Here is a 144179-nt window from a genome sequence, read left to right as displayed (position 1 = left end):
AAGATGCATTGATAATTACTGGTGATTGGAATGCAAAAGTTGGAAACAAAGAAGAAGCATCAGTAGTTGGAAAATATGAACTTGGTGATAGAAACAATGCCAGAGATCGAATGATAGAATTTTGCAAGACCAACAACTTCTTCATTGCAAATACCTTCTTCACCAACATGAACGGCGACTATACACATGGACCTCGCCAGATGGAACACACAGAAATCAAATTGACTACATCTGTGGAAAGAGACGATGGAAAAGCTTGATATCATCAGTCAGAACAAGGCCCAGGGCCAACTGTGGAACAGACCATCAGTTGCTCAAATGCAAGTTCAAGCCGAAACTGAAGAAGATGAGAGCAAGTCCACGAGAGCCAAAATATGACCTTGAGTATATCCCACCTGAATTTAGAGACCATCTGAAGAATAGATTTGATGCATTGAACACTAGTGACCAAAGACCAGACGAGTTGTGGAATGACATAAAGGACATCATACAGGAAGAAAGCAAGAGGTCACTGAAAAGACAGGAAAGAAAGAAAAGACCAAGATGGATGTCAGAGGAGACTCTGAAACTTGCTCTTGAACATCGAGCAGCTAAAGCAAAAGAAAGAATTGATTAAGTAAAATAACTGAACAGAAGATTTCAAAGGGCTTCTGGAGAAGACAAAGTATTATAATGACATTCTTCTGGTAGTCCATGGCATATTCAATATTCTTTGCCAACACCATAATTAAAAGGTGTCAATTCTTCTTTGGTCTTCCTTATTCATTGTCCAGCTTTCACATGCATATGATGCGATTGAAAACACCACGGCTTAAGTCAGGCACACCTCAGTCTTCAAGGTGACATCTTTGCTTTTTAATATTTTAGAGAGATCTTTTGCAGCAAACTTGCCCAATGCAATACATCATTTTATTTTCTGACTGCTGCTTCCATGGGCGTTGATTGTGGATCCAAGTAAAATGAAATCTTGACAACTTCAGTCTTTTCTCCATTTATCATGATGTTGTTTATTGGTCCTGTTGTGAGGATTTTTGTTGTCTTTATTTTGAGTTGTAACCATACTGAAGGCTGTATACTTTGATCTTTATTAGTAAATGCTTCAAGTCCTCTTTCAGCAAGCAAGGTTGTGTCATTTGCATATTGCAGGTTGTTAGTGACTCTTCCACCAATCCTGATGCCACATTCTTCTTCATATAGTCCAGCTTTTTGGATTATTTGGATTGAATAAGTACAGTGAAAGGATGCAACCTTGACTTACACTGTTCTTGATTTTAAACCATGCAGTATCACCTTGCTCTGTTTGAAAGACTGCCTATGTACAAGTTCCACAAGAGCACAAGTAAGTATTCTGGAATTCCCATTCTTCGTAATGTTATCCATAATTTGTTATGATCCGCACAGTAGAATGCCTTTGCGTGGCCACGTGGTAGAGCGGGTCAGTTAAGGTCCCTGCCTTTTTGGGAGTTTTAAGTCTGAACTGGGATGACTCCCCTATCTTTCCTGACTCAGCATTAAGCCTATAAAAATTATAGCCAAGCGTAATTTGGCAATTCCGAGGTCTTGACTTTAGCTTTACTCCAGATTCAACTCTTGTGTGAAAAATTAGCTTAATGCCTCTCTTGTATCCTGTTTTTGATAAACAGCATTGGGACTGAACAACAGGATAAGCCAGGGTTCTTTCCATGGCTACAATAAAAGTGTATTTTGTGAAAACAAGTTATTCCATGCCTTTTGGGTTACATTATCACATTTCTTGTGATCTTATAATATTAAGTATTTAAACTCATTGCTTATATAGAATGATGACTCTCAGTGAACAGCATAAGATTAGGCTCCACTGCTTTGGAGAGAAGACTCTGTGACCCCAGGTGAGGTTGCATTAATTCTTTGGTCCAGTCAGCAAGGGGTTTTGTATCTCCCCTACACTTTCTTAGTATAGGCAGCAGACAAGCCATACACACCTAAAACTACAAACCACTTAACCAAACAATATGGAGAGAGATGGAGGAGCTAAAAGGAAAGAGTGAGATTTTCTGCCACCTCCAAAATTGCTTCCATCATTACCAAATCCATTTTAGCCATCCTCACTGCCACATATATCCACCATCACCACAGTTACCACCAAAGCCACCACAACCACTGAAGTTTTCTTCACAACTAAAGTTGTCATTCCCACCTAAACCACCTCCAAAGCATTCCCTTTGGTAGGCATTGGAGGCATCAAGAAGCTCATAGGTCAATAACGAATGACATAGAACACATAAAAATGCAATTACAGTATAGTGTGTTAAGTGTGTCTACAACCACATTGACTTCTTTGGCTGGATGAGGCACTGACCATCTCTTACGTAGAAGTAAGGGCTTTGCTTACTTCACAGTTGTAGCCATACACAGTATGATATTTTTGAATGAAAATCTTATCCATGGAGTCATGGTCACCAAAGTTTCTAAAAGTAAAGCCTCTTTTCTTGCCACTGCCTTGGTCAGCCATGACTTCAATCACTTCAATTTTCCCATGCTGATCAAAATAATCTCTTACATGATGCTCTTCAGTGCCTTTAATACCTCCAACAAAGATTTTTTTCACAGTTAAGTGGTCATCTGGCCTTTGAGGGTCTTTTCTTGAGACAGCCTTGTTTGTTTCCACAACTCTTCCATCAACCTTGTGTGGCTTTGCATTCTTGGCAGCATCCTCCACAGTAGCATAGTGACAAACACAAAACCCTTGGTGTTTGGGTCTCTATCGCAATCATGGGCATTCTTCATTGTTCAAAATGGCGCTTCAGCCTCTCAACAGTTTTTTCAAAGCTCAATCCTCTGACAAAGAGCTTCTGCAGCTTTTCGAGCTCTTTACTAGACTCTGACTTAGACATAACTGCCGCGGGAAGGAAGACTTTAATGATATTTCCTTGGTGGTATCCACAGGCAGAAAGCAAACCTGTAATATCATACTAGAAAGCAAGACAACTATCAAAGGTTAGTGGGATTGTGTTAAAAGGGCACTGGTGCCAACCTGAAGAAGCTTTTAGTGGTCAAAGATGGGGCAATTTGTGTAACAAAAAAATAACGATGACAGTGGACTGAAAGATCAAATAAGTGAAAATTCATAATGATACTACAAAAGAACTTATTACACACAACTGGAAGTTTTTTAGCACACCAAGTAATTACTTATTAGGAAACTGGTAATTAAAAGAATATAATTAAATGCTTATTCTGCTTTTCCGGCACAATATGCATAAGTCTGTGTCTCATGACAGTTTGCTTTTTCCTTCTTATGTCCACTTGTACCCTACTAATATGTCCAGCTCCCAAACCACAAATGAGGGGCCTCCCTTTTCTTCCTTGAGAGAGTAAATGTCCTCACTCTTTGCCTGTGAGGAGAGGTTCAGGTCCAACCAGTCACGGATTCTTCTTCAAGATGGCTAATCGTGATCCCCTAGAAAACTAAAGAGAGATAGGGAAGCAGGCAATATTCTCTACTGCTGTGGCTGGTCTCAAGGGCGCCAAGCAGCTACTTGATGTCGCCACCAGGTGGAGCCATCGGACCAGGTTGGCATCCTCATAGCAAGAGGAAGGTCCCACTCCCGCCCCCTGCCGTCGAGTCCATTCCGACTCATAGCGACCCTATAGGACAGAGTAGAACTGCCCCATAGAGTTTCCAAGGGGCGCCTGGCAGATTAGCACTTAACCACTACACCACCAGGAACCCAAAAAACCAAACCTAGTGCCGTCCAGTTGATTCCAAGTCATAGCAACCCTATAAGACAGAGTAGAACTGCCCCATAGAGTTTTCAAGGAGCGCCTGGCGGATTCGAACTGCTGACCCTTTGGTTAGCAGCCGTAGCACTTAACCACTACACCACCAGGGTTGCCAAGAGGAAGGTAGGTGTTAAATTCTGAGATAATATGTATTGAAAAGCCTCAGGAAACATTTCTAAGGTGCTTAAAACTGTACTAACTAGTGAAGTGTTGTTAAGCGTTATGTATATAAAAAAAAAAACCCAAACCCATTGCCCTCGAGTTGATTCCAACTCATAGCAACCCCATAGGACAGAGTAGAGCTGCTCCACAGGGTTTTCCAAAGAGCACCTCATGGATTTGAACTGCTGACCTCTTCGGTTAGCAGCTATAGCTCTTAACCACTACAGGCCACCAGGGTTTCCAATTATGTGTTGTAATAAAGTGTTATTAACTTTCAAAATCTTTAGGTTTTGAGGTGGGGTGAGAGAGACAGGAACAACATATATTTTACTGAGTACAAAGTATTTCATTTCATGTCATTTAAACAGCACTTATTGGAAGCTATGAGTTGGAATTGATTCCACTGCAGTGGTTTTTTTTTTTTTTTTTTTGAGTATTGGAAGCTCATGTGGCATTTGCTCGTTGGAGCTACAAAGACAAGGAAGGTATCTAGGAGCTCATAGGCCAATAATGAATGACATAGAACACATAAAAATGCAATTACAATATAGTGTGTTAAGTGTAAAGACAAGGATTTTTAGTAGATGTCCTGGGAAGATGGACAAGGAAAAAAACCCGGCTTCAGAGAAAACACTCAAGAAAGACTCCCAGAGCTGGTGATACCTGAAGTGATTAAACCCCACACCAAACTCGTTGCCACTGAGTCAATTCCAACTCATAGCGACTCTATAGGGCAGAGTAGAACTGCCCCATCGGGTTTCCAAAGAGCGGCTGGTAGATTTGAACTGCCAACGTTTTCGTTAGCAGCTGTACCTCTTAACCACTGTACCACCAGGGCCCCACTGAAATGATTAGGGTTTAGGTAAAGAGAACAGTTTAGGCAAAGGTGTGAAGTAACAGAATGTGCCATAGAATGGACAGGTGACCACTTACGAAAAGTTTGGCACTGTTAGGGAGCAGAAGAACTTATGCCAGGGATGGTGGTTGATGAAGATGGTGATTAAGGCAATAAGCAATCATTAAGGGCCTTGTGTACCATATTAAGGAACCATGCCTACAAGGGCAGGAAGACAATGTTTACAACGGGGAAAACACGTTGTACTTGGAAGAGTGATCTTTGTATGAAAACCAAAACCAAACCCTATGCTGTGGAGTGGATTCCAAGTAGAATGGCTCCATAGTGTTTTCTTGGCTCTAATCTTTTCTCTTTTTAATCTTTATGGACAAATGTGCCGCAAAAGACCTCTTTAAAGTATTAAAAAGCAAAGATGTCACTTTAAGGACTAAGGTGTGCCTGACCCAAGCTGCGGTGTTTTCAATAGCCTCATAGGCATGAGAAAGCTGGGCAATGAATAAGAAAGGCTAAAGAAGAATTGACGCCTTTGAGTTATGGTGTTGGTGAAGAATATCGAATATACCACGGGCTGCCAGAAGAACAAAGAAGCCTGCTTGGAGAAGTACAGCCAGAATGCTCCTCAGAAGTGAGGATGGTGAGACTTTGTCTCACATACTTTGGACATGCTATCAGCAGGGATCAGTCCCTGGAGAAGGACATCATGCTTGGTAAAGTAGAGGGTCAGTGAAAAAGAGGAAGACCCTCAATAAGATGGACTGACACAGTGGCTGCAACAATGGGCTCAAGCATAACAACAATTGTGAGGATGATGCAGGACTGGGCAGTGTTTTGTTCTGCTGTACCTAGTGTCGATATGAGTTGGAACTGACTTGATGGCACCTAACAGCAACAATCTTTATGGAAGAAGATCACCAAGCCTTTCTTCCAAGGGACCGCTGGGCGGATTTGAACCACCAACATTTAGGTTAGTAGTCCAGTGCAAACCACTTGCGCCAGCCAGCGACCATCATCTGTATGAAGGTGTAGGCTATCTCCCATTTGTGTTCAACACACACTGCCCTCTCTGTCATTTTTCACCACTTTTTGGGGGACATAAATCCAGAGCAATATTTGTTCCCTCACACCCCCTAAAAAACTGCATAAGAGCAATGCTGAAAAACAACTGATATTTGGCCCCAGAGCCAATAAGGGGAATAAGGGGAAGACAAATTGGAAAGTCCCTGCTCCATCTAAAGACACAATTCTTTGCACAGTTATTACCATAAAATAAGTCAGCAAAAAGATCCCTGAATCCTCCTCTTTTGTCAGAAAGGCGACCTATTCAGCAAGCCTTTAGTTTTTGATGTCTTCCTTAAGCTAACAGGAGCCACTGAGATATTTTAAGCAGGAGAGGGACCTGGTCAGATTCATGCCAGAAAAATCATGGTGGCATTTCTATGGAGGATGGATTGGAAGATGCCGTGGGAGAAGGAGGGAAAATTGTTTGGGATCTATTGAAATAGTCTTGGTGACAGATTATGCAGGTCTTAATTTGGGCTATAGTAGTGGGAATAGAGAAGAGGTTACAGTAGTATATATATAAAAAAAAGGCATATAAATAGTTAAGAACAAGAAAACCAAACCCATTGTCATCAAGTTGATTCTGACTCATGGCAATCACTGAGGGGCGCAATGTGTTACAGAGTAGAGCTGCTTCGTAGGGTTTTCTTGGATATAATCTTTATGGAAGTCGACCTCCAGGCATTTCTTCTGTGGTATCGCTGGGTGGATGAAAACTGTTAGGCCTTGGTATTAGCTGATATAACTTGATATGGTTAAGTTTATGTGGTTTTCTATTTGACCCATAGGTTAATGTTCCATTTTTTCTCCTTTCTTATCTGCTTTTAGAATATCCAAACATTCTTATTTTCCCAGTTTTTCTTCTATTGATTTATTGGTTAAGCATTATTTTACTATTCTTTTAGTAGTTATCTTTATGAGACTTATAAAGTCTAATAATATTCTGATTTTTACAGTTTCCTTTTTTTTTCTGCTGACATCACTAACTGGATCATTTGTAGGTTTAGTTCTATCATCTGCTTTTTTCACTTAATGATGGATTATATTTTTTGCCTCATTACATTATCAACTTATTTTATGTCAGATCATATGAATAAAAGAAAGGAAGAGCCCCTGTATGATGTTGTCTGCCACCAGAGAGAGTTTCACCCTTTCCTCTGTTAGGCAGATAGAATGAAGGATTACAGGATTTGAGGAAAATTGAAGCTGGGCTGCAGTCTACCTTTGGTTTGCCCCTATTTTCTGAGGAGGGGCCATTCTGTCCTTTTCTTTAGAGCCATATTCGTCTCCATCCCCTCAGCCCTAAAAGGCTGAAGGAGATGCAGGCCTGTACTTCAGAGGTTCCCATTCAAGCTCTATAGCCTCCTGTTCCATGCCGCTCCTGTCAAATGTCTAGATGAAAGATTGTCAATATGCTTGAGGCTGGCTTACTTTTCTGGTGGGTCTTGTTTTCTAAGCAGGATAAATTACTCTGCCTTTTAGGAGCTTTCTGCCTAGCTCTCTGTTATGGCTTGAATTGTGTCCCCCCCCAAAATGTGTATCAACGTGGCTAGGCCATGGTTCCCAGTATTGTGTGGTTGTCCACCATTTTGTGATCTGATGTGATTATTCTATGTGTTGTAAATCCTACCTCTATGATGTTCATGAGGGAGAATTAGAGGCAGTTATGTTAATGATCCAGAACTCAAATCTACAAGATTAGGTTGTATCTTGAGTCAACCTCTTTTGAGATATAAAAGAGAGAATAGAGCAGAGAGGAGAGGGACCTCATGCTACCAAGAAAGAAGCACCGGGAGCAGAGCACATCCTTTGGACCTGGGGTCCCTGAGCTGAGAAGCTCCTAGACTGGGGAAGATTGATGACAGGGACCTTCCCCCAGAACTGACACAGAAAGAAAGGCTTCCCCTAGAGCTGGTGCCCTGGATTTGGACTCCTAGCCTCCTAAATTGTGAGAGAATAAAATTCTCTTTGTGGAAGGCATCCACATATGGTATTGCTGTTGTAGCATCTCTAGATAACTAAGATGCTGTCCAACGTCTTGTACAGTCCCAGAACTCAGCAAATGCCAGGTAGGGAAAAAAGGCTATTATTTGTGGCACATCAAGTTTTTAATTTGTTGTTATATATATATTAGTCCTATTTCTCCTGCAGAGGTCATTGGCCTGGGGCAGAACTGATCCTCTTTCCTGCACCCAGAATTGACAGTTTCCCCTTTTTGTGTGTGTAGAGGGGGAGGGATGGTAGCTGACAATTCTCAGCTCGACTCAGACCAGTTCTTCTCTTCCATATTTCTAGTTCATCTAGTCCTCCTTGATTCTACAGCTCTCCTAAACCTCTAAAAATATGATGTTTAGAAATTTCTGACTTTCTCCCAATTATTACAGTAGAAGCTTTGGTCTGCAAATTTGACTATGTTCTGCTGAAAAGCAGAGTTCTACCTTTAACTTGTAATATACCCAAACTCTCATTAAAAAAGTTACCTCAGACCTTGCATCACCCTCTGATTTTCCCGTTTATCCTGTATTTCATAACCAATTTTTTTGAAAGAGTTGTGTATATTTTCATTCTCCTTTTTGCCCTCTCCCATTTACACTTCTATCTGTTGCAATCTGGTTTATGCCCTTACAACTTTCCAGAAAGTTCTCTTTCCAATATTACTAATATCTTCTCCTAGTGGATATATTTAGTGCATACTTTTCAATCATTTTCTCACTTGACTTCTCGACAGCACTGAAACTACTGAGCACTCTCTCCTCGAAATATCTTCTTTCCTTCTGTGATATCACATTCTTATGCTTTCTTTTTCTACTTTCCAAGCTATTCAATTCAACCTTGCTTGCTGAAAGTGAAGAGGACTTGAAGGATTTACTGATGAAGACCAAAGTCTACAGCCTTCAGTATGGATTACACCTCAACATAAAGAAAACAATAAGCAACATCATGATAAATGGAGAAAAGGCTGAAATTATCAAGGATTTTATTTTATTTGAATTCACAATCAATGCCCATGGAAGCAACAGTCAAGAAATCAAATGAGTTATTTCACTGGGCAAATCTGCTGCAAAAGACCTCTTTAAAGTGTCAAAAAGCAAAGATTTCACTTTGAGGACTAAGGAGTGCCTGACCCAAACCATGGTCTTTTTGATCACTTCATATGCATGTGAAAGCTGGGCAATGAAATAAGGAAAACTGAGAAGGAATTGATGCCTTTGAATTATGGGGCTGGAGAAGAATATCGAGTCTATCATGGACTTCCAGAAGGCTGAACAAATCTGTCTTGGAAGAAGTACAGCCAGAATGCTCCTTGGAAGCAAGGATGGCAAGACTTTGTCTCACATACTTTGGACATATTATCAGGAGGGACCAGTCCTTGGAGAAGGACATCATGCTTGGTAAAGTAGAGGGTCAGCGAAAAAGAGGAGTACCCTCAACGAGATGGACTGGCACAATAGCTGCAACAATGAGCTTAAAACACAGAAACAATTGTGAGGAGGCACAAGACCAGGCAGTGTTTCATTCTATTGTACATAGGGTGGCTATGAGTCGAAACTGACTTGACAGCGCCTAACAACAACAGCATAATCTTTGTCATTATTTCCTAATCTCAGTTTCAGGGCCTAATTCTTAAATGCTGACATTATTCAGAATTATGCCTTTAGTTCTTTTTATCCCTATTGTGGCAGAATAATATTTCAATCTATTAAGTGATTTAAAAATTCTTTTTATCACATATACTTATTCTCATTTAATGTAGACTTGAAAACCCCTAAAAAACCATGACTTATGGCAACCCCATGTGTGTTAGAGTAGGGTTTTCAATGGTTGATTTTTTGAAAGTAGATCAACAGGCCTTTCTTCTGGGTGGACTTGAACCTCCAGCCTTTCAGTTAGCAGCTGAATGCATTAACCATTTGTACCCCCATGGACTAGCACTGTCTAAAAGAACTTTCTGAAATGGTGCACATATTCTATACCTGTGCCATGCAATACAGTAACCACTAGCCACATGCCTATTAAGCACTCGGAATGTGGGCAGTGTGACTGAGGAACTGAAATTTTAATTTAACTTTAATTTAAATCTAAATACTCACATGTGGCAAGTGGCTACTGTATTGGGCAGCACAGATATAGACCATGAGTTTATAGACCATTGCTTTATGGAAGAGATATTATTAGAAAAATCAGAGGAAAGTCACCAAAGAAGACATTCAAGTAGCCAACAAACACATGAAAAGGGGCTCACGATCATTAGCTGTTAGAGAGGTACAAATCAAAACTACAGTGAGATACCATCTCACCCCTGCTAAAATGGCACTGATCAAAAAACAAACAGAAAACAACAAATGCTGACAAGGATATAGGAAGACTGGAACCCTTATCCACTGCTGGTGGGATTGTAAAATGGTATAATCACTATGGAAAACAGTATAGCACTTCCTCAAAAAACTAGAGTTAGAACTATCTTATGATCCAGCAATCCTACTTCTAGGTATATACCCTAGAGATCTAATACTAAAGACACAATCAGACATATGCACACCTATGTTCGTTGCAGCACTGTTCACAATAGCAAAAAGATGGAAACAACCTAAGTACCTATCGACAGATGAATGGATGAACAAAATGTAGTACATACATACAATGGAATGCTATGCAGCCATAAAGAACAATGATGAGTTCTCAAACCATATTATAACGTGGATGAATTTGGAGGACATTATGCTGAGTGAAATGATTCAATCACAAAAGGACAAATGCTGTCTGATTTCACTATTACAAAAAGAAAAGAATAGGTATACATATTGAAACCAATGATCACTGGTGGTTATCAGGGATAGGTGGTGGGGGGAGAGATAGATTGCTCTCTAGATAGTAGGCTCTTGTTATTTCTGGAGATGGAAAATACAACATCAAAAGTGGGTGATGTGTGCACAGCTGGATCAAGGTAAATGATGCCACTAAGAAATATGAAAGAAAAAAGAACATTTAGTAATTGGTATGACATATACAACTATGTAACAACAACTAAAAAATAGTAGTGTGGTTACATGTGCATGTGTATATGCAAACAAGTGTATAGGTATGTATACCCATGTGTATATATGTGGGCATATATGCAGGTGTATATATATGTAAGTATATGCATCCATATATATTTATATGTACAATAAAAGCACATGGGGGCACAAATATGGATACTTCTTAGATAGAATCAAACACCTTGTGGAATTGGTTTATGGAGTCTGAAGGCTTAGGACCATAATCTCATGGGACAACTCAGTCAATTGGCATAATATAGTATGTAAAGTTTATATTCTACATCCTAGTTTGGTGAGTAGAGTCTGGGGTCTTAAAAGCTTGTGAGTGGCCATCTAAGATACAACTATTGGTCTCTGCACTTCAAGAGTAAAAGAGAAAGAAGGAAACAAAAGACTTAGAGAAGAAACTAGTCCACAGGACTAGAACTCTCCAGGAACTATGACCTCATCTACCCTGAGATTAGAAGAACTAGATGGTGCCCAGCTAACACTGCTGACTGTTCTGATCAGGAACACAATGATGGATTCTGATAGAATGAGAACAAAATGTGGAACAAAACTCAAATTCTTAAAAAGTCCAGACTTACTGGATCATTTGAGACTGAAGGACTCCACAAGACTATAGCCCTGAGGTACTCTTTAAACCTGCATGAATTTGCCTAACAATAGAGCCATAAAATCTTCCTTTAATTTGTGAATATAAAATAAATGCGCATAAAATCAGAGATTATCATTGGGTATATGTGATTTAAAAATATTGAATGAGTTAAGGTCTTTAATGTTTTCCACTCAATATTGCAGCCCAAAATATTTAAACCTAGGCACTAAAATGAGAGAGAAGTACAGGTATAAGATCTGTTAATCACAGCAGTATAAATTACACTAAATACTTCCTATTTAGAGCTCTAGAATTATTCCCAAAGCAGCTTATGGGGTTATGCTTTTCTTTCTAAAACAAGGCCAATAGGTCTTTGGTTTCATTCAGAGTGATTTAGCCAAATGAAATGCTGAGTTAAGAATGATTAAAACCTGGAAATACTCGTGGAAGTACGAAACAGTAGATGGACTTTTAAAACACAGGAGTATTAACAAATTTTGTTTATATTTTAAAAACCAAGATTTTACAAGCTGCATAGTAATTCCTCAAATATCTGAAATACTCCCCCTCCCCCTTACAGAAATCAAGAGGTCAATGTGATGACTGCTTGGTCATCTAAGCTGGGATTGGGAAGCCCCAGGTTCTCGGCCAGGCCAAAGTGACTGGAGCTACCTAATACCACTTGTGGACTTAGCGTGGATATGAACTGACCTGGGCTTCATCTCCATCTCCATTGTCTTGGTTATCTAGTGCTGCTATAACAGAAATACCACAAGTGGATGGCTTCAACAAACAGAAGCTTATTCTCTCACAGTCTAGGAGGCAAAAAGTCCAAAATCAGGGCCTCAGCTCCAGGGGAAGGCTCTCTCTCTCTGTTGACTCTAGAGGAAGGTCCTTGTCATCAATCTTCCTGTGGTCTAGGAGCTTCTCTGGGCAGGAACCTTGGGTCCAAAGGACACGCTCTGCTCCCAGCACTGCTTTCCTGGTGGTATGAGATCCCCATGTCTCTCTGCTTGCTTCTCTCTTTTGTATCTCAAAAGAGGTTTGTTTAAGACACAATCTAATTTTGTAGATTGAGTCCTGGCTCATCAACATAACTGTCCCTAATCCAATCTCATTAACATCATAGCAATAGGATTTACAACACATAGGAAAATCACATCAGATGATAAAATGATGGACAATCACACAATTCTGGGAATCATGGCATAGCCAGTTGATACACATATTTTTTGGGGGACACAATTCAATCTATGACATCCGTCCTAAAGGTGGTTCTTCATCCTTGTCCTAAATCATGTGTGTTGTGCCCTTGATTATCAGGTGTCTCATTAGAGTCCTGTATAGTACTTGCTCCATTTCTTGTCAAACTTAGAAGCTCTTCCTAAGAAAGCAGCTTCACATTCACAATGGCAGACTGAGCATATAAGTTTGTTTCCTGTCATCACCTCATTAAAAATAGTGAAGGAGCTACCAAAAAAAAAACAAAAAACTGATTCAATAAAAGCAAAGATAATGGTAGGACGGCATCAACAGATGAGATATTTCAATAAATATATGTAAGTTGGGAAACAAAAGAGAGGAGTAATTTGCAGTTAGAAAACAGAACAAAACTGAACCCATTGCTGTTGAGTCAATTTTGACTTATAGTGATCCTGTAGGGCAGAATAGAACTGCCCCATATGGTTCCCAAGGAGCAGCTGGTGGATTTGAACTGCAAACCTTTTGGTTAACAGCTGAGCTCTTAACCACTGGGCCATCAGGGCTCCAGTTTGCAGCCTAGGGTTGGAAAATGCAGTGATGAATGGAATTTTCTGCCATGCCAAACCCCAAGAAGCTTGGAACTTGCTGGCAGGTAGAGATGGGGGTGCTGAAGTCAGGGTGTTTACTTAAAAGTCTTCCTATGGAACAATTGCGCCAGTTGGTTTCACACTTGTTCTCTTACATCCCCATTTGAGAGCAGGTGGCTGGAATTTACCTCCTGGCTAAAAACTGGAAGGTTTCTTCTCTAAAGAAATTGTATGTCCAAGGAACATTGGGGACTTCTAAGGTGTGTGCTAATGCCTTTTCCTTTCTGTTTTTTACCCTTCATTTTAAAATAAGGCTTATTACCAGGTAAGCTCTTCCAAATATACAGAGCTATTCTTCCTATTCAAGGAGAAACTAGTGGGAAAAAGATTTTGAACTTAGAATTTTATAGCCAGTCAAAATATCAATCAATGTCAGCAAAAATTGGAAAACATTTTCAGACATTTGAGGACTCAAACATTTTGCATTTTATGTATCAGTTCCGGAGAAGATACTTGCTAAAAATTAAAACACATATTCTGATCAGAATCAGTGTACATTTGCGGCCCTGTATCTGAGTATCTGGAGTTGGGATAGTTCTGAATGAGCTGAGAGGCGTGTTTACTGAGCCCGTATTTTACAACGACCTCTTCTCCCCTGTGCTACATGCCCCAACTTGGTAGCTTTCCACTAGGTGTTAGGAAGGAATCCATATATTAAATCAGACTGCTTTCTCTGACCATCTGGCTTTGTGTTTGTTGCACTTCGGTTTCAAATTATGGAGCTCTGCGAGAGTTTTTGTGTTTTCCCTATCCCTGTTTGTACGTGGAATTTCAGTATATGTGCTTGTTAATTTAACAAGCACTCTTTCTTTTTGAGCAAGGCACAAAGGTCCAATTTTCCTATTTGCCTCATCAGTAGGTTAAAAGCCTACTTCTGTCTGCACTCTTGCCAACGTAGCACCGTGTGATAGCTGATTCACATCTTTCTCTCCTTTAATAATATGCTTTGTCAAGGAAAAGAACTTAACCCCAAAAGTGCCTCTAATTGGTGAGGGTTCTGGCAAGGAAGATTTTTCAATTCCTCTGAAATTGCATACGAGCTGGGCATCGATCTGCTCTAAGAGTGAGATGAGCCAGTCCTGGGGGAGGAGGAGGAAGAGAGCCTTTGGATTCCCTGGGGAAGGAGGAGGTAAGCAATCCAGGGATGCAAGGCGCTCAGCACTAAGTTATCTTCTGGACTGTACATAAGGCCAGTGGTCTAGGCCTCCAGAGGGATCTTAAAGAAATGGCTTGCTAGTCTGCCCACCATGGCTGCTTCCCCTGGACTGACTCCTGATTTGACCCCTTCTCAGACCAGATCCAAACTCATCCAGTTCCTGTTTTCAACTTGGGTTCTGATCCCAGGACTCTGCTTCCGACTTCTACTCCGTAGCCTGGGAGGAGGCACAGGATGAGGAAGTGAGACTCCCCAGAGGAAACAAACTGCCAAGTCAGGGAGCTTAGGCAGCTGGCTCAGCACCTCTCACTGGGGCACAGAGTGGACATTGAGAGGATAGGTTCTGGATGTTAAACCTTTGGGAATCTGTGGCAGCAGAAAGTGTATGGGAGAAAAGAAGAAATCTATCAGACCAATACGACCTGGCAAAAGAGGCTGCAACATTTGCAATTAGAGCTGGAAAACTGTGTTCCCGGCAGAGCGAAGGGGGTGAAGAGTACGTGTGATGTCTATCCTGGCAACTGGTCCATGAGGGTGCCCTCACATCTGACAAGAGTTTTGGGTTTTGATTTTACACCAAGTTAACTGTCTTTAGCTTTGTTGATTATCCAATGCATGAAGTCCTCTAAAGTTCTTTTTTCTCTTTGTTCATTTCTGGATACCTTTTAACACATAGAGAGATTTTTTACAGAGAAAGGGCATAAACACATCACAGTGCCCATGCCCAGGCATATTTACTCTGAATATATCACAGTTACCAACCTCAGGTCAGTACAGGTGACCTCTGTGGCCATGGCCAAGTCTCTGAAGTTGAGCTTCCACTTATGTAAATATGGGAGAAAATACCCAACTCAACATTCTCATACAGCTATTATGAGGATTGAATGGGCTCATATTTTTTCATTCATTTTTTTTTTTTTTTAACAAATATTTATTGAGGGCCTACCTTGTGCCCAGAAGTCCCTGGATGGTGCAAAAGGTTAAATGTGCTCAGCTGCTAACTGAAAAGTTGAAGGTTCAAGTCCATCTACAGGCACCTTGGAAGAAAGTCTTGGCTGTCTGTTTCCAAAATATCAGTCATTGAAAACCCTATGGAGCACAGTTCTGCTCTTACACATATGGGGTCGCCATGAGTAGGAATTGAATCTATGGCAACTGGTTTCTGGTTACCGTGTGCCCACCACTCCTCCAGCCATTGGGGTGTTCAGTGAGCAAGACAAACAAGGATATTGTCATCAAGGCACTTATACTCCGTAATAGATCAGTCATTTTTATTATTATTATTTTTAAAACTAGGTAACCCTTTGTTTAGTAATAATCTTACCTGGAAATCCAATATGTAAAGTAAATAAAAAAGAAGCAAGAGCAGGGGCTAAAGTTCATCTTGCTTATCCCACCTCCAGCTTCCTAGTGGACTTTGGGAGCACTGTTTGAAAACTAAGAAAACAAACAAACAAAAAAACTGGAGCCCTGGTGGCGCAGTGGTTAAGAGCTTGGCTGCTAACCAAAAGATCCGCAGTTCAAATCCACTAGCTGCTCCTTGGAACCCTATGGGGCCATTGTACTCTGTCCTATAGGGTTGCCGTGAGTTGTTACCGACTCAACAGCAGTGGTTTTTTATGAAAACTGCTTCAGGAAATTTCCTTTACAAAAGCAAGAGATGCAAATTGAGAACTTGGTGACCCCTGAATCTATAGCTACACTGTGAGGTAGGTGCTGTTGGAGCCCACCCAGATGGCTGGAGCACTCATCCCCCAGCACCTGTGAGTGTTGGTCATTAGAAGCTCACAGCTGGGGGATTTGTCCTTGGCCTTCAGGAATCTCCTTTCCAGAGAAGCCAAGGAACACCTCCCTATTTTGCCTCCAGGCAGAATAGTGCTGTTGGGTTCTTCATGCTTCAGAGCTCCTTGTGGGACCAGGATGAGGCCGGACTTGAGCAAAAGCCTCATCTTTGCCTGGCTTCCTCCCTGCCTCTCCTGCTCCCCTCACTCCATGCAGGATTTCCTTAGAGCACTCCCTCAGAAAACCCCTTACACAAGAATTCCTGTGTCAGAATTAGGGAATGCAACCTGAGACACTTGTAGCTCTTAATTTGTTCTATATGATTTATAGATGTCACAAAATAAAGAAGCACAACACCAAATACTAAACCCTTTGCCACTGAGTTGGTTTAGGCTCATGGCGACCCATGTGTTAAAGAGTAGAACTGCTCTGAAAGGTTTTCAGGGCTGTGACCTTTCAGAAGCAGATCTTCAGGCCTGTCTTCCGAGCGGCCTCTGGGTGGGTTTGAACCGCCAGTCTTTCAGTTAGTAGCCGAGTGCTTAACTGTTTATGCCACCCAGGGACTTCTATAAATGGCATAGTAGCAGGCAGATGCAAATCTTTATTTATTGATTTATTTTGTGGTCAGAAGAAACAGGAGGGGAATAGAATAACTGATTCTGGGCACTGATTGTTAAACACCCCTCCCCTCTTCAGTAAAGTTCAAGTAACTCTCAGGCAGATGTTCTAGTTTCAGAATACTCTCTGAAGGGACCTGACCTTGGTGTGTGGTGACTTGTACTCCCGTCAACACACAGAATAGGATTCTTATGGTGCTCAACAATTGATGAGTTGCAAAGCAGTAGGAATATTTACCTTGTTTCTGTTTTTTTTTTTTTTTTTTAAAAATTCATTATAATATTTGACAATTTGTATGTTATATTTATATTTCAATTGTATGGGACAAGAGAAAAAACAAAAGCAATGACTTCATTTTTTCATTGACTGTGTTAAAATAATTTCCGTGGAGACCTTACTGTTTTGTCTGAAATAAATGTTATTCATGTTGCAGCAGAAAACATGGTTGTGCCTTGTGCTTCCTCAACTCTTGAGGTTCGGGAAGGTCATGAGCACAAGCAAGGGTGGTTTTGGCTGCAGATACACCACGAGGAGCCACAGTCCCTTTCTGAAAAAGCATAAGCCAGTATCTATAGGAGAGTGTGGCACAGTGGTGAAAGAGTTCAGAGGCTAACCAAAAGGTTGGCAGTTTGAACCCACCAGCCGTTCATGGGAGAAAGATGTGGCAGTGTGCTTCCGTAAAGATTTACAGCCTTGGAAACCCTGTGGGGGCAGTTCTACTCTGTCCTATAGGGTTGCTATGAGTTGGAATCAACTTGAGAGCAGCAGTTTTTTTTTTTTTTTTGAATCTGGGAGTGTGATAAAGACTAGAACTTAGCTTATACTCATGATCCAGATAAACTACCATCAAACCAGTTGCTGCCAAGTCAACTCTGACTCATGGTGACCCCATGTGTGTCAGATTAGAACTGTGCTCCACAGGGTTTTCAATGACGATTTTTCAGAATTAGATCACCAGGCCTTTTTCTGAAGTGCTTCTGGGTGAACCTGAACTACCAACCTTTTGGTAAGCAGCCAACAGTTTGCACCACCCAGGGAGTCCACGATCCATATACTGACTGTCTTTTGTGGTGAAGATAAAATGACAGTTCAAAAACAACCTAGAAATTGAGATCTTTATGAATATATGGCTTTTATGTAACAGTAACCTTTGAACCAAAAACCTACTATCAAGAAGCAATACCATTCTTGTCCCTTTCTCTAATGGATCCTGCCAGGGAAATGCAGAACTTGACAATGAAGATACTCAACAACCTGGTTTCCTTGTCAGTCAAAATATTTTAGTAATAACATGAAGAAGAGCCCACAGCAAAGTCATAGTAAAGGAGATACATCCTCCCACTCTCTAGCCCCACACCCATCACCTTTGTGCCAAGCCAGATCATGATGTCCTGTTGTCTCAGAGGCTGAAACAACTGGCAACTGTCCAAAACATGACAAGCCATGAAACAGGATAGTACATGACATCAGCTAATTAAATTGTGAAACCTAACTCGCAGCTCTATGCTTTTGGCAACAGAGTAAAGATGGCGTGTGTGTATGATTTTAAACCTGAAAACAAAAATAAGCTATGAGGCTTTTATGGATCCACTCTCATGTTAGATCCTTCCCTTCTCATCTCAGTAAGTCTAAATTATGATGGGGAGCTAGTGTGGGGGTGGGTGCACACTTCAACTTGAGATGGGGTTACAGGGCTCTTGGTGTCCTGGTACTGGTAGGGCCTGTTCTGCAGCAGCTGAGGACTGTGTCAGAACGAGTGTCTGGAGGAGGCTGGGGGTTTGTGTGACTTGCCTGTTCTCTGACTCCCTCTTGAAACAGGACAAAAAAATCTCATCCTAACCATGGTGGTGTAGTGGTTAAGTGCTATGGCTGCTAACCAAAGGGTCGGCAGTTCAAATCCGCCAGGTGCTCCTTGGAAACTCTATGGGGCAGTTCTACTCCATCCTATATAGGGTCACTATGAGTTGGAATCGACTCGAGGGCACTGGGTTTTTCGCTGGGTTTATATGTTCTAGCTCAATCTCAATTTGAAACTCAACTTGGAGAATAAGGAAGAATTGGTTTTGGTGAGAAAAGATTTGTTGCTTTTAAAAAACCCAGGAAATATATGGATAAGTCATCTGATAAAGACTGTATGACTCCATGATTCTGACTTGATTTTTCTAAGAATTTGAAACTAAATCATTCAGTTGAGCACAAAGGGAAGCAGTTAGTTTATAGTCCCAGAGAATCAGTTCTTCAAGGTGAAGTGTTTGTCTAAAAGAGGAGCCAACATGTGTTTTGGCACCACCCTACCATGAATGAATCCCTGGGAAAGTGGGGAGGTTTTAATGGATCTTGTTTGGCTCCCTTTGAAAAGCAAAACCTGGCAGGGATGGCATCCACAAGTCCTTTTCTAAAAAGCAAATCAGGCAATAAGAGAAAGCTCTGTTTTGAACACAGACTGTTCCAGCCTTGACTTTGTTTGTGAGGCTGCTGTGTTTCTGTTCACCAAAGACTGTGCTTTTTAAATGGGTTCTATAAAAAAGTGCTGAGGCTGGGATACAGGGGAAAAAGGGCCCCAAGAGCTGGCAAACAAAACGTTGATATAAAAACAAAAGAAAACAAACCAAAACCAAACCAGTGGCCGTGGAGTCGACTCTGATTCATGGCGACCCCATGTTGTGTCTGATTAGAGTTGTGCTCCAAAAGGTTAGCAGCTTAACCTATTGCATTACCAAGGACTCCATATATCAATACACACATTGTTAAACCAACAAGCAAGCAAATCCTCCCTGTTTGATGTCTCCAGGCATATAAATGGTGACGGGGTTCTACTGGCAGACAGTGGGGCTTCTCTGAGCTCATTTCTGGCTGCTCTATGTGGAGATAGGGCTACAGCTCCTCCTTCTAACCAGGGACGTGATGGGAGTGAGGTACCTCATGTTCCTGAGGAAACACCTTGTGCCTCGTGAACCAGTCTGTAGTTGGTCTTCTGAGGTCCCTTAGCGAGTAATCAGAGTCAGCATGTTGAAAACTTAAAGACTGGGTGATTTTTTTTTTCTTGACTGCTAAAATGGTATATTTCTTAAATTGGAGGTTTAAAGTATCAGTTTTATTAATGAAAAAACAAGATGGAAGATCACTGTTTCAAGAAGGAGTCAGAAGTGCCAAAATACAGCTTCCTTTTCCTTTGAATTAACCATTCAGTTACAGGCTGAGCTTTGGAAAAGAGAAGAGGAAGATGCCAGAGAGGAAGAAAGTGAGAAGATACTGCCCCAGGGCACAGGCAGGAGGGGGATGTGGAGGGGGGTTATGAGGACAGGATGAGGAGAAGTGGGGTACTACTGCCCTGCCCACAATTATTGTCACCCAATTATCCCACCATTAGAATACAGAAACCAATGTCCTCTACTTTCCTGGCCGTACAACCAAAAAAACCAAACACCGCTGTTGAGCCAATTCTGACTCATGGAGACCCTATAGGACAGAGGAGTTCTGCCCCATAGGGTTTCCAAGGCTGTAAATCTTTATGGAAGCAGACTGCCACATCTTTCTCCCAGCCTGGCCACGCAATTCTTCTTTATCTCTGTTCCGTAGCAGCCACACACACAACTATACAATGTTGCATAATGGTTACCAGCTTAGGCTCCAATGCTGGCTCCATCAATTATTAGTGTGTGCCTTGGGCAAGTGACTTCCCACTTCCCAGTTCTATCATCTGTAAAAAAAAAAAGTATTTAGGTATTATGAGAATTCCTTGAGATAATTCAATTAAAGCAGAACTGTGTCTAGTAGACAGTATGTTGTCAGTAAATGCTGGCTAAAATCATTAATCTTCCTGCTGATGAACTGTTTTGGATCTCCCCATGGCCCTTTGATCACTGGCCTGGGGTGAGGGAGGCCCTGCGTACAAGCTCTACACTAACTGAGTAGTGGAGAAAGAGAATATGCCAATAGAACCCCCTTAAGATGGTGAGAAGGCCAGTGACAACAGCTGATTTGGAGACCATGAGTAAGCACAGAGCCTCTGATGATAAAGGATGCTGGCTTCAATGAGTGCTGAGATTGTGCCACATGGAGCTGGCACTTAGACTGCAGACCTGTAGCGGGTAACAGGGAAGAGAGAAATGCATCACCCAGGTGTAGAGAGGAGAAGTGTGCATAATGAAAGCAGAAGTAAAAGATGAGCTGAGGTGAGGGGATGCCTGTGGAAGGTTAGGAATAAAACTAAACTCTTGATTTGCAAAGAAGGTACATCTTGGCTGAACCTGAGGGTGAAGACTTTTCCATCCTTTCTGGCCTTATTTCCTCTAGTAGAACTGGGAGCTCGAACAGAGTGAAACTGGGAAGAGAAGCAGAACTTTGTAGGGAGAGTTTTGAGATAGAAGGGGTTAAGGCCAGAGACAGGGCAGAGAAATCATTACTATCACTTTATCATCAGTGACAAATATTTGCTAAATCTCTATGCAACTTTTATCATGTGAGCAAGACACCCCTGGACTTTGAAACTAGACTGTTGACGTGTTTAGAACCATACTTGTATAGTGTTTTCAGATCATAGCAAAGGTTTTTATATTCTAAGTGACTGGATAGGCAAAATAGGGTAAGGGTTACAATGTTATGGTGTTTGTCCCCCAACGTGAAATTCTCCTTTAGCCCTTGTGGTAGAGAGAATGTTCACCAAACCATGTGCTTTTAACTCCTGAGCGCTCAGGAAAACCACATTTCCCGCTACCCTTGCATCTAGTTGGGATAATATGTACAACTAGTTTTGCCCAAAGAATGTTAGTGGAAGTGGTCCAGCAGCTAAAATTTTGTAGATCTTTTGCTCTCTTGCTCTTCCAAGAGGCAGAGCCACAGGTGGGAGGAGCCCAGGTCCCTAAGTCAAAGCGTGGAAGGAATCTACCTGAGAGAACTGCCCAACCAGCATCAGACTGTGAAGTGGGGAAGGAATAAAACAGTTATATTAAGGCCACTGAAATTTTAGAGTCGTTTGTTGTGGAATCTAATGTTAATGACCTTGACTAGTACAGCCTCAGACAGCAAAAATGACCAACACTGAAATCCTGCTATTAGAGTAACCGTGGCATTTCAGGGCAATAATAATTTCTTTCGCCTTAAGATTTTGGGAGGTTTCTGTTATGGTGCAAATAGAGAAATTATAATATGTTAAGCCATCAAAATCTATGGTAACATTTGCTGAAGTTGGAGACACATGGAAACGCAGAGATTCATTCATTCCTTATTGAATCAGTACCTACTGTGTGCTAGGCAATGTGCTAGAGGAACTGACAGCTTTCCTGATTCATAGTTTGTGAAGACCTTGTTTAGTAGGGTGGATATTTTTTAGACACAAATGAGAAGCTTCCACTTTCTGAGTGCCTCCTCCCTTGTTTTTATTCCTTAGTCACACCCAGAAAGGGCAGGAAGGGAGTTCCACGGTATGAGCACCTGGGCTCACTTTTCATGGTACAAACTGAGAGGCCCTGAGGTATGTGGCGGAGAGGAGGGAGTCTTTCCAAGCAGCCTAGTAGGAGAGGACTGTTAAACTTAGGTTAAGATAGTTAAGAAAGGAGCCAGAAGACTTATAGGGAATTTGAAATTCCTTGAAACTGAAATCTGTTAGAAGGCCTTGATGTCTAATAATGATCCTTGTTGATTAGAAAAAACAAGTAAACAAAAACAAAACAAAACAAACACAAAAAATGAGGTTTTCTGATTTTCCTACCTATGGACAATTGTGCTCTGGAATTCTTTCAGCATAGCAACCCTATAGGACAGAGTAGAATTGCCTCATAGGGTTTCCAAGGAGCGGCTGGTGGATTTGAACTGCTGATCTTTTGGTTAGCAGCCAAGCTCTTAATGATTGAACCACCAGGTTTCCCACTCAGCTTTCTTAGTATGGTGGAAATTATGAATAATGGGGTGAGGGGTTGAAGCAAAATTAAAAAAAATTATGTGAGCAAATCATACATTTATGGAAAGAGATAGAAAAATCACATTAGAGCAGATATTTGTTTCACTTTTATGGGTGGAATCACTTGAGTGGCCCCATTTTAATTATACAAAGATGAGACTAGAATGCCTGATGTCCTGGGGAAGGGGAACTGAAACTTTTGTATTTGATGAAGAGAGTCCCTTCCTTGGTTTGCAGAGTTCTGGAGAAGGGGAGACCAATTGCATAAGTGGATTAAGCCTTCCTAGAAAAAAGGGATGGGATCCTTAACCCCGGTTCCTGAGAGGGAAGCCTGTTAGTCTAAACTGCAGTCTGTTGACAGGAAAGGACACTATGGACCCAAAAGGGGGTCTCCCCAAGAGGATTGGAGATTCTGGGCTTGATGCAAAAGTCTAAGGTTTTTGGGTAAGAGGTGGCTTCAGGGCAGTGTGTGTTCAAGACAGAAATCCCTCTAGGCCTGCATATACTGCCGTGGTTTCAAGCCTTTGGGGAAAGAATGGCTGGGTGTCAGAGGCTGAGCATGTACATATGGAATGAATGAGCTGGAACCTTGTGACTACAACCCAGGGCAGTGGGCAAACAGTCATCAGACTGAGCAGGCCGAGAGTGGCAGTGGTGCTGGTGGACTGATGAAACTTTCCAGTTCTCTGTCTCTCTCTCTCTCATCACTTGATTCTTGGAAGACCCTTGTGTCCTGGGAGAAGTGTGTGCTATAGGAAGGGGAGGAGGCACTGTTCTAGAGAGGATTCTGGACATAAAGAGCACATAAAGGTTGAAGCAATTAAGTTAAAAAAAAAAAAAAGCCACCATATTTTTACTCAGAATAGTTTTCAGAAGGTTATGTAACTGCTTTGGTCTTAAGTGTCTCTAAATGAAGAATGAGGTGGTAGTCAACCCCCTAAATGCACACATTAAGGGAATAGAGGATTTATAGCTGTGGTAAAACAGATAATTCAGTTGGGCATGGAATTTTTGGCTGCCTTCTGAGCTTGTTCTGGCCTGGCCGTGTGATCAATGAACAATGCATTAGCAGAACAATGAGATCTACTGTATTTTTACACAAATAATGCATGCTTTCTGTGTTTGGTGGCTGCACCCTCTTCCCATGAGGTATTTTCCTAAGTAAGCTACGCTAATTTTTTTTAACAGCAACTTGTAGAAGAGGATTGGCATGGCAGAGCTTGTCAGGGCGCCTCATGGGGGGAGGGGGTGGCCGGCAAGCAAATGCAGAAGATGCGTGTTATTTGCATAAAAACATGGTATTCGCATATTCAATCTAATTTTGAATTTTGCTAAAACTGAAATCAAACTATAGTCATTGCAGTATTGACCTAGAGGAGAAAAGTAATTAATCTAAAACAGGTTCTTCAAAACTGATTAACGTCAGACCACATATAAGGCAAAATGCTTTGCAGATTCCCACCATTGACTTAAATTTCTTTTATTGTAATGATATGCTCTGGTTTTCTCTCTCTACATGTATCATATATACAAAAGTATATAAGTATATATGTGATATGTATCATCATTATAAACTTCTTATGCCTAGAGCTCTTTTACAATGATAAAGCTAATTTAAAAATTACATACAAACTAAAATACAAAGTTCATGAAGTTTAAGTTAAAAACAACAATTTAATGAGGATGAGAAGTTGAAATAGCTGAAGTTTAATAGAAGAAAACATCTAGCCTCTGTCTTACTCTATTTTTAAGCTGTTTCTATGTTTTTACCTCATCGCTGTTGTTAAGGAGATATCTTTTGATAACTCTGCAAAACTTGTATTTACTTCAGAAAATGTTAGTATTGGGTGTTAAGACATTGGCATTAAGTGAGTGTTTAATTTAATCCATCACTTTTTGGAAACAAAAATAGAAAAATTATTTACTGCACAATTATTATTGTACTTACTGCCAAAGACCTTTTGCAAATTAGATCCTAAAAGATGGGATCAATGTGATGTACTTCTTCACAAAATTAATGCAGTACTAATCCCTGCCTACATAGGATTTTTGTGTTCAGTGTCTAAATTTATCAATCTTCCTTCCATTTTTCTGTATTTAAATTATTAGAGCAAATCTTGTTTGTATAGCATACTGAGACTTTTTTCTTTATTTGGCATAAAGGATATCATAAACACATCATGGGCATTGAAATCTCACATACTTATTTGTAAGGCAAATTATCTTGATTCAGGACATGTATTTTTTAAAAATTTCCTTAATAATGAAAACATGTAATTAAAACATTTTTATAGTTTGAAAAGTACCAAGGTGAAAAACGTGTGAATTACATATCCAGCTATAAATCTGTATGTATGGGAGCCCTGGAGGTGCAATGGTTAAGCGCCGTGCTGCTAACTGAAAGGTTGGCAGTTTGAACCCTCCCAGGGGCTTCCCAGGAGAAAGACCTGGCTGTCAGCTCCTGTAAAGATTACAGCCTAGGAACCCCTATGGGGCAGTTCTACCTTGTCACATGGGGTTGCAATGAGTTGAAATTGACTCAACGGCATCTGACACCATTATGATTACATATAATTGTGGCCCATTTTGGCTGAGGCCTTGAGAAGCCCGCCGACCTACCTCTCTCTGATCCAGACTCACTGGAGACAAGTAAAGAACTAAATGTTGGCCTCCTTCTAAAGTACGGTTGCTCAAGCTTTAAAAGTTCAGTGGAGATATTATTAGGATCTATCTACCCCTCCTTTTAATTTTTTTTATCTCTTTATTATTTACAGAGTGCTTAGTTTTTTTTTTACAAAGCGCTTTTCAAATCACTACCTTGTTTAATGTGCAAAATCCTGGTAACTCATTTATTAATGCCATTCCCCCTTTAGAGATATGAGAAGTGAGTCTTAAAGGCTTTAAGCAACCTTCTCAAGATCAAACAAGTGGTAAAAGGAGGAGCTGGAGTCTGATACCAGATCTGAACTCTCTCATTCCAAATCCCATTTTATTTCCACCACTTTAATCTGCTTCTTTGGGTTCATAGTCTGTGGTCTTCTTTCTAAATTAAAGAACCAGGGAGTTTGCTGTTTGCCTAGTTGCTAGTAGTGCTCTAAGTCTTTAAAAGCTCCCATGCAAACTTCAGGGTCAAGTACTTTGGAACTGCCCAATAGTCACTGTTTCTGACTAGCATAGATAAGCAACTAGACAGTGCATGACCAGCTCTGTGAATGATGCTCACACAAATCACCTGCCTCCAACCCTCTCTGGCCACCAAAGTCCTGCCTTAGAGAAGCAGAGCCTCTTTATCAGAGACCCTGGGAGACTTTTAAGCATGGGAAAAAGACTTGCTATTTGAAGAATAGGAATTCCAAAACACTTAATTGTGCTCATGAGGAACCTGTACATGGATCAGAGACTTGTTCGGACAGAACAAGTAGATACTGCATGGTTTAAAAGTTTGGAAAGGTGTGTGTCAGGGTTGTATTCTTTCACCATACCTACTCCATCTGTATGCTGAGCAAATAAACCGAGAAGCTAGACTGTATGAAGAAGAACAGGGCATCAGGATTGGAGGAAGACTCATTAACAGACCGCATTATGCAGATGACACAGCTGTGCTTGAAAATGAAGAGGACTTGAAGCACTTACTAATGAAGATCAAATACCACAGCCTTCGGTATGGATTGCACCTCAATATAAAGAAAACAAAAATCCTCACAACTGGACCAATAAGCAACATGACGATAAACAGAGAAAAGATTGATGTCAAGGATTTCATTTTATTTGGATCCACAATGAACATCCATGGCAGGTTGTTGTTTTTAGGTGCAGTCTAGTCAGTTCCAACTCCTGGTGACCCAATGCACAACAGAACAAAACACTGCCTGGTCTTGCACCATCGTTACAATCGTTATGCTTCAGCTCGTTTGTTGTAGCCACTGTGTCAATCCACCTCCTTGACAGTCTTCCTCTTTTCCACTGACCTTGTACTTTGCCAAGCACGATGTCCTTTCTCCAGGGACTGATCCCTCCTGACAATGTTTCCAAAGTATGTAAGATGCAGTCTCACCATTCTTGCTTCTAAGGAGCATTCTGGTTGTCCTTCTTCTAAGACAGATTTGTTCATTCTTTTGGGAGTCCATGGTGTATTCAATATTCTTCACCAACACCACGATTCAAAGGCGTCAATTCTTCTTCAGTCTTCCTCATTCATTGTCCAGCTTTCACATGCATATGATGCGATTGAAAATACCATGCCTTGGGTCAGGCGCACCTTAGTCTTCAAGGTGACATCTTTCTCTTCAGCACTTGAAAGAGGTCCTTTGCAGCAGATTTACCCAATGTAATGCATCTTTTGATTTCTTGACTGCTGCTTCCATGGCTGTTGATTATGGATCCAAGTAAAATGAAATCCTTGACAACTTCAATCTTTTCTGTTTATCATGATGTTGCTCATTGGTCCAGTTGTGAGGATTTTTGTTTTCTTTATGTTGAGGTGCAATCCATACTGAAGGCTGTGGTCTTTGATCTTCATTAGTAAGTGCTTCAAGTATCCTTCACTTTCAGCAAGGAAAGTTGTGTCATCTGCATAACACAGGTTGTTGATGAGTCTTTCTCCAATCCTGATGCCCTGTTCTTCTTCATATAGTCCTACTTCTCGTATTATTTGCTAAGCATACAGGTTGAATAGGTATGGTGAAAGACTACAACCCTGATGCACACCCTTCCTGACTTTAAACCAATAAGTATCCTTTTGTTTTGTCCGAACAACTGCCTCTTGATCTATGTAAAGGTTCCTCATGAGCACAATAAAGTGTTCTGGATTTCCCATTCTTCGCAATATTATCCATAATTTGTTATGATTTGCACAGTCAAATGCCTTTGCATAGTCAATAAAACACAGGTAGACATCTTTCTGGTATTCTCTGCTTTCAGCAAGGATCTGTCTGACATCAGCAATGATATCCCTGGTTCCATGTCCTTTTCTGATACCAGCCTGAATTTCTGACAGTTCCCTGTCGATATACTGCTACAGCCATTTTTGGATGATCTCAGCAAAATTTTGCTTGCATGTAATATTAATGATATTGTGCTATAATTTCCACATTCAGTCAAAAAGAACATTTCAAGATATATCCTGAAGTACAATGCTGTCAGTGATAGAATAATATCCATATGCCTACAAGGAAGACCAGTTAATACAACTATTATTCAAATTTATGCACCAACCACTAGGGCCAAAGATGAAGAAATAGAAGATTTTTATCAGCTGCTGCGGTCTGAAATTGATCGAACATGCAATCAAGATGCATTGATAATTACTGGTGATTGGAATGAGAAAGATGGAAACAAAGAAGAAGGATCAGTAGTTGGAAAATATGGCCTTGGTGATAGAAACAATGCTGGAGATCGAATGATAGAATTTTGCAAGACCAACAACTTCTTCATTGCAAATACCTTCTTTCACCAACATAAACGGCGACTATACACATGGACCTCGCCAGATGGAACACACAGAAATCAAACTGACTACATCTGTGGAAAGAGACAATGGAAAAGCTCAATATCATCAGACAGAACAAGGCCAGGGGCTGACTGTGGAACAGACCATCAATTGCTCAAATGCAAGTTCAAGCTGAAACTGAAGAAAATCAGAGCAAGTCCTTGAGAGCCAAAATATGACCTTGAGTGTATCCCACCTGAATTTAGAGACCATCTGAAGAATAGATTTGACGCATTGAATACTAGTGACCGAAGACCAGATGAGTTGTGGAATGACATCAAGGACATCATGCATGAAGAAAACAAGAGGTCATTGAAATGACAGAAAAGAAAGAAAAGACCAAGATGAATGTCAGAGGAGACTCTGAAACTTGCTCTTGAGCATCCAGCAGCTAAAGCAAAAGGAAGAATTGATGAAGTAAAAGAACTGAACAAGAGATTTCAAAGTGCGGCTCGAGAAGACGAAGTAAAGTATTATAATGACATGTGCAAAGAACTGGAGATGGAAAACCAAAAGGGAGGAACACGCTCAGCATTCCTCAAGCTGAAAGAAGTGAAGTAAAAATTCAAGCCTCGAGTTGCTATAGTGAAAGATTCTATGGGGAAAATATTAAACAACACAGGAGGCATCAAAAGAAGATGGAAGGAATACACAGAGTCATTATATCAAAAAGAATTATTCAAATGTTCAAGGATTTCAAGAGGTAGCATATGATCAGGAACTGATGGTACTGAAGGAAGAAGTCCAAGCTGCTTTGAAGGCACTGGCGAAAAACAAGGCTTCAGGAATTGATGGAATATCAATTGAGATGTTTCAACAAACAGATGCAGTGCTGGAGGTGCTCATTCATCTATTCCAAGGAATATGGAAGACAGCTTTCTGACCAACTGACTGGAAGAGATCCATATTTATGCCTATTTCCAAGAAAGGTGTTCCAACCAAATGTGGAAATTATAGAACAGTGTCCTCCACGGAAGCAGTAGTCAAGAAAACAAAACACCCATTGCAATGAGCAAATCTGCTGCAAAAGACCTGTTTAAAATGGTGAAAAGCAAAGATGTCACCTTGAAGACGGGGGTGTGCCTGACCCAAGCCATGGTGTTCTCAATCGCCTTATATGTGTGTGAAAGTTGGATGATGAATAAGGAAGACTGAAGAAGAATTGAAGCCTTTGCATTCCAGTGTTGGTGAAGAATATTGAATATACCATGGACTGCCAAAATAATGAACAAATCTGTCTTGGAAGAAGTAAAACCAGAATGCACTTTAGAAGTAAGGATGGCAAGACTGTGTCTCACATACTTTGGACTTATTAGGAGGGATTAATCCCTGGAGAAGGATATCATGCTTGGTAAAGTTGATGGTCAGTAAAAGAGATGAAGACCCTCAATGAGATGGATTAACACAGTGGCTGCAACAATGGACTCAAGCATAACAGCGATTGTGAGGATAGGCGGTTATATATAGGGTCCCTATGAGTTGGAATTGACTTGATGGCACCTAACAACAACAACTTGAAGGATGGTCCTCAGACCTGCAGTACCACCTGGAAGTTTGTTAGAAATGCAGAATCTTAGGCACCACCCCAAACCTATTGAATTAGAATCTGCATTTTAACAAGATCTGTGTGAGAAGCACTGGATTAGATTCAGGTGTCCTTTGTGGCTTCTCAAAGTCCTCTCCAGTCTAATCACCTTTTAACTGAAAGGACAGTTTTGACAATTCTATTGGGGTGTGCTTAACCATATTAACTATGTTATGGCTGTTTTAAGGTTGTGATGTCAACACATAAGGTCCACCTTAAACTATTCACACCATAAAATCATGTAAGCTTCTTTCCCAAAGTTGCAGGGTCTGCAGATCCTAGGAGTATGGCACATTTGTCAGGGCACAGGCTGGACACGAATATACCCAGGGTGTGGCTTCTTATGCCAGATAAAAAGCCTGTTATATTTATGCTTTTCCATAGGGGTTAAATCAGGTATGCAACCCAAAGACATGATATCTTAGTGACTGATACTTTCATGATTTTCACAGATAACATATTTCATTCTATAACATCTCGGGAATGTAGGTGTTATGTTATTCAATGAAGATAGGGATGGGACCAAAATTTGATTTTCATCTTTGCGATTTACTGGTTTTGAGAACTTGGGTAAGAAAATGGATTTCTCTGGGCCTCATTTTCTGTAAATGGAGGGAGCTAGACTGACAGATACCTTCGGACTCATAACTCGTTAGAACAAGACAAAGCAAAACAAAGAAAACCATCCCTGCACCCAGAAAGTGGTCACAGTGATTATCTTTACAGCAGCTATAAAGCATGGGAGTGCAAGCGCACCATGTATCAATCTATGAAAATTGCCCCATTGGACCATGAAAATGATAAATATAGACTGATAGGGGTTGGAAAGGACCTTGAAGGATTAGTAAAATTACTCTTCCACGAGAACCTAAGTAAACTGTAACCATGAAAGAGCACATGGAGGTCACTGTGACTTGGTAGGACACTGTGTCGGCTACAGTGAGCCTGACTCATGTGCTCAAAGTTCAGATGTTTTACAGGGACACTTCCCTTAATGAAGTGGAAAGAAAGGTAGCAGTGACTTCAGTGCTTTGCTAGTCCAGCTTCTTGTTTAGTGAAGGCTCAGTGATTGTGGCTTATGTGATCAAGCCAAACCTGCCAATTAAAAGCACCAGGAACTTGTGCTTTCAAAAATTTTAATTTTATTTCAAAAGTACAAAAGATAATAGACACATGTATCTGTTGAATTCACAAATATGGACATTTTGTCATATTTCCTTTAAACCCATTGCTGCTGAGGCACTTCCTACTCATAGCAACCCTACAGGACGGAGTAAAATGTCCCCATAAGGATCCCAAGGAGGGGCTGGTGGATTCAAACTGGCGACTTTTTATGGTTAGCAGCGGAGCTCCTAACCACTGTGCCAACAGAGCTCCATGTTTCCTTTAGACCCCTCTTTTCTCCATAGAAATTGAACATCCCATCTACAGTTAAAGTCATAAGGCATTCCTATACTCCACCTCCCTCCTGAACCATGTTTCCTTCACTATTTTCGATAGTTTTACCACACATGTATGTAACCATAAGTAATGCATGCTATTGGTTTGTTACGTGATTTAATTTACATGAATGGGATCTGTAGCAGATGCACATTCCCTCAACCCACTGGATTTCAGGGCAGCTGTGGGAGAGAGTTTCATGCATCCTGTCAGGTCCCCCTAAAGCAACTTCCAGCATCTCTCTGCTCTTCTGCATCAGGGCTTTTCCTGAATTTCTGGGAGCCCCTCAGCTGAGCATGCACAGCCTACAAGTGTGAAGGAGTTAATACCCTCAGGGCAACCCTCAACTAATGAATGACAGAGCTGGTTAGTAAACTTCCCAAACTCCTACCCTTCTGAGGGAAAATTAAGAGGTACAATCCACGGCATTCCTTAGAGGGCCCCAAGCAAGGTCATAGTACATTTGCCCACAGGGGTAACCAGCTCAATAACACACTGTATATTGGCTTTTTTTCCTGTCTTTGCTTCACTCTCCTAGCCTCCTCACTTTGCTTGCTGGGATCACTTCCTAAGGAAGCTACCAAGTCCATTTCTCATTGCTGAGTTCTCCAACTAGTTTGGGTATAAATTTTCTTGGGTTTTATTGCAGTGTGGTCTGATTGATACTGATACTTTTAATTTGCTGAGACTGGTTTTGTGGCCTAGTACATGGTCAGTGTTTGTACAATTTTTCATATGTGTTTGAAAATAATGAGTATTCACTAATTGTTGAGCATAGGCTTCTATATATGTCTATTAGGTCAAGTTTGTTAATTTTGTGACTGAAACCTTCTTATACTCATTAGGTTTTTGCTGTTTTGATAAATTTCTGAAAGAAATTTTTTAATGTCACTGTGATTGTGGGTTTCCTTTTAATTCTGTAAATTTTGCTTTATATATTTTGAAACTATGTTGTTAAGTGCACACAGGTTCAGAATTAGTACATCTTTATTTGGAATAATACATTTTTCCTTAAAGAATATTTTGTCTTCTATGAATATAATTTATTCAGGGGTTTTATTGCTTGTTGTTAGTATTTTCCTGGTCTAGCTTTTTCATCCCTTTTCTTTCAAATTTTCTAATGTAATTAGAATTTAATATGTGTTTCTTGTGATCAACATACGGCTAGATTTTGTTTTGTCCAATTTGAGAATTACCATATATTTAACTGGAAAGTTTGATGAACTTACATTGATTATAATTATAAATATATTCAGATTGTATACCATCTTATTGTGTTTCCATTGACACACTTTTTTACTTTTTTGTGTGTCTTTTTTTCCCTTTCTCTTGTAGGAGTTGGCAAACTATTTTGTGTAAATAAAATTTTATTGGAACACAGCCACCCTCATTCAGTTATGTATTTTCTATGTCTGCTTTCATGCCGCAATGGTAGAGTTGGGAAGTTGCAACAGAGACTATATGGCCCATGAAGCCTAAAATATTAGTTTGCTAGTTCCTGTTGTACTGTATTCAAATATTCCTTATCTCTCCCACTTTGAAACCAGAGATTGTGTTTTTATTCCTGTAAATGGCAAGCCTTACATGAAAAAATGCATAGTCTAAAAAAGTAAAATATTAATGTCTATACTTTTTCTGAACAAAACGAAGACTTTTGAATTCATTAATTCTAATCACTTTCCACATCTTTCATTTTTTTGTCTTTTAGTATTTTAGTGTTATCTTGAATTTAAATTTCTCTCTTCAGTGGTCATTATTGTCGCTGTTTCAAACAGCCAGTGTATTTAGATTAACCTCTGTGTTTACCAGGAACCCTGGTGGCGTAGTGGTTAAGTGCTACGGCTGCTAACCAAAGGGTCGGCAGTTCAAATCTGTCAGGCGCTGCTTGGAAACGCTATGGGGCAGTTCTACTGTGTCCTATAGGGTTGCTGTGAGTTGGAATTGACTTGAGGGCACTGGGTTTGGTTTGGTTTTTGGTTTTGTTTACTAATTTCTTTGTTCCACACTAGTTTTTGCACCCATAGTTACCATTTCAGTTTGATTTCCTCTTTCTAAAGTATTTCTCTTTAGCATTCCTTTCAAAGAGTATCTGAAAATGTATTCTACTCATTACATATGGCATATATACCTAGACTTCCTTTGTCTTCTTTTATATATCCTCTTGAATGATAATTTAGCTGATATTTTTCCTCAGCATTTTGGAGATAGTCTATTATTTTGAAGTTTTTATTTTTTCTGTTTAGAAGTCTGCTTTAGTCTAATTTTTACTTTGCAAGCCATCTGTCTTTTTGTTCTCACTACTGTTAAGATTTTTCTTGTTTTCTACAGCATTCCCTGGTGGCGTAGTGGTTAAGTGCTATGGCTGCTAACCAAAGGGTCAGCAATTTGAATCCATCAGGCGCTCCTTGGAAACTCTGTGGGGATGAGTCGGAATCGACTCGACGGCACTGGGTTACAGCATTCTACAGTTTTCCTCTGATGTGCTTTAGTGGGGACTAGTTTTTACTTGTTTAGCTTGATTTTCATTTTGATTCTTAAATCTGAGAATTTAAGACTTTCACTGAGTTTGGAAAATTCTCATTGACTATTGCCTCTCTCCTAATCATTCCATTCCTTCATTTGTAACTTCTAGTCACATATTGTTTGACTTTCCTCTATCTGAGAAATTAATTTCATATACTTCATGGAGAACTCGGGTTCTGTCCAGCACAAACTGTCACTTTAGATGTTTCAATATATGCACCTCTTCTGATATTTTTTTTAACCTCAATTTAGCATAGGAAATAAGACACAGGTTTTGGTATTAAATCCAGGATTACACCTGTGTTCTATCCTTAAAAAAAAAAATTTTTTTTTTTTTTACTAGATGTTATTTAACAATTTCCAAACCTTGTTTTTTTACTTGGGCAGAGGCTGATGAATAGAAGTAAAAGGAGTGTCTACTTCTAAAGGTTGTTGTGAGGATAAAATAAAATAACATAGATAACACTTGGACCGTGTTTGGTATCATAGTGAGCACTCGGTGAAATGGCAGTACTTAATGGTCATCAGCATCTGCTCAAGGCAGCTTCTTCACTGTGTTCACTGTCCATCTCCTCTGCAATTTGCAGTTTTCTTTTTTACTTTGCTGTTTTCAACTTTGCCTCTACTGAATCCTTGCTCATAGGCTATGAAAATATTCATGGTTCTTCTCTGAAATTAAAAGTTTTATTTCTGTTCTGAAGTCTCGCTCCAACTATATTACCCTTTCTTCTATCTTCCTTTCTCAAACTTTTTTTTTTTTATAAAGGCAAATTATCTCCTTCAAAACACTTTCAAACAACTTTTTAATCTTCTTTCACAAGCTCAGCTGTGGGTCATAAAGTTCAGCATGTTACTATTTAACACGGTTTGGTAATGATAACAATAGCTGTTTGAGCCCTTACTATATGCTACGTGCTGTACTTTTTTACAATTGTCATTTAATTCTTGTAACAACACTATGAGGATGGAACTATTATTATTTCTATTTTACAGATGCTGAACTTGAGACTTAGAGGAGTTCAATAACTTCCCCAAGTCATAATGCTAGTAAGTGGGGGAGCAAAGGTCCTTTGAAGCAAAACAGTTGGAGTCAGTAGGTGTCTTAGTCATCTAGTGCTGCCATAACAGAAATACCACAAGTGGATGGCTTTAACAAAGAGAAGTTTATTTTCTCACAGTCCAGTAGGCTAGAAGTCCAAATTCAGGGTGCTGGCTCCCGGGGAAGGCTTTCTCTCTCTGGAGGCTCTGGAGGAAGGTCCTTGTCATCAGTCCTCCCTTGGTCTGGGAGCATCTCAGTGCAGGAACCTCAGGTCCAAAGGATACGCTCTGCTCCCGGCACTGCTTTCTAGGTGGTATGTAGTCCCCATGTCTCTCTGCTTACTTCTCTCTTATATCTCAAAGAGATTGGCTTAAGACACTATCTAACCTTGTAGATCTTACCAATATAACTGCCGATAATCCATCTTATTAACATCATAGTGATAGGATTTATAACACATAGGAAAATCTCATCAAATGACAAAATGGTGGACAATCACACAATACTGGGAATCATGGACTAACCAAGTTGACACATACTTTCAGGGGACACAATTCAACCCATGACGTTAGATTAAGCCAACTATGATGCCTACCTTACTTTTAGATTTCTAGTTACATCATCCAGTAAAACTCTTACTGTTTAAGCCAGTTTGAGTCAGTTTCTCTGACATTTTCAGCCTATAATTTCCTGGAGTTGTTCTAAACTACTTTCCTTATGGGAGTCCGGGATTTTGGTACATGCTAGGCAGAGTGCACATGTGACCAGCCGCCAGTAAAAATGTTGGATACCGAGTCTCTAATGGGCTTCCTTGAGCAGAAACATTGCCCACATGTTATCGCATTTGCCGTTCCTGGGGAAAACAGAATGCTGAAATGTGCCTCCTCATAGGAAGGAGACAGCATCAGAAGTCTGTGCCTGGATTTTTCCAGATTTCTCCTGTGTCTTTTTTCCTTAAGATCTGGCTGTGTATCCTTAGTGTATCACTGTAAATCTTAGTCACGACTCCTGTTAGTCCTTCTGGCAAATCTCTGAATATGGGGATGGTCTTGGGAATTCCAATATAGGCCACCTCGAAGGCTCACAGAGATGTTGTCTGTCCTTGGGCTAACTGCTCAATACTGATTCAATTAATTGCATATGGAGGAGGGAGGTGGAGTTGTACTCCAGCTTATGGAATGGTCTGGAGCAGTGCTTCTCAGCCCTAGTTTCAAAATAGAATCTTCTGTTGTGCTTTAAAAAACTATTGACACTGGAACCTCACCCAAGATTAATCAGAATCTTAGAATTTGTATCTCTGGAGGCGGGGCCTGGACAGGGACATGTTTTAAAAGCTCTCCAGTGATTCCAATGTGCAGCCAGAGTTGGGAACCAATGGTCTAGAGTGATTTTCCTGCACTTGGGCTCTAGCTGGCAGTTTCCTGTAGAAGAAGGCTGTAGGCTCAGGAGGCATCGTGATCCATCTGGCCAGTACCAAGCACATTCTTCAGATAAGATATGGGAGCACTTCTGCTCTTCAGCCATCTTGAAAAAAAAAATTAGTGAGATTGCTCAGGTGTACTTGTATGCAATATTCTGGGAACCATGTCATTTTAGTGTTTCTGTGGGGGCCATCATCATAGCATAAAGTTTATATTGACAGCATTCTGTGCTTCCAAACTCTGGTAGAAAAAGAAACAGGAAAAAACGAACAAAAAAAGAAACACAAATAAAATAAACAAAAAATCAAAACCACACACACGCACATTAAAATGTATGCCACCAGCTGTAACAGTATTTTGTCATTGGCTCACATTCCTGAACATATTGTTCCACAAAATCTATCTCTGATAAAAGAAACATTCACATCTGTTTCTCAGTGTTATTTGAGCATTCTTGTTAAAATGTTTATCTTGATCAGAGATACTCTTACTTTGTCTTTTAGAAAGCTGGCTGGCAGAAAAGCCCACTGGGCAAGCATGTGTATCATGGTGATCCTTCCCTTTCGGTGTAGAAGGGCACAGCAATTAGCCTTTTGGGCATGGGGTGGGGACTTAGGTTTTGCAATTTTTCCTGTTGCTGGTTTCCTCACAACCCTCAGTTTCAAAGCTTCTGATGGCTGCTGCCTAATTAAGTTCCCAGCTCCATGTCACAGCTTCCATTTAGCAGATTTATCTTAATGTTATGTTCTGCTCACAGTGGAGGCCTGGCAAATATTTGTTGAGTTAATTTGATATGACAACAGAACTGCTGGAAGACAGAACTGCTGCTGACAGGCTAAGCTCACTGCCTTCCCTGCTTTGTGTCTTTCTCTACAGCCCGAAAGTACCACTTGGTAAAGTAGTTGTTTTCTATATGAAGGGAGCCTTGGGCCTGCAGGTAGTCAGGAAATATCCCTAGTTCCCATTAGGATAGAGTCTTTTCATGACAGATGTAAGGTATTTGCCAGTGACCTTTACTACCTCTCACGCCATCCTGCCCTCTGGCACAGCTTCTGTTTGCTTTTGTGCTGTTGAAGGTAAATAGGACTTATGTGTGACAGTGGAGGTTCCAGCTCCTAGTCTCCCCTTTCTTTGCCTTTCTGCTTTGGAGTTGGTGTCTTTCCCATGCACATGTGCCCTATGTTCTCTTAAGCCGTCTCCTTCCCCCAGCCAAACCTGCTTAGGAGAAGGACTTGAAGCCCATTCAGTGCTTCAGGTAAAATTTGAGTTTTTGCATTCGAGAAAACCTCAGTGATCAAAGCTTTAGGTGGAGGTTGCTTTTTGGTGGCAGTGGCGGTGTAGCGGACTGTAGGAAGTGGTGGTGAGTTGGTGCTCTGACCCAGTTGTTGTTGTTAGGTGCCATCAAGCCAGTTCCAACTCACAGTGACTCTACAGGACAGAGGAGAACTGCCCCCATCATGTTTCCAAGGAGCGGTTGGTGGATTTGAACTATCAACCTTTTGGTTAGCAGCCAAGCTTTAACCACTGTGCCACCAGGGCTCCTGCCCCATTGGAGTCTCCTGCTATATGCTTGTGCTGCCGTGTGGCAGCCTGGCTTTGCTCAGACATGTGGGCTTGGAATATAGGTGACCCTTAAAACTGTTATTAAAAGCAACAGAGGAGCAAACTTCAATTTTGCTGCCACCATTTTGTGGTCTCCAAAGCATTCCATTTCGCAATTCCACTTTGTTTCCCTTTCTACAAGTTAACCAAGGCATTTGGCAGCTGCAATGCAGAGTCAGCAGCAATAGCTCTGTTTTTCCTTCACTGCCTGGCGACAGCTCAAATCTGAATGAGTTCTCAATCCCTCTTGTGCTTTTGGAAGTTTTCCCAGACACAAGGAGGCTGCTAAAAGAACAAGAGTTCTAAAACTACATGAAATTCTTCAACAAGAAGCCTGGAGAACGGCTGTTCAAATGAAAAGAGTATGAGACAAAAAAAGGCATTCTTATGTGTTATTCGTTTATATGCCCCATAACAGAACTTAAGAACTTAAAAACTAGTCATATAGGTCAAGCAAACATGAAAAAAAAAAACCAACTGCAAAAAATATGAGAATGTAAATATATATAGATCATTTATTGTTTTCTTAGTATGTGCTGGGCATTTTGCTAAGTGCTTTGTATACAGTACTTTATTATATAGAATTGATAACAAAAGTTTGGGAGGCAGTTCTTATTATCCCCATTTTACAGATGAGAAAACTGATGTTCACGGAGATTAACCAACTTGCCTAAAGTCACATTGCTAACTTGTTGGCAATATTTTGAACTGTTAGTGTATATGTTTGCAAACATAAAAGACTGAAAGGAATAAACTATATTTTAATTGGTAAAGGATTATGGGTGATTTTTATATTCTTCATTTTGCTTATGTAAGTTTCCTAATTTACCTCCAATTAATGTTTTTTATTAATAGAAAATTATTTTTAAAATGAGATTATGCCAAACAGTCTATGGATGAGTTATAGGTAATCATTGTGAGGAGATGATGAAAATATTTTGTGTGAATTCCTTTTCTTCTGTTTGTGAAACAGTGAGGACTGTCATAAGAGATATGTCTATCTGAAAGCATTGAATATTGATGCCAGTGATGAAAACATTAACAGAAATTTGAAAGTATTCGCTATCCTCTCTTCAAATGCTTCATTTCTGAAATAAAGGTCTGAAGTGGGCCACAAACGTGTGCAACTGGTGTGCAACAGGAACTCAAAACCCTATGACAATCATCATCCTGTCTTGTTTTCCAGAGGTATTTTTCATTTGTGACTCAAAAAATTCTCTCCTCCCACAGGGACTGTGGCTGGATACTACTGCTGGAAACCCAGGAAGATGGGAGCCTGCTGAGAACTGTTTTTGCCAGAAATCCAGTCCTGCCACTCTTTGCCTCTAGGCTATCATACAGATTCACACATTCCTTGATTTAAACTCCCTTCCTAAATGCAGGAAACCCTGGTGGTGTAGTGATTAAGTGCTATTGCTGCTGACAAAAGGTCGGCAGTTCGAATCCACCAGGTGTTCCTTGGAAACCTATGGGGCAGTTCTACTCTGTCCTATAGGGTCACTCAATAGCAACGGGTTTTTCAGGTTTTCTCAATGCAAACACAGAATCTTCTCTTGACTCTTTCTTGTATCAGTCACTACTTTACTTTTCATGGTTAGCCAAAATTGCATTGCTTTAAGAAAAAGTTGGCTCCCTGTTCTCAGGGCAGCAAAGCACATTTAATGTACATTTTTCTGTCAGAAGCAATTGTGGTCACCAAGATGGCAAGACATGAGTTCGGAGTCTCCCTTGAAAGTTACGAGGGTAGGTGCGAGTCTGGCAACAACCTTAGAATGACACTTTCTTTTTTTTTTTCTTCCCCAATGGCTGTGATCTTTCAGAAGTAGATTGCCAGGCCTTTTTTCCAAGGTGCCTCTTGGTGGTTTCGAACTGCCAACTTTTCGGTTAGTAGTTGGCATGGCCTGGCCCTGTCCACATCTCCTGTTTCATCTCTCCCCATCTTCTCCCGCTACACAGGCCTTCATTCGGTTCCTTGAATCTGCTGTGTTTCTTCCCCCATAAGCCTTTGCACATGCTCTTATGACTTTCTCCAGGTTCACCTAGTTAACTCCGACATCTCATTCAGATTGCAGCTCAGTTGTCACTTGCTCAGGGAAGCCTTCTCCAATTTCACTAACCAGGCAATTTCCTCTTTTTTCAACTTAGCATTCATTTACATTTGTTCTTCCATTAGACCATCAGCTTCATAAGGGAAGGAATGTGTTTGTTCTCTACTTTTCTTTTTTGGCTTGCTAAAAAAAAAAAAAAAATTTTTTTTTTTTTTTTTTATTATAGAGCCAAGCGCGGCGTCGGTTCGGTGGTAGAGTTCCCGACTTTCGTGTGGGAGACCTGGGTTCCATTCCCAGCCAGTGCACCTCATGCACAGCCACTGCTTGACTGTCAGTCAAGGCTTGTGTGTTGCTGTGATGCTGACAGGTTTCAGCAGAGCTTCCACACCAGGACAGACTAGGAAAAAAGGCCCGGTGATCTACTTCTGAAAATCAGCCAGTGACGACCCATGGATCACAATGGCCTGATTCCAATGTGCTTTGGGTCTCCATAACTTGATGGTGGCTAACAACAACAACTATATACCCACAATGTGAGTACTTAGAGACTCAGTGACTATTTCCTGAGTGAGTGAAAAAAGACATCCTCTACGGTTGTTATGAGTTGGAATCAACTCAACAGCAATGAGGGGGAGTATAGGGTCACTACGAGTCAGAATTAACTTGATGGCAATGAAGTTAAGGACAAGTAGCCAAGACACTGCAAACAACCTGTCTGTCCTTTCCCAGGATTCCTGCCTTAATTTTTTTTTTCCTTTTTTTTAACACCACTCCTAAACCAACAAAAGCAAACCGGTTGCCGTTGAGTCGATTCTTACTCATAGCGACCCTATAGGACAGGGTAGAACTGCCCTATAAAGTTTCCAAGGAGTGCCTGGTGGATTTGAACTGGCAGCCTTATGGTTAGCAGCTGTAGCACTTAACTACTACACCACCAGGGAAGAGAAAGCAAATGTTCTTTAGGAGAGCAGAGCTATACAGAAGTCAAACTTCATACATTCAGTAAGGGACGGTTACAGTAACTAGGCCTCTGAGTGATTATTTGGACGATGCTTTTCCTTGACTATAAAGCACCTTGGTTTCTAGTCCTTGTTATTGGCTCATTTCAGCTCAGATTCACTTAATAAATTATAACAGATATTTATTGAGAAGCTTTTATGTGCCAGGTATTGTGATGGTGGCTGTGGAGGCATTCAGACTAAGACACTGTCTTAGCCTTTTGGGGTTTATAATCTGGAAGGATAATGAAGAATACACACATATCAGAGTACAGGCAGGATGTGATTAAGACAAGAGCGGAAGGTGTCAAAGAAAATGCTTGAGGGATCCAGGACGGGAAAGATCTCTTGGCCTGCCAATGCATCTGCCCCAGGATGGAGGGAGCAGGGACCTGATGCCTTTCAGGGGCTGTGCAGGCCAATCTGTACAAGCCAAGAAGACAGGCTATGAAGAAGTCCCTGTGGATAGCGCATTTCATCTTAGCAATTTAGTTCTATTTATCATCAAAATCCTGGGGTGAGGGTAGCTTGTTAAAACATTGTATCATTTGGTGAGTAAGAAAGTCTGTATTTAAAGCTAATGCTACTAAAATTTGTTAAATAAGTAGCTTTTCAAAAGCTGCCATTTGATAGAGTATCAGTTCTATAGTAGCCAAAAAGCTATAAAGGGAAGTTTATACCTACTCCTCACTTATCAACTATCTCTTTATCTGACATTTCACGTTTATGACAATAGTAAAAAATCTACTATCTGACTATTTTGCACATTAACAATGTACACCTGGCAGTAATGAACACTGAGGTGAGAGTCAAGAGTAACGCTGGCTGTGATGGTGAAGGCTATGGGTCAACTTGGCTCAGCCATGATTCTCAGTGGTTCGGCAGTTATGTAATGATGTAGTCATCCTACATTTTGTGTTCTGATGTGGTCCTCCTCTATATTTTTGAAAAATGCCGATTTTCACATAATGGCCTGGTCTTTGGAACCTAACCATGTCGATAAGTGAGGAGTGGGTGTACTACTTAGACAATGTCATAAAAAACTCTCAGCTATTTGATTAATCTAGAAAATTCCTTAGTTCTAAGGAATGTGGCCACAAATTTCTTAGAATTGTGAGAGAACAAACTTCAGCAGTTCCAAAGCTCCTGAACAAATAACTCTTTGTTTATTCAGTATCACCTGTATGCATAGAATTAAGCACTATTAATTACTCCTGTGCTTTATGAGTTTTGTAGGGAGTTTGGAAATACAAACTTAATAATACAAAAATAACAAAGCAATGTTGTTGTTGCTGACTGCCTTTGAGTCAACCCCTGACAATACTATGCACAATGGAAGTGGACCGTTGTGATCCATAGGGCTTTTATTGGCTGATTTTTTGGAAGTAGATCACCAGACCTTTTTTCCTAGTCTGTCTTAGTCTGGAAGCTCTGCTGAAACCTGTTTGGCATCATAACAACATGTAAGCCTCCACTGATAAACAGGTGGTACATTGGCCAGGAATTGAACCTGGGTGTCCGTGTGAAAGGTAAGATTTCTACTACTAAACTACCACTTCAGGCTTAAGATAAGTGCCCAAGGAGTGGTACAAATTGTAAGCTTGAAAGGTACCCTGAGGAGGGAGACCTCACAGTGGGCTGGGTGGCTTTGGATCCACTGGGATGTGAGCTGGGGTTGGAAATAACAATGACAGCTAGTCTTTTTGTGAGCACTTACCACATCAGGCATTATGCTAGGCACAAACACATATTTTCTTACTCAGTCTTCACAACAGCCTTTCAAAGCTTTGTACTAGCTATGTAATGAAAACCGAATCACAGTGGCATAATCAGAAGCTTATGTTTCTTCACATATTAAGTCCAGAAGTGGGCAGTGTTGTTCTGACACGGTTGTTTGAGAAACCATCAAAGATCCAGATCCTTCTAGTTTCTTGCTCCACCATGGTCAGTGGGTGGATTGTATCCCCATGATTATAAAATGGCATTGCATTGGCATCCTAGCAGAAAGATAAAGAAAGTGACACGTGCTAATAAAAGGAAAGCAAGATTTTCCTAGAAATCCTCTTTAGAACTGTGTCACAAGACCATACCTACTTGCAAGTTTGGCTGGGAAATGGAGGTTTTTTTTCCCCCATTAAATCTGAGCATATAGATGACTAAAAACATTGGAGTTTTGTAATAAGGAAGAATGAAGGAAATAGATGCCGGTGAGACAGCTAGCACTGACACAGATGAAAAACAAAAACAAAAAAACCCAAAACCAGTTGCTGTTGAGTTGATTCCAACTCATGGTGCTGCTGTGTCAGAGTAGAGCTGTACTCCATAGGATTTCTTTTCTTTTTTAATTTTTAAAAAACCTATTGTGGTAAAAGTATGCATAACAAACATATGCCATCTCAACAATTTCTAATGTACAATTCAGTAACACTGATTACATTCTTCAAGTTGTTCAGCCATTGTTGCTATCCTTTTCCAAATCATTCCACCACCATTAACATAACCTCAGCGTCCCTCCTTCCCCTCCGTCAGCCAAACACTCCACCTTTTCTCTCTCCCTCCCACCCCTGGTAACCACAAGTAATCTTTGGTTTCTATATATTTGCTTATTTCGTATAAGTGATATCATAGAATATTTTTTTTTGTGACTAATTTTGCTCAGCATGATGTTTTTAAGGTTCATTTATGCTGTGCCATATATCAAGACTTCATATCTCTTTATGGCTGAGTAGTATTCCATTGTATTTACATACCACATTTTGTTTATCCATTCATTTGTTGATATACCATTTGGTGGTTCTCACCTTTTGGCTATTGTGAAAAGTGCTGCAATGAACATTGGTGTACAGGCCTCTGTTTGTGCTCTTGCCTCCATTTCTTTTGGGTCTTCTGTAGGGTTTTCAATGGCTGGTTTTTCGGAAGTAGATTTCCACAGCTTTCTTCCGAGGTGCCTCACATATGTGCTGCTATTATTCCCATTTTACACAAGAGGAAAGTTAGGCACTAAGAAGTTAAATAACTTGTCCAAGGCCCTACAGTTAATAAGTAAAAAACTGGATACAAACATAAGCAATCTGTTTCTAGACCTTGAATTTTAACCCTGTGCTAGAATTTGAACTGGGGAGTAGAAGAAGTGACAGTTTGGCGTGGGGGGTGGGGGATGTGCAGAGGTGGGAATGGTCATGTCCAAGGTAGCCTGGGACTCGACTAGGGAAGCCACACAGGACAGCACTGGGAAATAAGGTGGTTTGGGTTCATCCCATCTCCCAGATACACCTTCAGGGTCAGAAGGCTTGTCAGTACTGAGGTTGAAATAATGAGGACATCAAAAAGAAAGTGTTGGCAAGAAGTGAAAACCTTGTTCAAGAGGTAAACACAAAGTCAGGGGAGGTGACCAGGGTCAGTACATTTGGAGATGACAAATTTGAGCACAGCCAGAACCCAAAGTCTCTAACAAGTCCAAGGTTGAAGCTGGAATACCCCAAGAAGCAGCTAAGTTTAGGTCCAGACATGTTCTGAGAGCCCAGATGCCTATCATGGTCTTGAAGTCATAGGACTTGGGGCCAGGTTCTGGGTCTGGTGATTTGGGGTCAGAGTGTTGAGAAACTGGAATCCCGGAATACTGCATCGCTAATGCCTGTTTAGTTTATAGTGATATTTGTACATTTAGTATTCTTGGAACATCATTGGCACGCTACTTAGCCTTTGCCTTCAGCCCCTATAGTTAAACACATTAAGAAGATGTGATGACCCTAGACAATCAAAGCACCAAAACAAAACAAAACCAGAAAAACAGAAAGACGTGTTCTGTTGGAGCTAATATTTTAAAATTTTAGCTCTACCTTTGTTATCTCATAGGGTATCTGGGGTGTGAACACAAAGTAAAAGGTAGAATTAGACAAAATGGCTAACCACATCTGTTTTAGATTATGTGCTTTTCTGTGTAGTTCCTGAGCGAAGAGCTAGCACCATGAGACTTCAGGTTTGTGAAAGAGACACGACTTACAATTTGAGAGGCTCAACATGTAAACGAGCACTTCTCTGAGTGCTGAGCTTTCTTGCCTGGTCGTGTTTGAATAGAGGCTAGAAGACTGTTGAGGAGAGTTGTCTCTTGCATGGAGTTTGACTACTGTCTCCTGCATGGAGTTTGACTAAAAGGACTTCAAATCTGTTGTTTCATAATTCTACAGTGTACTCATCTGAAATCAATCTGAACTTTAGGCTCTAAGAAGGAATCTGAAAGCATTCCTGCCCTAAGTCTGTCATCAGCCAAAGAGTAGGACGGGCTTTGGAGGGCCTCTTTCCTCTTAGAACAAGTTTTTTCTTTTTTCTATTGAAAAAACATATCAGATAAAGTATTTTGGAAAATAGTTATAATAACTATCCCTCAGAAACCAAGAGAATAAATGAAATGCAATTTTAGGAACTGTGTATTTATTATTGGTATCAAAAGTACCAAGCTTCAGCATGTGTGTGTCCAGCCTTGAAAAATAAACACACACCACAGAAAGACAGATACACTTACACACACACACACCATAGACAGACAGACACATACACTATAGACAGACATACACTCCCCACAGACAGACATATAGACACAGACACCACACAGAGACAAACACCACTGCCACAGATACACACCCCCTGCAGAAGCCACCCCCCCACAGACAGACAAACACGCATATGAACACGTGCATACACATTTATGAAGAAAAATATATTCATGATCATTGCAATGGTTAAACTTTGGAATTCAGGATCTATTGAGTTTGAATCCCAGCTCCTCTACTTTCTAGCTCCCAACCTGTGGCAAGTTGCTTTACATCACTGTGCTTCAATTTTCTCATCTATAAAACAGGAATAATAGGCTGTTGCAAAAGTTTTACGAGGTTATTACTTATGAAAGAGTTAAAATAGTGACTGGTGCATAGTAAAAACCCAATAAATGATAACCATCATTATTGCAGAGTTTTTGAAGAAAAAACATGTAAGAACAGAGAGGAACTAAAAATCACCCTAATCCTGAACAGTGGAGGGTCCTGGACAGAACTGAAGAAAAATGCCAAACAAACAAAATTCTAATTCATAAAAAAAGAACAGACTTACTGGTCAGACAGAGACTGGAGAAACCCTGAGAGTATGGCCCCTGGACACTCTTTTAACTCAGCACTGAAGTCACTCCTGAGGTTCACCCTTTGGCCTAAGATTAGACAGGCCCATAAAACAAAAGGAGACTAAATGGGCACATTAGCCCAGGGGCAAGGACGAGAGGCAGGAGGGGACAGGAAAGCTGGCAATAGGGAACCCAAGGTCGAGAAGAGAGGGTGTTGACATGTAGTGGGGTTGGCAACCAATGTCACAAAACAATATATGTATTAATTGCTTAATAAGAAACTAATTTGCTCTGTAAATCTTCATCCAAAGTGTGTGTATATATATATATATATATATATATATATATATATATATATATATATATATATATATATAGCCCTATTTCTGAAAGAAAACCACTGTTAATTCCGAGCATATCGGCCCATTCCTTCTTCCTGTGCTTCTCCCCTGTCGACTATTACTCTGGAGTTATGGTCCAGTGTTCACTGTTCCAATATGTGGGTGTCTACACTCACACACACATGTTCTTATTCTTTTAAAGGCTAGAATCTGTGCCATCATTGATTAGATAATCCTGAATAAATATGTACTCAGGATTAAGCTATGCCTAAAAGGCCAAAACTTTCTTTAATAGTTAACATAGAGTCATTTTTCAAAGAGAACAAGTACTTTGCCATTTTCCCATTAATTCTCTAACCAAGGAAAGTATACCACCCTTTATTCTTGGTTGCTTTGTTTAAATATTTATGGCTCTGAGTTACATAAGCATAAACCCAAACCAAACCCATTGCCATTGTCAGTTCCAACCAGGGCCTCGAACCAGTTCGAACTGGTTCAGTGATGACTGTGAAGTGAAACCAGAACAGACTCTAATTAAAAAAAAAAAAAATGGGTGGATCTGGAACTCTAACCGGAATGGGAAAAATTACGAGATGAAGTCCTGGAATGGGAGACTTGGAAGAGGCGTAGTGAGCCCTTCCAGGAGCCTGATGCATGAGACCGGATTATTGCCAGAACTGAGTAAAGCCACACACATTCAAAGTGACATGGTCAGCAGCCATCTTTGAGTAGGGCATCACTGTTTCTGACTCTGCACAAAATCCAAGAAAGAAGCACCAGGAGCAAAGTGGGTCCTTTAGACCTGAGGTTCCTGAGCAGAGAAGCTCCTAGGCCAGGGGATGATTGATGAGAAAGACCTTCCTCCAGAGCTGACAGAAAAAGCCTTACCCTGGATCTGATGCCCTGAATTTGGACTTCTAGCCTACCATACTGTGAGAAGATAAATTTCTGTTTGTTAAAGTCATCCACTTGTGGTATTTCTGTTATAGCAGCACTAGATAACCAACACACAAAGCACGATGTCCTTCTCCAGGAATTGATCCCTCCTAATAACATCTCCAAAGTGCATGAGGTGTAGTCTCACCATCCACACTTCTAAGGAGCATTCTGGTTGTACTTCTTCCAGGACAGATTTGTTTGTTCTTTTGGCAGTCCATGGTATATTCGGTATTCTTTGCCAACACCACAATTCAAAGGTGTCAATTCTTCTTTGGTCTTTCTTATTCACTGGCCAGCTTTCACATGCATATGAGGCAATTGAAAACACCATGGCTTTGGTCAGGCGCACCTTAGTCTTCAAGGTGACATCTTTGCTTTTCAACACATTAAAGAGGTCTTTTGCAGCAGATTTGTCCAATGCAATGCAACTTTTGATTTCTTGACTGCTGCTTCCATGGGTGTTGATTGCGAATTCAAGTAAAACGAAATCGTTGATAACTTCATTCTTTTCTCCGTTTATCATGATGTTGCTTTTTGGTCCAGTTGTAAGGATTTTTATTGTCTTTATGTTGAGGTATAACCCATACTGAAGGCTGTATTCTCTGATCTTCATCAGTAAGTGCCTGAAGTCCTCTTCACTTTGAGCAAGGAAGGTTGTGTCATCTGCATAACACAGGTTGTTAATGAGTCTTTCTCCAATCCTGATGCCCCGTTTTTCTTCATATGGTCCAGCGTCACAGATAACTTGCTCAGCATACAGATTGAATAAGTATGGTGAAAGAATACAACTCTGACACATACCTTTCCTGACTTTAAACCATGTGGTATCCGCTTGTTCTTTTCTTTTTGTTTTCTTGATCTATGTACAGGTTCCTTATGAGCACAATTAAGGGTTCTGGAATTCATATTCTTTGAAATGTTATCCATAATTTGTTATGATCCACACAGTCGAATGCCTTTGCATAGTCAATAAAACACAGGTAAACATCTTTCTGGCATTCTCTGCTTTCAGCCAGGATCCATCTGACATCCTTTTTTGAATCTGGCTTGAATTTCTGGCAGTTGCCTGTTGATTCAGTGCTGCAGCCACTTTTGAATGATCTTCAACAAAATTTTACTTGCATGTGATGTTAATGATATTCTTTGATAATTTCCACATTTTGTCGGAGCACTTTCTTGGAAATAGAAATATGGATTTCTTCCAGTCGGTTGGCCAGATAGCTGTCTTCTAAATTTCTTGGCACAGACAGGTGGGCACTTCTAGCATTGGATCTGTTTGTTGAAATATTTCAACTGGTATTCTGTCAATTCCTGGAGCCTTGTTTTTTTGCCGGTGTCTTCAGTGCAGCTTGGACTTCATCCTACTGTGCCATTGTTTCTTGATCATATGCTACCTCCTGAAATGGTTGAACGTTGACAAGTTCTTTTTGGTATAGTGACTCTGTGTATTCATCTTCTTTCGATGCTTCCTGCATCATTTAATACTTTCCTCATAGAATCTTTCAATATTGCAATTGGAAGCTTGAATTTTTTTCTTCAGTTCTTTCAGCTGGAGAAATGTTGAGCATGTTCTTCGCCTTTGGTTTTTATCTCCAGGTCTTTGCACATGTCATTATAATACTTTGTCTTCTCGAGCTGCCCTTTGAAATCTTCTGTTCAGCAATTTTGCTTCATCATTTCTTCCTTTAGCTTCGGCTTTGTGATGTTCAAGAGCAAGTTTCAGAGTCTCTTCTGACATCCATTTAAGTTTTTTCTTTCTCTCCTATCTTTTTAATATTCTTCATATCTGATGCCCTTGTACAACTCATCTGCTCTTCGGTCATTATCATTCAACGTTGTCAAATGCATTCTTGAGATGGTCTCTAAATTCATACTCAAGCTCGTACTTTGGCTCATGTGGACTTGTTCTACTTTTCTTCATTTTCACCTTGAGCTTGCATATGAGTAATTGACGGTCTGTTCTGTAGTCTGCCCCTGGCCTTGTTCTGACTGATATTGAGCTTTTCCATAGTTTCTTTCCACAGATGCAGTCAGTTTGATTCCTGTGTATTCCATCTGGTGAAGTCCACATGTATAGCGCCATTAATGTTGTTGAAAAAAGGTATTTGCAATGAAGAAATCGTTGTCCATGCAAAATTCAGTCATGTGATCTCTGCCATTGTCTCTATAACTAAGGCCATATTTTTCCAACTACTGTTCCTTCTTTGTTTCCAACTTTTGGATTCCTAACACCAGTAATTATCCATGCATCCTGATTGCATGTTAGATCAATTTTAGACTGCAGAAGTTGGTAAAAATCTTATATTTCTCCATCTTTGACCTTAGCGGTTGGTGGGTAAATTTGCGTAATAGCTGTATTAACTGGTGTTCCTTTTAGGTATATGGATATTATCCTATCACTCACAGCATTGCACTTCAGGACAGATCTTGAAATTTTTTTTTGATGATGAATGCAACGCCATTCCTTTTCAAGTAGTCCTTCCTGGCATAGTAGATCATATGATTTTCCAATTCAAAATGGCCAATACTAGTCCATTTCAGCTCACTAATGCCTAGGATATCAATGTTTATGTGTTCATTTCATTTTAGTTGATTTCTAATTTTCCTAGATTCGTACTTCATACATTCCGTGTTCCAATTATTAATGGATGTTTGTTGCTATTTTCTTCTAATTTTGAGTCGTGCCACATCAGCAAATGGCTAGACTGTGCTATGGTCAGGATTGCTAGGTGCTCTGTAGGTATAGCATAAAACCTAAAATATACTGCCAGTTGAACTTGCCTGAGAGTATGTCAGTCTGATCACACTGGCTCTATTTCCAGGCTGAGTCAAATGCTTCTTGTACTTACTATTATCCTAGACATTAACACACTTAACAAATACATGCGTAGTAAAAGTAGAACTTACTTGGAAACCATCACTATCCAGGGATGGCATCATTTGATATTGCTTCTTACCTGACCTACCATGGACATGCCAACTTGCAAGTGTTAGTGGAAAGATATATACCTTTCTGAAATACTAAGAATTTTATATTTGTACATTTTGAAATTTTCATATCCTTTTCAATGCCCAACTGTGACCACTACTAACTTTCATTTATATGGTTCATAAATTTGCAAAGATACTATATTTCATTCTTACAAAATTCTGTGGATCTATAGGTCTCCCAATGAGTGGAACTTCTGTGCTAATAAAAATGAGGCCTGGATTCCCTTAGATCATTAGATACTAGGGCCTATTTTCTTATTTCCTTCCCTTAAATCAAAAAGAAAAGAGCAGATGCCCTGGAGATTCCCACATAGCTTCAAGATTTAAACATTCCAAAATAATCCAAGCAGGTCTGTAACCACAGGAAACCACAATGATTTGAAACAGCTGGTGACTTTTCCAACAAAGCTCACACAGTGTGGGTCAGGCTAACACCTTGCCACCACAATGCAAAAGGATTTTTTTTTCTTTAAAGTAGCAGCATAACTCGCTGGCTCAGTAAATGTTTCCCCGTATTATAGTTTAGAAAATAATATGACTTGGAGGCCTTCTGTACCCTTAGGCCTTCCTCCGCCCCCGACTGTACCATTTATTCCTCTATACTGGGGTGGCTGAAAAAGAGGGAATGAATTATTAATTGCCAAAACTTTTCCCCCACAGTCTGCGTGGCAGTCTTTGTTACTTTCTGTTAAGATGATGATAATGGTCAGCTCCAGGACCTGCTCTGCTTGCAAGATCATGCTATCCTGAGCACTGAACTTTGGACTGCAGCTGGGGCTGAGGTAAACAACAGCACTATAAATACCAGAGCTTCGTTGGGGCTTTGTGGAGCTGTGCAGCTGAGCAAAGAGAAAGGAAGCAGATGCGTTGGAAGGGGTTTTGTAAGTAGGAACTTTATTTTTTCATACTTGATTCTTTCAGGGCTTGGTAAATATTTTGTTTTTGAGTCTGATAAAATGTTTCTTTCCTTAGACTAGTTTAAAAAAGGAAAGAAAAGAAAAGGCAGCTAAAGGAAATAAGGAAAGCAATAGAAAGAAAGAGAACCAAAGTCTGAGGTTGACTGTGGTGGGTGAAGTTCTGTAGTGGACATATTAGTTCTCGTTGATTCTGCTCTGCCTTTTCTGCAAGTTTAGGGTGATGACGGTGGGAGCAGGGAAGGCTGGAGAAACGTAACACTTTGGCTGGCAAAAGGTTGTGATTGTTACCTAGGCAATACTACATGCTCAGACTGAAATAGAGTGAGAACTGTAAAGGAAAAAATAGCCCCATGGATATGAAGGCAGAAATTGAAATGTGACGATTCTACAGTGGCATGGAAATGTCCAGGGATACTGTGTGAGTGGTTCCAAAAACAAAAAGGGGTGGGAAGTGGGGGAGAGCAGATTTTTTCATAAGGCATAAGTTGTCGCCCTGAAAAAAAAAATGTGAGAATCATGTGGTCTGGGATTAAATGCAACGTTTTGCAATTTAAGTGGTAAGTGGGTGCTTTCAGGTGAAAAAGGAAAGAATCTCAGATGTCTGAAGTTCAGGGAAGAAATGGAGAAAGCTTCTGAATTTCCTGCCTTCTAATGGAGCATTTTTTAAGTCTGTGTGGAGCCAACAAAACTAGGTTTTGTGATAGAAAAGTGGTGAGATGAGTGAAGTTCCCAACTAACTTTCAATTGTTATTGGATCAGTTTCCAGTAAATCTAATTTTGTTATCTTCATTATGTAGCTATAATTCTAATCAAAAGTTTATTGTATAAAAAATGATCTTAAAAAAACCCAACAAAACAACAAAGTGACTACCTCTGCCAATGGCTTTAGTTATTTTTTCATCAAAAAATCACATGAGGGAAATGCGTGAAATAGCCTGTCATTTAAATTCACCAGTTAGCCAGTTAGAACTCTTTGCTATGTGGTAAAGTGAGGGCACGAGACAGACTTTATGTTGAAGGTTCTATAACTAGTGAATTTATACACTAAAAAATAGAGAAATTTCAGTCATTTTAGTATTAAAACAGTTGCAATTTTTTTTTTAATGTTCTTTTTGCCATCGTAGGGGAAAAACAAACAACAACAACAACAACAACAACAACAAAAAAACAGAAAAACTGGCTGCTAAAGTTATTTCAAGGTGACCTACCTAAAAAAATCAATGTATTTCCCAGTGGCTAAGAGGTCATGTTTGAATTTACCAGAACTGGTTTGAATCTAGTCTCTCTGGTGACTTACTACCTGTGTGGACCTGGGCAAGATGCCTAGACTCTGTTAGCCATTGTTTCCTCAACTGCAAAAGGGGATAATGGCCACATAGTTGTGACCAACTGGCGTAATATATAAAAGTGCTTAGCATTGCCTGCATATGGCTCTATAAATGCTCAGCAAGTGGCAGGTATAATAATAATTGTATCACTAATATAAATACTGTCCTAAAGAAATTTCTTAGATTTAGTCCAGCTATAGCTTCTTCTTTTTTAAATATTAGACTTAAAAAAATATCAGGATAATTGGGTTGGCCTTAATAAGTCATTTAACTTATTCTCCCCCCCTTTTAGTTAGGCTGTCATAAATATCCTATATAGGTAGGAATTTTGAATCTAAATCGATCTGATTTTAACTTTTCTACTCTCCTCTTAATTCTGGGCTTAATCGAAGTAACATATCATTAGTCCACTCCATTGCTCTCCCTCCCTCCCCCCCAAATGTTTTAGCTTTTTCAGTGCCTGAAAATGCACCAGCTTCCTAATTCTGGAATTTTGTCCTGATGTTTTTTTACACTGTTACTTCAAAATGAGGCTGGCATGTCTGTGTGGTTTTTCCTTCCTCTGCTTACCTCTGGGGAGTGTGCTCTTTTTTCACCACATCTCTCCAGTTCACCTCTTCTATTTGTACCTGTTTGCTGAGAGAGCTAGCCCTAGTTCTGGGGGTACTGCTGGTTTGGTATCTAACCTTTAGTTTGTCAGGTATCTTCCAGGTACCTGTTTAGACAGGCATTTAGCCTGTCAGTTTGTTGTGCTGTGGTGGCTTTTGTGTTGCTGTGATGCTAGAAGTTATGCCATCAGTATTTCAAATATCAACAGGGTCACCCTGGTGGACAGGTTTTAGTGGAGCTTCCAGACTAAGACAGACTAGGAAGAAAGGCCTGTCAATCGACTTCTGAAAATTAACCATTGAAAATCTTAAGGATCACAACAGAATATTGTCTGCTGTAGTGCTGGGAGGCCACAACAATGGGCTTGAGCATACCAACAATCATGAAGATGGTACAGAACCAGGCAAGGTTTCCTTCTGTTATACATAAGGGAACCATGAGTCGAAGTTGACTTGATGACAACTAACATCTAACCTTTTACCTTCCTCATTCAGAGGAGGCATATTTTACCCAAGAATGTGCCATCTCATCACAGGAACTTCTGGAAAATAGTTGTCATCAAAAACAGACCAATCAAGTGTGGATTGCAGTGAGTCTTAAATGGCACATGGGACAGTGATTTGTGATATTTCTCCTCTGTCAGGTTTCTCCCTGCCTTGATCATAATCTTGGGGGTGATACCTAACATTATGGCAGGAAGTTTTATATCTGAAGAGATTTAAATACTTTAATGTTAACGTAAAGCTAGACTTCGAGGAATAAAAGGAGCAACGGGGAGCCATACTCAGAGATTTACAAATACAGAAGGGTTGAATCTGAAGAGCTAAGGGTTCAGTGTGAGTCCCATTCATGCTGGTATACTGTCTTCCCTGTCATGTCCCTCCCTCCTGGATTCTGTTTCTGACTCTTTTCATTACTGTGCAGAGTCCCCTGTTTACCCCTTCCTTCTGTAGTTTTTTTTCCGTAGATTGACAGAAGAGGACAGAAAGAAGGAGTCAGAACTTAGTGTCTCAAATCAAAGTCAGATTGTATTTGGAGAATGTTACTTGGTTACAGAGCCCAGAGTCTTCAGTATTTTTCTAAACAAGTGTCTTCTCTTAAGGAAGTACTTGGCTGCCTCATCAGACGAATTTCCATGGGGTGCTTTTCTAAAATACCTTGCTAACCCAGACAGATAAGAGGTACTTTGACAACTCCTTTGCCTCTGGCTAATACTTTCCCCGTTATAGGAAGATTTAGTGCAGGGAGGCGCAACAACATGGACAGAGAATCCATGGGCTGGGTATTTATAGGAAGTATAATCATACCTGCTGGATTTATGGAAATCCATAGTGCTGACATACCTGTGAAGATGTCTTCTTTTACAGGACAATCCCAGCAATGTGGAGAAGCCTGGGGCTTGCCCTGGCTCTCTGTCTCCTCCCTTGGGGAGGTACAGAGAGCCAGGTGCAAAGCTCCTTTTGTAAGCAACCCCCAGCCTGGAAAATAAGGGAAGAAGACCCAATGCTAAACTCAATTGGTTCAGTGACCGTGGTTGCTCTTCTTCAAGCCAGCTGATACCTGTGCATTCTGCAGGCATCTAGGTAAGAGAGTCTTTCTGTGGTCTAAGCTTTCTCAGAGGGGAAAGTGAATAAATAAATAAAAACTGAAGAGATACATTCATTAAATCACATTTTTAGAAAAAACTATACCTGTTTGCAAAGAACCTGCCAGAAGAAATAAGACTAGAGGATATACACCAAAATGTTTATAGTGGTTTTCCTGGCTTATGAACATTTTTCTTCTTATGTACCTATATTTTATAATTTTCTAGTAAATATGTGTTACTTGTGCAATGAAGAAATGTATTCCTGAAAAATAATCGATTATTTCAATATAGGAAACAGAGAAAAAGAATGCTTTGCCAGATAGAATAAACACTAGACATGCCACAAAAAGCCTTGGGTCATTTAGTAAATATATATTAAAAAAATAGAACAAATATAACAAAAATATTTGTGGGGTTATTTACTAGATTTATTGGGTAGAATTCTCTGTATATATAAGATGGGAAAAAATACACACTTCATAGGATTAATTAAAAGACTAAATGAGCTAATGTATGTGTATGCATTTAACATAAAGTTTTAACTGAGCACAAGTATTCAATAAATAACTTAAAAAATGGAAGTTTTAGAATCTTACAACAATATAAAGAAGAAGTATGGGTAAATCAAAAATGGTAAGAGAGTCTCATATAGAGAAAGAAATAGAGAGTGAGGAAGAAGAGAAAATAAACCACTAATAAAGTTAAAAATATTCATTTTATGTATTTCCCCCCAAATATTTTAGATTGGAAGACCTGCGAGTAAAACTGGAAAAAGAAGGCTATTCTAATGTCTCCTATGTCATTGTTAATCATCAAGACCTCAATTCTCGATTAAAATATATACATCTTAAAAATAAGGTTTCAGAGCATATTCCTGTTTATCAACAAGAAGAAAATCAAACGGATGTCTGGACTCTCTTAAATGGAAACAAAGATGACTTCCTCATATATGATAGGTGTGTACTTTCCCTCTCACACACACACACAATTAAAAGATACTTGCTTTGTATTTAACTAACTGGTGAGTGATTTGAAATGACATCTGCTTTTGTTTTATTACCAAATATGCAGTTTCAAAATGAGCCCATTAAAATGTATGGTTTTAATATTTTTGAAATTACTTTCTTGAAAGTAAAGCATGAAAAAGAGTTCATTCCAGTAGGGAAATCGGAAAACTGACTGTATTTTTCCCCTGCAAATTGGCATTCTGATTAAATAAAAAGAATTTGTATTTCATATATAATTTTAATCCAAGTATTTTGAAGATGAACGACACTTGGCTTGTCTATAATGTATAATTTAAAGGTTACATACATGACTTTTTTAACTGTAAAATGTGTTAATCATTTAGGCATAATCTGCTTTTGATTACGTGAGCAAATAAAACATTCATATTTCAAGGGAACCTCAGTGCCTACATTATCTGCTATTACAAACATTCCTAGTTGGTGCTCTATCTTCTTTTGGTTCTTAGAGATGGTGGGCCAGACTCTGCCTAGGCCTAAGCCCTACTTGGTCTTTCCCTAAATATTTCTTAACATTACATTTCATTCTTTTAGGCCTCCAAACTTCTAATTTAGTCAGTTGTAAAGTATAACTCTTTGATAGCCACATGAAATAGCATATACTGTGTAAAATGTGGGCAAGCAGGACATTTCAACCCCGCCATTTCTGAGAATCCCAAGTGTTATAATTCCACTTCCTTAGTTGTACTGAAATTTTTGTTGCATCAGACAAATTTTTAAATAAATGGGCTACTGACCAGGGCTTGATGATCTTTTCGTTATGTTGTGTGGAATTTGACAGTGCTGCTGTAAGCAGTTATGAAAAGCTGATGTGATTTCCAGGCTAGTCTATGATAAGGCAGTGGTTTGGGCATTGGTAGAATTTACATAAACCCATTGCGAATTACAAAATTGTATTTGACCAGGTAACGACGACTATACTACACATTTTCAATACTATTCAGGGTTACATATCTATAACATTTCAAAATGCCATCATTAGACTCATTGTAGTCTTGCCATGACATTACTTGGCATGCACATCAAGGAGCTCTTCTGTAGACCTTATCTAAGGAAATTTACTGAAGATATAAGATTAAGCCTATAATATCCATCAGACACAGTTCTTTTTTTAATATTTTATTGTGTTTCAGGTGAAAGTTTACACAGCAAATTAGGTTCCCGTTTAATAATTCTTACACAAGTTGTTCCATGGCATTGGTTCCAATTTTCACAATGTGTCAGCATTCTCATTATTTCCATTCTGCTTTTTCTGTTTCCATTGCTCTAACTTCCCTGCCCCTCCCTGCCCTCTCATCTTTGCTTTTTGGTAAATGTTGACTGTTTGGTCTCATATAGTTGACTGTTTAAGGGATTGCAGTACTCATGCGTAACATTATTTATTTTATAAACCTAAAAAACCAAACCTACTGCTGTCGAGTTGATTCCGACTCTATGTGACCCTATAGGACAGAGTAGAACTGCCCCATAGAGTTTCCAAGGAGTGCCTGGTGGATTCAGACTACAACCTCTGGGTTAGCGGTCATAGCACTTAACTACTACACCACCAGGGTTTCCCTTATTTTATAAGCCAATCCATTATTTGGCTCAAAGGTGACCTCCAGGAGTGGCCCTAGACAGTTCTTGAGTAGGATTATGATACAGAAAATATTGTAATGATGTATTTGTTCTTTTTTTTTTAGATGTGGCCGTCTTGTATATCATCTTGGTCTGCCTTACTCCTTTCTAACTTTTCCATATGTAGAAGCTGCCATTAAAATTGTTTACTGTGAAGAGAAATGTGGAAACTGCTCTCTCATGGTATTTTTTAAAAATTATTCTTAATGGTAGAAAAGAGGAAATATTTTAAGAACTATCTAAATAAGTTACTCTTTCATGACCATTTATCTAATCAATGTTTCTGTTGGTGTACTAAAAAGAAAATACAAAAGTTATTTTTATAATTACATTTTCTGTTATGTAACATATACTTCAAGACATTTTTTCAAGGTTCATATTGTTGCTTTTGTCTACAAGAATTTTTAAAAATAAAAATCAATATAGATTGTATATTTCAGTTACTATCAAATGATGTTGCATGAGTATAAGTGCTCAAAGAATTCAGTCAATATAAAACGGTTTTGTAATAAATTGAACATGTTCACAAGAGCATAGTGATAGAACAGCTTACCCATGGAGTTTCCTGCAATGGAAATGGAAGCCAGTAACTACTTAATTTATCAAAGATGGAAACCTAAGAGTTGTGCTGTGAAGTCTTTACTCTGTCTGCCCACTCTGTAGTTGGAATTTATTTCAAAATGGAATAAGTTACCTACTTGTTGCTGGTATTTGTTTTCTAACAACTATGAGAATATCTATTCCTTGTCATGAGAAGCACTATATTTAAATATCATTTATAAAAAAAGTACTCAAAGAATTGACTTTAATGTGTATTAACTAGACTTTTTTTTCCTTCTCATATTGAAAAGAAAAATACCAAACAGTATTTCCTTGGTAGAAGAGATTGGCTAAATTTTAACTCATGTTTAAAAATGATTCTGAATTTTATTTGTGAGCTGTACTTCTTTCAGATTTTTTCTAGTTCTGAAGAAATTCACCTCAAATTTTAATGAATCATTTAATTAATTTAGTTGTTAAGGAGCACAAATTAGTTACTTTAGTCATCTCTTTTTTGTATTTTAATCTTTATAGTAAGGATTATTTTACTTCTTTTAAAGATGAGGAGCATGAGGTAATCAAATAAAGTACCAACTCAATGTCGAACCTATAGTAAATGCTCAATATTGATTTCCTCACATCTTGGAATTATTTCTGAATCTCACATTCTTGTAAAGGTCCAATAGTTAAAAACATACCTAGTTATACTAAAACAGAGTAGAAACATTTCCTGTAATATGCTTAAAATTTATAAATCCTCTGTAAATAGGAATAATATCCTATCTGTATCTGATATGCCACATCAAATTGAGGTTTTTCTATTTTATCATATCTAAGATGCCATTGATTATATGAAATGGTATTTTATGTACTAAAAAGAAAAATCGTGCCAATTAAAGTAGGACACAATGCTAAAACACTATCAATAGTAGGGTGTATTCTGATTTTAGAGATAATTAAAATGTGAAAAAAATGTGCTTCTTAGAATCAATAAAATATAGTAATTGGTTTTACAAAACTACACTGCTACAGCTATCTGTGTTGTTTAATCACTGAACGTTTAGAACATTTCACACTATATTTTAAATGTTTATCAAATTATTTTTAAGCTTATAATAAAATATTAAGTTCTTATTGAGAAGTAATTCAGAAATAACCAAGAAATGGACTACTTAGTAGCTGTATGCTAATAACCCAATGGAACTTACAAAATACTCAAAACCTCTGAAATATCAAACCATACTGTTTAATGAGTTTTCAGTTTCTGAAATTGGTTTTGTAATTTTATTTACAAATCAGCTTAGTTGAGGTTCAGTATTACATTGCTCTATTGATAGAATTTGAGTCTATGAGCTACGGGTGCTACGAAACAATAGAGCAAGACTCTCACTAAATTAAAGACCAGTCACGCAGAATGGAATATTATGGTCAATGGGAAACAGGCAGTAAAAGGCTTTTTTCGGCTGACAGCACTACAGCAGGGACACATTAACTTTGGTGAAGTTCAAAACTTCTGCTGGCGTAGTCTGAGGGACGAGAAACTACTAGTTTTTAGCAGAATTTATTGGCATTTTTGAATTATCAGTGAGAAATTAGTTTGCTTCAGAATATAGCACTAGATTAGATGCACTGTTGACACAGGTGTGAAAAGTTCCATGTAGATCAACTGACTTTAGGGTATGAAATTTGTTTGCCTTTCCTGCAATCTAAGTTCTTTTAACAAGTTTATCTTTTAACAAGTTTTGCTTCTGCAGATATAAATTGCAGAAGTGTGGCTTTCTCTTTAACCCTCTTACCCCCTGCCGTCGAGTTGAATTCCGACTCACAGAAACCCATAGGACAGAGTAGAACTGTTCCCTAGGAGTTCCAAGGAGTGACTAGTGGATTTGAACTGCCAACCTTTTGGTTAGCAACCTGAGTTCTTAACCACTGTGCCACCATGGCGCCTTAAGTCTCATACAGCTCTCAAATTCCTCTTTAGAATTTTTGGAGATTTAGACGTTCTTGATAAGTAAAGGAAAATTTGAATTCTGTTGTTGAATAAGTTTAATTGTATGATACCCTATTTTAACTATTTATAAAAGAGTAACATTAGTTCATTTGAGAAATGCTTTAAGATTTTTTGATTAAATGTGAACTTTGAACAAGAAACACTTTATAATTAGCTGTAGGTACGAACCAAACTTGAATAGAGAGTCTAGCTGTTGAGACTAACATAATATTCTTTTCTCATTAGTATGGTGGTAGGGAAAAAAACAGCCAGCTCAATATTAGTAACTAGTTGGAATTTCATATTATGTTAGTTCTACCAATTATTTTTTCATGCATTCCTGCTAAATTTATAATTTGATAAGTGATTTATACATTTGTTCTAGACTCCTGAAGATGAAGACTTCTGTAAAAAAGTATCTTCGGTTAATGTGGAAGACACAGCTGAGGCCTCTAAGCCACATCACCATCATAGTCATCATCACAGCCATGGGCACCAGCATCTTGGGAACCATCAGCATTCAGAGAATCAGCAACCTGGTGACCCAGAGGCTCCTCAGCATTCCCCTCCTCCAGGCCTTCATCACCACCATAAGCACAAGGGCCCTCAAAGACAGGGTCACCCAGAGAGCTGAGATATGCCAGGAAGTGAAGGTTTACAACCTTCCCTTCCACAAAAGAAACTCTGACGAAAGGGATGCATAAATCAATTACTCTGACAGTTGCCCAAAGATTCAGAATTAGCTCCTAGTAGCTGATGCTGCCATTGTCGACATCTGATATTTGAAAAAACAGGGCCCGCAATCACCTGACAGTGTAGAGAAAACCTCCCATCTTTATGTAGCTGACAGGGACTTCTGGCAGAGGAGAACGTCATTGAATCTTGTCAGTGACGTCTGCCTCCAGCTGCCTGACAGGCAAGTCAGCAGCTTAAGCCCACAGGTGCTAGCACCAACTGAAGCTGAAAAAATAAGGCAGAAATGTGAAAATGACCTTCAAACTAAATATTTCAAATAGGGTATACTCCCCACATCAATCTGGACACAACTTTATTTCTAGCATTTTTATAAGCTACCTAGTAAATGGTGATCAAAAATAGAAGTTGGATTTGTGCAAACATGGAGAAATCTACAATATTGGCTTTCAAATTTTAAAATTTATGTCACAGAAATTTTGACCCAGGCCATATTTGGTTATTACAAGGCAATTGAAAGGTGATTGCAGCATTTGGTCAATATGTCTTTCTTCTTCTTTTTCCAGCATTCTCTTTGCATTAATGAGAACAGAAACATAAACTATGACCTAGGGGTTTCTGTTGGATAGTTAGCAATTTAGAATGGAGGAAGAACAACAAAGATATATTTTCCACTTTTTCTTTACTTATCTCTCAGGACAATATTATCTTTGTCTTTTTAATTTTATATTTTAAACTGATTAAAACTTTAAAGGAAGAAGGATTCTATATTTTAAGATTCAGAAATACTTAACACATTAACAATTTGCTAAAAAAGCATATACAACTACTTTTAAAATAACCATTTATCCTTTTTTTCTAAGTCTCACATCTTGATTTTTAATATCATTCATGAAGCCTTTGTATCTTGCTTTACTAGCGCTATATCACACTCTTATAAAATTTGAGAGTGCATGTTTTGAAAGCTATAACGGGAAAGATAAAAGAATGTTGTGTATCTCTAGGCTGCTTAGAAGTATTTCCATCATCAATGATGGTTCAATAGGTAAACCAAATCCTATAAACCTGAACTCCTTATGGTTAATACTGTTAAGCAAGAGTGTAGTACACAATTGTCCTAGGTGGTGTGGATTTGTTTAAATAAATACAATTAAAAAAGTTTTACCAAGCTGTCTTTTTTTTCCATTGTTGTGATTAATTAGGCAGTATGTTATATTGAAAATAGAAATGAATTTTTCAATAGTTTTTAAAGAAATTAGATAACAATTAGCGAATTTACTGCTATACTCAAAACCGTCTACGTTTAAGATGACAATCTTTGGCAACAGGCTTAAGGGGAGAAACTTTGTCGACAGAAAGGCGTTGCTCTAAATCGCGAATGGTATTACGAAGAATAGCAATCTCCTTGTTTTTTTCTTCTTGAAGATGTTGGAGCTTCTAAATGAAGCACAAAAACTTTGTTATTGCGATGTAGAAATAACAAGTAAAAGGAACAACAAAAACACAGTCTGATTTAAGCAGGTATTTTAAAAAGACCTTATTCTGAAAGCTGTAATTTCTGTTTTGAGGGTTACAGCTGGTATAAGCACTCAAAAACACCATCAACACCATTGTTTTAGCTTGTTCCCACCTTTCTAGAAGTCTAGGAGTTATAAACCATGCAAATAAAGGAATTGAGCCAAAAGAAATCTACGTGCCTAATAACTCCAAAATAGTTAAATCAGCCTTAGTATAAAATATATTATGTAATTCCTTAGGAGGTCCAAATAGAGGACTTCTCTAATGCTCTAATTTACTATTCAAGTTTTCTAAATAAAATCGAAAATGACTTTTTAAGATTATTCAAAGTCTAATATCTTTCTGGTCATAAGATGTGTTTTAAGGAAAAACCAAAAAACCAAACCCAGTGCTGTTGAGTTGATTCTGACTCATAGCGACCCTATAGGACAGAGTAGAACTGCTCCATAGAGTTTCCAACGAGTGCCTGGCGGATTTGAACTGCCGACCCTTTGGTTAGCAGCCATAGCACTTAACCACTATGCCACCAGGGTTTCTATTTTAAGGAACAACTGTTAAATATCATATTGTTAGTAAATACTAGATAACTTTTACAGAAACACTCTAAGAAATTTTATCTTCTTAAGCACTGATAATCGGAGAAAAACTCACATACCCTTCTGTAGATACTCTGTGGCAAAACAGTAGAATCCAGATATGATTTTGTTGATTTAGTTTGAACTCTTGCTAGTTTGGCATCAAACTGAATCAAGCAAAAAAAAAAAAAAAAAAAAAAGTCATTGACAGCATTTAATAATTAGATTGTTTCTGTAAATATAACTATCCTCCATTATAGACTTTGAAATATAATCTGTAATTTAAGTGTACTCTATTTTTTTTTTCTATAACAGATAACAACAACAACAAAAAACTTTAAGAAAATTTTTTCAGAAGGAGCGAAGAAACACCCAAATAAAATTAATTCTGACTGCAGGTTAAAATTACCTGGGGAACTTCTTAAAAGTATTACATGCCTGGGCACCACCTTAGAGGTTCTGGGGTGGAGCCAGGTACCATTTTTTCTTAAAATATTAGGTGATTCTATCGTGCAACCAGGGTTGAGAATCTAATTTTACTTAAAGACAGATAAAAATATATCCACATTACTATGAGTGTACTTTTTAAAGAAAATTTAGCATAAGCAACAGTCATGGAAGAAAAACTCACATACTCTTCTGTAGAAACTTTGAGGCTAAACAGTAGAATTTGGATATGATTTTGATTTAGTTTGAACTCTTACTGGTTTGACATTTTAAATGGAATTGGGTTAAAAAAAACTTGTCATAGGCCATTTATACCCACCAATTCCTTTTTTGTAAAACTTCTCATTATAATTCTTCCCTTCAGATTGAGTTTAATAGTGTAGTCTTCCTAAGAATTAAGAATAAACTCTCTGCAAGACTGTATTTGTTGGGGAAAGAGATGGATAGTTACAGTAAGATAAATAACAGAAGAGCAAAGAGTTCTGTATACCACTCAAATAATAGACTTGGGCCAGACCAGCCTCAGGGCACAGATGACAAACAAAATGCGAGTGCCCAACCAGTGAATTAGAAGTTGATGGTAGATCTTGAAACATGGCCTGTCATATCTCAGCTGGCTATCAACCCTTCCTGCGGTTTGTGGGTACACTTGGCCAAAAGGCAGTAGTAGCAGCAAAGAGCCCTCCAAGTCAGCATCAATCTCCTTTCTGCCAAATGATTACAATCTTCAACACGGTAAACCACAAAGCACGCCAGGAATACCAAAGTGTCAGAAAAATTAAAAAGTAAGACCTGTGAATTCTTACAACATAAGGTAAAGTGGGAGCTGGGGGGAAGCAAGTGAAGAATGATGGAGTTGGAGATTGGTACAATCTAGAAAAAAGATACTGTCAAAATATTTTTGAGAGTCTGACATCTGGTTAAACAACCTACTTAAAAGGCTTTAGAGCAAAGGAATGGAACCTCAGCCTCTGAGATGTCTATACTGTTATAATCCCAATGGTTCAGTCTCAGAGTGGCATCATTGTCAAAACAAAACAAAAATGAAAGAAGGAGAAAAAAAAAAAAGCTTCTGGAAACAAAAGGAATTTCAAATTAGCTCAAGGTATTTATTAATATTTCTCAAAAAATGGCAAAGTTTAAACACTTTCTTCTCCTAGTCACAGCTATGATATTCTTCAGCCACTTTAAAACATCTCTCATTACAGTATCTTGCAAAAATTCCTTCAATGCCCAGCTCCACAGTTTTTCTCCCCTTCTCTTCTTTCCACACTTTCTCTCTTTATTATGTAGACCTAGCTTTCTCCAACAAAAATAACCCTCTTTTGGAAGGGAGAAAACGGATAAAATTGAGCTAGTAATGACAAGATTCTCTTTGGTAAAGAAGGGAAGGTTTTGAACACTACCACATCAATGAATTAGTCTATTTTTTGTCATAGCTATTATTAATAACAGTACCTTACAGATACACTATTGCTTGTGATTTCTTTCTAAGGTTTTAAAATGAAATATCTTTCCTGCTTCACATAATTAGGGATTAAGTTTAAAATGTTAATATTAATGAATTTTTTTTTCTGGTCAATTATGAATATTTACCCTGCAAAACTGGATTTAAGAATCAGTCTTCAGTACGTGCACTTATTAGGAAGCCGTTTGCAGTTATTTACGAAGAACTGACGGAAGAACAAAATGTTCTGATGGATGCTATAGATTTGAATGCTACAACCATGAAGACAAATTTCTATACAGAGTAACTTTGTATCACAGTGGTCCCATGTTACTAAATATTTTAAGAGAAAAATATGATATTTTAGTACAGCAAGGTAGATTCTTTTATTTGTAGTACCTCAATGTATAATGCTATCCATTCTTTTGCTTTAGACACATTTATTTTTCTTACCTAACCGTATCATTTTGTTGAAACATAACTCGTTGCAGTTATAGAAGACTTTTATAAGACTGGGTCAAAATGGTACTTTGCTTTTTCTTCCTCTTTCTGCCGTGCTTCATAGGCAACTTTTTAATCACATGATTAGAGATCTGAGAATTTTCAGAGGCCTTAGCTGAAATCACCAGCCAGTACCATTAGTAGGCTCAGCCCCACTCTGAGGAATAGCACATACATGCTGGCCCTTATGTGTTCAATAAGAAGGGAACCTAAAACCAGGTGCTAAAAACCAGGACAAGCAGTGAGGGCATATAGTCCTTATCTTAGGACCATGAGTGTGCTATTGTATGGACCTGCCTGCACTTACTCCTAAAAGTGAACATGCCTCCCTTCCCATACGCAGGCATCACTTCCATTCCATATCTATGTGCCCCACTATGTCCTGGCTTTCCTATTTAGTCTCTATTCCTTACTTCTTTATTTAATAGTCTGAGTCCCTAGATCTAATGGCTAAAACCACTAACCACATTTGACTGCTGAGAACTGGAAATTTGTCGAGGCACTGAGGAGCTGTGCTATAAATGTAAAATACACATTAGATTTTGAAGAATTAATACCTGCCCCACTCCAAAAAAGGAATGCAAAATGTGCCAATGATTTAAACAAATTGATTACATGGTAAAATAATATCCTGAATATAGTATGTTAAACAAAATACATTATTAAAATTAATTTCACCTGCTTCTTTTTACTTTTTTGAATACGGCTGCTAGAGAATTTAAAATTATATATTTGGCTCAATAGTATTGATGAAGTAAAAGAACTGAACAGAAGATTTCAAAGGGCAGCTTGAGAAGACAAAGTATTATAATGACATGTGCAAAGAGCTGGAGATGGAAAACCAAAAGGGAAGAACACTAACGGAGTTTCTCAAGCTGAAAGAACTGAAGAAAAAATTCAAGCCTCAAGTTGCAATAGTGAAGGATTCTATGGGGAAAATATTAAATGACACAGGAAGCATCAAAAGAAGATGGAAGGAATATACAGAGTCATTATAACAAAAAGAATTAGTCGATGTTCAACCATTTCAAGAGGTAGCATATGATCAGGAACCGATGGTACTGAAGGAAGAAGTCCAAGCTGCTTTGAAGGCATTGGCAAAACACAAGGCTCCAGGAATTGATGGAATATCAATTGAGATGTTTCAACAAACAGGTGCAGCACTGGAGGTGCTCACTTGTCTATGCCAAGAAATATGGAAGACAGCTTCCTGGCCAACTGCCTGGAAGAGATCCATATTTATGCCTATTCCCAAGAAAGGTGATCCAACCGAATATGGAAATTATAGAACAATATCATTTATATCACACACAAGCAAACTTTTGCTGAAGATCATTCAAAAACAACTGTAGCAGTATATCAACAGGGAACTGTCAGAAATTGCCAGTTTCAGAAGAGGACGTGGAACCAGGGATATCATTGCTGATATCAGATAGATTTATCAGATGGATCCTGGCTGAAAGCAGAGAATACCAGAAGGATGTTTACCTGTGTTTTATTGACTATGCAAAGGCATTTGACTGTGTGGATCATAACAAATCATGGATAACATTGCGAAGAATGGGAATTCCAGAACACTTAATTGTGCTCATGAGGAACCTTTACATAGACCAAGAGGCAGTTGTTCGGACAGAACAAGGGGATACTGATTGGTTTAAAGTCAGGAAAGGTGTGCGTCAGGGCTGTATTCTTTCACCATACCTATTCAATCTGTATGCTGAGCAAATAGTCCGAGAAGCTGGACTATATGAAAAAGAATGGGGCACCAGGATTGGAGGAAGACTCATTAACAACCTGCCTTATGCAGATGACACGACCTGGCTTGCTGAAAGTGAAGAGGACTTGAAACACTAATGAAGATCAAAGACCATAGCCTTCAGTATGGATTACACCTCAACATAAAGAAAAGAAAACTCCTCACAACTGGACCAAAGAGCAACATCATGATAAACAGAGAAAAGATTGAAGTTGTCAAGGATTTCATTTTACTTGGATCCACAATCAACAGCCATGGAAACAGCAGTCAAGAAATCAAAAGAGGCATTGCATTGGGTAAATCTGCTGCAAAGGACCTCTTTCAAGTGTTGAAGAGCAAAGATGTCACCTTGAAGACTAAGGTGTGCCTGACCCAAGGCATGGTATTTTCAATTGCATCATATGCATGTGAAAGCTGGACAATGAATGAGGAAGACCGAAGAAGAATTGATGCCTTTGAATTGTGGTGCTGGTGAAGAATATTGAATATACCATAGACTGCCAAAAGAACAAACAAATCTGTCTTAGAAGGAGTACAACCAGAATGCTCCTTAGAAGCAAGGACGGCGAGACTGCGTCTTACATACTTTGGACATGTTGTCAGGAGGGATCAGCCCCTGGAGAAGGACATCATGCTTGGCAGAGTACAGTGTCAGCGGAAAGGAGGAAGACCGTCAACAAGGTGGATTGACACAGTGGGTGCAACAATGGGCTGCAAACATAACAACAATTGTAAGGATGGCTCAGGACCGGGCAGTATTTCACTCTGTTGTGCATAGGGTCGCTATGAGTCGGAACCTACTCGATGGCACCTAATAACAACAACTACCTTTCTATTAGACAGAGTTGTTCTAGACCCTATCCATGTTTTTTATTGGCTTCATGTCCGTCATTGCTTCTTAATAAAATAGACATGCAACCTAAAATAAATGTGGGCCCAACACAATGCCTCGCACACAGTAGAGACTTTAAAAAATATTGGCCTTTTTTTCTCTTTACTGCCTAGTCTTGCTTTCTAGCCATGGACCTGAGCTCCAGAGCTGGATCTCACGCAACTGTCTGCTTCTTTTATTTTGACCTGATGTTCTAGAGAGGCCCTCTTCCTCACATCATGCTTTCTGTTAACAGCCTTCGACCTTGACTTCAGGGCCTGTTCTTTCTTGGCTGCCATATCTCTCTGTGCTTATGACTTCATAATATAGACATCCTACATTGAGTAGTGGTCTCTAAAGAAGTAGTTTCTGCCCTGGCATAGTGGTTAAGAGCTCTAGCTTCTAACCAAAAGGTCGGCAGTTTGAATCCACCAGGCACTCCTTGGAAGCCCTATGAGGCGGTTCTACTCTGTTCTATAGGGTCGCTATGAGTTGGAATTGACTCAATGGCAAAGGGTTTTTTTTTTTTTTTTTTTACTTACCATTTCCTTTACCTCTGCCTTCCTCAGTTTCCCTCAGTTGACCCCAACGATCCCCTCACTTGATCTCTCTGGTTTAACTTAGGGCCTGAGCAGACAGAGGCAGCTCTGACAGAGGCAGCAAGCATTTAAGCAGTGTTGGTCCCATCTCTTGCCCATGCCCAACTTGCAGGTCTTGGCTTGCCCTGGTTGGGACAGGGGGCCTTTCATGCCAAGTCCTATTTCCTATACCCACATTCTCATCAGTCCTTGATGTTAGACAGAATTTGAAATACTGTACAATCATATCCAAAAGAAAGATACCCATGGGCTTTGGAATCTGAAAAATCTCAGTTCAAGTACACATCAGCTATGTGACTTTAGACACGGTACTTAATTTCTCTGAATCTCAGTTGCATCAACTATAAGACGGGAAAACTCGTTATTTACGTTATGGGCAAGTTATAAAGATCAAGTGATAAAACAGATGTGAAGTGTTCAGCAAAGCACTGGTCACTTAAACACTCAAATAATATTACTAAAATAGAATAGGAGCAGTCATTTTTTCCTGAGGCCTGTGGCAATTTTACCCCTCCCACATTCTGGATAATGCTTTTTTATACTCTTCAGGATCAAAGTATGTGACTTGGTGGCAAGGAGTGCCCAGTCTCTAAAAATCATAATGATGAGTATCATTTGTAATTTTCTATAAATGTTTTATGTACTATTGCTGAACTTCTTTCAGATATTTGGTTTCTTGACAGCCACAAATGTACACAGCTAATATATATATTCACTAACTCAGTGTGACTTTTTGTATCATATTGTTATGGCAGATCTTTAGAAAAAACTCCAAATGGGGTCTCAGACTGCTTGTATATAAAGATTTTTCCTTTCTTAAGGCATGATAAGGATAATAGATTTTGACTATCTTTTTTTGTAAATACGTCACCCCTAGGTTGATGCCCTGTATTACCACAATGAATATTCCTATTTGAAGTCCCTTTTAAACTCTTTCTAAGAATCTAGTTTTTCTGCCCCATGATATGTATGTTTCTACAAATATATCAGGGAGAAATTTGTCTCTTTTTATCCTAAATAAAGCAAAAGAAATTTGTAATTGGTTCACCAGGGCTCCATAATTTCTTCTGAGGAGCGAGTAATGTTGAGGATTAGTAACATTCTCCCCACTCCAGAATGACAGTCTTAAAAAGTCTGCAGAGACTTGGCTGCTAGCTTGGCTGCTAGCCAAAAGGTCAGAGGTTCTAACCTACCATCTCTTCTGCGGGAGACAGATGTGGCAGTCTGCTTTTGTAAAAATTACAGCCTTGGAAACCCTATGGGGCAGTTATACTCTGTCCTACAGGGTTGCTATGAGTCGAAATCTGTTAGACAGCAGTGGGTAATGGGTTTCCGAAGTGATCTGTCCCCACTCTCAGAGAAAATTTCCTTTCTGGAAACTAGGACCCTTTGAACGGCTGAAGACTCCCACCTTCAGGCCAAGCACTGAAAGGCAGCTGTACGGTGTTTGAGCTCATGGGGAACATCAGCATGTGAAACCTTCTCTCAAGGTTCTTTCTAGTCCTGAAATTTACCTCAGTGTGATGAAAAATAATCAAAGTATGGCTTAGAATAAGAGATGCATCCATAGTTTAGCAGACCCTTAAACACCTACCTCCATTTGTAATTTGACTAATTCATTTTGTTTTTCCTTTTCTTGAGTTCTTAACTTTGCATTTAACTCTGAAATTTCCATCTCCTTTTTCTCTATCAGTTCTTTGCGCTTTTCTTCATTTAATTCGGCTGAATGCAACGAAAATAAAGTTCATTCATTTTAACATTTAAAAAAATCTTATAAGCATATATTTCTTTAGTATTTTAAAAAGACACATGAAAGTAAATTTTATTAATGAAAACATATATTTTAGAAACAGTATATGTACAAGATAACATTATACACTTTTGACAAGACCCTGCAAAATGTTTGAATCACAAAGGTTGCCTACCAAATGCTTTTGAATGAATAATTTGTACTCTTAAACATCAACGGCCTAGAGAATAAATAGGACACTTAATAGTTAAAGAGGGATACAAAGTTCGGGTATCTAGGTATAGGCTCCAAATTACCAGATGAATTGAGCTCATCAGGCCCCTGCTATACTCCATACGATCAGGCTTCTCTCATATTCATACCATGTCTCTATGCTCCATCAAATTTTCTCTTCTCTCAATTTTCCTATTCCTGTTAATAACACTGTATCTTCTAGGGTGGGAAGCTCAAGGAACTCTTTGATTTTAGGCAGAAAGGAAAGAGTCAGTTCATCTACCAGCCCCGCAAATACGGGACTTCCATTCACAACTAATTTCTACTCCTGCTACTTGCTTAGTTTCAGGTCTCATTTTTCCTTACCTGGACTGTGTTTAAGCTCTCTATCACCAGTATCTACCTCCTATACACTGTTGCCAGTTCCATCTTTCTAAATATGGCACTCGCCTTCTCAAAAACCTTCAGTCACTTCCCGTTTACTTAGCCTGACAATTCAAGGGGTAAAAGAATCTGGCACTAGTCAGTTTCTGGCCTTTCTCTTTTGGACCTTTTTTGTGTAGTGCAAAGAATAGGTGGAAAATGAACTATTATTCTCTACCACTTTCCATGCCTTCCCCTCTGAATGCCACAGCTTTTATTTTCTCTCAGCCAACAGTCTGTTCTTCCCATCTTCATCAGGCAATATTGCTCAAACGTCAGGGCTTAGTATCAGGGTCCTAATAAAAGGTCCCACCTCAGCCTGGGATGCGACAAAGCCCAGAAGGATATATTTAGCTATCCAAAACTTAGAGAAATTGAGTTCCATCTGTACCCATTATGTGCCTGGAGGCTGCACTGTTGAAGGTACAAATGCAGAGAAATTGTGCCAAAATAAGAGCTAAAACATTGAAATGGATCTATCTATCTTTGAATACTATATTAGAAGACAGACATGTGGTATCAAGATTATGTTGGCCTTTATGAAATGAACTGAAAAGCGTCCTTGTTCTTGTGTTAATCCTCTGAAAGTGTTTGTATAAGATTGGCATTATTTTTTTTTGAAATGGTTAGTAGAATTTCACCAGAAAAGCCAACTGTCTTAGTTATCTAGCACTGCTATAACAGAAATACCACCAGTGGATGGCTTTAACAAACAGGAGTTTATTCTCTCATAGTCGAGGAGGCTTGAAGTCTGAATTCAGGGTGCCAGCTCCAGGGGAAGGCTTTCTCTCTCTGTTGGCTCTGGGGTAAGGTCCTTGTTGTCAATCTTTCTCTGGTCTTGGAACTTCTCAGCCCAGGGACCCTGGGTCCAAAGGACACATTATTCTAGTGGCTCTTGTTTCTTGGTGGTATGAGGTCCCTCTGCTCTCTGCTAGCTTCTCTCTTTTATATTTCAAAAGAGACTGACGTAAGACAAAATCTAATCTTGTAGACTAAGCCCTGCCTCATTAACATAACTGCCAAACAATCCTGCCTCATTAACATTATAGAGGTAGGATTTACAAAACATAGGAAAATCACATCAGATGACAAAATGGTGGACAATCACACAATACTGGTGAGAATCATGGCCTGGCCAAGTTGGTACACATTTTTGGGGGCCATAATTCAATCCATGACACCACCAGAGCCTGCAGTTTTCTTGTGAGAATTTTTTTTTAAATTATAGTTTTAATTTATTTAACAGGCATAAGGTCTCCTTTTAAAATTTAGCAAAGTTGTATCTCCCTGTAGTTTTAATTCAGTGGTTAAGAGCTTGGCTGCTAACCAAAATGTTGGCAGTTCAAATCTGCAGGTTGTTCCTTGGAAACCAAGGGGCAGTTCTACTCTGTCCTATAGGGTCGTTGTGAATTGGAATCGACTCGATGGCAATGGGTTTGGTTTGGTTGGTGTTTACTGACCAACTGGAGTTGCTGAGTGGTGCAAATGGTTAACACACACTCAGCTGCTAACCAAAAGGTTGGAGGGTGGAGTCTATCCAGAGATGCCTTGGAAGAAAAGCCTGGCAATCCACATCCAAAAAATAAGTCATTGAAATCCCCATATAGCCCAGTTCTGCTCTGACACAAATGGGGTCACATGAGTCAGAATTGACTTGATGGCAACTAGTGGTAACTGACTAATTATGTTAAGTATCTTTTCATGTGTTTATCTCCTTCTGTATATTTCTTTGGCACAGTGTCTGTTCAGATATTTGGTCCATTTCCTTATTGGGTTGTCCACTTCTTATTATTGAGTTGTTAAGAGTTCTTCATATACTTTCGATACAAGTCCTGTATCAGGTATGTACTCTGCAAATATTTTCTTCCAGTCTGTGGATTGTCCTTTTATTTTCCTAACAGGTTTTGAAGAACAGAAGTTTTTAACTTTTATAAAGTCCAAGTTATAATTTTTTCTGTATTGTTTGTGCTTTTTGTTTCTTTCCAAGAAGTTGTGCCTACCTCAAGGTAATGAAGATTGTCTCCTATGCTTTCTTCTAGAAGTTTTATAGGTTTGACATTTAGACCTATCATCCATTTCAAGCTAATTTTTATATATTGTGTGCCTAAAGATGAACTCATAAGAAAGGTTTTTAACACTCATATAAAACCAATTAACCTCAACATATATTCAATATATGTTCACGAGCCCTGTTTTACTGAAGAAAATTTCATTATACATTTTATATTAATTTTATGGTACTAATCACATTAAATATTATTAAGTGCAAACATCATGAATCCCATTCAGAAATACTGTAATTTATATCACAAAAACCTAAATTAAAATGCATCAAGGAAATGTTCATTCAAGAATACTGGGTGTTACTGAAAAAAGCTTATACACATACTTAAATTGTTTGTTGATGTCTTAGAATCTAGGAACTTTAAAATAAAAAACTTTACCTTGTTTTTGCATGTCCTGATAAAGTTTCCTTATTTCTGTCTTATATCCATCCTCTTTGATTTTCATTTCATTCACAAGTTTGACAATATTATTCTTATATTCCTAAAGATTAAAAAAGTATAAATTTTTCCATTTAAATATATGTACACAACTTTTTTCTTTTTTTTTCTTACATGCATTTTTTATAATTGTACTTTAGATAAAGGTTTACAGAACAAACAAGTTTCTCATTAAACAGTTAGTACACATATTGTCTTATGACATTGGTTAACAACCCCACGACAAGTCAACACTCTCCCTTCTCAACCTTGGGTCCTCTATCACCAGCTTTCCTATTCCCTCCTGCCTTCTAGTCTTTGCCCCTGGGCTGGTGTGCCCCTTTAGTCTTGTTTTGTTTTATGGGCCTGTCCAATCTTTGGCTGAAGTTTGAACCTCAGGAGTGACTTTATTACTGAGCTGAAAGGGTGTCCAGAGGCCATACTCTCAGGGTTTCTCCAGTCTCTGTCAGGCCAGCAAATCTGGTCTTTCTTTTTTAGTTAGAATTTTGTTCTACATTTTTCTCCAACTCTGTCTGGGACCCTCTGTTTTGATCTCTGTCAGAACAGTCTGTGGTGGTAGCCGGGCACCATCTAGTTATACTGGGCTCAGTCTGTGGAGGTTGTGGTAGATGAGGTCCATTAGTCCTTTGGGCTAATCTTTCCCAGGTATCTTTAGTTTTCTTAATTCTTTCTTGCTCCTGAAGGGGTGAGACCAGTGGACTATCTTAGATGGCTGCTCACAGGCTTTTAAGACCCCACAAAAGTAGAATGTAGAACATTTTCTTTATAAACTATGTTATGCCAATTGAGCAAGATGTTCCCTGAGACTATGGTCCCCACAGCCCTCAGCCCAGCAATATGGTCCCTCAGGGAGTTTGGATATGTCTATGGAGCATCTATGACCTTGCCTTGTACAAGTTGTGTACACAACTTTTTGAATAATTAGAAATGTAAATTTTTCCACCTTTATATGTAATCATAAATGTAAAGAGAAAGACACTGTTCATTGTTTGAAGAATCAAATTTGAGAAGGACCAATTTCTGCTTCAAGGAGATAGTGACCATATAGGGACAATGTGTTTATTCATCAAAAGTGTTTAACATATCACAAGTATAAAAATATTTGCATTAATTGTATGAATATGTGCTATTACAGAATTAAAATATGTCCAATAAAAGCCAAAGCTATGCTTTATTGTCAAGAGAAGGCACTATCCCATAGTCAGCAAGCTCACCCCAAGGTAGGATGAGACCTTTTGAATGTAGGCTGAACTTCTGTTTCTGAAAATTATATAACTATTTCTAATTATCAGTAGAAGGTTAAACACTACCCATGCCTACCCATGCCAAGTGTTAGCTTTATGAGAAGAGGCTAGAGACTGACGGACTGGGGTTTGAGAAGTCCTGGACAGCTGCCTTAGATTAGCTTCTTAGTTTGTTGAAGCATTGGGATGATTTATCATGCTAAGAATAGGGAGAGGCACATTGAGAGAGGTGGTGGGAGAGAAAACCCGCAAAATACGTTTTATGCTTTTGCCAGGGGTATGGACCTATATTAGGAAGTGACTCACAGGCCTAAGATGTAATCAAGAGAAAAGCAAAGCTGGAAGAAGGAAAGTTAAGTAGGATAGTAGAAAAAAGGGAATAATGAGGGCAAAGCGTCAAGAAAGCCTCTAGACACCACAGGAACAGGGACTTATTTTACACACCATTGTATCCCAAACTCCTAGTGTACATCATTCTATATATATTTGTTGAATGAATGGGAATGCCACTAAGAATTATTTAGATCAAGGTTATTTAGCTAGATCCAGTGGATGGGCTTTTAAGGGTCTACTAACTTCTTGAAATTATATGAAAAATTATATATATGTACATATATATCTTTATATATATATACACACACATACATATATATGCATGTATTTTTGTATCCTGATACTCATCAAATGTATTTAGTATATCATGGGTAAGTATATATACATTTTTTATATATATATAAATATTTAGTGGTATTGGTGAAAAAAAAGGTCTAGATTTACTGACTTAGATGGTTATAATTATAAATACATCCCCCCAGATAATATCAGTTCAAGGAATATAGTCTGGATTCCTATGTGTGCTACTTATTCTGCCTAACAACCTCCAGGAATGGCCTAATCTATCCAACCCATTGGCTCTGATTTATTTTAAAAAAGTAAATCTCAAAAATTGCCATTTTCCATATGCATGCATCTAGGTTCCTAGATGGGTGACTATAGAGTGATCTAAACTACTACTGACTGAATTGGCACACTAAACAGTTTGCTGCGCTGAGAAACAATAAGAGACGAGCCTATGTGTCCTTCAATTCCCCACTGATGTTGCCACCTGGAGATGCCACCACTAAAATGAAACGTTTCCGTTAATTCTGCAGGACTTGGTTTTCACTTCAGCCGCCAGACATGAAGATTTCCCTAATGTCTGGGCTGGGCCTGGGCTCTATCTCACTAGGTCCGTCTCCCCAAGAGTAGCTTGTGCCAGTCCTGAGAAATTTAGTAATCCTTTCCTCTTTGTAGGGGGAACAAGTCCTAACAAGTGATACTTGGTTGCTCTCTTCTCATTTGCCTTCTGGGAACTTTGAATTCCAAGGGATAGCCTCTGGTTATATTTTTGTTTTATGAAACTTTTAAGGATTGTCTGTATGCAAGTTGTTTTTCTATACCTATTACTTAAAAATAAAAACAAACACAAAAACTCTTCTAGTCCCATGAATACGGCCTCCTTTGTTTGTTCTTAGGGAGTGGTTCTCTGCGTTTTCGATGTACCCGGAGGATTTGCACTAGAAAATTCTCACTAGATTGAGGTCATCTTTAGTTTTCTTTAGACAGCAGCTAATGAAGGAGTTCAGATTCTTGGGTGGTGATATTTTGTATTTCATTTCCACCCCTCTGAAAATTCCTATAGTATTCTAGACAAATCAATATTCTAGGGGTTGAAGTTCTAGAAGGGAAGGGAAGCAAATTTTTTTCTCTTTCTATCTCTGCTCCCCCCACATGTCTGTCAGTTTGTTGTACTGTGGGGGCTTGTGTGTTGCTGTGATGCTGGAAGCTATGCCACTGGTATTCAGATACCAGCAGGGTCACCCACAGAGGACAGGTTTCATCTGAGCTTCCAAACTAAAACAGACTAGGAAGAAGGACCCAGAAGTCTACTTTTGAAAAGCATCAGCCAGTGAAAACCTTATGAACAGCAGCAGAACACTGTCTGATATAGTGTTGGAAGATGAGCCCCCCAGGTTAGAAGGCACTCAAAAGATGACTGGGGAAGAGTTGCCTCCTCAATGCAGAGTCAACCTTAATGACGTGGATAGAGTAAAGCTTTCGGGATGTGGCACAACTCAAGAGGAGAAGAAACAGCTGCAAACATGCATTAATAATCGGACCCTGGAATGTATGAAGTATGAATCTAGGAAAAATTGGAAATCATCAAGAATGAAATGGAATGCATAAACACTGATATCCTAGGCATTTGTGAGCTGAAGGAAACCCAGGTGGCATAGTGGTAAAGTGCTATGGCTGCTAACTAAAAGGTTGGTAGTTCGAACCCACCAGGTGCTCCTTGGAAAGCATGTGGGGCAGTTCTACTCTGTCCTGTACGGTCGCTATGAGTCAGAATTGACTCGATGGCAATGGGTTTAATGGGTTTAGTGAGCTGAAATGGACTGGTATCGGCCGTTTTGAATCGGACAATCATATAGTCTACTATGCTGGGAATGACGACTTGAAGAGGAATGGTGTTGCATTCATCATCAAAAAGAACATTTCAAGATCTATCCTGAAGTACAATGCTGTCAGTGATCGGATAATATCTATACACCTACAAGGAAGACCAGTTAATATGACTATTATTCAAATTTACGCACCAACCACTAGGGCCAAAGATGAAGAAATAGAAGACTTTTATCACCCTCTGCAGTCTGAAATTGATTGAACATGCAATCAAGATGAATTGATAATTACTGGTAATTGGAATCCGAAAGTTGGAAACAAAGAAGGATCACTAGTTGGAAAATACAGCCATGGTGATAGAAACAATACTGGAGACTGAATGATAGAATTTTGGGAGAACAATGACTTCTTCATTGCAAATACCTTCTTTCACCAACATAAACAGCGACTACACACATGGATCTCCCCAGATGGAACATACAGGAATCAAATTGACTATATCTGTGGAAAGAGACGATGGAAAAGCTCAATATCATCAGACAGAACAAGGCTAGGGGCTGACTGTGGAACAGACCATCAATTGCTCAAATGCAAGTTCAAGCTGAAACTGAAGAAAATCAGAGCAAGTCCACCAGAGCCAAAATATGACCTTGAGTATATCCCACCTGGATTCAGAGACAATCTCAATAATAGATTTGACGCACTGAACACTAGTAACTGCAGACCAGATGAGTTGTGGAATGATATCAAGGACATCATCCATGAAGAAAGAAAGAGGTCACTGAAAAGACAGGAAAGAAAGAAAAGGCCAAGATGGGTGTCAGAGGAGACTCTGAAACTTGCTTTTGAGCATCAAGCAGCTAAAGCAAAAGGAAGAATTGATGAAGTAAAAGAACTGAACAGGAGATTTCAAAGGGCGGCTCGAGAAGACAAAGTAAAGTATTATAATGACATTTGCAAAGAGCTGGAGATGGAAAACCAAAAGGGAAGAATATGCTCGGCGTTTCTCAAGCTGAAAGAACTGAAGAAAAAATTCAAGCCTCGAGTCGTAATAGTGAAGGATTCTATGGGGAAAATGTTAAATGACACAGGAGGCATCAAAAGAAGATGAAAGGAATACAGAGTCATTATACCAAAAAGAATTAGTCGATGTTCAACCACTTCAAGAGGTAGCACATGATCAGGAACCGATGGTACTGAAGGAAGAAGTCCAAGCTGCTCTGAAGGCATTGGCAAAAGTCAAGGCTCCAAGAATTGATGGAATATCAACTGAGATGTTTTAACAACAGATGCAGCGCTGGAGGTGCTTACTTGTCTATGTCAAGAAATGTGGAAAACAGCTTCCTGGCCAACTGACTGGAAGAGATCCATATTTATGCCTATTCCCAAGAAAGGTGATCCAGCTGAATGTGGAAATTATAGAACGATATCATTAATATCACACGCAAGCAAAATTTTGCTGGAGATCATTCAAAAACAGCTGCAGCAGTATATTGACAGGGAACTGCCAGAAATTCACGCCAGTTTCAGAAGAGGATGTGGAACCAGGGATATCATTCCTGATATCAGATGGATCCTGGCTGAAAGCAGAGAATACCAGAAGGATGTTTACCTGTGTTTTATTGACTATGCAAAGGCATTCGACTGTGTGGATCATAACAAATTATGGATAATATTGTGAAGAATGAGAGTTCTGGAACACTTAATTGTGCTCATGAGGAACCTTTACAAAGATCTAGAGGCAGTTGTTGGGACAGAACAAGGGGATACTGAGTGGTTTAAAGTCAGGACAGGTGTATGTCAGGGTTGTATTCTTTCACACTTACACATATTCAATCTGTATGGTGAGCAAATAATCCGAGAAGCTGTACTATGTGAAGAAGAATGGGGCATCAGGATTGGAGGAAGACTCATTAACAACCTGCATTATGCAGATGACACAACCTTGCTTGTTGAAAGTGAAGAAGACTTGAAGCACTTACTAATGAAGATCAAAGACCACAGCTTTCAGTATGGATTGTACTTCAACATAAAGAAAACAAAAATCCTCACAACTGGACCATTGAGCAACATCATGGTAAACGGAGAAATGACTGAAGTTGTCAAGGATTTCATTTTACTTGGATCCACAATTAACAGCATTGCATTGGGTAAATCTGCTGCAAAGAACCTCTTTAAAGTGTTGAAAAGCAAAGATGTCACCTTGAAGACTAATGTGCGCCTGACCCAAGCCAAGGTATTTTCAATCGCATCATATGCATGTGAAAGCTGGACAATGAATAAGGAAGACGAAGAAGAATTGATGCCTTTGAATTGTGGTGTTGATGAAGAATATTGAATATACCATGGACTGCTAAAAGAACAAACAAATCTGTTTCAGAAGAAGTACAACCAGAATGCTCCTTAGAAGCAAGGATGGCAAGACCGCATTTTACATGCTTTGGACATGTTGTCAGGAGGGATCAGTCCCTGGAGAAGGACATCATGCTTGGCAAAGTACAGGGTCAGCCGAAAAGAGGAAGACCATCAACGAGATGGACTGACACAGGGGCTGCAACAATAAGCTCAAGCATGTTTGTAAGGATGGCACAGGACCAGGCGGTGTTTTGTTCTGTTATGCATAGGGTCACTATGAGTTGGAACTGTCTCGATGGCACCTAACAACAATAATCTCTGCTCCAATTACACCTGACTTCACCATCTATTGTTTCTTTGAGCTTTAGAGGCAAGACATGGAAGGGATAGGGAAAGAATAAAAGAGGAAAAAAAAAAAAAAAGGGAGTAGGATACGTTCCAGAAACATATAACCCACCTTAAAATTGGTGATGCATAGCTAAATTTTCCAAGAACACAGCCAGAAGCTATTCCTTGTACCTGAGTATTACCCAGAAATCCTGGGCAGGGTTCCAGCACTAGTTTGCGTCTCTTCAAAGTCTCTTCAAATGAGCAACCAGACTGAATTTAGAGACTGTCTTAGTTACCTAGTGCTGCTATAACAGAAATACCACAAGTGGATGGCTTTAACAAAGAGAAATTTATTTCCTCATAGTAAAGTAGGTTAAAAGTCCAAATTCAGGGTGTCAGCTCCAGGTGATGGCTTTCTCTCTCTGTTGGCCTTCTTATCAATTTTCAGCCAGTCTAGGAGCTTCTCTGTGCAAGAGCCCCAGGTCCAAAGGATGCACTCTGCTCCTGGCACTGCTTTCTTGGTGGTATGAGGTCCTCCTGTCTCTCTGCTCACTTCTGCCTCTTATATTTCAAGAGATTGCCTCAAGACACAATCCAATCTTGAAGACTGAGTCCTACCTCACTAACACAACTGCCACCCATTGTCCTTCATTAACATTATAGAGGCAGGATTTACAGCATGTAAGAAAATCACACAATACCAGGAATCGTGACCTAGCCAAACTGATACACACATTTTGGGGGGACATAATTCAATCCACGACAGGGATCATCCTTCAAGTTGAAGCTCTAAGCCTGATATAGATCCAACTTGAGCCTTTAAGATATTAGGTGTGCCAGAGTTTGGCATATTGGGTCTTGGGGAGTGTCTTAGGTATCTAGTGCTGCTCTAACAGGAATGCCACAAGTGAATGGCTTTAACAAGGAGAAATTTATTCTCTCACAGTCTAGTAGGCTACAAGTTCAAATTCAGGGCACTGACTCTAGGCGAAGGCTTTCTTTCACTGTCGGCTCTGGAGGAAGGTCCTTGTCATCAATCTTCCCCTGGTCTAGGAGCTTCTCCATGCAGGAACCCTGGGACTAAAGGATGCGCTCTCCTCGGAGTGCTGCATTCTTGGTGGTATGAAAGAGGTCCCTCCCACTCTCTGCTTGCTTCTCTTTCTTTTTATCTCTTGTAAGATAAAAGGTAGTGCAGGCCACACCCCTGGGAAACTCCTTTTATATTGGATCAGGGATGTGACCTGACCAAGGGTGTTACATATCACCCTAATCCTCTTCAGCATAATCCAATCTTGCCTCTAACCACGGGCAGAGACTGGAATTTACAATAAATAAGAAAATTATATCAATCACAAAATGGAGGACAACCACTGGGAATTATGGCCTAACCAAGTTGACACATGTTTTTGGGGGACACAATTCAATCCACAACAGGGGGAATGATGAAAATTTAGCGTAATAAACCTCCCAAAGGGCACGGGGATGGGACCTGACATTTATTGAGCACCTTTTATGTTTCAAACACTGTGTTATATGATCAACAATTGCTATCACTATACTGTTCTTATAAGAGGAAAGAAAAAGTGGCAGAATATAATTGTGCTCATGAGGTAGATATTCCAAGAGGCAGTTGTTTGAATAGAATAGGGGGATACTGTGTGGTTTAAAATCAGGAAAGCTGTACATCAGGGTTGTATCCTTTCACCATACTTATTCAATCTGTATGCTGAGCAAATAATTTGAGAAACTGGGCTACATGAAGAAGACCCAGCATCAGAATTGGTGGTAGGCTCATTAACAACCTGCAATATGCAGATGATACAATCTTGCTTGCTGAAAGTGAAGAGGACTTCAAGCAATTACTGGAGAAGATCTCAGACCAAGCCTTCAGTGTGGATTCCATTTCAACATAAAGAAAACAAAATCCTCACAACTGGACCAATAAGCAACATCATGATAAATGGAGAAAAGATTGAGGTTGTCAAGGATTTCATTTTACTTGGATCCACAAACAACGCTCATGAGAGCAATTGTCAAGAAATCAAAAGATGAATTGCATTGGGCAAATCTGCTGCAAAAGGCCTCTTTCAAGTATGGAAAAGCAAAGACGTCACTTTGAGGACTAAGGTGTGCCTGACCCAAGCCATGGTATTTTCAACCACCTCACATGGATGTGAAAGCTGGACAATGAATAAGGAAGGTCAAAGGAGAATTGATGCCTTTGAATTACAGTGTTTGTGAAGAATACCGAATATACCATGGACTGCCAGAACAATGAACAAATCTGTCTTGGAACAAGTACAGTCAGATTGTTCCTTGAAAGCAAGCATTGCAAGACTTTGTCTCACGTACTTGGAGATGTTATCAGGCGGGACAAGCCCCTGGAGTAGGACACCATGCTTGGTAAGGTAGAGGGTCAGAGGAAAAGAAGACCCTCAAAGAGATGGATTGACACAATGACTGCAACGATGGGCTCAAGCATAGCAACAATTGTGAGGATGGCACAGGGCTGGGCAATGGTTCGTTCTGTTGTACATAAGGGTCGGTATGAATTGGAACCAATTCGACAGCACCTAAACAACAACAACATAGTGGCCCCTGGGAGAGAAGTTATTTTTGCTTCACATAAAATGCCACCTTCATTTGGATGATACAATTTCAATAGATTATCCAAATTATAAACAGGACAGACACATTTACTTTGTAATAGAAAAAGTTTATAGTGTATAATCTGAAGTAAGATCTCTGCTAATGTAATTAAAAAACGTGTAGCAAAATACCTGTACCTCTATTTTTTTTGGTAGAAACAAAAAGAAATACAAGTAATACATTAGTGTACTATATTGCATATAAAGGCTGGGGTCCAAAAAACTTGTATTTCTTTAAAAATAAATTTTCATTTGTTAAAGATTTTGGCATATATATATATACACACACACATACGTATTACAAGTTTTGCTGTGTTTATTTACAGTAACTACCTTTTTTTTCTAATTAAATAAGACAAATGCTCTATAAGGACTTGCTTGAATATAGTGATACATAAACTCACCTGTTCGTGAGACTTTAGTTTCTCCTTCATAAGATCAGTATTTCTTTTTAGTTGTTCATTTTCATCTGTGTAAAAATCATCACCAATGTGTAAAGAAGCATAGTAAATACAAAGCATTTTTAATTAATATGGAAATATGTTTAACATTTTAAGCTTCCACTCGTTATGCATTCACAAATATGCATCTAGCACCTACTACACACCAGACAAGTTACAACTAAAATTTTCAGTACTTGATAATTGATAGAAAATAAGGGCACAGAACTCTTAAACAATATTGTCAACTAACTCAGACTAATTGACATTTAAATAGTATTACATAAACAACTGCAGAATACACCTTCTTTTCAAGCTCAAATGGACAATTCACCAAGGTAGACTATATGCTGGGCCATAAAACATGTTACAATAAATGTAAAATGACTTAACTTGTAAAGAACATATTCTCTGGACACAATGTATTTAAATTAGAAACCAATAACAAAAAGATACCCGGAAACCCTCCATATATTTGGAAATTAAACAACACAATTTGAAATAATGCAAAGTAGAAATTTGAAAATATTTAAAAGTGAATGATAATAAAAGCAAAACATAAAATTAATGGAATGCAGCTAAAGCAGTGCTTAGAAGGAAATTTATAGGTTTAACTATTTACATTAGGAAAAAAAGAATGCTTGAAAAATCAATTGTCTAAGCTTCCACCTGAAAAAGCTAGAAAAAGGACAGGGAGAACCAACATAGCATCCTAGACAGATACATTATGCCGTCCCTCTTCAGCAAAGACCCAAAAAACTAAAAAAACAGATACAAACATCAATCCTGGAACTCTAAGCATCAAATGAAGGGATAAAGAAATAGATCAAATACCAAATGGAAGAAGAAACTGAATAACAGAGAAAGAGGAGAGATACAAGGTGGAGGTCCCCTACCAACTAATACAACATAGCACCACCATCTTGGAACACAGCCAGCAAGCATCTTGGATAGGCAGCATGGGAAGGTAACTTCACAGAGGTCCCAACAGGAGACAGAGCACCCGCCCTGAACACTGACCCCCCTGCCCGCTGGCTCTCACTGTGCCACTGCAGATGGAGTGTCCTCAGTCAGCCCTGCTGCCACACCAGGCCTGCACTGCCCCTCCACTCCTACCACTCGACCAGTTGTTGAATGGAGAAAAACGAGGGGCTGTGAATGCCTCCACGCTGCTGGACCAATATCAGGTGGCAGGCAGTACCCACCCAGTCCACCCTCAGCCATCTCACCAAACCAGGGTACAGTGAAGTGGGCTTGCTCTAACTGCTGCTGTTCTGCCTATCTGGACAAGTTGGTGAAAGCTATTGTGTCTACAGACAAATAACTTGCCAAAATCAAAGACAAACAAAAAAATCCTAGAGCAATTCAAGAAAAATGAAAAGTCACATACAAAGAGGAAACAATAAAACTAAGCTCTGATTACTCGGCAGGAATTATGCAGGCAAGAAGACAATGGGACGACATATATAAAACCTTGGAAGAAAAACTGCCAACCAAGAGTAATATATGCTGTAAAACTCTTTCTCAAATATGACAGCAAAATTAGGATATTTCTAAATAAACAGAAATTAAGGGAATTCATAAAACCAAACCAAACTTACAAGCAATATTAAAGGGACTCCTTCAGTTAGAGAACCAACAGCATCAGACTACAACTGAAATCTAGCACACAGGACAGCATTAGCCAGATACCAACCTAGGTAAAGAACTCTCCATAATAAAACAGGGCTAAAAGACTTAAAATGGGAAAACAGAGAAGTCAATGTATAAATGACGGCAACATCAAAACAATAAAAACAGGAATAAACAGTGTAGTTATATATTCTTAGGAAGATAAGAGTAAATCTCAGGGTAGCCACAAAGAAAGTTAACAAATTACTCATCAGAATAAAAAAGAAGAAAAACATAAAACCTCAGTAAACACAAACTCTATAATTGAAAGAAAAAAATCCACAGACAAAAGGAACTCAGCACAGAAAAGAGGAGCAAAGAAAACATAAGCACCACACACACAAGAAGGCACAACAACATGATAACAATAAACTTTTACCTGTCTATAATCACACTGAATGTAAGTGGTTTAAATGTACCTGTAAAGAGACAAAGAGTCGCTGAATGGATAAAAAGGGAGGACTCATCAATTTGCTGTCTATGAGAGATGCATGTTGTACTATGGGGGCTTGGCTGTTGCTGTGATGCTGGAAGCTATGCCACTGGTATTCAGATACCAGCAGGGTCACCCACAGAGGACAGGTTTCATCTGAGCTTCCAGACTAAGAGAGACTAGGAAGGAGGACCCAGCAGTCTACTTCTGAAAAGAATTAGCCAGTGAAAACCTTATGAATAGCAGTGGAACACTGCCTGATATAGTGCTAGAAGATGAGCCCCCCAGGTTGGAAGGCACTCAAAAGATGACTGGGGAAGAACTGCCTTCTCAAAGTAGAGTTGACCTTAATGACGTGGATGGAGTCAAGCTTTTGGGACCTTCATTTGCTGATGTGCCACAACTCAAAATGAGAAGAAACAGCTGCAAACATCCATTAATAATCAGAACGTGGAATGTATGAAGTATGAATCTAGGAAAATTGGAAATTGTCAAAAATGAAATGGAACACATAAACATCGATATTCTAGGCTTTAGTGAACTGAAATGGACTGGTATTGGCCATTTTGAATCAAACAGTCATATAGACTACTATGCCGGGAATGACAACTTGAAGAGGAATGGTGTTGCATTCATTGTTAAGAAGAAAATTTCAAGATCTATCCTGAAACACAATGCTGTCAGTGATAGGATAATATCCATATGCCTAAAAGGAAGACCAGTTAATATGACTATTATTCAAATTTATGCACCAACCACTAGGGCCAAAGATGAAGAAATTGAAGATTTTTTGAAATTGATCGAACACACAATCAGGATGCATGATAATAAGTGCTGATTGGAATGTGAAAGTTGGAAACAAAGAAGAAAGATTAGTAGTTGGAAAATATGGCCTAGGTGATAGAGGCAAAGCCAGAGATCAAATGATAGAATTTTGTAAGACCAACCAACTTCTTCATTGCAAATACTTTTTTCACCAACATAAACCGCCACTATACACATGGACTTCGGCAGATGGAACACACAGGAATCAAACTGACTACATCTGTGGAAGGAGATGATGGAAAAGTTTAATATCTTCAGTTAGAACAAGGCCAGGGGCTGACTGTAGAACAGACTATCAATTGCTCATATGCAAGTTCAAGTTGAAACTGAAGAAAATCAGAGCAAGTCCACGAGAGCCAAAGTATAGCCTTGAGTATATCCCACCTTAATTTAGAGACCATCTCAAGAACAGAACTGACGCATTGAACGCTAATGACTGAAGACCAGATGAGTTGTGGAATGACATACATGAAGAAAGCAAGAGGTCACTGAAAAGAGAGGAAAGAAAGAAAAGACCAAGATGGATGTCAGAGGAGACTCTGAATCTTGCTCTCGAACATCGAGCAGCTTAAGCAAAAGGAAGAAATGATGAACTAAAAGAACTGAACAGAAGATTTCAAAGGGCAGCTCAAGAAGAAAGTATTATAATGACATATGCAAACAGCTGGAGATAGAAAACCAAAAGGAAAGGACACACTTGGCATTTCTCAAGCTGAAAGAACTGAAGAAAAAATTCAAGACTCGAGTCGCAATAGTGAAGGATTCTATGGGGAAAATATTAAATGATGCAGGAAGCACCAAAAGACAATGGAAGGAATACAAAGGGTCATTATACCAAAAAGAATTAGTTGATGTTCAGCCACTTCAAGAGGCAACATATGATCAGGAACCGATGGTACTGAAGGAAGAAGTCCAAGCTGCTCTGAAGGCATTGGCAAAAAACAAGGCTCTGGGAATTGACAGAATATCAACTGAGATGTTTCAACAAACAGATGCAGTGCTGGAAGTGCTCACTCATCTATGCCAAGAAATTTGGAAGACAGCTACCTGGTCAACCAAAGGGAAGAGATCCATACTCAAGCCTATTCCCAAGAAAGGTGATCCAAATGAATGCAGAAATTATCAAACAATATCATTAATATCACATGCAAGCAAAATTTTGCTGAAGATCATTCAAAAGCAGCTGCAGCAGTATATCGACAGGGAACTGCCAGAAATTCAAGCTAGATTCAGAACAGGACGTGGAATCAGGGATATCACTGCTGATGTCAAATGGATCCTGGCTGAAAGCAGAGAATACCAGAAGGATGTTTACCTGTGTTTTATTGATTATGCAAAGATATTCGACTGTGTGGATCATAAACTATGGATAACATTTCGAAGAATAGGAATTCCAGAACACTTAATTGTGCTCATGAGGAACCTGTACATAGATCAAGAGGCAGTTTGTTTGAACAGAACAAGGGGAAACTGAGTGGTTTAAAGTCAGGAAACGTGTGCATCACGGCTGTATCATTTCACCATACTTATTCAATATGTATGCTGAGCAAATAATTCAAGAAGCTGGACTATATGAAGAAGAACAGGGATCAGGATTGGAGGAAGACTCATTAAGAACCAGCATTATGCAGATGACAGAACCTGGCTTGCTGAAAGTGAAGAGGACTTGAAGCACTTACTGGTGAAGATCAAAGACCACAGCCTTCAGTATGGATTACACCTCAACATAAAGAAAACAAAAATCCTCACAACTGTACCAATAAGCCCCATCATGATAAAGAGAGAAAAGACTGAAGTTGTCAAGGTTTTCATTTTACTTGGATCCACAATCAACACCCATGGAAGCAGCAGTCAAGAAATCAAAAGATGCATTGCACTGGGCAAATCTGCTGCAAAGGACCTTTTTAAAGGGTTGAAAAGCAGAGATGTCACCTTCAAGGCTAACATGTGCCTGACCCAAGCCATGGTACTTTCAGTTGCATTATATGCACGTGAAAGCTGGACAACGAATAAGGAAGACGGAAGAAGAATTGATGCCTTTGAATTGTGGTGTCATCGGAAAAATATTGAATATACCATGGACTGCCAAAAGAAAGAACAAATCTGTCTTGGAGGAAGCACAATCAGAATGCTACTGGGAAGCAAGGATGGCAAGACTGTGTCTTACATACTTTGGACATGTTGTCAGGAGGGATCAGTCCCTGGAGAAGGATATCAACCTTGGTAAAGTACAGGGTTTGTGGAAAAGAGGAAGACCCTCAACGAGATGGACTGACACAGTGGCTGCAACAATGGGCTGCAAGCATAACAATGACTGTAAGGATGGAGTAGGACTGGGTAGTGTTTCGTTCTGTGGTACATAGGGTCTCTATGAGTCAGAGCTGACTCGAGGGCACCTAACAACAGCAACAACAAAGAGAAGCATCTTAGACACAAACACAAAATATATAAAAAATCAAACAATGGAAAAAATATGTGAAGCACAGCGTAACCAGAAAAGAGCATGAGTGGCAATACTAATCTCAGATACTATAAACTTTAAGTAAAAATCAACCATAAAAGACAACTCCCAGTGAACCCAGTGCCGTCGAGTTGATTCTGACTCATAGTGACTCTATAGGACAGAGTAGAGCTGCCCCGCAGAGTTTCCAAGGAGCGCCCGGACATTATGTAATGATTAAAGGTACAATTCCTATGCGTCTGTCAGTTTGTTGTACTGTAGTGACTTGTGTGTTGCTGTGATGTTGGGAGATATGCCACCAGTATTTCAAATACCAACAGGGTCACCATGGTGGACAGGTTTCAGCTGAGCTTCCAGACTAAGACAGACTAGGAAGAAGGACCTGGCAGTCTGTCAATGAAAATCTTATGAATAGCAGCAGCATATTGTCTGATATAGTGCCTGAAGATGAGCCCCTCAGGTTGGAAGGCATTCAAAATACCACTGAGGAAGAGCTGCTGCCTCAAAGTAGAGGTGACCTTAATGACATGGATGAAGTCAAGCTTTTGGGACATTCATTTGCTGATGTGGCATGACTTGAAATGAGAAGAAACAGCTGCAAACATTCATTAATAATTAGAATACTATAAAAAATTATACTCCACAAATTTGAGAACCTAGACAAATTTCTGGGAACACACACAAATTTCTGGAAACACAAACTGAGATAGAAACTCTGAAGAGACGCAAAACAAGAAAAGAGATTGAAGAGGCAATTAAAAAAACTTCCAAAAAAAAAAAGACCTGGCCTGGATGGCTTCACTGGACAATACTACCAAACATTCAGAGAAGAGCTCACATCAATACTCCTCAAACTATTTCAGAGTATAGAAAAAGAAGGAATACTCCTGAATTCATTCTACGAAGCTGGCATAACCCTGATGCCAAAGCCAGGCAATGATACCACAAAAAAAAAAAAGAAAAAGGAAAATTATAGATCAATATCTCACATGAATATAGGTGCAGAAATTCTCATCAAAATTCTAGCCAATAGAATTCAGCATCAAATTAAAAAAATAATACATCACGAGCAAGCGGGATTCATACCAGGTATGCAGGGATGGTTCAGCATTAGAAAATCGGTCAACTTAATTCACCAAAAAAATAGAACAAAAGAATCACATGATCATCTCAATTGATGCAGAAAAGGCATTACATAAAGTCCAAAACCCATTCCTGATAAAAACCGTCAATAAAATAGGAGTAGAAAGGAAATTCCTCAACATAATAAAGAGTATCTATACAAAACCAGCAAAGAATATCATTCTCAATGGACAGAAGCTGAAATGGGAACAAGACAAGGACGACGTTTATCACCACCTGTATTTAATATTGGGAAACCCTGGTGGTGTAGTGGCTAAGAGTTTGGCTGCTAACCAAAAGGTCAGCAGTTCGAATCCACCAGGTGCTCCTTGGAATCTCTATGGGGCAGTTCTACTCTGTCCTATAGGATTGCTCTGAGTTGGAACCGACTCAAAGGCAATGAGTTAATGGGTTATTTAAAATTCTGCTTGAAGACCTATGTAGAGCAATAAGGCAAGAAAAAGAAATAAAGGGTATCCAAATTGGAAAAGAAGCATATCCAAAATTGGAAAAGTTGACCGATTTTCTAATGCTGAACCATCCTTGCATACCTGGTATGAATCCCACTTGCTCGTGATGTATTTTGTTTTTTTAATATGATGCTGAATTCTATTGGCTAGAATTTTGTTGAGAATTTCTGCATCTATATTCATGTGAGATATTGATCTATAATTTTCCTTTTTTTTTTTGTGGTATCCTTGCCTGGCTTTGGTATCAGGGTTATGCCAGCTTCATAGAATGAATTCAGGAGTATTCCTTCTTTTTCTATACTCTGAAAGAGTTTGAGTAGTACTGATGTGAGCTCTTCTATCTATCCCTATTCACAGATGACATGATCCTGTACATAGAAAGCCCCCAAGATTTCACAAGAAAACTTCTAGAACTAATAGAAAGATTCAGCAATGTAGCAGGGTACAAGATCAACATACAAAAATCAGTTGGGTTTCTATATACCAACAAAGAGAATTTTGAAGAGGAAATCAGGAAAATAATACCATTTATAATAGCCCCTAAAAAGATAAAATACTTTGGAGTAAATCTGACCAGGGATGTAAAAGACGTATACAAAGAGAACTACAAACACTATTGCAAGAAACCAAAAGTTGTTGTTGTTGTTGTTGTTAGGTGCCTTCGAGTCAGTTCCGACTCATAACCACCCTATGCACAACAGAAGGAAACACGGCGCGGTCCTGCGCCATCTTACAATCTTTGTTATGCTTGAGCTCATTGTTGCAGCCACTGTGTCAATCCACCTTGTTGAGGGTCTTCCTCTTTTCTGCTGACCCTGTACTCTGCCAAGGATGATGTCCTTCTCCAGGGGCTGATCCCTCCTGACAACATGTCCACAGTAGGTAAGATGCAGTCTCGCCATCCTTGCCTCTAAGGAGCATTCTGGCCGCACTTCGTCCAAGACAGATTTGTTCGTTCTTTTGGCAGTCCATAGTATATTCAATCCTTGGAAAATCTATGGGGCAGTTCTACTCTGTCCTATAGGGTCGCTATGAGTTGGAATCGACTCGATGGCACTATATATATATACATATATATTCAATATTCTTCGCCAACACCACAACTCTAAGGCATCAACTCTTCTTCAGTCTTCTTTATTCATTGTCTAGCTTTCACATGCATATGATGTGATTGAAAATACCATGGCCTGGGTCAGGCTCACCTTAGTCTTCAGGGTGAAATCTTTGCTCTTCAACACTCTTAAGAGGTCTTTTGCAGCAGATTTGCCTAATGCAATGGGTCTTTTGATTTCTTAACTGCTGCTTCCATGGGTGTTGATTGTGGATCCAAGTAAAATGAAATCCTTGACAACTTCAATCTTTTCTCTGTTTATCATGATGTTGCTCATTGGTCCAGTTGTGAGGATTTTTGTTCTCTTTATGTTGAGGTGTAATCCATACTGAAGGTTATGGTCTTTGATCTTCATTAGTAAGTGTTTCAAGTCCTCTTCACTTTCAGCAAGCAAGGTTGTGTCATCTGCATAATGCAGGTTGTTAATGAGTCTTCCTCCAATCCTGATGCCCCGTTCTTCTTCATATAGTCCAGCTTCTTGAATTATTTGCTCAGCATACAGATTGGATAGGTATGCTGAAAGAATACAATCCTGGCGCACACTTTTCCTGACTTTAAACCAATCAGTATCCCCTTGTTCTGTCCAAACAACTGCCTCTTGATCTATGTACAGGTTCCTCATGAGCACAATTAAGTGTTCTGGAATTCCCATTCTTCCCAATGTTACCCATAATTTGTTATGATCCACACAGTCGAATGCCTTTGCATAATCAATAAAACACAGGTAAACATCCTTCTGGTATTCTCTGCTTTCAGCCAGGATCCATCTGACATTAGCAATGATATCCCTGGTTCCACGTCCTCTTCTGAAACTGGCCTGAATTTCTGGCAGTTCCCTGTTGATATACTGCTGTAGCGGTTTTTGAATGATCTTCAGCAAAATTTTGCTTGCGTGTGATATTAATGATATTGTTCTATAATTTCCACATTCAGCTGGATCACCTTTCTTGGGAATAGGCATAAATATGGATCTCTTCCAGTCAGTTGGCCAGGAAGCTATGTTCCATATTTCTTGGCATAGACAAGTGAGCACCTCCAGTGCTGCATCTGTCTGTTGAAACATCTCAATTGATATTCCATCAATTCTTGGAGGCTTGTTTTTTGCCAATGCCTTCAGAGCAGCTTGGACTTCTTCCTTTAGTACCATCACTGGGTCCTGATCATATGCTACCTCTTGAAATGGTTGAATATCGACTAATTCTTTTTGGTATAATGATTCTGTGTATTCCTTCCATCTTCTTTTGATGCTTCCTGCGTCGTTTAATATTTTCCCCATGGAATCCTTCACTATTGCAACTCAAGGCTTGAATTTTTCTTTAGTTCTTTCAGTTTGAGAAATGCCAAGCGTGTTCTCCCCTTTTGGTTTTCCGTCTCCAACTCTTTGCACGTGTCATTATAATACTTTACTTTGTCTTCTCGAGGGGCCCTTTGAAATCTTCTGTTCAGTTCTTTTACTTCATCAATTCTTCCTTTTGCTTTAGCTGCTGGATGCTCAAGAGCAAGTTTCAGAGTCTCCTCTGACATGCATCTTGGTCTTTTCTTTCTTTCCTGTCTTTTCAGTGACTTCTTGGTTTCTTCATGGATGATGTCCTTGATGTCATTCCACGACTTGTCTGGTCTTCGGTCACTAGTGTTCAATGTGTCAAATCTATTCTTGAGATGGTCTCTAAATTCAGGTGGGATATACTCAAGGTCATATTTTGGTTCTCGTGGACTTGTTCTGATTTTCTTCAGTTTCAGCTTGAACTTGCATATGAGCAATTGATGATCTGTTCCACAGTCAGCCCCGGGCCTTGTTCTGACTGATGATATTGAGCATTTCCACTGTCTGTTTCCACAGACGTAGTTAATTTGATTTCTGTGTGTTCCATCTGATGAGGTCCATGTGTACAGTTACCTTTTATGTTGGTGAAACCAAAAGAGACCTACATAAATGGAAAAAACATACCATGTTCCTGGACAGAGAGACTCAACATTGTGAAAATGTCAATCCTACCGAAAGTGATCTACAGATATAATGCAGTCCTGATCAAAATATCAACAACATTCCTTAACTAGATGGAAAAACTAAGCATCAACTTTGTATAGAAAGAAAGAGGTCCTGGATAAGCAAAGCATTATTGAAGAGAAAGAACAAGGTAAGAGGCCTCATATTACCTGATTTCAGAACCTACTATATTGCCAGGGTCATCAAAACAGCCTGGTGCTGGTACAATGACAGACACATAGACCAATGGGGCAGAAACTTAAACCCAGGTATAAATCCATCCACCTATGGTTAGCTGACCTTTGACAAAGCCCCAAAGTCCATGAAATAGGGGAAAAGACAGTCTATTTAACAAATGGTGCTGTAAAATTGGATGTCCATCTGTAAAAAAATAAAACAGGACCCATACCTCACACCATACAGAATAACTAACTCAAAATATATAAAAAACCTAAATATAAAATCTAAAATGATGAAGACCATGGGGGGAAAAAAAAGGGACACTGCTAGGGGTCCTAATACATGGCATAAATTCAATACAAACCATAAGTAACAATTCACAAACACCAGAAGATAAACTAGATAACTGGGAGTGGCTAAAAGTTAAACACTTATGCTCAGCAAAAGACTTCATCAAAAGAGAACCTACAGACTGGAAAAAAATTTTTGGCTATGACATATCTGACAAGGGTCTAATCTCTAAAAGCTATAGAATACTTTAACATCTCTACAATAAAAAGACAAATAATCCAATTAAAAATGGGCAAAGGACATGAACAGATACTTCACCAAAGAAGACATTCAGGCAGCTAATAGACACATGAGGAAATGCTCGAGATCGTTAGTCGTTACCAAAGAAACCAATCCCGCTGCTGTCGAGTCAATTCCAACTAATAGCGACCCTATAGGACAGAGGAGGACTGCCCCATAGGGTTTCCAAGGAGCAGATAGTTGATTCGAACTGCCTTACTTTTGGTTAGCAGCCGTAGCTTTTAACCACTGTGCTACCAGGGTGCCTCATTAGTCATTAGACATTAAAGAAATGCAAATCAAAACTACAATGAGATTACTATCTCACCCTGATAATACATGTATGAATCAAAAAAACAGGAAATAAAAAATGTCGGAGACGTTGGGGGGAAATTGGAACTCTCACGTACTGCTAGTGGAATGTAAAATAGTACAACCACTATGGAAAACAATATGGTGCCTCCTTAAAAAACTAGAAACAGAAATACCATATGATCCAGGAATCCCACTCAAAGAACATATCCTAGAGAAATGAGCCATCACATGAATAGACATATGCACATCCATGTTTATTGCAGCACTATTTACAATAGCAAAAAGATGGAAACAACCTAAGAGTCCATCAACAGATGAATGGTTAAACAAATCATGGTATATATGCACAATGGAATACTATGCAATGATAAAGAATAATGATGAATCTTCGAAACATCTCACAACATGGATGAGTCTGGAGGGCACTATGCTGAGTGAAATAAGTCAATTACAAAAGAACAAATGTTGTATGAGACCACTATTATAAAAACCCAAGAAAAGGTTGGCACACAGAAAAACAAAACAAAATAAAACAATTTTTGATGGTTATGAGAGAGGGGAGGAGTGAGGAGGGGGAATAACCAACTAGATAATAGACAAGTGTTAACTTTGGTGAAAAGAAAGACGACACATAATATAGGGGAAGTCAGCAAAAGGCAAAGCCATAGAAGCTTCCTAGACACATCCAAACACCTTGAGGGACCTGGGCCTGCGGGCTGGGGACCATGGTCTCGGAGGACATCTAACTCAGTTGGCACAACACAGTTCATAAAGAAAATGTTCTATATCCTACTTTGGTAAGTAGCATCTGGGGCCTTAAAAGCTTGTGAGTAGCCATCTAAAATACATCTCTTGGTCCCATCACATTTGGGGCAAAGGAGAATGAAGAAAATGAAAGACACAAGGAAGACTTTAGTCCAAAAGACTAATGGAACACATGAATCACAGCCTCCAGCAGCCTGAGCCTAGAACAAATAGATGGTGCCTGGCTACCACCATCAACCGCTCTGACAAGGATCACAATAGAGGGTTTTGGACAGAGTCAGAGAAAAATGTAGAACAAAATTCAAATTAACAAAAAAGACTAGACTTACTGGTCTGACAGAGACTGTTGTTGTTAGGTGCCGTCAAGTTAATTCTGGCTCATAGTGACCCTATGTACAAGAGAGCGAAAAACTGCCTGGTCCTTTGCCATCCTCACAATCATTATTAGGCTTAAGCCCATTGTTGCAGCCACTATGTCAATGTATTTAGTTGAAGTTCTTCCTCTTTTTTGCTGACCCTCTACTTTACCAAGAATGATGTCCTTCTCCAGGGACTGATCCCTTCTGAAAACATGTCTAAAGTACGTGAGACGTAGTCTCACCATCGTTGCTTCCAAGGAGCATTCTTGTGGCACTTCTTGCAAGACAGGTTTGTTTTTTTTTTTTTTTTTGGCAGTCCATGGTATATTCAACATTCCTTGCCAACACCACAATTCAAAGGCATCAATTCTTCTTTGGTTTTCCTTATTCATCATCCAGCTTTCACATTTATATGAGACGACTGAAAACACCATGGCTTGGGTCAGGTGCACCTAGGTCTTCGAGGTGACATCTTTGCTCTTCAACACTTTAAAGAGGTCTTTTGCAGCAGATTTGCCTAATGCAATGCGTCTTTTGATTTCCTGACTGCTGCTTCCATAGGTGTTGATTGTGGATCTGAGTAAAATGAAATCCTGACAATTTCAGTCTTTTCTCTGCATATCAACATGTTGCTTATTGGTCCAGTTGTGAGGATTTTTTTTCCTTTATAAAGTTGAGGTGTAATCCATACTGAAGTCTGTGGTCTTCGATCTTCATCAGTAAGTGGTTCAAGTTCTCTTCACTTTCAGCATGCAAGGTTGCGTCATGTGCATAACAAAGGTTGTTAATGAGTCTTCTTCCAATCCTGTTGCTGCATCCAGCTTCTTGGATTATTTGCTCAGCATACAGGTTGAATAGGTATGGTGAAAGGATAGAAACCTGATGCACACCTTTCCTGACTTTAAACCGTGCCGTATCACCTTGTTCTGTTTGAACGACTGTCTCTTGATCTATGTACAGGTTCCTCATGAACACAATTAAGTGTTCTGGAATCCCATTCTTTGCAGTGTTATCCATAATTTGTTATGATCCACAGAGCCGAATACCTTTGCATAGTCAGTAAAACACAGGTAAACATTTTTCTGGTACCCTCTGCTTTCAGCCAGGATCCATCTGACATCAGCAATGATATCCCTGGTTCTCCATCCTCTTCTGAATCTGGGTTGAATTTCTGACAGCTCCCTGTCAATGTACTGCTGCAGCTGCTTTTGAATGATCTTCAGCAAAATTTTACTTGGGTGTGATATTAATGATATTGTTTACGGAGTCAACATATATATAGTCTCCCTCTCTGACACAGACTAGACAGGCCTATAAAACAAATAATAACACACATGAGGAAGGTGTTTCTTAGTTCCATCAAGTATATGAGACCAAATAGGCAATTCCTGCCCAAAGGCAAAGACGAGAAGGCAGCAAGGGACAGGAAACCTAGACAAATGGATGTGGGGAATCCAAGACTGTAAAGTGAAAAAGGGTGAGTACTGACACATTGCAGAGATTGCAACCAATGTCACAAAATAATTTGTGTATAAATTTTTAAATGAAAAACTAATTTGTGCTGTAAACTTTCACCTAAAATATAATACAATAAAAAAAAGAAGCTAGACAAAGAAGAGCAAATTAAACCCAAAATAAGAAGGAAGATAATAATAAAGATAAAAGTAGATATCAGTGAAAAGGAAAATGGATAAAAAACACAGAAATTCAATAAAAGTAAAAAGCTCAAAAATATTGATAAACTCCTAGCTAGCCTAAGCAAGTTAGAGAGGGAGAGAGTAAGGAGACAGAGGAACACAAATTACCAATACCAGGAATGAAAGGAAGGCTATCGCTAGTTATCTCTAATAAAAAAAAGGTTTTGATTATTAAACATCCAAATCAGTTTAAAACTCTGATTTCCCATTTGATTGAAAGTTTTTATGACCATTATTACTGGTTTGATCTGTGGCTGAAAGGACTCCATGGACGTGGAGAAGAAGTCTTAGTCTGCTCTTTAATTGCTCTTCTATTTCTTCTGGATCTCTCAGGGTTTGGGAACAGAGAATGAAAAATAGGGGGATTAAGTCTCTGCTTAACTTCTGGGGTTCTACTCCTCTCTCTGATAGTTGTCAATTGCTTCTCTAGGCTAACATAATGGAGAGGCTGGACTCATCCCAACTTTTGATCACATCTTAGCAGCTTTCTTTAGAATGTGGGAATATTTGGAATAGTTAGCTTTTTTTTTTTTTTCTTTTTTGGCTAATCATGGACCCTAGTCATCAATTTCAGGATAAGAGCAAAAGGCTCACTTAATATCCTAATACACCTTTCCCCCTTACAACCTTAATTATAAACACAACCAAGAACTAATCAAAACCAACAATAATAAATCATTAAATATTTTTGACATTATATGAATGATGTTTTAGAAAGGTTTGTCTTGCAGCATAGTAACGTGAGAAGAGACCTTGGAAATGGCACTTGCGTATAAAATTATTGCAGAGGCATGGGGAAGAGGTAATGAGTATGTGTTTTGTGGGTAAAAACTGATTATGTTGGGTTGAAAGAGTAAACTGTAACTGCCAAGTTTTGAGTACAGGTAACTGGGAGAATAGAAGTACTTGTGGCAGAATGAGAGAAGCCAGAAATACGCTTATGGGGGAAGATGATGAATAATACAAATATTCATTAAATTACAGCATTAAAATAAAAATAAAAATCTAAAATCAATTAGCATTCAAAGATAATGATCAGACACAGACTGCAAAGTGTTACATTTTAAAGAGCATAATCTTGATTGTGGCTTCTATTTTTACCAAAGTTTTGTTGGAAAATTTGATGTTTCCTTTGGACACATCAGTAATTTAAAAATACTTTAACAAAAAACTTATCTAGAAAATTTACTACTCCCATTGATAACAAAAGACTTCAGATATGTTTTCTGCTTCCCCCACCCCTGCAATTCTAATGGAATTTTCAAACCTAGAGGGCACAGTGTGTTCATACTCAAGTTACCTGAAAGTTTTCAAGGTGTAATGTATCTTGTTAGTAGAATGTGTGCATTCTAGAATTATGAAACTACGGCTTTCAGAGTATTTTGATCTCGATAATAATAAGTAAGCTTGACTTCTATAATTCAGCTTTGTATGGTTTTCAAGTCTATGTTTTTTTTTTTTGTGTCACAGCAGTTAAGGGCTGGGAGCAGCCTAAGAAGAGAATGTGCTACTAGACAACCCACTACTTGCATACATATTGGAAATTCTGAAGCATCTATCACTAAAAGAATTTTGTCAGAAAAAAAGATATTTTATGTTCTCTAAATTATAAATGTTCACTTGTTTTAATAAGCGAAGCATGTGCAAAGGGAAAGTCAATCACCTTTACACATCCCCACTTACCTCCCTGAAGTAATCAAGGTTAACAGCCTGGTCTGTATCCCTTCCATAGCCTTGCCTCTAGCCCCATATAAACATACCACACATTTGTAGTGGTTTTATTTGTTTTTAACAACATAAAATTGTACTATACATACTATTTTGAAAAGAATTTATTTCTAAATAATGGACATTGAAGTCTGTAATTTTTTCTTATACATACATATATGTATATGTGTGTGTGTACACACACACACACACACACACACCAAAACCAAATAAAACCCATTGCCATTGAGTTGATTTCAACTCATAGTGACTCTGTAGGACAGAATAGAACTTCCCCACAGGGTTTCCAAGGCTGTAACCTTTACAGAAACGGGCTGCCACATCTTTCTACCGAGAGCAGCTTGGTGGGTTCGAACTGCTAATCTTTTGGTCAGCAGCCAAGTGCTTTTACCACTGTGTCACTAGAACTCTTTAATATATATACTCACACATACATTTTTAAATAATTTTATATAAATAGAATCACATCACACATGTTGAGATACTTTTAAAACAGTCCCTCCTTCTCTTTCTTTTTCTTTCCTGCCCTCTTCTTATCCTAACTTTTTTCTTCTCTCTTGCCTCTGAGCTTCCCTCCCATTCCCTGCCCCAGCCACCCGAGACTTTGTGTGTCTGTTTTTCTCTATGCTCTTAACCTCTTGCTCATACACAGGTGTGCACTCATATACCCCTCCATATTTTTATTGATGCTTAGATTTACTCTTGTGTGAATGGCCTGTTCATACCTTTTACCCATTTTTTATTAAGACAATTATCTTTGTTTGTCAATTTGTAGAACTCCTTATATATTGTAGATACTAACTACATTTGTATTTGAAAACTTCTTTCAAATAAATTTTTTTTACTTTTGTGTGGCAAAAGAAATTGCAAACTTCTTTTTTTCATTGTCATTTCTGTTGTGTTGTTAAAGTCTACTGGGTCTGCTTTTTCTTCATATGACATTTGAGATTCACATCTTACTTAAAAAGATTCTAGATTTTCTTTTAAGTTTATAATGTTCTTTTCTTACAGTGAAACTTTAACCCATCTGGAATTTATTTTTGATGTGGTAGGAAAAAATTCAACTTTCTTTACTTCCAGATGGAAAGTCAGTTGTACCAGCACCATATGTTAAAAAGTCATTCTTTTTCCAACAAACTGAAATACTCCTTGTGCCATACAAGACACTATTGTATATATTGGGGCCTCTTTCTAGATTCACTATTGTCTTTCACTGATGTATTTTTCCACTGCTATGCCAATACCATATTGATTTGATTACAATGGCTTCAGAGCATATTGTTATCTGACAACAAAATTTTCCCTCTCCCATATTATTATTCTTTTTAATAGTTTCCTTGTTTAGTCTTCGGCATTTCTTTTGGCAAATTAACTTCAAGATTATTTTATACACTTTTCCTCCTTCCCCCACAAAATCTTGTATTCTAATTAAAATTATAGTAAGTGTATATATTAACTTTAGGAAAACTGACATTTTAATGACGAATCTTTTCTCTGCCTAAAAATTGACCAACCCATCTAAATGCTATACTTGCATTCTTATTTGGCTTTACCATATCTATAGTTACACTTAATAGAACCATACAGCTTACCTGTGAACTAAAGCTATCTACTGAAAAAATAGCTAAACATCTTAGTACTTTATATTACATTTCAGTTGGCTCTTTCTTGGCTTTCATCTGTAGTACAATCAATATCTGATTATTGTTGGCATCGGTTTGTTTCATCATCCTACCAGGATTCTACAATAGAATGTCAAACACATTTATTTCTGTTCTGGCTGCCTCCTTAAGGTGTAAGGCTCTTGCTGCTCCAGTTGGAGGAGTTATGAATTCAAACAGCATTTTGCATCACTGTCCATTTGGTTCTGATATTTGACAAGTAATCTTTTTCTGATCTAGCTCAAATCCATTTTAATCTCTTTAACTTCAGTAATTTTACATTATATTTTTCTAAAGCTGGTTATTCTCCTTTGATGTCAAACTGGGGGGAAAATCCTTAAGTGTGTGTTGTCTTTAGATTCATTATAAACTTACAATTAGGTGGCTTTCTTTTATATCACTGATGATCTGATTGCTTAGCTTTGTAACAATTTCATTCCATAATGATCTAGATATTTTTACATTAAAGGTTCCTGCTGGTTGCCTGTATAAATGCTATTTCATTTAAATTAAGATCATCCTCAAGTGGCATTTACCCAGATGGTACACACAATTAGTATTACCTAAAAGATAGTGCTAGGTGAAATTTTTTTCGGTCTTCTAACCAACTGTTGTTGTTATTGTGTGCTGTTGGGTCAAACTCAACTCATAGCGACCCCATATGACAGAGGAGAACTGCCCCATAGGGTTTCCAAGGCTGTAATCTTTGCAGGAACAGATTGCCAGGTCTTTCTCCTGAAGAGCTGTTGGGTGGTTCAAAGTGCCAATACTTCAGTTAGCAGCCAAGCACTTAAACATTGTGCCACCAGGGTGTTTTTAATTTTAAAAATTTGATAGTTATAATATTTGATATATTGATAGTATTGATAATTATATAACTTATCGGATTGTTTTTGCTTTATTTTGCTATGGTTTCTAGAAATTTAGAGCTAACTTTGGTGCTAAATTGAAGCAACTACCCCTAAGCTTCACAACTGGACCAATAAGCAACATCATGATAAATGGAGGAGACTGAAGTTGTCAAGGATTCACTTTACTCAGATCCACAATCAATGCCAATGGAAGCAGCAGTCAAGAAGTCAAATGACGTATCGCACTGGGCAAATCTGCTGCAAAAGACCTCTTTAAAGTGTTGAAAAGCAAAGATGCCACTTTGAAGACTAAGGTGGACAATGAATAGGAAAGACCCAAGAAGAACTGATGCGTTTGAATTACGGTGTTTGTGAAGAATACTGAAAATACCATGGACTGCCAGTAGAATGAACAAATCTGCCTTGGAAGAAGTACAGCCAGAATTCTCCTTAGAAGGGAGGATAGTGAGACTTCGTCTTATGTGCTTTGGACGTGTTATCAGAAGGAACTAGTCCGTGGAGAAGGACGCCATGCTTGGTAAAGCAGAGTGTCGGCGAAAAAGAGGAAGACCCTCAATGAGATAGACAGTGGCTGCAACAATGGGCTCAAACATAGCAATGACTGTGAGGGTGGCACAAGACCAGCCAATGTTTCATTCTGTTGTATACAGGGCCACTAATTTGAAACCGACTTGAAGGCACCTAACAATAACAACAACCACCACAACCCCTTAGCCTAGGCCTCTGACCAAAGTATCTAGCCAACCCTCTTTGCGCTTATTTATAGGCAGGGCCTGCTTCATGGACATGTGATCAGTGCAGTTACATAGGACCCTGCACTCAGAATGGTGCCATGCTTGGTTTAATTATTCACCATTAATGTCTTGAAATTCTTTATACTTTTATCTTTTTACTTGTATTTTGTAAGTGAAGTCCAATGGGACAACTGAGCATACAAATGAGCAGAGAAGACATTAGCAATATTCATGTTTGCTGTTTGTTGCCACTGTATTTCCACATAGGGTTTGCAATGCCCCAAGAACACAGAATTTTGGTGGACTCATAATGCACAGGGGTTCAGTGAGACTCAAAGTGAGTACAAAATAAGCATGTTACATTTATGACTATTATTATTTTTTTTAACTGGGGACCCTGACAGACCCAAGAGGCCACACTTTCCATTCGAACTAGAATTTGCTTCAAATGTAGAAAGAAAGCAACAGTATTCTAAGGAACATAAATGACCGAGGAACTCAATCACATTCTTTCCTACTCCTGTTGATTCCTACTATTAGCCAACCACTTACACTGAAAATGACATAGAAGGAAAGGAAATGATAGGGCTACCCATATTTTCTTTTCGGTCATTCTTTGCTCATCAGTAAGCCAAAGGTAGAGAGTGTTGGTAGAATGTTCACATATCAAGAGGTAACATAAATAAACATAGTTGAGTTAGTTTTGTGCAGCATTTCTACTGTTTTGAAAAGAACAGCATAGACAGGATTGTATAACCTATGAAATATGAATTGTGTAATTTTGGTGATTCCACATATGAACTAAATGCTCTTATATTTGCATTTAAAACTGGCTTGCACAACATGAAGATGAACAGTAAAATTCATGTTCTTAATTGAAAATTTTAATTTTTTTCTGTACATAGAATGACATCAAATAACAAAAAACACCCTGACAAGTCAAGAGAGACCACAGAACAAAGGAAAAAGTTTTATATTTTGGAAGCTTTAATGATACTCTTTTCCTGCTTTTAGAACATGGGGTCTTACATTTTCATTTTGCACTGGGCCTTGCAATTTATGTAGCCGGCTTTGTTTATAGGTTTTGTTCTTTCAGCTTCCTTTTAATACTTCTTTAACAAGTCTCTTTTGGAAAAGAGGGAAGTTTTAAGTAATGAGGATTCTGAAGTATACACTCATAACAGATAATTTCCCCATAGAGAAGAAGTTTATAGAAACACAGGCAGGGTTCTTCCAAGAATATAGTAGAAGCTGCCTAAGGTGTCCAATTATTGCAAGGAAATCTTTTTCATAATTATGTTGAAAGAAGTACTTACACGCTTTTCAAGCTACTTTTGAATTAAGCAGTACTTGTTTTTTAAAAAGTAACTGATCATTTATTGACTATGCAAAGGCATTCAACTCTGTGGATCATAACAAATTATGGATAACATTGCAAAGAATGGGAATTTCAGAATACTTAATTGTGTTCATGAGGAACCTGTACATGAATCAACAGGCAGTTGTTTGAACAGAACAAGGGGATGCTGCGTGGTTTAATGTAAGAAAAGGTGTGCATCGGGGTTGTATCCTTTCACCATATTTTTTCAATTTGTATGCTGAGCAAAATTCAAGAAGCTGGACTATATGAAGGAGAACACGGCATCAGGATTGGAGGAAGACTCATTAACGACCTACGCTATGCAGATGACACAACCCTGCATGTTAAAAATGAAGAGGACTTGAAGCATTTACTGATGAAGATCAAAGATCACAGTCTTCAGTATGGATTACACCTCAACTTTATAAAGAAAACAAAACTCTCACAACTGGACCAATAAACAACATCATAATTAACAGAGAAAAGTTGTCAAAGATTTCATTTTACTTGGATCCATAATCAACACCCATGGAAGCAGGAGTCAAGAAATCAAAAGATGCACTGCATTGGGCAAATCTGCTGCAAAAGACCTCTTAAAAGTGTTGAAAAGAAAAGGTGTCACCTTGAAGACTAAGGTGCACCTGGCCCATGCCACGGTGTTTTTAATCACATCATATGCATGTGAAAGCTAGACGATGAACAAGGAAGACAGAAGAACTGATACCTTTGAATTGTGGTGTTGGCAAAGGCTATTGAATATATCATGTACTGCCACAAGAACAAACAAATCTGTCTTGGAAGAAGTACAACCAGAATGCTCCTTAGAAGTAAGGATGGCGAGATTACATCTCACATACTTTGGACAAATTATCAGTAGGGGTCTGTCCCTGGAGAAGGTCATCATGCTTGGTAAAGTAGAGGGTCATCAAAAAAGACAAAGCCCCTCAACAAGATGGATTGACACAGTGGCTGCAACAATGGGCTCAAGCATAACGATTGTGAGGATGGTGCAGGATCGGGCAGTGTTTCTGTTGTACATAGGGTCGATATGAGTCGGAACAGACTCGTGAAACCTAAGGACAACAACAACTGATCATAGATTAGTCTACTTTCTCAGATAATTCTCTCTTATTTTATAGCAATGAACTATATGTTACTGTCTCTTTTTAAACATTTTGGTCAAACATCAATTTTGCCTAAATTGTTTTGTTTAATGCAAGTTTGTAAAGTAAAATTGTACTATACAAAACGATGTCTTCCTTGAAACTTATCCTGATATAAAGATTATAAGAGCTTAAATAAATTCAGGTAATTCAGATTCAGGTCAGACAGAAAAAAAGCAATATTATGTTGAGAGGAACTATCAAGAGACAATTGGCAAAAATAAATTTGAATGGATTCCACTAATATTGGGATGCTTCTGTATTTGCAGCTCATTTCATGTGTCTCTCTTCTTCATATGACACAACTGCCCATGTGTTTGAATTTCTAAACTAAATTCCTGTAACAGGTTTGATCTGGGACTGCTTATGGTGATAACTGTCCTCTAATGGAGTCCCTGGGGCCTTGGTGGCACAGTGGTTAAGAGCTTGGCTGCTAACCAAAAGATCGGCAGTTCAAATCCACCATCCGTTCTTTGGAGACCTTATGGGGGCAATTTGACTCTGTCCTGTAGGGTCTCTAAGAGTTGGAATCAACTCGACAGCAACAAAATTTTCTTTTCTTTTTTTTGGGAATGAAGTCCCTGGGGGGTGCTAAAGGTTAAGTGCTTGACTACTAGCTGAAAGATTGGAAGTTTGAACCCACCCAGAGATGCCTCAGAAGACAGGCCTGGAGATCTGCTTCTGAAAGGTCACAGCCTCGAAAACCCTGTGGAGCAGTTCTAGTGGAATCAACTCCATGGCAATTAACAACAACAACAATGGAGAAAAGGCTCTGAATCTCACTTTCTTTGCCCTGGTAGTAACTAACCACTGGCCATGGGTGAGAGGGCATAATGTCACTTATCTCTTTCTGACAATGAATTACTGGAGGTGGGGTGGAGGAAGGCAGAACCTAATCTAGCATTGAGAATAATATATACAAGAAAAGTTCATATCATTTGATATATTCTGATGAATCATGCTCTATTTCTAAGAAAGGCCCATGTCCATAGCCTAAGCTCTAAGCATACATTACTTCAAAGACAGAATAGATTAATTCTTTAAGTTATAGGGACCAAATTTTGGGAATAGAGGATAGGGAAATCAAGCAATGGGTAAAAAGAAAAAGTTCACATTATAAATGGCTATCGGCACTTTTGCATGGCCTACGTGGTGGGCCCTTGCCTTTATCCACCCTGGTAAATAGCATGTTGTTGTTTTTAGGTGCCATCGAGTTGGTTCCAAAACACAAGTTGGAACGAAACACTGCCCCGTCCTGTGCTATCTTCACAATCATTGCTATGTTTGAGCCCATTGTTGCACCCACTGTGTCAACCCATCTCATTGAGGGTCTTCCTCTTTTCTGCTGACCCTCTACCTTACTAAGCATGATATCCTACTCTAGGGACTAATCCCTTCTGATAACATGTCCAAAGTATGTGAGATAAAGTCTTGCCATACTTGCTTCCAAAGAGTAATCTGGCTGTACTTCTTCTAAGACAAACTTGCTCATTCTTCTGGCAGACCATGGTATATTCAATATTCTCTGACAACCCCATAATTCAAAGCTATAAATTCTCCTTCGGTCTTCCCTATTCATAGTCCAGCTTTCACATGCATATGGGGCAATTGAAAATATCATGGTTTGGGTCTGTGGTGTAATGAATTGCTTTTATGTGGCCTTTCTCACCATGGTCTTGTAACTCTCACTCAGGTGACTGACTAGGACTGTGCAGGGTAATTGTAGCCCACCAAAGGGATTGGTTGGTTTTGCCATCCTGCTGGGCTTGAAATAAGCCACCCCAGAGGTGAGAAAGAGAGAATTCCACCACAACCAAGGAAGAATAGCCAGCACATCCTTTGGACCCAGGGTCCCTCGGCTGAGAAGCTCCTGGAAGCATGAGACCGAGAGAAAGAGCAAGCTGTAACCCTGAAGATGGCAAAGAACTGAGACCTGGTGACAGGCACCTGGCAGCAGAAGTCAGTGTGGTGGGCTTCCCAGCCCATGGAGAGAGAAAGCTGAGTGTCTTTGGGCAGAGACTGAGGGCCAGGAAGAGGCTGTCCTGATGGAAGTGTTCCTGAGCCTGAATTGTAACTTGTTACTTCTCTAAAAAGTACATAATCCTATGTATTGTCTGTGAGTTCTGTGTGGCCAAGGCAATGAATTATTGAATCCAGCAGAGAAGTAAAGAGTGCTGTGGGAGGGATGGTTGATGTCAGAGTTGGTAAAGATGGCAGAGGGAGGAAGCATGTCTGACCTCCGCCTCACAGGAATCAGCCTTGGACTGCTGATCTTGATTCTCCTTCCACCCTGTGAAGTTGGAGGAGTCAGACACCTTCCCCAAGCTGTTTTTACAAGGACAGGCACACCTTAAAGTGACATCTTTGCTTGTCAACACTTCAAAGAGGTCTTTTGCAGCAGATTTGCCCAATGCAATACGTCATCTGATTTCTTGACTGCTGTTTCCATTGGCGTTGATTGTGGATACAAGTAAAATGAAATCTTTGACAACTTCAGTATTTCTCTGTTTATCATGATGTTGCTTATTGGTCTAGTTGTGAGGATTTTTGTTTTCTTTATGTTGAGGCTGTAGTCTTTGCTTTTCCTCAGTAAGTGCTTCAAGTCCTCTTCACTTTCAGCAAGCAAGGCTGTTTCATCTACATATCACAGGTTGTTAATGAGTCTTCCTCCAATCCTGATGTTGTATTTTTCTTCACATAGTCCACCTTCTAGGATTATTTGCTCAGCATACAGACTGAATTAAGTATGGTGAAAGGATACAACCCCGATAGACACCTTTCCTGATTTTAAACCACGCAGTATTCCCTTGTTCTGTTTGAACAACTGCCTCTTGGTCTATGTACAGGTTCTGAACGAGCACAATTAAGTGTTCTGGAATTCCCATTCTTTGCAATGTTATTCGTAATTTGTTATGATCCACCAAGTTGAATGCCTTTGCATAGTGAATAAAACACAGATAAACATCTTTCTGATATTCTCTGCTTTCACCCAAGATTCATCTGACGTCAGCAATGATATCCCTCATTCCACGTCTTCTGAATCTTGAATTATTGGCAGTTCCCTGTTGATGTACTGCTGCAGCTCCTTTAGAACAATCTCCAGCAAAATTTTACTTTCCTGTGATATTAACGGTATTGTTCGATAACTTCCGCATTCTGTTGGATCACCTTTCTTTGGAATGGGCACAAATATGGATCTCTTCCAGTCAGTTGGACAGGTAGCTGTCTTCCAAATTTCTTGGCATAGATGAGTGAGCACCTCCAGCATTGCATCCATTTGTTGAAACACCTCAATTGGTATTCTGTCAATTCTTGAAGTCTTGTTTTTCACCAATGCCTGGATGTTTTCCTTCAGTACCATTGGTTCTTGATCATATACTACCTCCTGAAATGGTTGAATGTTGACCAATTCTTCTATGCCATTTATTTGATTTGTCATATTATTTCTTATTGCCTTTATAATTTCCTGAGATGTATCTTTTCTTAATAAAATCTACTGGTTCTTTTTTTTTCCATTTATTTCCCCTAAAACCTTTTCTTGAGTGATGATGAAGCAAGTATAGGAGTTGTATTAGAAGACACTTACATTGTCAAAACAGCCCTGATGAGCCTGCCAGACAGAATAAGACTGAATGATTCTGTTCAGCATGGCATTTATTTCATAGCCATTTAGGATAGTTTTATTAATTAGTAAGGAGTCCTGCCCTTAGCTGAATAATTTAATAAGACCAAATTAAAAAGCATTTACTATTAATGATGTAAAAACTCTCTATTCTGAAAAGTGCTCAAAGAAACCATACATTTTTAGATTAGATTCTATAATTTTATTCTAACTTACCTTTTAAATTATGTTGATATCCAATGGTCTGCTGTAGTCCTTTTATCATATCATGAAGAGTAGCACATTCTAAAACAAAAGATAACACATTTATTTGAAAATCCTTTGGTTTCATTTTGAATTTTCTTCTCAGAGTTGAACTACTTTCAATAATATTTAATTATAAATATGAGATCTTACTGAAGAAACCAGGCATATCAAAGTAAACTACATACTAAATACTTTTTAATCAGCCTTTATGTAATATGTGTTCCAGAATTTAGTAATGAGTTTCTAAAAAAATAAAAATAAAAAATACTTTTTAATCAGCCTTTATGTAATATGTGTTCCAGAATTTAGTAATGAGTTTCTAAGGCACAGTAAATTCAGTATAGTAGGTATTACGGATTGAATTAGGTACCCCTAAAATGTGTGTCAACCTGGCTGGGCCATCATTCCCAGTATTGTGATTGTCCACCATTTTGTCATCTGATGTAATCTTCCTATGTGTTGTAAATCCTACCTCTATGATATTAATGAGGCAGGATTAGAGACAGTTATGTTAATGAGGCAGGACTCAATCTATAAGATTAGGTTGTATCTTGAATCAATCTCTTTTGAGATATAAAAGAGAGAAACAAGCAGAGAGACAGGGGGACCTCCTACCACCAAGAAAGTAGTGCCAGGGACGGAGCAGGTCCTTTGGACCCAGGGTCTCTGTGCTGAGAAGTTCCTAGACCAGGGTAAGATTAATGACAAGGATCTTCCTCCAGAACTGACAGAGAAAGAAAGCCTTCCCCTGGAGCTGGTGTCCTGAATTCGAACTTCTAGTCTACTAGGCTGTGAGAGAATAAATTTCTGTTTGTTAAGGCCATCCACGTGTGGTATTTCTGTTATAGCAGCATTAGATAACTAAGACAGTAGCAGTCCTCCCCATGTGCCTTAGCAATAGCTCTCCTAGAAGTAGGGCATGCCTGGACACGACTGGGGGACTATGAGGAGTCTATCCATGCAAGTGTTCCATTAAACAACAATCCCCAGGAAAGAAAGTCAAGACACCTAAGTGTCATTGAGGGCCAGGGCTGGTGTAAAGGTGTAATTTGGTGTAAGGTAATGCTTTTTTTTTTTCTTAACTCTACTCCATCTTGGCCTCTTGTACTCATGCTTGAGTCCTAGCGCAAGGGAGTAGCAATGAAAGCAGTAAAAATTTAATGAGTAGTGTTACAAGGCAACAGCAGTTTTGGTGCCAATAGCTTCTGCCCTAATAGGAGACAGAGCCTTCATTTCAAACATTAGTGCTCTGACATGTGTCATTTAAGCCTTGATTATACTCTTGGTTACCACCACCACCAGTCTATCCTTAGATGATAGCAACTGTGGTGGAAATGTCTGTGACTTTTAGCGGTCCACTTAGCAATAAGCTCCACAACAGCAGAGACTATTATCTGTTTTATTTACCATTTCTCCCTAGTACCTAGAACAGTCGTGGTTCATAGCAGGCACTGCACAATTATTTGTTGAGTGATTGATGCATAGACAGGTGAAATCACAGTAAGCTGGAGCAGGAGTAGGGAAAGTGGAGACACTGGCCTAAAAATAATGATATACTTCCAGTGCTATTCTAAGTGCCTTACAAATATTAAATATTTTAACCCTTCTACTAACCCTATGAGGTACTGTCATAGATTGAATTGTGTCCCCCCAAAATATGGGTTGGAATCCTAACCCCAACACCTGTGGATGTAATCCCATTTAGAAATAGGGTTGTCTTTGTTACACTAATGAGGCCATATCAGTACAGCGTGTGTCCTAAACTTAATCACTTCTGAGTTACAAGGATACCAGGAGCAGCATAGACAGAGATAAGCAAGCACGAATGGGGGGTGGGGGTGGGGGAGATAGATTCCAGGTGAAGATCAACAAGGAATAGAGGAACACAGGGGCTAGAGAAGCTGAAGAAAACAAGTATCTTTCTCCAAAGTTGACAGAGAGCACTTTCCCCTAGAGTTGGTGGCCTGGACCTGGATTTTTTTAAAACTGTGAGAAAATAAATTTCTGGTTTTTAAAGCCACCCACTTGTGGTATTTGTTACAGCAGCACTAGATAACTAAGACAGGTACATATTAGTATTTGTCCCATTTTACATATGAAGAAACTGAGTCACAGAAGGTTCAGTAAATTGCTCAAGGTCACACTTACAAGTGGCAAAGCTAGAACTTTATCTAGTGTTAAAGCCTATGATTCTAACCACTTTGCTACCAGCAAGAAGACCAGTGCAGGAGCACTTCTTGAAAGAAATTTGAGCAGATTGGAGCCCTTGGAGAGAGAATCACAGGCTTTAGTGCTAGATAAAGTTCTACCTCTGACACTTGTAAGTGTGACCTTGAGCATTATATTGAACCTACTGTGTCTCAGTTTCCTCATTTGTAAAATGGGACAAATACTAGTATCTACCTGTCTTAGTTATCTTGTAAGAACAGACCAGAAAAATACTTCGCGATAGTTATTGCTATCCCATTTTTAGTAAAAGGTAAGGAAGCACTAGCTTAAGTTTATAATTTTACTAGTTAAATATATAATGATGAAAACATCATAAAAGAATAACTTCCAATGTTTTAAAAAAATTTAAAGTTTAAGTGCAATTTCACCTTTATAAGCCTGGTTTAACAAAGTAGGTTTTCTTATTTGAATTTTATTAAGTGGGGGAGTCATTACTAGAGGTTCAGTTATTTGCCCAAGATTCCACAGTTAGAAAATAGAAAGCCTGGACTTGAACGTAAGTATTTCTCGTTCCAAACTCTGTGCTCTTAATTCTCCATCAGATATTCCCTCAGGAACTGTAGCATATGCTGCTGATGAAACCACTGAATTTGGAGTCAGAAGAGCTGGGTTAGAGTTGCCCCTTTCTAGCTATGAGACCCCAGGTGAGCTACTTAAGCTATTTGAGCTTTATAGTCTTCATCTGCAAAATAAAAGCATGATGAATACTCTATCTCACTTATAAGACTATTTTGACATGCAAATGAGAAAATATATTGCCTAAATCCACTCACAAATGTTTAACATTGTTATTATTGTGGTTGTTATTTCTCTCCTCTGTCCCTCAAAAATTTGTACATACCTCTTTTCTCCATTTACCATATTGCACTAAGTTATTTGTAGTTTCTCCCACTAGACAGTGAACTCTTTCAGGTAAAGGTCACATTTATTTTGATGTACCCCACATCCAACATGGCACTTTCATAGGTGCTCAATGGTTTTTATTGAATCAATGAAAAGAGCAATAATGTGAGGGTGAATGCAAAACTTTTCACCTTTCAATTAAAGGGCAGTTTCACCTTTATGAACTTGTTTTAACAAAGTAGGTTTTCTTTTCTGGATTTTACTTAGGGAGGAAGTCATCCCTAGAGGATGAGTTACTTGCCCAAGATTCCATAGTTAGAAAATAGAAAGCCTGGGCTTGAACATAAGTATTTCTCATTCCAAACTCTGTGTTCTTAATTCACCATCTGATATCTCCTCAGGAACTGGATAAATTCAATCATATGTGTAGTCTGTTCTCCTCCCTTAGTGAATTAATACACACTTGGCACTGTAAGTTATCATTTTCACTTGTTCTTTTACTATTTCGTATTGTTGTTATCGTTGTGAGGTGCCATCAGGTCGGTTCCGACTCAGAGCAACCATATGTATAAGAGAATGAAACACTCCCTGGTCATGTGCCACCCTCACAATTGTTGCTATGTTTGAGCCCATCGTTGCAGCCGCTGTGTCAATCCATCTTGTTGAGGGTCTTCCTCTTTTTCTCTGACCCTCTACTTTACCAAGCATGATGTCTTCTCCAGGAACTGGTTCCTCCTGATAACATGTCCAAAGTATGTGAGACGAAGGCTCGCCATCTTTGCTTCTAATAAGCATTCTGGCTGTGCTTCTTTCAAGACAGATTTGTTCATTCTTCTGGCAGTCCATGGTATATTCAACATTCTTTGCCAACACCATTAATCAAAGGCATCAATTCTTCAGTCCTCCTTATTTCTTGTCCAACCTTCACATGCATACAAGGCAACTGAAAACACCATGGCTTGGGTCAGGTGCACCTTAGTCCTTAAAGCGATATCTTTGGTTTTTATAAAAGACCACTTTAAAGAGGTCTTTTGCAGCAGATTTGCCCAATGCAACGCGTCTTTTGATTTCTTGACTGCTGTTTCCATTGGTGTTGCTTGTGGATACAAGGAAAATAAAATCCTTGACAACTTCAGTCTTTATTCTGTTTACCATGATGTTGCTTATTGGTCCAGTTGTGAGGATTTTTGTTTTCTTTACACTGAAGTGTAATCCATACTGAAGGCTGTGGTCTTTGATCTTCATTAGTAAGCACTTTAAGTCCTCTTCACTTGCAGCAAGCAAGGTTGTTCATCTGCATATCACAGGTTGTTAACGAGTCTTCCTCCAATCTTGATGTCTCATTCTTCTTCATATAGTCTAGCTTCTAGGAATATTTGCTCATCGTATAGATTGAATAAGTATGGTGACAGGACAGAACCCTGATGCATACCTTTCTTGACTTTATTATTATTATTTTTTCCATTTTTTTTAATTGAACTTTACATGAAAGTTTACAGAACAAACTAGTTTCTCATCAAACAGTTAGTACACACACTGCTGTATGACATTGGTTAACAAACCCACGACATGTCAACATTCTCCCTTCTCAAACCTGGGTTCCCTATTACTAGCTTTCCTGTTCCCTTCTGCCTTCCAGTTCCTGCCCCCGGGCTGGTGTGCCCCTTTAGTCTTGTTTTGTTCCAGGGGCCTATTCAATCTTTGGCTGAAGGGTGAACCTCAGGAGTGACTTCATTACTGAGCTGAAAGGGTGTCCAGGAGCCATACTCTCAGGGTTTCTCCAGTCTCTGTCAGGCCAGCAAGTCTGGTCTTTCTTTTTAAGTTAAAATTTTGTTCTACATTTTTCTCCAGGTCTGTCTGGAACCCTCTATTGTGATCCCTGTCAGAGCAGTCAGTGGTGGTAGCCAGGCACCATCTAGTTGTACTGGACTCAGTCTGGTGGAGGCCGTGGTAGATGTGGTCCATTAGTCCTCCTTTTTTGACTTTAAATCATGTGATATCCCCTTGTTCTGTTCGAATGACTGCCTCTTGGTCTATGTACAGGTTCCGTATGAGCATGATTAAGTGTTCTTGAACTCCCATTCTTTGAAATGTCATCCATAATTTGTTATGATCCACACAGTCGAATACCTTTGCACAGTCAATATAACACAAGTAAACATCTTTTCAGTATTCTTTACTTTCAGTCATGATCCATCTGGCGTTAGCAATGATATCCCTAGTTCCACACCCTTTTTGGATTTCAGCTTGAATTTTTGGCAGTTCCCTGTCGATGTGCTGCTGCAACTGTTTTTGAATGATCTTCAGCAAAATTTTACTTGTGTGTGATATTAATGATATCGTTCGATAATTTCTGCATTCTGTCGGATCACTTTTCTTTGGAATGGGTACAAATATGGATCTCTTCCAGTCATTTGGCCACGTTTCTGCCTTCCAAATTTCTTGGCATAGGCAAGTGAGCCTTCCAGAGCTGCATCCATTTGTTGGAACATCTCAATTGGTATTCTGTCAATTCCTGGAGCCTAGTTTTTCACCAATGCCTTCAGTGCAGCTTGGACCTCTTCCTTCAGTACCACTGGTTCTTCGTCATATGCTACCTCCTGAAATGGTTGAACGCCGACCAATTCTTTTGGTACAGCAACTCTGGGTGTTCCTTACACCTTCTTTTGATGCTTCCTGAATTGTTTAATATTTTCCTCATAGAATTCTTCAATAGTACAACTTGAGGCTTGAATTCTTTTCTTTAGTTCTTTCAGCTTGAGAAATGTCAACCATGTTCTTCCCTTTTGGTTTTTATCTCCAGGTCTTTGCATATATCATTATAATAATTTGTCTTCCTGAGCCACCCTTTAAATCTTCTATTCATATCTTTTACTTCATCATTTCTTCCTTTCACTTGAGCTACTCTACGTTCAACAGCAAGTTTCAGAGTCTCTTCTGACATTCATTTTGTTTTTTTTTCTTTCTTTCCTGTCTTTTTAATCACCTCTTGCTTTCTTCATGTATGATGTCCTTGATGTCAGTCCACACCTAGTCTGGTCTTCAGTCATTAGTGTTCAACATGTGGAATCTATTCTTGAGATGGTCTCTAAATTCAGGTGGGATACACTCAAGGTTGTACTTTGGCTTTTGTGGACTTCTACTTTTCTTCAACTTAAACTTTAATTTGCACATGAGCAATCGATGCTCTGTTCCACAGTTGGCCCCTGACCTTGTTCTGACTGATAGTATTGAGCTTTTCCATTGTCTGTTCCCACAGATGTAGTCGATTTGATTCCTGTGTATTCCATCTGGCAAGGCCCACATGCATAGTTGCTATTTATGTTGGTGAAAAAGTATCTGCAATGAAGAAGTCGTTGGTCTTGTAAAATTCTTTCATGCGATCTCTAGTATCATTTCTATCACCAAGGCCATATTTTCCAACTACTAATCCTTCTTCTTTGTTTCCAACTTTCGCGTTTCAATCACTAGTAATTATCAATGCATTTTGGTTTCACGTTTGATCAATTTCAGATTGCAGAAGTTGGTAAATATCTTCAATTTCTTCATCTTTGGCCTTAGTGGTTGGTATGCAAATTTGTATAGTAGTCGTATTAACTGGTCTTCCTTGTAAACGTATGGATATTATCACTGACAGCATTGTACTTCAGGATAGATCTTGAAATGTTCTTTTTGATGATGAACATGGCGCCATTCCTCTTCAATTTGTCATTCCTGGCATAGTAGACCATATGATTGTCCAATCCAAAATGGCCAATACCAGTGCATTTCAGCTCACTAATGCCTAGGATATATATGTTTATGTGTTCCATTTCATTTTTGACAATTTCCAATTTTCCTAGATTCATACTTCGTACTTTACTTTCAACATTCTGATTATTAATGGATGTTTGTAACTGTTTCTTCTCATTTTGAGTCGTGCCACATCAGGAAATGAAGGTCCCAAAAGCTCGACTCCATCCATGTCATTAAGGTTGACTCTACTTTGAGGAGGCAGCTCTTCCCTAAAAAAAAAAAAAAAAATTTTTTTTTTTTCTTCCCTAGTCATCTTTTAATGCCTTCTAACCTGAGGGGCTCATCTTCTGGCACTATATCAGACAATGTTCTGCTTTATTTATTCATAAGTTTTTCTCTGGCCAATTTTTTCAGGAGTAGACTGCAAGGTCTTTCTTCCTAGTCTGTCTTAGTTTGGAAGCTCAGCTGAAACCTGTCCATCAAGGGTGACCCTGCTGGTGTTTGAAATATCTGTGGCAAGTCTTCCAGTATCACAGCAACATGCAAGCCACCACAGTACAGCAAAATAACAAACACATGGTGGTGTCTGTGTCACTCAGTGGAAAGGCCATTAGATTTAGAATAAATAGAATTATATTTTTTAAAAAAGTATTTATTTTTTCAACTAATATATCTGATACTCATTTATACAAGTGTATACACACATGATACACAAGTATAGTGAAAAGTGGATCTCCATGCAACCTCTGCCCCAAACTAACCAGTTTCCCTACCTGCAAGGCATGCACTGTTACCAGGATAATGTGTATGCTCCATGCAGTCACCAGGTACTTTTTTCACTTCCCTAATAGAAATGAAAGTATTTTGCGGAGGTCAAAATCTTTATGCAGATATAATGCTCTACCACTGTGGTTCTTGGAAACCTTGGTGGTGTAGTGGTTAAGAGCTATGGGTGCTAACCAAAACGGTCAGCAGTTCCAATCCACCAGGCATTCCTTGGAAACTGTATGGAGCAGTCCCACTCTGTCCTATAGGGTCACTACGAGTCGGAATCGACTCGATGGCAATGGGTTTGGTTTTTTTTTTGTTGGGTACTGTGGCTCTTCACTCGCTGAACCCCCAGCCCCCATTCCTACACCACCCACACTGACAAAGTTTCCATCATCTTCCATTTTCTCTTTTGCTGTTTCTTAATATAATAAGCGGATAGTTAAGTTACATATGATAGACATTAGTAGAGAACCTACATCATGTTAGTTAATGTGTTAGCTGCTAGAAATAAAGATTAAGGAGGCATAGACTTTGCCAATATTTATCTTCGTGCCTCAGAGTCATGGATACAGAAACTCATGAAATAGGGTATCTGACGGTATAGTGATTCAACTTCAGTAATCAGCAAACTGAAAATAGAACTGGGGAAAATGGGTACGGTATACCGGATGTTTTAAAAATGTGTATTTTCAAAATTTGAACACAAGGTGGCTCTCAATACTTTTTTTTTTTTTTTCATAATGGAAATGGGCTGAATAAGGAATTCTTCCTGAAGTAGAATACCATTCATTATTTTAGAATAGCGGTTTTTAGTTCTCTTTGTAAACTTTAACCCATATTATCTTTTCTGCAGGACTTTACAATGTAATTTGAAGGATACTATTTTATCAAATTCCTCCTAAAAACTAACTCAGAATACTAAGCTACTTCTTATACTATATAATTTAGTAAATAAATGATAATTTTAAGTTCAATTTTAAACTACCGTTAACTAGCAATTTGAGCATTAATACCTAGTTCATAGAGTAGTTGGGAATATTAAACGTGATTATGTAAATAAAGGATTTTTCTACAGTTCTTGTTCCTCAGGGCTAATATAATTACTGTCTTGATCTGGCAAAGGAATTCTTTATCTAATAGCACCAAATGTAGAAAATAAAATGCCCAGATATTATTCTTTATTGTTGAATAAATCCAATCATATATGTAGTCTGTTCTCCTCCCTGAGTGAATTAATATGCACTTGGCTCTGTAAGTTGTCATTTTCACTCATTCTTTTACTTCTGTGTATTACTCATTGAAAAGGCTATTAGATTTAGAATAAGTTGATGTTGTTGTTAGGTGCCACTGAGTCGGTTCCAGCTCATAGCGACCCTATGCACAACAGAATGAGACAACTGCCTGGTTCTGCGCCATCCTTACAATCGTTATGCTTAGCTCATTATTGCAGCCACTGTGTCAATTCATCTCGTTGAGGGTCTTCCTCTTTTCTGCTGACCTCGTACTTTACCAAGCATGATGTCTTTCTCCAGAGACTGATTCCTCATGAAAACACGTCCAAAATATGTAAGACGCAGTCTCGCCAACCTTGCTTCTAAGGAGCATTCTGGTTGTACTTCTTCCAAGACAGATTTGTTTGTTCTTTTGGCAGTCCGTGGTATATTCAATATTCTTTGCCAACACCAAAATACAAAGGCATCAATTCTTCTTCGGTCTTCCTTATTCATTATCCAGCTTTCACATGCATATGATGCGATTAAAAATACTATGGCTTGGGTCAGGCACACCTTAGTCTTCACGGTGACACCTTTGCTTTTCAACACTTTGAAGAGGTCTTTCACAGCTGATTTGCTCAACACAATGCATCTCTTGATTTCTTGACTGCTGCTTCCATGGGCGTTGATTGTGGATCCCGGTAAAATTAATTCCTTGACAACTTCAACCTTTTCTCTGTTTATCATGATGTGGCTTATTGGTCCAGTTGTGAGGATTTTGTTTTCTTTCCGTTGAGGTGCAATCCATACTGAAGGCTGTGGTCTTGATCTTCATTAGTAAGTGCTTCAAATCTTCTTCACTTTCAGCAACCAAGGTTGGATCATATGCATAACCAGGCTGTTAATGAGTCTTCCTCCAATCCTGATGTCCCGTTCTTCTTCATATAGTCCAGCTTCTCAGACTGTTTGCTCAGCATAGTGATTGAATAGGTATGGTGAAAGGTTACAACCCTGACGAATGCCTTTCCTGACTTTAAATCACTCAGTATCCTCTTGTTCTGTCTGAACAACTGACTCTCAATCTCTGTACAGGTTCCTCATGAGCACAATTAAGTGTTCTGGAATTCTCATTCTTCACAATGTTATCCATAATTTGTTATTATCCACACAGTCGAATGCTTTTGCATAGCCAATAAAACATAGGTAGACATCCTCTGGTATTCTCTGCTTTCAGCCAGGATCCATCTGATATCAGCAATGATATACTTGGTTCCATGTCCTCCTCTGAATCCAGCCTGAATTTCTGGCAGTTCTTTGTCAATATCCTGCTGCAGCCGCTTTTGAATGATCTTCAAGAAAATTTTGCTTGCATGTGATATTAATGATATCGTTCAGTAATTTACGCATTTGGTTGGATCACCTTTCTTGGGAATAGGCATAAATATAGAACTCTTTCAGTCAGTTGGCCAGGAATAAGCAGAATGAAAAAAAAAGTACTTTTCCAAATAATATATTTGATACACATGCATACAAGTATATACACACATAATACACATGATACACAAGTATAGTGAGAAGTAGATCTCCCTCAATCTCTGCCCCAAACTGATCAGTTTCCCTTCCCACAAGGCGTGCGCTGTTACCAAGATACTGTCTATGCTCCCAGGCATATACGAATATATTGGGCAAGAAGGTATTTTTGTGTATGCGTAAAAGATAATTTAAACAAAACTGAGAGCATACTGTTTTGTATGTTGCTGTTTTCACTTACTATGTCTTGGAGATTATTCTGTGTCATATAAAGCTATTTCATTCTTTTTATCAGCTGCATAGTGCTCTATTACATGTATCTACCAAAATTCAGATAGCCATCTCCACTGATGGACAGTTTAGATAGTTTCCCTTTTTATTCCTTTACAAACAATGTAGCAACGAACATATTCATCAGTTTGCATACGTAAACGTGCATCTTTAGACAGATTCCTAGAAATGTAATTGCCTGATCAAAGGACATACGCATTTTTAGTTTTGATAGATATTGCCAAGTTATTTTCCACTTAGGCTTTACCTTCTAACTAGCAATGTATGAGAATGTTCTATATCATTGTCAATAGAGTATGCTATTAAACTTTTTGATCATTGTCTTTCTGATGTGGAAAATGTTATTTCATGTAGAATTTTTGAATCATAACAGAGCTCAAACCTCTCTTCATAAGTTTGAGTCATTTGATTTTCATTTCTGTGATTGTGTCCTTTGCCAATTTTTCTATTGGTACTAGTCTTTTTCTCATTAACTTGTCTGGAATATGACTCACAAACATTTTTGCTTTTTTACTTGGTTTATGTAATTTTTTTCCTTGTAGATTTTTTTTCATCATTATAAGTCAAACCAAAAATCCTTTCCTTTATGACTGCTAAGTGTTGTGTGAAATTTAGAAAGGACTTCTCCATTCTACCAAAAAAAAAAAAAAGAAACATATTTTCTTGTAGTATTTTTGTGGTATCTTTTTTTGATCTTTAATGAATGTTATTTTTAGAACAGTTTGAGATGTACAGAAAAATTGCAAAGATAGTACAGAAAGTTCCCATATATACTATACCCAGTTTCCCTTATTATTAGCAACTTCCATTAGTATGGTACATTTGTTACAATTAATGAACCAATATTGATACATTATTATTAACTATAGTCTATACTTTATTCAGATTTCCTTAGTTTTTCCCTGGTATTCTTTTTCTGTTCCAGGATCCTATCCACAAAATCACATTATATTTAGTTGTCATGTCTGCTTAAGCTCATCTTAACTGTGGCAGTTTCTCAGACTTTGTTTTTGATGACCTTGACAATTCTGAGAAGTCGCTCAGGAATTTTGTAGACAAATTGCTCCACTGGAATTTGTCTGATGTTTATATCATGATTGGACTGAGGTTACGGGTTTTTGGGAGGCAGATTACAGAGGTGAAGTGCCATTTTCACTACATCATTTAAAGGGTAGATACTATCAACATAGGTTTTTAAAATGGTGATAAATATATATGTAACAAAACATTTGCCATTTCCACATTCTTCAATTTAGTGACAGTGACTGCCTTCATTTGTTGATAATATCACTTTTTTTTATTGTGGTAAATATATATGTAACAAATCGTTTGCCTTTTCAACATTCTTCACAGGTACAATTCTGTGACAATTAGTTGTTCAACCATGACCATTACCTGGTAACATTGCTTTTGATGTTGACCTAGATCAATTGACTGGGATAGTGTTTGTGTTTTTTCCATTGTAAAGTGACTTTTTTTTCCCCTCTTCCCATATTGGACTCTTGGGAAGAAAGTAACTATTTGCTGTCCACACCTAGTGAGTGGGGAGTTATGCCCCACATACTTGAAGGTGGATTATACAAATTATTCGGAATTTTTTTGCATGAGAGTTATGCCTTTTCTCTCCCTTTTACTTACTTATTATTTATTTATATCAGTATGGATTCATGGATATTTATTTTATACTTTGGGTTATAATCCAATACTATTTTAATTATTTATCTTTATTGTGCTTTACGTGAAAGTTTACAGAGCAAATTAATTTCTCATTAAACAATACACATATTGTTTTGTGACATTGGCCGGCAACCCCACGATGTGTCAACATTCTCCGCTTCTAGACTTCAGGTTCCCCATTCCCATTCATTCAGTTTTCCTGTCCCTTCCTGCCTACTTGTCTTTGCTCTGGGGCTGGTGTGCCCATTTAGTCTCGTATACATGGTTGAACTATGTGTGTTATTGGTTGTTTTACAGGCCTGTCTAATCTTTGGATGAAGGGTGAAATTCAGGAGTGACTTTTGTATTGAGTTAAAAGAGTGTCCCGGGGCTATACTCTTTGGGTTTCTCCAGCCTCTGTTAGACCAGTAAGTCTGGTCTTTTTTGTGAGTTTGAATTCTGTTGTACATTTTTCTCCTGCTGTGTCCCGGACCCTCTATCATGATCCTTAGTCAGAGCAGTCGGTGGTGGTAGCTGGGCACCATCTAGTTGTTCTGGACTCAGTCTGGTGGAGGCTGTGGCAGTTGTGGTCCATTAGTCCTTTGGACTAACTTTCCCCTTGTGTCTTTGGTTTCCTTCATTCTCCTTTGCTCCAGACAGGGTGTTTATCTATTTTCTTATTCAAAATGTTCCGGCTTTGGCCTTTGGGAGCTCTTTCACTTGGCTCCTATGTCTCTTCATTGTGTTCTTTTCCCCTTCTTTTTTTTTCGAACACTTCCTCACCTTTTGGCACTACAAGCTGCTCCAGGCACTTCTTGTATATTTCTTGTCCAAGTCCTGGAATCAATCAGTTCTCTAAGGCGCCTTGGTTCCTTTTAAGAATGGTATCAGAAATTAAGATCTGGGCACTTGTGCTCATTGCTACTGGAAAGTTGTCTCTTCTGGGCCCTCTTAGTTGACAGAGCAAGGGAATATATGTATGTGGTTTCTTTTTAACATTAAATTCTTGGCCCCTTTGTAGTTTCCTTTGGTGTAATTAAAAGCTAGTAATTCAACTCTATTTTTTCCCCAGGTTTTAAGGCCTGGGTTGAGCCTTGGGTTTGCCATTTATTAGCTGAGGACGGGTCTTTTAACTTCCCTCTATGCTTCTTCATTAAGGTAGGGTAATAAAACCAGTCCTATTCATCTTTTACTATATACTAGTGAAATGACATTCTCAAAAGTTCTATGTGAATTTAAAGCACTTTATAAATACACAGTGTAATATTAATCAGTATTGTACTAAAAAGTACTCTCATTAGAAATAGTCTTCCCTCAGGCAACAAAGAACTAACCTTTTTTAATTGAGACCTCCTTTGTCTGCATTGCTTTTAATAAACAATTAGTCTTTTCCAACTGAATATCCAATATATTGTTCTTTCCACTGGTTTCTATTATTTTCTGTGGAAGACAGAGAATACAAATTACTAACAAATCGATGCTGCTATTTTGATTCTAATGATATAAAGACTAATGAAAACATCAACCACTTAATATCTAAAAGTCTAATGATTAAGTCTGACATATTTTTAAATAAGACAGCTTCTTACCTTATTTTTAGTTTTAAAAGTAACATGGCAAAATATTAAAATAGATAATCAGTTATAAAAGTACAAATGAAAATATGATGTAACCTGAAACTCCTTCTTTCCACCTATCCAACCCTCAGTCCCATGGTTATTGCCTATGTGTGTTTCCAAAACATTTTTGTCTATACAAATCATATTATACTCTGTTTTGCCCCTTGGCTGTTTCACTTAGTACTATTATCTGCACTGAGTTTCATTATATAAATATAACCTAAGTAGTTCCCTAGTGAGGGAAATTTGTGGTATGTGTGTTTTCTCTCTTTTTTGCTATTACAACCACTGAGTAAACATTCTTGAACATATCTCTTTGGTAACTTTGAGAATATATCTGTGGGAAACACAAATGGAGGATCAAAAAACATTAACTTTTTGTTATAGAAAATGTCAAACATATACAGAAGGAGAGAATGTATTATAAGCCCTCATGTACCCTCCAAACAGCTTCAACAATCATCAATTCATGACCAGTCTTGTTTCATCTATATCGCTACCTACTTCCTTATCCTGACCACTGAATTTATTTTAAATCAATTCCCAGACATTATATGGTTTCACTGGTAAATATTTCTACATATAGCTCTAAGAAATAAGACTCAAAAAATATGATCACAATACCATTATTAGATCTAAAAATGAACAATTTCTTATTTAAAAATTTTAATACAATTAGTCTAAAAAACTTTGTACCAACACTGCCTCTTATTTATTCCTCTTTTTTTCTTTTCATGGATTATTACTTCTAGGACAATGTTAAATAATGATAGTGAAAGTGGACCTCCTTGACTTTTTCTCAACTCTAATTAGAAAGCTAGTAGTAAAGCTTTTTTCTTTCATAAAAATATTTTATACTTTAGTATAATTAAAGAGATCATGAAATCAATTAAGCAAGAAGTCAAAGGTGAGATGATAAAACAACAAAAAGAGATAAGAAGAAAGAGTACAGAACTAAGAAAATGCATTGTTGGGTACTATATTCCCAAGTGTTTCTATATTTGAGAATGCCCATCTACTGCTTTTTTACTTTCATTTAAAAGCTTAACTGGCTATATAGTTTTTAGATCATACTTTTCCTCCTGAGTATTCTGTAGCCACTGTTTCTCTCACTTGTGACACTGAAAGCGGCCATAAAGGACTACAAGGCCAGCCTGATTTTCCTTTTAGAGATGACTTTGGAGGAATGATTTTTTTTTAACCTAGATATGCCTCACTGTCAATCGTTGGAGTCAATTTTCCATTGAACAGTGTGTATCCTTTCCACTTCGTATGTAGTTGATATAAGAGGAATTATCTTTGGTATATCTTTAGTATTTTTCTGTCTATACGTTGAATTTTCATTTCGTGGACACCTATTATATGTATTATTGTTCTCTAGTCTCCATTATGTATTATCTCTGTGTCATTTAATCTTTGTATTTTTCTTTGCATTTGCTGTGATACAGCAAATTTTCCTTTTATGTTACTTATTTAATTTCTGGTTGGATCTATTATGTTGTTGTTGTTAGGTGTCGTCAAGTTGGTTCTGACTTAAATGAACAACAGAATGAAACACCGCCCGGTCCTGTGCCATCCTCACAATCATTGTTAGGCTTGAGCTTGTTGTTGCAGCCACTGTGTCAACCTATCTGGTGAAGCATGTTTCTCTTTCTTGTTGACCCTGTACCTAACCAAGCATGAAGTCCTTCTTCAGTGAACTGATCCTTCATGATAATATGTCCAAAGTATGTAAGATGAAGTTTCGCTGTCCTTACTTCTAATGAGCATTCTGGCTGTACTTCTTCCAAGATGGATTTGTTAGTTCTTCCGGCAGTCCATGGTATATTCAGTATTCTTTACCAACACCATAATTCAAAGGCGTCAATTCTTCTTTGATCTTCCTTATTCATTGTCCAGCTTTTGCATGCTTACGAAGTGATAGAAAATACCATGGGTTGGGTCAGGTGCACCTTAGTCCTCAAAGTGACATCTTTGCTTTTCAACACTTTAAAAGAGATCTTTTGTGGCAGACTTGCCCAATGTAATACGTTGTTTAATTTCTTGACTGCTGCTTCCATGGGTGCTAACTGTGGATCCAAGTAAAATGAAATCCTTGGCAACTTCATTGTTTTCTCCATTTATCATGATGTTTCTTACCGGTCTAGTTGTAAACATTTTTGTTTTCTTTATGTTGAGGTGTAATCCATACTGAAGGCTATAGTCTTTGATCTTCTTCAGTAAGTGCTTCAAGTCCTCTTCACTTTCTGTAAGCAAGGTTGTGTCATCTGCATATTAAAGGTTGTTAATAAGTCTTCAACCAATTCTGATGCCATGTTCTTCTTCATATAGTCCAGCTTCTTGGATTTGCTCAGTATACAGATTGAATAAGTATGGTGAAAGGATACAACCCTGACACACACCTTTCCTGATTTTAAACCTCACAGTATCCCCTTGTTCTGTTCGAACAATTGCCTCTTGGTCTATGTACAGGTTCTGCGTGAGCACAATTAAGTGTTCTGGAATTCTCATTCTTCAGAATGTTAACCATAGTTTGTCATGATCTACACAGTTGAATGCCTTTGCATAGTCAAAAAAACACAGGTAAACATATTTCTGGTATTCTCCGCTTTCAGTCAAGATCCATCTGACATCAGCAATGATACCCCTCATTCCACGTCCTCTTCTGAATGTGGCTTGAACTTCTGGCAGTTCGCTGTCGATGTACTGCTGCAACCACTTTTGAATGATCTTCAGCAAAATTTTACTTTTGTATGGTATTAATAATATCGTTCAATAATTTCTGTATTCTGTTGGATCATCTTTCTTTGGAATGGGCATGAATATGGATCTCTTCCAGTTGGTTGGCTAGGAAGCTGTTTTCCAAATTTCTTGACATAGATGAGTGAGCACTTCCAGGACTACATGCGTTTGTTGAAACACCTCAATTGGTATTCCGTCAACTCCTGGACCATGGGTCTACTATGGCTCCCGCTAATTCTAATTCTTCTGTTAGAATGATGAGACTTCAGCCCTCAATTGTTTTTCTTAAATCCACAAGCTCCCTTATCATCATTCTATTTTTGATTTATTATTTCATTGGTTTCATATCTTTGATTTCTTCAAGAGCAAATCATTTATTGTGGAAAAATGTCTTCTATTTTTTTTTGAGGGGGAGGAGGGTAGAATTCTTTCCAGAGTGGATTTTTCATCTGTGCTCTGCCTGTTATGTTATTTTTAAAAACTTTTTTTATTAGTGTTTTTTTTTTTGCTATAGTATTTTGTATCATCACCATGCCATGTACTTTCATCTAAATTGAATTTAACATGGGCAACTCTATCTGGATGTTCTGTGTACTCTACTATGTGAGTAAATTTTCTTTTATTCTCTTCTTACATTGTCTGAGACTTATTTGTCTTCCTTGAAGACTGTCACTTTGATGGCTGGTTTATGTTTCAACTATTTTGCAGCTGCCACTGGGTAGAAAAAAGGAAGAGTCATTGCAGAGAGGGGATTCTTCTATGTCATCAAGATTAGCAGACATGATGTCGTTTTTTCTGGAAATTTTGTTAAAAGTTCTGAATGTAAGGGCATTTCACTTAGTTTTGGGCATATCCTATTTCTTGCAATTATGCTCAGGTTTTACATTATTCTATTTTGAAATTGAAGTCATGTATTCTTCCTTCTAACAGTCAATCCTAGGTATTATTCTCTCCTCAATCTTTGCTTTAAAAACCCAATTCCCAAATCTCTACTTTATCTACCTACTTTTTTTTAACATTTATTCCTACGCTTCTCCTAGGCAGAAAAAAACCCAAGATCCTGTGTGGGCCTGGTCTACGATCTAATTTGTCCAGAGCTGGAGAGAAGTACTTTGAATGGATCTTTCCCTCTGTCTATTCATCCTCAGGCTACCTCAAGGTTCTGACGTTATTTTGTATCTTTTTAAAAAAATGTTGTTGTTATTATTTATTGTTAGAGATGATTAACTCATGTTTTGACATGATTGTGCTCTTTTTCTTTTATATCCTTACCTCCAGCCTGGATAAACAAAATAGTAAATCATTAGAGATTTTTGCTCCCTCTCTAATGAGCTAGCATGGCGTAAAGATCTACTCTGTAATCTCATGTAGGCTGCCTCTCCGTTTCCTTTCTTCCAAATTGGGGGTAAGTGTATTAATGACTGTTCTGAAATTTTCCTAGTACGTTTTCTCCTGCCACTTTCAAATACCATTGTGAGTGGGGACTTTCCTTTTTTTGAGAGTGGCTAAGCTTTTAAGTTTTGTTTTGCTTTACTTTATTAACTTCTAATTTCATTTTGTTAAATTTTACAGGAAGAGGTTTGTTGTTGTTTTTTAATCCAGATTTGTTCTATTGCCTTATTCCTATAGCCCCTCCTTACAGTTTTTTCAGGCTAATTTTACCATTGCCATCTTTTCTTATTGTAAACCCACCCATAATAGTATCACTTATTTAAGAAAACACAAGTTCATTGTTTTTAAAAAATGCTCATAATGTTAACTCAAAACACCCATTGTCATAAAAATTCTTTTACTACAGCAAAGGAAAGGAAATAATAGAGAAGTATAAGATTTTTTTTTTTTTTTATATAAGATAAGGAGAAAAAGTAGAGATAGGTGTTATGGCCCCTCCCATCCTCACTTCACACACCCAATCCCCAAATCTCTAATTTATCTACCTACTTTTTTTTTCAACAGCTATTCCTACTCCTTTCCCAGGAGGAGGGAGGAGGGATGGAAACCCAAGAAATACTTTTGGGTTTGGTCTACCATACAATTTGTCCAGTGTGTGTGTGTGTTTGTGACTTTAACTGGGTCCACTGTTAAAAAAAAAAAAAAAATGGGAAAGAGAAAAGATAGAATAGGAAGGACTAAATTAAAAAAAAAATGTTAGTCATAATGGTAAGAAATCAAAAGATTGAGTCTATTTTAATTCTTAATGAAACCAATTCCTGAGTTATGTACATTCTGAGAATTTAAGTTGTATTTTCTCTTTAACTTTAGTGAAGTACATCAATTATTTGACCCTTTGTCCCAGAAATATTTTTAAGTAGTAGGAAACCCTGGTGGCGTAGTGGTTAAGTGCTACAGCTGTTAACCAAGAGGTTGGCAGTTCAAATCCGCCAGGTACTCCTTGGAAACTCTATGGGGCAGTTCTACTCTGTCCTACAGGGTTGCTATGAGTCGGAATCGACTCGACAGCAGTGGGTTTAGTACAAGTAAGTCAAAACTATATAGATTTTAAATAAATACAAATTTTAAAAATGAGGGAGAGAAAGCTTAGCAAAATACATTTTAAGTGTCTTTACCTTGTATGTTTTTCTTTCTTCCCAACTCTTTCCCCTGGCAAAAATCTGTTCCATTTTTCCTTATACACTACAGCTGTTTGATACATTTGCATACCTTTTCTATCTGCAAGAAGTCACTTATAAGTTTGTCAAGATTCACACTGCTTATCTTTTTCACACCTCCTTCACTGCTTTGATCCATGTCTCTGGAAAATTAACATTTGAGGGAAAGAAAAACAGTGAGTATAAAAAACATGAAGACATGAGAGACTAAGGCCATTCTGGATCTAAGGGAAGAAATAAAATTTATATGAACACATATATAAACTTTGCAATGACTGTGTGTCTTTTACAATTTATTTACTGACACAAAGTTTCTCAACTTATAGACAACATATATAATAGGATCTTTTTTTTTTTTAAAATCTGTTCTGCCAATCTCTGCCTTTTTATTGGAGTATTTAACTCATTTAAATTTTAATGTAATCTTGGATATGGTAGGATTTACGTCTGCTATTTTGCTGTTTATTTTCTATGTCTTATGTCCTTTTGGTTCCTCTATTCTTCCACTGAGGTCCCTGGGTGGTGCAAATGGTTAACTAAGCTAACTGAAGGGTTGGAGGTTCGAGTTCACCCAGAGTTACCTCAGAAGAAAGGCCTGATGATCCATTTCTGAAAACTCAGCCACTGAAAACCCTATGGAGGACGGTTGCACTGTGACACACTTGTACTCACCATGAGCTGGAGCTGACGCAGTGACAACTGGCAAATTCCTCCACTACCACCATCTTTTGTATTAGACAGGTATTTTCTAGTGTGCCAGTTTAATTCTCTTGTTGTTTCTTTTACTATATTTTTGAATTATTTCTTAGTGGTTGGTGTGGGGACTAAATTAAGATTTTAATTTATAATAATCTGTTTCAGATAAATACCAACCTAAGTTCAATTCTTTACAAAAACTTTGCTCCTATACAGCTTGATTCCCTCCCCCTTCTTTATGTGATTATTCTCATACACACTATATCTTTATACATGACAAGCCCATCAACACAGTTTTATAATTATTGTTTTATGCAGCTGTATTTTAAATCAGACAGAAAAAAAGAGTTACAAAACAAACAAATACACTAAACTGTCTTTTTCTTATCTGTCTTTCTCATTAGACTTTAAGCTCTTTGAGGGACAGGACTGATGTAATCATCTTGGTATCCTTAGTGCCTAGTAGAGTATCTGGCATATATCAGACACTCAAAGTATACATGCCGAATGAATAAAGCTGCAGTGCTCTGAAACCAGTCTGAATCCCAGACATCACTAATTTAATCTCCTTTTCCCATCAGTGATGAGATACAGATTCTTACCACAGCTACGCAGTAAGTCAAGTCATTTAACGTCTATGTGCTCCAAGTTTCCTCAATTATTAAATTCAGATAATTGTACTTGCCCTCACAGAAGTGTGGAGTGGACAAAATAATTATAGTTCCAGATGTGCTTTAAAAAGTATTAACATTTCTGAATTAAAGAGGTTTTATTGTTTCTTTCATGAAGAAAACAAACAGTAGAAAGCTAACACTGGATTTAACCAAAAATTCTCTGAAGAGAAGTCCTTACAGCCACAGGCCGTGAACTTGCCACTTAGAAAGAACCCTGGCAAATACAGGAAACATCTTGGCTACTTTGTGTGTGTCTGTGGTGGTGGTGGTGCGGGGGTCATATTTGCTACTTTCTCTTTTCATCTTTCTTATTCTAGTGTTTATCCACCTTCTTATTTAGATTGTTTTGTCTCTTCTCCCTTCTTTGTGTCTTGATAAATAGTCCTCTTCTTTTGTCTCTCATATAACTTTTTGACCCAAAGCTCACCCTAGATCACTACCATCACGTAAACGCTTAGCTTCCACCCAAAACTGTGATCCCATTATTTCCCCTCTTGCAATATAAAACCAAAAAAACCAAACCCCTTGCCGTTGAGTCGACTCTGACCCATAGCAACCCTATAGGACAGAGTAGAGCTGCTCCACAGGGTTTCCAAGGAGCAACTGGTGGATTTGAAATGCTGAACTTTTGGTTAGCAGCCTGACCTTTTAACCATTGTACCACCAGGGCTTTTCTTGCAATATAGAGGCGAATAATGTAATGTTCTGGCACATATTTAGCTGTGTTTACATTAACTAAGGATACAATTCTACACAGGTAGAATTTTAAGGTGAGGGAAAAATAGGATAATTTTCGCCACTCAAGATAGATATTCTGCCATAATAGTCAAAAGAAACAACCCAAATGCCCATCAACAGATGAATGGAGTGCAGTGTCATTCAGCTATAAAGAGAAATGAAGTTCTCATAAGTGCTACCACATGGATAAACCCTGAAAACATTATCCTAAGTAATATAAAAAAAAAAATAAGCCAGACAAAAAAGGACAAATACCGTATGATTCCACTTACATGAAATATCTAAAATAAGTAAATCCATTGAGATAAAAAAATTAGTGGTTACCAGGGGCTAGAAGATGAGGGAATGGGGAGCTAAGAAAAAAAAGAAAAGTATTCACTCCTCATACCATCCCCAGCTATGTGCACCTAGCTTCTCACCCTCACCACACACACACACACAAACACACACACATGAACTAATCTATAACATCAGCATTTGTGGGGGAGGAAAAAAAAAAACAAAAACAAAAAACTAAAGAAGAACAGAGCAGGAAAGATAAGATGTAGGGGAGTAGATAACCCAGCAAGAGTTAGAGACATACCTGAAGACATAATGGAGAAACCAGGACTGGCTTTACCTTTTGGCTTAAACAAACAAACAAAAGGTAAAATATACGAAAGGGTGTTTTTCAGACACTGGACAACACTGAGTGCAGGAAAATGTACAACATATTGTGGGGATTATAACATATATAGAAGTAAAATGTATGACAACAATAACAAATGCTTGGAGGAGGGAAATAGAAGTATACTGTCATAAGGTCCTTATACTACATGAAGTAGTATAATTGTACTTGAAGACAGACTATAATAAATTAAAGACATATACTATAATAAATTAAAGACATATACTATAAACCCTAAAGCATCTACTATAAAAAATAAACAGAGAGGTATAGCTAATAAGCCAGTATGATAAACAAAGAGGAAAAAAATGGAATAAAAAATACTCATTAAAAAAAAAAAAAGCCAGAAAAAGAATAGGGGGAAAAAAGAAAAGATAGGACAAATAGAAAACAAACAGCAAGATAATAGATATTAGCTAAGCATATCAATAATCACATTAAATGTAAATTATCTAGACAATCAGAGATTGTTAGGTTGGATAAAAAAGCAAGACCCAATTATATTCTGCCTACAAGAAACCCACTTTAAATACAAAGACACAAATAGGAGAAATGTAAAAGGATACTAACACTAATCAAAAGACACAAATAGGTTAAAAGTTACAGATGAATGGGTATATCAATCCAAAAAAAGCTGAAGTAGAAGTGGGGGAGGTGACTTAAGGTCACCAAAAGCAAAAAGAGAGGACAGCTTCTTGCTCAAGCATTGTCCAAAGGTGTCTGGGAGTCAGTCTCTGTGCTGGATTGAGCAACTGACACAACATTTCTGTTACTTTTGAAGTAATGAGAAGAGAATATTTTTAAAAATTGGAGAAAAAATAAAACGTGTAATTCCAAGCACCTCTATAGATCTGAAGTTGCTCTTTTATTTTAAGGCTATAAGGAGTACTAACTATAACTTGCTTAGGTTTTATACAGTATAGTGAGAAGAGCCAGAAGACATGACAAGAGTTCTAATTGTGTATCTAGCACGGTGTGACCTTAGGCTGATCTTTTCACTTCTCAAGGCTTGTTTTCCTCATTTGCAAATGGGGTGAAGTGGATGTTTTGTAAAGTCTCTTCCAGCTTAAAAATTCTATTGAACTATATAGCAAAGGCATAACAACATAAAAACTGCAAATTTACTCACTGAATTTATTTGAAAATTATTTTAGTTTAACTTTAAGGAATCTCTTTGCTTTGTCTATGAGAAGCAAGCAAAAATTACGGAAGATACCAATAGTACTGTGAACAATCTGACACAAAGGGTCCTTGTCTTTTCCTGAGTAAGAATACACACGAAAGACAAACTTTATCTTCAGCAAGTTTTATTGTTTTAAGCCTCTCCAAAAGACTGACTCGAAAAGGGAAGCAAGGCTAGATAGAGCTCATATGGGTTCAGTGGAGACAAAAGAGTAATGAATATTTAGTGGGCTTCTTTCAAGGGCTGGGTACTTCTCAGAATGGTGGAATATGTTATTTAGGTTGCAGTGCATCTGGAATCCAAGATGGAACCTCATGATATTCAAGATGGAGTCCTCTTGGCAGCCGTTGGCATCACTTATTATGGAATATAGCAGAAGCGCACTGATCTTTGGCACTACATCGCCATCTTTGGAGGGCTAAGGAAGGTTAAACAGTGGTCACACTTTGTTCTTTTGTGCATGTGGGAACCTGTAAAGGGGGAAGGGACTAGAAAAACACCAAGAAGGAGATAGTAATTCACAGGTTGTTTCAACCATATCTCATGTTGACAGGGTGTGGTTCCTGTTTACCCAACTTCTAGATGGTAATCTTTTAACAGCTCTTTTGGTCTGCCAGCACAGTTAACCCACAGTACCTTGATTATATAGCCACTGAAATTGAATGCTTTTGTGCCAGACATTATTTTAAGCTCTTAATAATGGTTGGAGACCCTGGTGACCTAGTGGTTAAGTGCTATGGCTGCTAACCAAAGGGTCGGCAGTTCGAATCCACCAGGCGCTCCTTGGAAACTCTATGGGACAGCTCTACTCTGTCCTATAGGGTCAGTATGAGTCGAATTGACTTGACGGCATCAGGTTTGGTTTTTTTTTTTGTAATAATGGTTAGCTCATAAATTTTCCCAATAACCTCATTTTATATATGAGAAAACTGAGGTGCAGAGAGATAAAGTGTTTTGCCTAAAGTCACACAGATTATAAATGGTAAAGTAGCCTTTGGAACCTAGGTGACTGATTGCAAAGTTCATTCACTTTCTACTCTGAAACAGTGTGTTAGATAATCCATCTGAGAACTTCAACTATCTGAACTAGTAAAGAGTATTGGTGTTAAATGCCATGGAGTCAGTTCTGACTCACAGAAACCCTACGTACGACAGAATGAAATACTGCCTGATCCTGCGTCATTCTCACAACCGTTGCTATGCTTGAGCCCACTGTTGCAGCCACTGTGTCAATCTATCTCATTGAGGGTCTTCCTCTTTTTTGCTGACCCTCTACTCTACCAAGCACGATGTAAAGAGCAGATAGAGTAAAAAAAAAAAAAAATATGAGACCTAAAACACAACAGCAAGCGTAACTCAAACACTAATGTTTCTGTACTCCACTCATAAAGCACCTACTTGAACTCGATCGTATTTTTGTACCCAGTATTAACAATGGTCAATGCATTAAAGCTTCTCCACTCCTTCTCACCTCCACTCCAGCCCAGTTTTCTCTAAACAAATCTAAAACTAGAGCAATGATATGTATATATATATAGAAATTCTTTGTCCTGATTATACAAAATCTATTAAAGCCACTGTGCAAAACATCTCCTTACCATCAGTATGGCTGGATTTAAAATCTGATGTGTGACTAACTCTGATGCATGACATTTAAGTATTCTCAGTGTAAGATGTTAAAAATATCTATTTAATTATCATGCCACAAATATCTTTGCTGCACTTTCTGGTAGTGTGCTCATTTTTCATATATATATATATATATATTTTCTTTTTTCTGGTAATCTGTTTTGTAAATAAAGGACATATAGCAATTAATGTGCTCCAAACAGTCTCTCTGTGTTTCTATTCTCTTGCCATTTTGTGTAAGATTAGCCTTTAGGTACAGCTAACTAACTGTTGAAGTGAATAATGTGTCTCAGTTTTATCCCTATGGAACCAAACATAAGAAATTCTGCAGAATCCCAGAGGTAAACTCACCCAGTCAGGAGGGAGAAACTGATTTTTGCAAAGTAGTCAGGACTTACACTGGGGGGGTGGGAGGTTGTCTAGCGAGAATCAGGACTGACACAATCCGTAAGTGTAAGAGAGAGTTGTCTTTGGGCTTTTATCTAGCAAAGAGTGAGGGAAAAATCCAAATTTGAAATCCAGGCATTCTATATAAAACAAGTGACATGAACTAATGCATGGCATGTGCAAGTTGCAACTAGTCCAAAGCAAAGGGTAAGTAAAATTCCTAAAGTAATTACTCATTAAATTTTGGGGACACGTTATTTTTTTAAAATGAGGTACAACCACAACCTAGACATTGACTGACAATATGTTACGTAATGGAGAAATCCCATTTCCTTCCTCTTTTTTAATATTATTTACTTTAACAAGCATTAATGGCTTTTAAATCAGACACAGAACTTTAGCTGTATATTTTCAGTTTATTGAATAATTATCCTCTGTGGAGTGCTGGTGGTGCAGTGGCTTAAGAGCTCAGCTGAAAACCAAAAGGTTGGCAGTTTGAATCCACCAACTGGTCCTTGGAAATCCTTTGAGGCAATTCTACCCTGTACTACATCGTAGGTTCATGACAAGTTGGAACTGACTCCATGGCAATGGTTTTGTTTGTTTGTTTGTTTTGTATTACATACATGAGTAAAGCTCTATGTAAAATCCCATAACTAGTTAAAACTTGATTCTTATCGCAGGAAAATAAGTGCAATAGCTTTCCATGGTAAGTATAGGTAACAGTAAAATTCCTTTGGGGGTAAAATTAAAAATCACTATTCAATATTACTGTTATTCTTTAATAGAGCATAGGATAATCTGAAGTAGTTAATGTAAAATTGTTCTGCTGTCCACTTTTTAAAAAAATTCCCCAACATTTTAAATAAAAAACTTTTACTAGATGTTGTCTCAGAATCTGGCTCCTGAACTAAACGCATTTTGAGTTTGATTTTCTCCCAGCTCCTTTCCCCTAATAAGACCTTTATAATCCTTGGAGTGTTTTGCATTATAAATTCATTACTACTATTCCACTGACTGTCATTGCATATTATCCCTTTTGTCACACTGGCTGAGCCAGCCAATTCATCTCTAGGTACCTTCACGGTCCTCTTCTCCAGTTTCCCAGGTCAAGATCTTTTTAGTGGCTATGGTCTCCTTGCCTAGTGTGACTGGGTGACAAGCTTGTCAGTGCCTTGTAAAATTCTTTAAAGAGAAGCACAGACTGGTGACCTTCAGACTCGGCTTCAACCACCCCCGCAGGCAGGTCAACCACCCCCGCAGGCAGGTCAACCACCCCCCCCCCCGCCGCCCCCGTAAGCAGGTCAACCACCCCCGTAGGCAGGTCAACCACCCCCACCCCGCCCCCGTAGGCAGGTCAACCACCCCCGCAGGCAGGTAACCACCCCCCCCAGGCAAGTCAACCACCCCCCCCGCCCCCGTAGGCAGGTCAACCACCCCCCGCAGGCAGGCCAACCACCTCCCCCCGCCCCCGTAGGCAGGTCAACCACCCCCGCAGGCAGGTCCACCACCCCCCCAGGCAAGTCAACCATCCCCCCCCGCCCCCATAGGCAGGTCAATCACCCCCGCAGGCAGGTCAACCCCCCCCCGCCCCCGTAGGCAGGTCAACCACCCCCACCCCGCAGGCAGGTCAACCACCCCCCCAGGCAGGTGGCAGCCCCGCTTCCGTCTTTGCTCTTCCGCCTGCTGAGCGGCGTCCCCTACCCCCGGCCTCGGCTCAGCCCGCTCTCAGCGCCCGCCCGCCCGGAGGGCCGGGTCGGCTCGGGTTACTCGTCCTCCTACCACGCCTTCCAGAAACTCAGTCTCAGTCCTAAAGCCAGTGGCTCCCTCCGTCCGCACCTCGGTGTCATTGGGAGCCCGACCAAAACGGCGGGTGAGGGCCGAGGATTCTGAGGCCTGACAGAACTGGTTAGGTCAAAAACACCATTCGGGCCCAGCAGATTGTGAGAAGGTTTGAAGAAAAAAATAGCAACGGAAAAAGTGGGAGTTTCGAACCCTCCCAAAAGAGTTCAGAAAGCGTACCTGTGTTGCTCACCCTCCTGAGTGAGGTTCCCCACGATTTCCCTCGCCCCCTGCCCACGGTGGCTGGTCCGCCACTGACTGCTGTCGCCACCCCAGGAAACAGGTTCCCCCAACAATGGGTCCTGTACGTCTCCTGGCCCGCTAGTGCCCCTGCTATTGCCCTCCCACCACCAGCAATCTACCTCCTTGGCTCTGGTTCCCCTCAGCATCTACACCAGAACAATAGCGGTTTTCCCAACCAAAGAATATATCGCATTGGTTTAAGCTGTGATCAGTGAGTCAGCACCGTTGAATAAATAATAACCTATATTTATTTACGTAACTTATGGAAGTATACTTATAAAGTACAGGTGTTGGGAACGAAAGAATCACTATAAATGCAGTCTGTGAACTCTAAAGTTAATGAATATGGGTTTGCATCAGCAAAGCTTTGTCTTCAAGTGCTTAGTGGTTAAGAGTATGGGGTAGGTGTGGGTTCAAACCTCAGCTCTACTATTTACCAACTGAGTGACCGTGAGCATGTTAAGTATACACGCCTCAACTTCTTTATCTGTAAAATAAACCCAAAAAACCCACTGCCGTGGAGTTGATTCCGACTCATAGCAACCCTATAGGACAGAGTAGAACTGCCCCATAGAGTTTCCAAGGAGCGCCTGGTGGATTTGAACTGCCAACCTCTTGGTTAGCAGCTGTAGCACTTAACCACTAAGCCACCAGGGTTTCCTATCTGTAAAATAGGGATCAGTAATGATGCCTACCTCATAGAGGTATTGTCTTAGTTATCTAAACCAAAAAACCAAACCCATTGCTGTCAAGTCAATTCCGACTCATACTGTCGCTAGAGGACAGAGTAGAACTGCCCTATACAGTTTCCAAGGAGCTCCTGGTGGATTCATACTGCTGACCTTTTGGTTAGCAGTCTTAGCTCTTAACCACCATACCACCAGGGTTTCCCTTATTTTTCTAGTGCTACTATAACAGAAATACCACAAGTCGATAGCATTAACAAACAGAAGTTTATTCTCTCACGGTTTAGGAAGCTAGAAGCCCAAATTCAGGGTCCCAGCTCTCTCTATTGGCCATGGGGTAAAGTTCTTACCATCAATCCTCACCTGGTCTAGGAGCTTCGCAGTGCAGGAACCCCAGGTCCAAAGGACATGCTTTGCCCTCCTCTTTTCTTTCCTGGTGGTAAGAGGTCCCTATCTCTCACTTGCTTGTCTTTGCTTTTATCTTTAGTGAGATAGATGGTGATGCAGGCCACACCCCAGTGAAACTCCCTTACATCAGAACAGGGCTGTGGCCTGAGTAGGGGTGTTGCATCCCACCCTAATCCTCTTTAACATAATTTAAATCTTGCCTTATTAACCACAGGCAGAGATTAGGATTTATACCACATAGGAAAATTATATCAGATTACGAAATGGAGGACCACCACACAATACTGGGAATCGTGGTCTAGCCAAGTTGACCCAAGCCAAGAAGGTCTCCCAGAATCCAGAAAGTGTGGCCAACACCCAGAGTCAGCAGGGCAGGACCATTGCCTAAATGGTCTCAGAGAATAGGGGATTATTTTCAAGCCTTGAGAGCTAATGCAATGTGTTCTGCTGACTTGTTTGGTGCTTGTTATCCCTTCGTTCCCTGCAATTTCTCCCATTTGTAATGGAAATGTCTAGTTTGTGCCTGTTCTACCACTGTACTTAAAAAAAAAAATTAGAAGCAGATAATTTATATTCTCGATGAAGAGGAATTTTGCCCCAGGATGGAATTTGGACTTGGAGTTGATTTAAGACTTTTGGGATGATATGATTGGGTGAATGTGTTTTACATGAATTTTCGGGGGCCAAAGGACGGAATGTCATGGATTGAACTGTGTCCCCTAAAAATGTGTATCAACTTGGAAGGCCATGATTCCCCGTATTGTGTGGTTTTCCTGCACTTTATGATCTGATGTAGTTTTCCTATGTGTTATAAATCCTAAACCTTGGTTAATGAGGCAAGATTAGGTTAAAGAGAATTAGGGTGGGATGCAATACCCTTTCTCAGGTCACAGCCCTAATTCGATGTAAGGGGAGTTTCCCTGGGGTGTGTCCTGCAACTCCTTTTATCTTGCAAGAGATAAAAGGAGAGAGAAACAAGCAGAAAGATGGGACCTCATGCCACCAAAAAAGAAATGCTGGGAGAGAACTTGCCCTTCAGACTTGGGGTCCCTGTGCTGAGAGACTCCTAGACCGGGGAAGATTGATAACAAGGACCTTCCCCCATAGCCGACACAGAAAGAAAGACTTTCCCTGGAGCTGGTGCTCTGAATTCAGACTTCTAGCCTCCTTAACTGTGAGAGAATAAACTTCTGTTTGTTAATGGCTTCCACTTGTGGTATTTCTGTTATAGCATCACTAGATAACTAAGACAATTTCTATTGAAGTTCATTCCTTAAGCTTAAATTTTGAACCACTGAAACAGTCACTATGACAAAATGTTCTTCCACACAGTTGTTAGTTGTTGCTGTTGTGTGCTGTCCAGCCCGCTCTGACTCATAGTGACCCTATAGGACAGAGTAGAACTGCTCCATAGACTTTTCTAGGCTGTAATCTTCGTGGAAACAGATCGCCAGTTCTTTTCTCCCTCAGAGTTGCTTGTGGGTTCTAACCTTTCAGTTAGCAGCCAGGTGCTTAACGATTGAGCCACCAGCCCTCTTTATTGTTTGAAGAATGGTATCTAGTTGTTAATTTATTGTGATGGTGAAAAAAAGAGAATTTAGAAGTGGGACAAATGATCTTTATTTGGGAACTGTGAAAATTTAATCTTTACTGCACTCTGCCCTCATGAAATGCCAGGTTCCTACCAAAACAATGCAATAATCACAATAAAGACTGTTGCTGCCTCTTAGCTGTGCCATGCTGTGATGGTGGAGGCTGACCCTGCCTCTGTCTTGGAATTTTCATTTTCTTCACCCCTTCCCTGTCCACTTTCTTCTTAATGCCTACTGTCCTTGAGGAAGCTTTGTGTTCTTGTTGTTTTTTGTTAATCTCTCTTACCTGTCACTGTTGAGTCCACTCCAATTCATAGTGACCCTATAGGACAGAGTAGAACTGCCCCTTAGGGTTTCCGAGGAGCACCTGGTGGATTTGAACTGTTGACCTTTTGGTTAGCAACAGTAGCTCTTAATCACTGCCACCAGGGCTTCAGTCTCTCTTAGTGGCTTCTCAGTCTCCAACAGAAGGTCTCATTGCACTCACCACTGAAAAGGGAGCTGACTCTTGCCCTACTGAGTTTTAGGGCATTTTTCCCTCAAGTATAAATAATAAAATATAAATTTCATATTGTATCTTAAGTTAGTGCATTGATCTATCTTCCCTGTGAATTATATTTGAAGACTGGGAATTGAGGTCTAACCACTTTCCTGTATCTTGAATGTGGGAATAACTCAGAGGAAGTTGTTTGCAGACCTTGTTGGAAAAACAAGCTCTGCTCTCTCCTCTGAGTCTGTGTTAACTGTTCACTAATGGAGTTCATCTCTTTAATGGGAGCTTATTCTACTCCCTGTGTGGCACAGTTTGTGGTCGGCTGTTAACCTAAAGGTTGGAAATTTAAACCTGCCCAGCAATACCAAGGAAGAAAGACCTGGTGACCTGCTATTGTAAAGATAACAGCCAAGAAAATAATGTGGAGCACAGTTCTACCCTATAACACATGGGATAGCCATGAGTGAGAATCTACTTGGAGGCAACCAGTTCTGGTATTCTATCCCATGGGAGAGTATCTTCAGACAGATTTGTCCTCAAACTGGACATGGAGATTTAGTGCCTGCGTTCCATCAGAGCCAGCCCAGGTCTTTCACTTCCCCCGTTTGACCCCAGAGGCTTTTTTTTACTCCTTTACCCTACCCTCCCCAGTCACAAGAAAGTAAGGATAAAAGATTTTCTTTAGTTTATTTCTCTCCAAAGCTGGAAGGTATGAGAAGTCGTCTCAGGACTTTTCTGACTCAATGGTAATGCTTGTGGGGGGTGAGAGTGAGTAAAGGAGCCCTCGTCAACTCCTCTGTTTCTTCGTTTGGCTGTCATCTTTTGAATTTATGATATAAGGTTGTGGCTTTTCCCTTGACTGGTTGTTGTTGTTGTTGAATTTTTTGACTGGTTTCATCTATTTTTTTCATCTTGTTAGGCTGTAGGGCCATGAGATTCTGTGATCTGATTATTATCTCTCACCTTTACTGGGAAGTACAATAACAATTTGATTGTAAAGGGATCCTGTATGTACTTTAAAGAGCATTAAAGAGATGGGTAGTCCTTTAATATCCCTTACAAATTGTACCAAACAATTTATTTGTTGGTTTCATATAACATTGCATTGCTCTCAGGCCCTTTAGTGTCTCTGTCTCCTCAGTTGCATGGCATGGTTTATGGAGACTTCAGTTTTTACCTCACAACTAATGATCCTGCAGAAGGGCAGTTTCCAGTTCCATTTAAGTTGATAAATTAATTCCCACAGAGTTCTGCATTAGGTCAAACAGAAGGAAATGACAACCAGTCCTCTTGATACCTTGAGCAGCTGCACTGGAGCTAACAGGGTGATTTGCACCCAAGACTCCATCAGGAGCTGCATTATTTATTTTCCAAAGTATGTTGAACCCTTATAAAACCCTGTTTGGGAAACAAACTAGCGATCAATGGGAAATGAAGTACAGCTGAGGGCCTGTAAGACTAAGTTCAGCTTCTGGAACCTGAATTACCACAGAAACAAACCTAAGTGAAAATGGCCACGCAGACTCAGCTGGAGGGTTAAGCACCTTTAGACTGTCGACGGCACCAACCTCTCCAAAACGACCAATCAAATTCTCAGGCCAAAAAACCAGAGCTTGAACTGGTTCGAACCGGTTCAGTTATGGTCGAGGAAGCGAAACTGGAACAGGCCCGAATTTTTAGAATTTGGGTGATTTGGAAGGATAACTGGAACGGGAAAAATTACTAGTCGAAGCCCTGGAATGGGAGACTCGGAAGAGGCGTAGTGAGCCCTTTCGGGAGCCTGATGTGTGAGACTGGGTTATTGGCAGGACTGTGGAGAGCCACATGCATTCAGAGGTTGGCCATCTTCCCTGAGTGGGGCACCGTTTTTTCCGACTCTGTGACAGGCGAGAGATTTGGTTGCTATGCAGTACGTATGCTGCCCTCGTTTTCTGAGAAAGATTAGGTTTCTACAAGGGCTTTGACGCGTAATTTTTCACGTTCCGGTTGTGGTTTTGGTTCACGCAAATTTTAAATATTTGGGTCTGTTCTGGTTTTGCTTCCTCGACCATGACTGAACGGGGAAGAAACTGTTCGAAGCCCTGCAAAAAACTCAAAACCAGCTCCCAACAATGAAGCTGATTCAATCAATCATAGCTGTTAGAAAATATTGGAAAACAGTATTTGCCACAAATAAAGAAGAAGAAGGAGGAGGAGAAGGAGAAAAAGAAGATGGTGAAATAAGCAGAAGGAAAACAAGAAAATTATTAAATTCTTTTTGCACACTGAAGGCCCTGGGCAGAAAACCAGCTGCCTAGAGTTAGCAAGTGTTAAAAAAGTGATGGCAAAATACTTTATAACCAATTTTAGGGAGAAATGGGAGTGTTTCTTGTGGAAGAATCAAGAAAGAGATTTTATGACTGGACCTGGACTGTAAAAAGAAGGTGACAAAGAAAATCCAAAATTAAATCTTTTATTAAAACAGATAAAAAGCAAATCACTTCTGTGGAGTTGATTCCAACTCAAAGCTGCCCTATAGGACCGAGTAGAGCTGCCTCGTAAGTTTTCCAAGGCTGTAATTCTTTACAGAAGCAGACTGTCATATCTTTTTCCTGCAGAGAGGGAAGAAGATATGGGCTCCTAATCCTTATTAAAAGAAACAAAAACAAAAACGTTTATTAGAGAAGGTTAAATGCAGATCCAGTGCCAGGCTCAAATCCTCTGATCAGACTGGCTACAGAATTTGAGGGGCCCTGTGCAAAATGAAAATGCGGGGCCCACAGTCAAAATTTATTAAGAATTTCAAGATTGCAACAGCCAAGCTTTAAGCGTGGAACTCTTCCACTTGGGGGCCTCCGTAAATACACAGGTCACACACCCATGAAGCCAGCCCTGCTTCTGATGCCTGCACTCTGGCCCTACTCTTTACTTTCTTCAGACACCCTGGTTGTTTATTTGTACATATTGGAAGTTTCAGGGTGGTGGTTTGTATGCTGGAAATGCTTGAGATGTGGAGGTAGAGGGGAGATGCAGCACCCCCTGTTGACTGCACTAAAGCACTGCACCATCTACCCTGGGAGAAATGTAGCATCTTTCAGGATTCTTCTTGTGCTTTGTCATCGCTCTCATTGTTTGATAGCCATGTGGGCCACTATAAACAATTCTTTTAAATGCATTCAGAGATATTGTGTGAATGGGTTATCCAAAAGGATACAAGTGAATCTGATTATTCCAAAATTGTCTTTGTTATGATCAGGGAAGGAGGTGTCACTCTTCATGCTAGTCAGATTTTATGGGGTCAGGGAGAGTCAGGACAGAAGACCAGTGTTAAACTTCTAAGTCAATTAAAAACAAACAAACAAACAACAAAAAAACCCCCACAAAGGCCGTCAAGATCTTTAAGATGTTCAGGGTTTTGATTAAGGTTTGGTTGAGGCTGAGATGAGTTAAAAGTGCCTAACTGGAATTACAACTGTCTAGGACCAGAGGACAGGTTTGTGATGGGCCTTCAGCCTATGGACCTTAGACTTTATCCTGATGGCAGTAGGAAAGCATCGACATGTTTTAACCAAAGGATTAGCATGATCACATCTCTATTTTAGAAAGGTAATTCTGGTGAGATCAGAGTTTATGGAAAGGGAAGTTAGGAAATCAGACAATATAAGTCTCAACTTTTAAAAGAGGAAGAGGAGACCCAAGGAAAATGTAGTGATTGAATCTTGATGATGGAACTGGTGTTTGGAGATCAGGGAGAGAGGATATTTGTGGCTTAGATATTTTGTGACTTGGATCTTTATAAATACTGATGCCATTACTTGATGTAGGGAATACCAAAGGAGAAACAAATTTGCCAGTAGAATTCCTGTCTTGAGTGTAGGAGGATCTCTATTCTACATAGTAAGACAATAACAAACCAAAATATTTATCTTTTTGACTGTCAACATTTGCAGCCACATCTATAGGGGTCCCACCCATTATAATTTTTGAAATTATGAAGTAAAACAGGGATTGTCCAATAAATTATTATTTTTTAATCTTTAAAAAAAATTTATTGTACTTTAGATGAAGGTTTACAGGTCAAACTAGTTTCTCATTAGACCGTTAGTACACATATTGTTTTATGACATTGACCAACAACCCCATGACATGTCAACACTCTCCCTTCTTGACCTTGGGTTCCCTTTTACCAGCTGCCAGGCTTAGAATTCTGTACCCATCCTCCGATATCAAACCCAATTTCGAATTTAAAAATTCTTCTAAGAAGTTTCCAGAACAAAAATTTAAAAGGTTCAAAACTGGAATAAAGCTTTTGGGTAAGATGGTCTAAAAATTCAATCCTGTAATTTCTTTTTCAAATGCGTGTGGTTGTAGAAAGAATGCGCTTTAATTTGTGATGAGTCAGTGGAAAATTTGTTTTACTATTTGCGATTTGACCTCGTTTGAAAGCAAAGTATGGCTGTTCAAACTAGGTTTTAAAAACTCACAGTATCATGTAAAATTTAAGATGCAATCTACATTATCATTATTCCTTACCTGTATGTAACTAAAACCAAAAAAACCAAACCAAACCAGTCACTGTCAAGTCGATTCTGACTCATGGCGACCCTATGTGTCCACAGTAGAACAGGTTTTTCAGGCTGTGACCTTTCGGAAGCAGATCACCAGACTTTTCTTTTGAGATGCCTCTGGGTGGATTCAAACTCTCAGCTTGTTGGTTAGTAGTTGAGTGCTTCACCATTTGCACCACCCAGGGACTCCGTATATGTAACTAACCCTTTACTGTTGAGTGAATTCTGATTCCCAGCGACCCTGGAAGACAGAGTAGAAGTGTCCCACAGGGTCTCCGAGGCTGGGATCTTTACGGAAGCAGACTGCCACATCTTTCTGATGCAGAGTGGCTGGCAGGCTTGAACGACTGACCTTTTGCTTAGTAGCTGAGCACTTTAACTACTGTGCTACCAGGGCTCCTTGTATTTGTAACTAGAGAGTTAAAACCGGACTCTTTCTGTATCAGTTTTGCTGAGTCCCCAAGACTGAGAATAAAATAACACATGTGAAGATTTTCCTCGTTCCAAAATGAGGTAGTCACCAAGGCAAGGCTTGGAAAGCTCACCTCCAGAAACTGGTTTTGCAGACTGTGTCTTGACTTACCACAAAGGCATAAAAGGACTGAGGTTGAACAGGCACGGAGAGGGAATTATTCGGATGAAGTTGGTTAGGTGATCGGAAATTTTCCTTTTAGATGTTTCATGCTCATTTCAAGTCAACTAAGAGGACTTGCAGGGGATCACCTCGAAAGGCATCCTTTGGAGGGAGGGGCAAGGGAATAAGCCTGATGCCAGGTTGACAACTAAAGATCACAAAAGCAGTCTGTGGTATCAGAGAGACAGAGCTTCATTTGGAAAGAACTGCACTGCCAGCAACACGGTGGCATTAAAAAGTGAGTGTTTCTCATGGAATAGGTGTAAGCCAAGTGGAGGAAGCCAGACTACTGTTCATTTAAAAGGAAGCCTGACCTAAGAAGGCTTCCTGCCAGAAAAAGTCCAATCTCAATCAAAAGAGGCTGAAGGTATACCCTAGGATACGAAAGCTTGGAGGTGGTGGGTTGGGAACATCATAAGCAGCCAGCCAGAAGACAGAGTGTTCCCGCTGGGGGAATCTCCATGGAAATCTTCCAATGCTCCCTGAG

General features: G+C 39.0%; 2 protein-coding genes and 1 pseudogene across 2 annotated transcripts; 1 reads left to right on the top strand and 2 right to left on the bottom strand.

Moving 5' to 3' along the window:
* Window positions 1–2219: 2219 nt before the first annotated feature.
* LOC100670698 (heterogeneous nuclear ribonucleoprotein A1-like 3) lies at window positions 2220–2895 on the bottom strand (annotated as a pseudogene).
* Window positions 2896–51145: 48250 nt separating this feature from the next.
* Window positions 51146–61778, top strand: SELENOP (selenoprotein P). The gene is given in 6 exon segments (XM_064271646.1): window positions 51146–51190; window positions 52351–52425; window positions 54531–54746; window positions 55495–55707; window positions 57459–57576; window positions 60309–61778. Coding segments are annotated over 4 exon segments (1152 nt in total). The 5' UTR covers window positions 51146–51190; window positions 52351–52425; window positions 54531–54543; the 3' UTR covers window positions 60927–61778.
* Window positions 61779–61899: 121 nt separating this feature from the next.
* CCDC152 (coiled-coil domain containing 152) lies at window positions 61900–135498 on the bottom strand. Its single transcript, XM_003407901.3, has 9 exons — window positions 135270–135498; window positions 127326–127416; window positions 121638–121743; window positions 108005–108073; window positions 82647–82711; window positions 73161–73263; window positions 69925–70052; window positions 62790–62876; window positions 61900–62053 (listed from the first exon to the last, which is right to left on the bottom strand). The coding sequence occupies exons 1-9, from the start codon at window positions 135476–135478 to the stop codon at window positions 61904–61906; spliced, it is 1008 nt and encodes a 335-aa protein (XP_003407949.2). The 5' UTR covers window positions 135479–135498; the 3' UTR covers window positions 61900–61903.
* Between the last annotated feature and the right edge of the window lie 8681 nt (window positions 135499–144179).

This window comes from Loxodonta africana, chromosome 2, assembly GCF_030014295.1.
Source record: "Loxodonta africana isolate mLoxAfr1 chromosome 2, mLoxAfr1.hap2, whole genome shotgun sequence".
NCBI lineage: Eukaryota > Metazoa > Chordata > Mammalia > Proboscidea > Elephantidae > Loxodonta > Loxodonta africana.
The sequence above is the reverse complement of the archived record's forward strand: the minus strand, read 5'-3'. Positions and strand labels throughout refer to the sequence as shown.

Coding starts and splice junctions, on each gene's coding strand:
- CCDC152 (XM_003407901.3), bottom strand. CDS start 135,478: ATGCTGAGGGGAACCAGAGCCAAGGAGGTAGATTGCTGGTGGTGGGAG. Junction 108,074..121,637: donor GGAGGTCTCAATTAAAAAAG/GTTAGTTCTTTG, acceptor CTTTTGTTTTAG/AATGTGCTACTCTTCATGAT. Junction 62,877..69,924: donor TAGTCAAATTACAAATGGAG/GTAGGTGTTTAA, acceptor TGCTTGATTCAG/TTTGATGCCAAACTAGCAAG.